This window comes from Pongo abelii, chromosome 20 (assembly GCF_028885655.2).
Source record: "Pongo abelii isolate AG06213 chromosome 20, NHGRI_mPonAbe1-v2.0_pri, whole genome shotgun sequence".
Lineage (NCBI taxonomy): Eukaryota > Metazoa > Chordata > Mammalia > Primates > Hominidae > Pongo > Pongo abelii.
In genome coordinates, this window is record NC_072005.2 from 15222036 (window position 1) to 15337023 (window position 114988).

General features: G+C 47.1%; 4 protein-coding genes and 1 long non-coding RNA gene across 13 annotated transcripts; 3 read left to right on the plus strand and 2 right to left on the minus strand.

Moving 5' to 3' along the window:
* Positions 1–7071: 7071 nt before the first annotated feature.
* On the plus strand, positions 7072–16044 carry CASP14 (caspase 14). The gene is made up of 7 exons (XM_024237188.3): positions 7072–7237; positions 9964–10036; positions 11238–11387; positions 11489–11714; positions 12905–13021; positions 13177–13280; positions 13735–16044. The coding sequence occupies exons 2-7, from the start codon at positions 10010–10012 to the stop codon at positions 13837–13839; spliced, it is 729 nt and encodes a 242-aa protein (XP_024092956.2). The 5' UTR covers positions 7072–7237; positions 9964–10009; the 3' UTR covers positions 13840–16044.
* Positions 16045–46663: 30619 nt separating this feature from the next.
* On the minus strand, positions 46664–54472 carry LOC129051741 (uncharacterized). The gene is made up of 3 exons (XR_010138427.1): positions 54331–54472; positions 53938–54035; positions 46664–46802 (listed from the first exon to the last, which is right to left on the minus strand). It is a non-coding gene; the product is annotated as an uncharacterized LOC129051741 (long non-coding RNA).
* An 8689-nt stretch (positions 54473–63161) lies between these two features.
* Positions 63162–64226, plus strand: LOC100453775 (olfactory receptor 1I1). The gene has a single exon (XM_002828817.3). The coding sequence runs from the start codon at positions 63162–63164 to the stop codon at positions 64224–64226; it is 1065 nt and encodes a 354-aa protein (XP_002828863.2).
* A 16381-nt stretch (positions 64227–80607) lies between these two features.
* SYDE1 (synapse defective Rho GTPase homolog 1) lies at positions 80608–88193 on the plus strand. Of its 4 annotated transcripts, none has more exons than XM_024237353.3 (8): positions 80608–80778; positions 82319–82660; positions 82956–83600; positions 83773–83987; positions 84565–84691; positions 84821–85044; positions 85601–85826; positions 86805–88193. In XM_024237353.3, exons 1-8 carry the CDS (start codon positions 80691–80693, stop codon positions 87206–87208), a joined length of 2271 nt encoding a protein of 756 aa, XP_024093121.2. In that variant the 5' UTR covers positions 80608–80690; the 3' UTR covers positions 87209–88193. The 4 variants fall into 4 exon arrangements, with proteins under 4 accessions (XP_024093121.2, XP_024093122.2, XP_054394682.1 ...); XM_024237354.3 differs by having other exon boundaries at positions 84884–85044; XM_063719321.1 differs by having other exon boundaries at positions 80683–80778; positions 81926–82660; positions 84884–85044.
* A 2-nt stretch (positions 88194–88195) lies between these two features.
* Positions 88196–99038, minus strand: ILVBL (ilvB acetolactate synthase like). 6 transcript variants are annotated; one of them, XM_002828819.6, is made up of 16 exons: positions 98880–99038; positions 98149–98293; positions 96597–96798; positions 96338–96465; positions 96114–96252; positions 95915–96026; positions 93186–93285; positions 92638–92735; positions 92386–92522; positions 91086–91220; positions 89627–89741; positions 89371–89540; positions 89220–89290; positions 89069–89140; positions 88785–88890; positions 88196–88649 (listed from the first exon to the last, which is right to left on the minus strand). In XM_002828819.6, the coding sequence occupies exons 2-16, from the start codon at positions 98281–98283 to the stop codon at positions 88471–88473; spliced, it is 1899 nt and encodes a 632-aa protein (XP_002828865.3). In that variant the 5' UTR covers positions 98284–98293; positions 98880–99038; the 3' UTR covers positions 88196–88470. The 6 variants fall into 6 exon arrangements, with proteins under 6 accessions (XP_002828865.3, XP_009251180.3, XP_009251179.3 ...); XM_009252905.4 differs by having other exon boundaries at positions 98604–98984; XM_009252904.4 differs by having other exon boundaries at positions 95915–96252; positions 98880–99015.
* Between the last annotated feature and the right edge of the window lie 15950 nt (positions 99039–114988).

Sequence of the window (114988 nt, forward strand, 5' to 3'; positions counted from 1 at the left end):
GACTCATCTCCCATCACCTGAACTCACCTCTCACAACCTGGAATCACTTCTCACCACCACGGTCTCTTACACTTTATTCTCTGGCCACATGGAGGCAGACATGTTGCCTTGCATCCACCAAGCTCACTCATTCACCTCTGCTATTTCCCCATGTTGGGACCCCTCTGCACTGGCCACCTCTCCCACATGCCCACCTGAAAAGCACCTACTCATTCCTCAAGTCTCAGGTGACATATACCTCCTCTATGAAGCCAACTTGTAACCCTGTAACCACTTTGGGAGTCAATGCATGCATTCCTCCACGGAGTCCTTATACCAGGTTGCCTTTCTTGGACCAGCCAGTTGCCAGATAACTCCGATTAATATAATTAATCAATTTAATTACTTAATTAGTTAACTCACAAGTACTCCAGCCCATGGTGACGCATTCTCTCACATACTGATACTGTGTAAATATGTGTCTCATCAGAGGAACCAGGATCTCCTGACATTTTATCATCATTGGACTGAGGAGAAATTCATGAGGAACCATCTCTGCCAACCTCCATTTTAGGAGACAAAACTAAACTGGGAATCCCAGTACACTCATCCACCCAGTTCTTCCTTCTTGGGCTCTCACTGTGCGCCTAGTTCCAAATGAAACACTCAAGCACAGCCTTCAACCCAAGAACTGGGCAGTCTAAACCCACCTGCCTCCACGCAGGAGCAGGGGCTGCCTCAGAAATGCCCTTTCAATCCTGGGCTAATCCAAGGCTAGTTCTTCCCAACTCTGCATTCAGTGATGCCATGTTTGTAACTTGAAATCAGCTACAGCAAGAGTAAATACATCATGGAAATTAGCAAACATTACAAATGAGGACATTTTTTGCTTTTTATTGTTTGGGAGGTTTTTTTATTTTACTTCCTTTTCTTTTTTTTAACGGAGTTTTGCTTTTGTCGCCCAGGCTGGAGTGCAACGGTGCAATCTTGGCTCATTGCAGCCTCTGCTTCCCAGGTTCAAGCAATTCTCCTGCCTCAGCCTCCCAAGTAGCTGGGATTACAGATGCATACCACCACACCCGGCACATTTTTGTATTTTTAGTAGAAAGGGGGTTTTATCATGCTGGTCAGGCTGGTGTCAGACTCTGACCTCCAATGATCCGCCAGCCTCGGCCTCCCAAAGCGCTGGGATTACAGATGTGAGCCACCATGCCTGGCCATCCTCTTTATTTTTTAATTGACACATAATAATTGTACATATTCATGGAGTACATAGTCATGTTTTGAGGCATATGACATACAGTAATCAGATCAGGGTAATTGACATGTCGATCATCACAAACACTTATCATTTCTTTGTGTTGGGAGCATGCAATATCCTCCTTCTAGCTATTTGAAACTATGTAATATATTATTGTTTACTGTAGTTACCCTACAGTGCTGTAGAACACTAGAACTTATTCTTCCTACCTAGCTGTATTTTTTGGTGGGGAGATAGAGCGGGAGACAAGGGCAAGTAAAAATGCCATAAAATATTTCTACCATTTTGAAGTTACCTTTATCTTTCTTTTTCAATTTTTATTTTAAATTTGGTGGTACATGTGCATATTTGTTACATGAGTTTATTAATCCATGTACCCTAAAACCTAAAGTATAATAATAAAAAAAAGAAATATAAAAATAAAAATAAAAATAAACTAAAAAAAAAAAAAAAAAGAAATACCCAAGACTGGGTAACTTATAAAGGAAAGAGGTTTGACTTACAGTTCCCCACGGCTGGGGAGGCCTCAGGAAACTTACAATCATGGCAGAAGGGGAAGAAGCACGTCTTACATGGTAGCAGGAGAGAGAAGTGAAGAGCAAAGTGGGAAAAGCCCCTTATAAAATCATGAGATTTCAGGACAACTCACTCACTATCACGAGAACAGCATGGGACAACTGCCCCCACGATCCAATCACCTCCCACGAGGTCCCTCCCCCAATACCTGGGGATTACAATTCGGATTACAATTCAAGATGAGATTGAGTAGGGACACAGAGCCAGACCATATCAGTGGCTACACTACATGATGCTAAGGTTTGCTGTATGAGTGATCCCATCACTCAAGTAGTGAGCACAGGACACAGTAGGTAGTTTTTCAACCCTCAACCCCTCTCCTGCCCTCCTCCCTCTAGTAGTCACCAGTGTCTATTGTTTCCATCTTTATGTCCACAAGTAGTCAATGTTTCACTTCCACTTATAAGCGAGAACATGTGGTGGTTGGTTTTCTGTTCCTGCATTAATTCGCTTAGGATAATGGCCTCCAGCTGCTTCCATTTTGCTGCAAACGACATGATTTTGTTGTTTTCTTTTCTTTTTTTTTTTTTTTTTTGAGGCAGAGTGTTGCTCTGTCGCCCAGGCTGGAGTGCAGTGGCACGGTCTTGGCTCACTGTAGCCTCTGCCTCCTGGCTTCAAGCAATTCTCTTGCCTCAGCCTCCCCAGTAGCTAGGATTACAGGCATGCGCCACCATGCCTGGCTAATTTTTGTATTTTTAGTAGAGATGGGGTTTCACCATGTTGGCCAGGCTGTTGTCAAACTCCTGACCTCAGGTGATCTGCCCACCTTGGCCTCCCAAAGTGCTGGGATTACAGGCATGAGCCATGCACCCAGCCATGATTTTGTTATTTTCTATGGCTGCATAGTATTCCATGGTGTATACTATGGAATATATACACACACCATATATATATATATACACACACCTATATATATATATACATGCACCATATATATATACACACACCATATATATATACACACCATATATATATATATACACCATATATATATACACACCATATATATATATATACACACCATACACACACACACACACACACACACATATATATAAAAAACATGTTTCTTTATCCAATCCATTGTTGATGGGCACCTAGGTTGATTCCATGTTTTTTGCTGTTGTGAACAGCACTAGCTGTAATTTTGTATCCTTTAACAAATCTCTCCCTATCCTCTCTTGCCCCTACCATTCCCAGCCTCTAACATCCTCTGTTCCACTTTTTGCTTTTACAAAATCAACTTACTTTTTTAGCTTCCACACATGAATGAGAACATGTGCTGTTTAACTTTTTGTTTCTAGCTTATTTCACCTAACATAGTGTCCTCCAGTTCCATCCATGTTACCATAAATGACAGGATTTCATTCTTTTTATGGCTGAATAGTATTGGGGGATGTTGATTTGTTGTGGTTTTTTGGCTTGATTTTGTATTGTTTTTTAGAAAGCCAAGTGTTAGACATCTTCCAACACATCATTGCAAACACTCCGAGTCCTGACTGATTTCCCTAAGATCCAACCTTCTTAACAGACCAGACCCTGTCAATGAGATTTCAAGGAGGAAGAAGACAGCAAAAGCATGCTTTAGCTAAAATTTTGACATGGGGTAAGAGTAGGATGTTATGTCCAATTTAATTTGGTGTTTCCCTGGGTTTTGTTTCTCTTTTAGTGAAAAGTGTATACTTTTTATGCCATTGCAGAATTGATTCAATAGCTCCACTGAATTGTCGGTCACACGGATATGTTCAGTTTGAAAAAAATTATCAAGCTGCACATTTAAGAGTTGTGCACTAGGCCAGGCATGGTGGCTCATGCCTGTAATCCCAGCACTTTGGGAGGCTGAGAGGGACAGATCACGAGGTCAGGAGTTCGAGACCGGCCTGACCAACATGGTGAAACCCCATCTCTACTAAAACTACAAAAATTAGCCAGGTGTGGTAGTGAGTGCCTGTAATCCCAGCTACTCGGGAGGCTGAGGCAGGAGAATGGCGTGAACCCGGAAGGCGGAGGCTGCAGTGAGCCGAGATCACGCCACTGCCCTCCAGCCTGGGTGACAGAGAAAGACTCTGTCTCAAAAAAAAAAAAAAAAAAAAAAAAGAGTCGTGCACTTTTCTTCACGTAGGTTATTCTCAATAGTTGTTTAAAGAACACAAAAAATTGAGTTTGTTCCATATGTGCTAACATGGAAAGATGACCCAGACATATAATTCGGTGAACAAGGCAAGTAAGAGGACAATTTTGTAGAATGAGCCCACCTATGCAACTAACACTGCAAATGTGTGTAAGTCAATGCGGCAAAAGGAACTGAAGGAAAATTGCGCAGTCTTGTGCCTGGGTTACCTGGAAGCAAAGGGAAGAATTGGAAGGATGAGAATGGGCCAGTTTTGCTAAAAAAAAACATTTCTGTATTGCTAGAAAGTTGCACTACTAGGAATGGAATTAAAACATGCATCAGGCTAAGAGTGGTGGCTCACGCCTGTAATCCCAGCACTTTGGGAGACCCAGGCAGGTGGATTGTTTTGAGCTCAGGAGTTTAAGACCAGCCTGGGCAACATGGCAACATGTGTCTTCTACAAAAAACACACAAAAAATTAGCCTGGCATGGTGGCACACGCCTGTAGTCCCAGCTACTGGGGAGGCTGCGGCTGGAGAATTGCTTGAGTCCAGGAAGCAGAGGTTGTAGTGAGTTGAGATCATGCCATTGCACTCCAGCATGGGCAACTTAGTGAGACCCTGTCTCAAAAAAATATCCACATAAAACTTGTACATAAATATGTATAACAGCATCCTTCAAATAGCCAAAAGCCTAACACAACTCAAATGTCCCTCCACAGATGAATAAATAAACAAAATGAGGTATATCTCTACAATGGACTATTATTCAGTCAGAAAAGGGAATGAAGTTCTAACATATGCTACAATGTGGATGCTATCTTCCTCCTCCTTGAAATCTCATTGATTTATAGGATCTGGTCAGCTAAGAAGGCTGGATCTTAGGGGAAAGAATTGGAATGGGAGTGTCTGCAATGGTTTGCTGAAAGACATCTAACACTTGGCTCTCTAAAAACCAAAACAAAATGGAACAGGAGACAACAAACCAACATCCCCGCAATACTGTTCTTGAAAACATCATGCTGAATGAAAGAAGCCAGACACAAAAATCACACAGTGTGTGATTCTATTTCTGTGAAATATCCAGAACAGGGAAACCTACAGAGACAGAAAGTCGGCTAGTGGTTGCCTAAGTCTGGGATGTATGGAGAGATTGGGAATGATAGCTAAAGGGTACTGGGATTCTTTTGGGGGGGTGATAAAAATGTTCTAAAATGACCCAGGTGTGGTGGCTCATGCCTGTAATCTCACACTTTGGGAGGCCAAGTGGGGAGGATCCCTTGAGGCCAGAAGTTCAAGACCAGCCTGGGCAACATAGCAAGACTTTGTCTGTACAAAAAAATCTTAGGGAAAAAAGTAACGAGGCATGGTGGTGCACACCTGTAGTCCCAGCTGCACAGGAGGCTGAGGTAGAAGGATTGAATGAGCCCAGGAGTTTTAAGCTGCAGTGAACTGTGATCGCTCCACTGCACTCCAGCCTGGGTGACAGATCAAGATCTTGTCTCCAAAAAAAGAAAAAACAAAATGTTCCAAAATGAACTGACGCAATGGTTGCATCACTGTGAATATATTAAAACCCACTGGATTGCACACTTTAGGTGGGTGAATTGTATAATACGTAAATTATATCTCATTTAAGCTGTTGCTATCGAACCAAGTTTGTTCTTCCTCTGTGCAGCAAGCCAATCAATGTAATGACAGATTTTGCAGAAGAGAAAGTTCATTCATGAGGCAATTAAGCGAGGAGGTGGTAAAACAGGTCTCAAATTCTCCTCCCCAAAAATAGGGTTTGAGGGTACTTATGGGATAGAAAACGGGGTGGTCGAAAGTACGGAGAAAGGTGACTGGCAGGTAGGGAAGGTGAGGTAACCAGGATTTCTGAGCAAGCATGGTTTGCTTTAGATAGGACATTTGTGCAGAAAATAGCATTTAGCATGATCTGAAGGTGGAGTTTATGGCCCTCTGATATCAGCTACCCACACAGGTCCAGATGAAGGGTCAGTGATCTCCACTGGCTTAAACTAAACAAGAGCTGCCTCCTACCTAGTTCCTGAAAAACAACTTTAAGCACCCATTACTATAGTGTCCCACAGACAGAACTGTTATCTGTAAGGAAGCCAGTGGGAGTTTAGTTATGCATTATTTGGCTACGTGACTTGCTAGTGGTGCTTTTAAGATCAACTATAAGTAAGCAATTAAAAGCAAGTAAGCAATTAAAAGCAAGGCAGATTAAGTTTGGAGGGCTTAATCAGATTCGCCTTTGGTTTCACTATTAACATAAGAAATAAAATGAAATAAAATGGCTGAAAAATAATAGAGGAGGAGGAAGAGAAGAATCAACGTGATGCATCAGTTAAGGCAATTGGGCTGGAACCTTTGTTATTTGTTTGTTTGTTTTTATATTTAAGACAGAGTCTTGCTCTGTCACCCAGGCTGGAGTGCAGAGGCACAATCTTAGCTCGCTGCAGCCTCAAACTCCTAGGCTCAAGCCAGCCTCCTACCTCAGCCTCCTGAGTAGCCAGGACTATAGGTATATGCCATCATTTTTTTATTATTATTTTTTAGTGACAGGGTCTCACTATGCCCTGGCTGGTCTCAAACTCCTCACCTCAAGCGATCCTCCTGCCTTGACCTCCCAAAGCGCTGGGACTACAGACGTGACCCACCACACCTCATCCCTTATAGGGTTGAATGCCAACTGTGCCAATTGCTGACCTTGGGCAGTCATTTCACCTCTATGAGCCTCAGTTTCCCCATCTGCAAAATGGGAGCAAAAATACTGATCTGTCTAGACTCTTGAAGACTCGATGAGATAATAAGTAAGTGAAGTCTGTATTATCTACACAGTGGAAGGTGAGATGAATAAACTAAGCATAATGATGATGGTAATAACCAGATGGGCTGGCTATGGGATGGGGGTTGGGAGAGGTTGTGACTGGGCTGGCACAGACATCTGACTAATTTAGACTCTCTGCCTAGGCCACCTTTGCCAGAGGGAGTCCCCTCAGCCTTGCGATCACTCATCTCATTGGTGTTGGCTCCATTTCCACACCACGGCTGTGTGCCAAGGGTGTGTCATGAGTTTCTTGAGTGACAGAAAACTCACTGACAATAAAGGGCCAGATGATTGTGCCACCCGATTCATAGACCAGGCCTCTCAGGTGAAACCCCGGGAGATTCCACACTGTCAGCCCCTTCTCCAAGATCAGTACGTGGGCCTGACTCCTCCTCGGTGCCCAGCTCAGTATTGGCAACTGGGAGAGTAGCGAGATTGAACTTGGCCTTGAGGAACAGCTGCCTCTAGAATCAGTAAGTGATTTGGTGGATATCAGCCTCTCTCTCTCTATCTATCTCTTTCTCTCTCTCTCTCTCTCTCTCTCTCACACACACACACACACACACACATGCACATATACACACACGCTCCCTCTCCCTTCATGAATTAATGCTCTGGCCAGTTTTGGCAGAATGGAAGAAATTTCCATCCATCCCCTCTTTCTTTCATCTGTTCATTTTTTTCTTATTGTTTACTCAACAAATTCTCTCCAGCACCGCCTCTGGGCTCCCTGCCACACTGTTGGCCGTGATGGAGACAGAGAAAATGAAGTCAGGCTTTCAGTCCTGAAAACTGAGCTGCCAGTTCAGCCATGAGAGTAAGAATCAAAAACACTGCTGTAATTCAAGTAGGAGCAAGCAGAGCTGTGGGAGTCCAGAGAAGGAAGAGGAAAGTTCCAGGAGGTCAAGAGGGATCATAAAACCTACCTGGGTTGCCATTGCTGTTAAGCACCTAGAGCTCTCCCCAGGTCCTTTGCAGATGGGAAAATCGAGTCTCAGAGAGGAGAGTGAGATGCCGAAGGCCACACAGCTGGGAAGGGACTAAGGCAGGATTTGGTTCTGGCTCCAGGGCTATGCCCCTTCCATTTCCTACCTCACAATCTTTGGTTCCTCTTTTGTCACAGCACTTGCTGTGTGTGTGTGTGTGTGTGTGTGTGTGTGTGTGTGTGTGTGTGACAGAGAGAGAGAGAGAGATTGAATATTCATTTCTGTCACAGACTAGAGCTACAGAAGGACAGAAGGACAGGGAGCATGTCTGTCTTACTTAATGGATTCTAAGTGCATAACACATAATAGATACCCAGAAAATATTTGCTGGGTAGGTGGGTGGGTGAATGCATGGATGGATGGATGGATGAGTGGGTGGGTGGGTGGGTAGATGGATAAGTAAATAGGTGGATGGATAGATGGAAGATAGAGATGATGGATGAAGGAATGGATAGAAGGAGGGCTAGATGGAGGGATAGTTGGAAGATAGAATAGATGGAGGGATGGAAGATAGAGAGAGATAATGGATGAATAGATGCATGGATGAGTGAATGAGTGGGTGGTTGGATGGATAAGTGGATGGATGGGATGGGTGGAAGATAGAATAGATGGAGGAATGGAAGACAGAGAGAGATAATGGATGAATGGATGGAAGGATGAATGAATGAGTGAGTGGTTGGATGGATAAGTGGATGGAGAGATAGATGGATAGATGGATGGGTAGATATATGGGTTGATGGAAGAATGAATGGGTATATGGGATGACTGATTAATAGATGGGTAGACAGACAGATGGATGAATAGATGTGTGAGTGGGTGGATAGATGGATGATGAGTGGATAGATAGGTAAGTGGAAAGATAAATTGGTGGACGGGTTGATGAATAAAAGGATGGATGTTAAATTGGATTGATGGATGACTAGATAGATGTGCAGATGGAAGGATGGGTGGATGGGATGACTGATTAAGAGATAAGTAGATGGACAGATGAACAGATGGATAGGTGAGTGGGTGAATGGATGGATAGATGATGAAATAATGGACAGATGGTAGATGGATAGATGAATGAATTGATGGGTGACTGGATAGATAGATGGATAAAAACATAGATGAATGGATGGTTGATGGGGGAAGGCATAGCAGATATTATGCCACCAAAATTGTCAGAGAAGGATCTTGATAGGTTAAAAAAAAAAAAAAAAAGCATTCCCGGCAGGGTGCAGTGGCTCACACCTACAATCCCAGCACTTTGGGAGGCCAAGGTGGGCAGATCACGAGGTCAGGAGATCAAGAGCATCCTGGCTAACACAGTGAAACCCCGTCTCTACTAAAAACACAAAAAAATTAGCCAGGTGTGGTGGCACGTACCTGTAGTCCCAGCTACTCGGGAGGCTGAGGCAGGATAATCACTTGAACCCAGGAGGCAGAGGTTGCAGAGAGCCGAGATCATGCCACTGCCCTCCAGCCTGGGTGACAGTGAGACTCTGTCTCAAAAAAAAAAAAAAAAAAAAAAAGCATTCCTTACTGAGGAAAAAGTGTAGGAAAAGGTAAAGAGATGGGGAAATGCCAAGAGTATGACAAAAGTCTGTCTGTGCAGCCAGAGAACAGAACAGGACTCAGAGATGAGAATGGAGAATGTGGACAGACATTCAGACTCAAGGAAGAGCAAGGGAGGTGGACTGACCCCTTCATATTGGAGACCCAGTGAGATAATATCAAAGTTGCATTCCCCACTTTGATGACATTCTTCTTTTAAATGCTCCTCCAAGGCATCTCCTTGAGATGGCTTCCCCAGCCCGTCATCTCCTAGGTAGAAGAGGGAAACACATGGACCACTTGCCCTGCTCCTCATTCCAGGGTTTTCAGGGGAAGTTCAGTCCACCACAAGCTGGTGAATGACCCAAGGGAGACATAGGAAGTTTTTGTGGGCGAGGTGGGGGACATTGTGGGTTAGGCCCAGCAGTTCTGAAGAAGACATCCAGCAGTTCTGAAGAAGACATCCAGAAATGGAAGACATCATGAAATTGTCATTCTAGGGGTAATATATTACTAATTCATGGATTATCATCTATTGCCCAGATCTGTCCACGGACCAAATCCCCGCCACTGGAGTGCTATTTGGTCTCAAAAATCCAGATACATAAGCCAGTTAGTCTCCTGAGCCCCTTGGCCTCCCTTTAGACACCTTTAACCTATCTTCTCTTGACCCCAAGGATCAGACAAGGGTGCTGAGAGCCGGGGCTCACAACCAAAGGAGAAATGAGCAATCTGCGGTCTTTGGAAGAGGTAGGCTGGGTGCAGGTTGAGGGGAGGGTGATCATATGGGGCGAAGGAAGGTGAGGATCCTAATGTTTTGGAAACAGTGGAGGGACTGAAAAAATCATGACCTGAACTCAGAGCTAGGAGGTACTTTGTAGTCAATCAAACAGCAAAAAAAGACTCAGAGATGGAACCGAAGTTGGGTTGGGGGTTGGGGGCAGTCAAACACAGCTACCTCTGTCTCCAAAGATCAAGTTCTTCTCAACACATTAAAGGTTCTGAGAAGTCCTGCAATAAACAATTTTATGTTGATTTTTTAAAAGATGAAGTTCTTACCACTGTGGTGCTCAGTACCCTGCTTCTGTTCTGAAAAGAAATGTTGACCCCCAATATTCCTCTTCCTCAGACGGGATCTCAGTATTAGCTTCAGAAACTCTGAGACCTCTGCAAGTGAGGAGGTAATAGAGGAATGCTCAGAACACTCTTGGGGAGGATGAGGAGACTTGCAAATCCACAAAATACGACAACTGGAAGGGATCTTCAAAATCACACACACACTCATTGTCTATATTTGGAAACTGAGGCTCAGATGGGAGCAGTGACTTCCCCCAAGTTCATACCAAGCTAGAACAGAGCTGGACCCCAGGTTAGGTTGCTGTATTTGGGAACTAAAAATAAAGGACACCCAATTCAATTTGAATTTCACATCAACAACAAATAATTTTGTAGTATAAGAATATCCCATGCAATATTTGGGATATACTTATACTAAAAAGGTACTTGGTTTTTATCTGAAATTTAGGTGTACCTGAGCATCTTCTATTATACCTGGCAACCCTAAGCCCAAGCCTCTCGTTTTGTTTGTTCGTTTTTGAGACAGGGTCTCACTTATTGCCCAGGCTGGAGTGCAGTGACAAGATCATGGCTCACTGTACAGCCTCAACCTCCCAGGCTCAAGCGATCCTCCCACTTCAGCTTCCAAAGTAGCTGGACAACAGGTGCACAGCAGCACACCCAGCTAAATTTTTCATTTTTTGTAGAGACAAAGTCTCGCTATGTTGCCCAGGCTGGTCTCGAACTCTTGGGCTCAAGCAATCCTCCCGCCTCAGCCTCCCAAAGTGCTGGGATCACAGGCATAAGCCACCACACCCAGCCTGCATGCCTCTTTTGACTACATCTGCTTCTCCTTGAACCTCTCCATGCTGATTTTTGTCTTCTCTTGGCCCAGGAGAAATATGATATGTCAGGTGCCCGCCTGGCCCTAACACTGTGTGTCACCAAAGCCCGGGAAGGTTCCGAAGAAGACCTGGATGCTCTGGAACACATGTTTCAGCAGCTGAGATTCGAAAGCACCATGAAAAGAGACCCCACTGCCCAGGTACTGGGGTGCCTACTCCAGGCCTGGTTGGGGGAAAGGTACTAGGTTGGATGTGTGGGCTATGGGGACCCAGCTGAGTCTGGTTCTTCCTCTCACTCCAGCAATTTCAGGAAGAGCTGGAAAAATTCCAGCAGGCCATCGATTCCCGGGAAGATTCCGTCAGTTGTGCCTTCGTGGTACTCATGGCTCACGGGAGGGAAGGCTTCCTCAAGGGAGAAGATGGGGAGATGGTCAAGCTGGAGAATCTCTTCGAGGCCCTGAACAACAAGAACTGCCAGGCCCTGCGAGCTAAGCCCAAAGTGTACATCATACAGGCCTGTCGAGGAGGTGGGGACAGATCCAAGAGCACAGAGTCTCTGGTTTGTTGTTTCTGTTTTGTTTTTTGAGACAGCATCCAGGCTGGAATGCAGTGGTGCAATCTCAACTCACTGCAATCTCCATCTCCCAGGCTCCAGCCGTCCTCCTGCCTCAGCCTCCTGAGTAGCTGGGACTACAGGCTCCCGCCACTATGTCAGGCTAATTTTTGTAGACAGGGTCTGATTATGTTGCCCAGGCTGGTCTCAAGCTCCTGAGCTCAAGCAATCCTCCTGCCTCAGCCTCTCACCATGCCCAACCAAGTCTGTGTTTTTATCCAAGCCAGTCCCAGATCCGAAGCCAGGCACCATGGCTCATGCCTGTAATTCCAGTACTTTGGGAGGCCCAGGCAGGAAGATTTTTTGAGGCCAGGAGTTCAAGACTAGCTTCTGGGCAATGTAGCAAGAACCCAGCTCTATGAAAAATATTAAAGATTAGCCAAGGGCATGGTGGCATGGGCCTGTGGTCCTAGCTACTCAGGAGGCTGAGGTAGGAGGATCACTTGAGCCCAGGAGTTAAGAGGCTGCAGTGAGCTATGATTACACTATTGCACTCCAGCCTGGGCAACAAAGCAAGCCCCTGTCTCTAAAAAGTTAAATTAAATTAAAAAGCCCCACTGCACATGGCATACCACAAAACCATCCTCTTTTTTTTTTTTTTTTTTAGACGGAGTCTTGCTCTGTCACCCAGGCTGGAGTGCAATGGCATGATCTTGGCTCACTGCAACCTCCACCTCCCAGGTTCAAGCAATACTTCTGCCTCAGCCTCCCAAGTAGCTGGGATTACAGGTGCATGCCACCATGCCCAGCTAATTTTTGTATTTTTAGTAGAGATGGGATTTGACCATGTTGGTCAGGCTGGTCTCAAACTCCTGAACTTAAGTGATCTGCCCTCCTCAGCCCCCCTAAAGTGCTGGGATTACAGGGGTGAGCCACCATGCCCAGCCCTTACCTTTCTTTTTAAGAGGTGACATCTCGCTCTGTCTCCCAGGCTAGAGTGTAGTGGTGCAATCATGGCTCACTGCAGCCTCAAACTCCCAGGTTCAAGTGGTCCTCCTGCTTCAGCCCCCCAAAACACTGGGAGTACAGGTGTGAGCCACCCTGCTCGGCCTCTTTCTTTACCTTTCTCTCTGACTTTGCCTCCTCCTCTTCTTGTTGTTTCAGAACAAAGGGACCCCGGTGAAACAGTAGGTGGAGATGAGATTGTGATGGTCATCAAAGACAGCCCGCAAACCATCCCAACATACACAGATGCTCTGCACGTTTACTCCACAGTAGAGGGTATGAGCTCCCAGCTGGCCCAGGGCTCCCTCTGCTCTTCCCCCTCTCCTGCCACTCCCGACTCCTGAACCTCTCCTCCAGGACCCATCCCCTTCCAGGATCCCCTCTACCTACACTCTGAAGCTCCCCCGAACCCACCTCTCTGGAATTCCCAGGATACATCGCCTACCGACATGATCAGAAAGGCTCGTGCTTTATCCAGACCCTGGTGGATGTGTTCACGAAGAGGAAAGGACATATCTTGGAGCTTCTGACAGAGGTGAGTTGACACAAGGTAGCTGGGACCACCGCCCAGGCCAAGAAGGGTGCAGGCAGAGGGGGCTGAGCCTCCTCCTAATCCGTCTCCATTTCTCTCAGCTCCAAATCCAACCCAGATCTCAATACAGAAACTAAGATGCCCACTGTCCAACAACTTTCCCAAATGCAGGGACTCTTAAAACCCACAGTATGTGAGATAAATTACTATAAATAACCCCCCCTTGGATATAAACAATGTTTGGGCAAACTGTTTTCTTTTAATGTTTATATGTTTTTATTGCAAATTAGAAAAAAAAAAATGCCCAGCCAAGGATTCCATACAAACTATGGTATAGGAGGAGACCATAAAGGTCTCTCATCTTAGGACAAGAATACCCACCTGCCCCGTTCCCTAACCCTCCCCCTATAAGTCCATGACACTGACTCCTCCAAGCTCACCACACCTGTTGCTGCAGGTGACCCGGCGGATGGCAGAAGCAGAGCTGGTTCAGGAAGGAAGAGCAAGGAAAACGAACCCTGAAATCCAAAGCACCCTCCGGAAACAGCTGTATCTGCAGTAGAAGTAGAAAGACCGGGAGGAGCTTTCCTTCCAGCATTCTTTCTGTCTCACAGAAATTTAGAGGCAGCTCTTACCACTCCCCAAGATTTTCTCTTCCCAAGGCTAAATGGCACCCAGTTTCTTTTTCATCACACCCCTCATGCAGGTCCTCCTGTCCTTCTTAGAGCAAGCCAGCCAAAACTTAGCACAAGGCATGGTGGCAACATTAACATCACCTCCCTCAGGCTGGACTTTCTATCTTTAGTAACGCAACCTAAGAGACCTAAGAGTGCATTCACTTATCCCACTTTCTGTTCCTGTGGTCTTCTTTCTCCCATGAAGCAGAAACTGGATAAAGCTCAAGATTTTCCATGGACAAACCAACGCCCACTCATCCCCTCCTACCCCAATCCAACCTCTGCTGGCTCCTGCATCTCACTTGGAGGTAAAACCTCCTCCTGAGGCCAACGCATTCCCAACTTCCAGTTCTCTCCTTTACCCTGGAGAGTTAGTAAGGCAAGAACCACTCTTTCTCTCCAAAACCACTCCTCCTTGGCTAGCAAGTTGGTGTCTTAACTCCGTTCTCTTCCTAGCTCATGGCCTCTCTAGTTAATAAAGTTGTCTCCTCCTTTCTGGATCTCTTCCTCCTAACACCCTTCCCCTGAAACCCTGGACTCTGCCCTCTCTCCAAGAAAATCCATCCATTCAACTATTCTTGCATTCAATTACTCTAAATGAGAGCGTGTTGGAGCTATGGCAAATTCCCTGTTGTCACCTTGCTATTTTGCAGACAACATAATATTTAACCTCTCATAACCAGAGAGGTTAAATAATTTGTCAAATGCAATACAGTAAGACAGAGGCAAGGACAAGGTTTGACTTCCAGCCCAGCCTCTTTTCCACAACCTGCTACATCTTGATCCATCTGAAAACTTTTCTAATTAGTGAAGATGCCTAATAAAAATTTTCCCTACCTCCAAGGCAGGAGCTTTCTGGAAGTTTCTAGAAATTTTCAAAAACCACCAGCCAAGGTTACCTCCAGGTAACCTTGCAGCACCAGGCTGGACGTCAGATCGGCTTCACTGTCTTCCAACTCTACAGCCTGTATCTCCCCATCCCCAGCTTTGACCTTTCCTGCTCAAGTAACCTATGGGCACATCCAGCGTCACTAAAAACTCAGGGCTTTTCTTCCTGGTTACTCCTCCAAGCGTTCCCTGGTATCCTCAACCTCAGATCCCAGGTTCAGATTTCTGCAGTTAATCTATGACCCCTCTCTTCTTGCATCCTTCATATGCCACCAGACACCATGTCCAGTCCAGCCTGATTTTGAAACAACTTTCATGCCGGTCTTCTCTTCCCTGACATGTTACTGTCCAGGCTCAAGTCCTCAGTTTCTCATATCTGCATCTTTGCAACCAACTTCCTCCCTTGCCTCTCTGCTTTTCCATCCCACTTTTCATGTGTCCTCCATACCATCTATAACAGTAATCTCCCTGGAACACTCAAGAAAACACAACATACCCTATTATTTAAAGACCAGGGGACTGGACACAGTGGCTTACATCTGTAATCCCAACTTTGAAAGTCTGAAGTGGGAGGATCACTTGAGGCCAGGAGTTAAGAGACCAGCCTGGGCAACACAGCAAGACCCCGTCTCTACAAAAAAAAATTAATTAACTGGGTATGGTGGCACATGCCTGTAGTCCCAGCTACTCAGGAGGCTGAGATGGGAGGATGACTTGAGCCCAGCAGTTTGAAGCTGCAAGGAGCTATGATCATGCCACTGCATCCCAGCTCTAGGTGAGACAGTGAGATCTGGTCTCCAAAATCAATCAATCAATCAAATAAAGACCAAAGTCAAACCGCACATCAGGATGTCTCACACCCTTCCAATTTTGCCATCTACCAGCACTTAGCTAAACTCATCTCCCATCTCTTCCACCATGAATTCACTCTTTCAACAAGGCTAATGTCCTCTTACTCACCCTTGCCTCTAAGCCTTTGCTATCACCATTTCCCCCAAGCTGGAGGGCCCTCCCTCTCCCTTTACCCCTCTTCCACTACCTCCCACCCCTACTTTTTCCAGAAAGCCATTTCCTCTCTTTTTTCTGATTGATCCTTCCCTCTCACCCAGGATTAGATGCTGGAAATGACACTTCTGGAGGGCAGGGAACAAGCCCTTAATCTGCATAATGAGTGTTCAATAAACAGTTGTCAAACTTTGAAAGTAAGTGTTGAAATCTTTGTTCTGTGCTGAAACCGTGAGGCTGATACGAAAGGAGTTATGGATTTAATTTCTTTTTTCCCAGTGGCTGGCTTCCTCCCAGGTGTGTCTATCATGAATGGAGAATCAGGAGCTTCATCCTGTGTCTTCTTTCCTTTTTTTTCTTTAAGAGATGAGATCTTGCTCTGCTACCCAGGCTGGAGTACAGTGGCGCCATCATAGCTCACTGCATCCTCGACCTCCTGGGCTCAAGCAATCCTCCCACCTCAGCCTCTCATGTAGCTGGGACTACAGGTGTGCACCACCACACCTGGCTAATTTTCTTATTTTTTTGTAGAGATTGGGTCTCGCTATGTTGCCGAGGCTGGTCTCAAACTCCTGGTCTCAAGCAATCCTCTTGCCTTGGCCTCCCAAAGTGCTGAGATTACAGATGTGACCCACCACACCGAGCTCCTGTCTCTTTCACAAAAACAGACGTGTTGGGAATTTGTAAAGTTACAGGCCACACTTTCATGCTGAATGGCTATCTTTTACATAATTGTTCCATCTCCAGAATGTTTCCAAGGAAGTATGCAGACACAGAAATGTCACTTTTCAGAACTATAAGGGACATTGGAGGTGGGCTAGTTACAGCATCAAAGACATTTAGCAAGTGTACCACCTCTCTCTAGCCTGGTGCCCATGGCAGACATGACTAATCAATCACACCTATTTTTCCTAATGAACTCAAGTGTAACCTCAAAGCCTTTCTCCTCTGAGCACTTGGGAAGCTGACACCTGTCTACTGGCATAAATACATCATTCCTGATCCATTTGAACCTCCACCTTAGGAAGTAAATTGTCTATGGTCATTTAATGTGGTACACCCAGGGATCTAGCCATGGCAGTAACTGGGGTTTTATCCATGGAAATGGAAAACCAAGTGGCCAACACAGGGGTGGGTTCGAAGGGCCAAGAGATATGGGGTGATGCATGCACTGAGTTCTATACACTTACTTGCGTGCCAACCCACAGTCCAAACACCCAATGATTCTGGGAGTCTCCGAATATGAGGGTCAGAAAACTGTGTCTCACTCACCAGATCCAGTCTGCAGTTTGTTTATCAACAAAGCTTTGCTGGCACACAGGCATGTTTATTCACTTACATACTAGCTACGGCTGCCTTCAACCTACAATGGTAGAGTTGAGTAGTTAGAACAGACAGCATATGGCCCACAAAGCTGAAACTATTTACTATTTGGCCCCTTACAGAGAAGGTTTGACAACCCCTATCCTAATATCTTTCCCAAAATTCCAATTTTGCTATCAATATTAATTTTGATGTCAGTGAGGTATCACCTCACACCTGTTGGGATGGCTATTATCAAAAAGATAGGAGATAAGCGTTGGTGAGGGTGTGGAGAAAAAGGGAACCTTTGTTGGTGGAAAATAGAATGGTGCAGCCATTGTGGAAAACACTATGGAGATTCCTAAAGAAATTAAAAACAGGCCGGGCATGGTGGCTCACACCTGTAATCCCAGCACTTTGGGAGGCTGAGGTGGGCGGATCACGAGGTCAGGAGATCAAGACCATCCCGGCTATCACAGTGAAACCCCGTCTCTACTAAAAATACAAAAAATTAGCTGGGCATGGTGGCGGGCACCTGTAGTCCCAGCTACTTGGGAGGCTGAGGCAGGAGAATGGCATGAACCCTGGAGGTGGAGCTTACAGTGAGCCGAGATCGTGCCACTGCACTCCAGCCTGGGCGACAGAGCAAAAACAAAAAAAAAAAAAAAAAAAAAGGAAGAATATAAAGAAAAAGGAAATTAAAAACAGAACTACAAGATAATCAAGTAATCCCACTCCTAGTATATATGCAAAATAAAGGAAATCAATATATCAAAGAGATAGCTGCACTGCCATGTTAATTGCAGCACTATTCACAGTAGCCAAGATATAGAATCAACCTAAGTGTCTATCAACAGATGAATGGATAAAGAAACTGCGGTATATATGCACAATAGAATACTATTCAGCCATAATAAAGAACAAAATCGTGTCATTTGCAGCAACGTGGATGAGCTTGGTGTGGGGAAAAGAAAGAGAGATCAGATTGTTACTGTGTCTGTGTAGAAAGAAGTAGACATAGGAAACTCCATTTTGTTCTGTACTAAGAAAAATTCTTCTGCCTTGAGATGCTGTTAATCTATAACCTTACCCCCAACCCCGTGCTCTCTGAAACATGTGCTATGTCAACTCAGGGTTAAATGGATTAAGGGCTGTGCAAGATGTGCTTTGTTAAACAGATGCTTGAAGGCAGCATGCTCGTTAAGAGTCATCACCACTCCCTAATCTCAAGTACCCAGGGACACAAACACTGAGGAAGGCCGCAGGGACCTCTGCCTAGGAAAGCCAGGTATTATCCAAGGTTTCTCCCCATGTGATAGTCTGAAATATGGCCTCGTGGGAAGGGAAAGACCTGACCGTCCCCCAGCCCAACACCCATAAAGGGTCTGTACTGAGGAGGATTAGCATAAGAGGAAGGCATGCCTCTTTGCAGTTGAGACAAGAGTAAGGCATCTGTCTCCTGCCCGTCCCTGGGCAATGGAATGTCTCGGTATAAAACCCAATTGTATGTTCCATCTACTGAGATAGGGGAAAACTGCCTTAGGGCTGGAGGTGGGACATGCGGGCAACAATACTGCTCTGTAAAGCACTGAGAGGTTTATGTGTACGCATATCTAAAGCACAGCACTTAATTCTTTACCTTGTCTATGATGCAGAGACCTTTGTTCACATGTTTATCTGCTGACCTTCTCTCCACTATGATCCTATGACCCTGCCACATCCCCCTCTCCGAGAAACACCCAAGAATGATCAATAAATACTAAGGGAACTCAGAGGCTGGCGGGATCCTCCGTATGCTGAACGCTGGTCCCCTGGGCCCCCTTATTTCTTTCTCTACTCTGCGTCTTTTTCTTTTCCAAGTCTCTCGTTCCACCTAACGAGAAACACCCACAGGTGTGGATGGGCAACCCACCCCTTCAGCTTGGATGACATTATATTAAGTAAAATAAGCCAGGCACAGAAAGACAAACATCACATGTTCTCACTTATTATGTGGAAGCTAAAAAAGTAGATCTGGTGAAGACAGAGACTGGAATGGTAATTACCAGAGGCTGTGAAGGGAAGCGGGGAGAAGACGTGAAGAGAAATGGGTTACTGGGTACAAAAGTACAGTTAGGTAGGATGAATAAGTTCTTGTATTCGAGAGCACAGTAGGAAAATTATCATTAACGGTAATTATTTGTATATTTCAAAATAGCAAGAGGGGAAGAATAGCAGTGTTCCCAACACAAGGAAAAGATAAACGTTTAAGGTGATGGATATCTAATTACCCTAATTTGATCTTTACCCCAAAAATCTGTACAACTATGATATATCAAATAAAAAAACAGAACTGTCCAGACATAGTGACTCACGCCTGTAATCTCAGGATGCCAAGGCGGGAGAATCACTTGAGCCCAGGAGTTTTAAACCAGCCTGGGCAACAAAGTGAGGCTTAGTCTCTACTAAAAAATTTTTTTAAATTAGCCAGGTGCGGCGGTGTGTGCCTGTAGTCCTAGCTACTTGGGAGGCTGAGGTGGGAGGATCGCTTGAGCCCAGGAAGTCAAGACCTCAGTGAACCGAGATTGCACCTCTGTGCGCCAGCCTGGGTGACAGAGCAAGATCCTGTCTCGAAAAAAAAAAAAACAGACCACCGTATGACCCAGCAATTACACTTTTTGAATATATATCCAAAGGAAATGAAATTAAATCTAGTAAAGATATCTGTACTCCCATGGTCATTGAAGCATTATTCACAATAGCCAAAATGTGAAAAAATCGAAGTGTCCACCTACGGATGAATGAATAAGGAAAAGACTGTGCGTGTGCGTGTGTGTGTGTGTGTGTGAGAGAGAAAGAGTGTGTGTGTGTGTGTGCATGTGTGTGTGCGCGCGCACAATGGAATGTTATTCAGCTTTAAAATAAATAAATAAATGAGATTCTGCCACTTGCCACCACGTGGATGAACCTGAAGTATATTATGCTAGGTGGAATAAGCCAGCATTGAAATCTACCATTGTATTAGTCTGTTCTCGTACTGCTATAAAGAAATACTTGACTCTGGGTAATGTTCAAAGAAAAAAGGTTTAAGGCAGGTACGGTGGCTCACGCCTGTAATCCTAGCACTTGGGGAGGCTGAGATGGGCAGATCACTTGAGGTCAGGAATTCAAAACCAGCCTGGCCAACACGGTGAAACCCTGTCTCTACTATAAATACAAAAAAAAAATTAGCTGGGCATGGTGGCACATGCCTGTAATCCCAGCTACTCGGGAGGCTGAGATGGGAGAATCACTTAAACCCAGGAGGCAGAGGTTGCAGTGAGCACTCTAGCCTGGGTGACAGAGCGAGACTCGGTCTCAAAAAGAAAAAAGGTTTAATTGGCTCAGGGTTCCACAGGCTGTACAGGAAGCATGGCTGGGGAGGTCTCCGGAAACTTACAATCATGGCGGAAGGCGAAGAGAAAGCAGACACGCCTTACTTGGCTGCAGCAGGAAGAAGGGAGGTGGGGAGGTGCTACACACTTTTAAACAACCAGATCTCGCGATAACACACTCGCTAGCACAAGACCCGCACCAAAGGAGAAATCTGCCCACATGACCCAGTCACCTCCCACCAGATCCCACCTCCAACACTGGGGATTACAATCTGACATGAGATTGAGCAGAGACAGACCCAAACCATATCAATGGCTTTGTTCTTCAAGACCTGCGACTAAAGGTTTTCCCCAATTATTAAGCAAGGATGTGTAGGTTTAGCCTGGAAGTTTCATATTCAGCATCAGGAACTGATCCAGGCTTTGTAGAACCTGTACAATTGGGCAGAAAGAGTTCCTCTTTAAGAAGAGGACAAACAGCAATGCAGAATTAGTACAACCACATAAGCACATTGTCAGGGTCTCTCCTCGGACCTTGGAGAGGCCCACAAAAGTGGGGATCCTGTAGCTTTTGCCACATCAGCTCCAAGGCAAGTCCCCCTTTGTTTATCTGTTCTCCAAGACACTCTCCCATAGCAGCAGAAACAGTCGTTTTAAAATGCAGATCTGAGCTGGGAATGGTGGTGCACGCCTGTAAGTTCCAGCTACTTGGGAGGTTGGGGTGGGAGGATCCCTTGAGCCCAGTAAGTCAAGACTGCAGTGAGCTATGATTGTGCATTGCAGCCTGAGCAATAGAACTATCTCTAAAAGAATGACAACAATAAATGTGAAATAAATCTTTGAAAATGCAAATATGACCTGCTGTGCATCTTCTTAAAATCTTTCTGTGACCTCCCACTGCCCTTTGGATAAGGAAAAAAGTCTTAACTTCTAGATCCCTACATCTTTTTATCTCTACTCCTTCAGTCTTTCTGAAGTCACTTTGGACTTCTTTCTCTTCCAAAATAGGCTATTTCCTATCTCAGTTACCTCTGCTTAGATCACTCCTCCAAACCACCTTGTTATCCTTTATACTGTAGCTCAAATACATTTCTGAAGGGAAGTCTCCCTGTCCATCACCTCAGACAAGACCCGAGTTTAGAGTTCTTTGTAGACTTTTTCTCCAAACCACAAATCACACTTTAAAATTATGTATTTTGTGATATGATTATTTATCCAAAAGCTGGCTCTTCCACTTGATGGATCCAAGATTAAACATCAATTGTCATAAGCCAGTGAGCTTTGGCGTCATTTGCTACTGCAGCATAACCTAATCTGTGCTGACACATGAGACCAGCCAGGTTAAAACAGCACGTTGGAATGAATGACATTCATTCTACCAGCTACCTAGGAAATGTACAGAATCTATGAGATAAAAATAAATCCACTTCCTTTACATATGAGCAGTTTCTATTTAATCATGTTTAAATTTTATTCACTAATAAGAATGAATAAGCAATTTCCAAAGGTTCCAAAGTGCAGCACCCAGTTCAGCATGAGACACAAGAAAAGGGAAGGGAGTTTTAGCTTTGAGAATTTGGAACATGAACTGTTCACCTTCATTCTGATCGGTCGGGTTATGTGGGAATAAAATATTTCGGCTGTTTGTGAAGTTGCTCTTGCAGATGATCAATTATAAGAATGAGGTCACCTTCACCCTGGCCAATTCAGTAAGCCAATCACCCTATTGCTGTGTATGCTCATGCACAGTCCACACCCGTGGCCTCAAGTCTATCTTGATACACCCAGTTGGCTTGCTGTTAGCTTCTGATAGTACAAGGCACAAGAGAGAGAGAGGAAATGGGAAGAGGACAAAAAAACAGGATTCTTCCTCTTGGAGTTGCCAGAAGCATCACATCATTCCAGTTTCCAACTTTTTTTGCCCCACACACAAAACTGGCATCATTGTGCCCCCTGAAATATATGTGCATCAGCTGGCCAGCAGCCCCGTCTCAGATATATGCACAGATATGCACATGGCACTGTCTTCTTCCTCTTCTAAGATTCTAGAGTCTGATAACCTCAACTCTTCCCAGTGTTTCCCAGGCCTCAGCTTGTCAGCTGAGTTCACAGAAGTTATTTCTGGGTTAGCACTAGTGTTAACCAGGTCCTTGTTAACTAGTCTTGCCTTCTTGCTTTTCTGGTCCTTCACTACCTATTTAATTAATTCCCATGTTAAATTCTTTCTGTTAAAAGACATCAGCAGATGATTGGGTAATGAAAATATGGTATATATACAGAATGGACTATGATTCAGCCATTAAAAAAAAAGAGTGAAATCATGTCTCAGACAGTCAAATAGCACATGTGTATTAGTCTGTTCTCATGCTGCTAATAAAGACATACCCAAGACTGGGTAATTTATAAAGAAAAGAGGTTTGATGGATTCACAGCTCCACATGGCTGGAGAGGCCTCACAATCATGGTGGAAGGTGAAGGAGGAGCAAAGGCACATCTTACATGGTGGCAGGCAAGAGAGCGTGTGCAGGGGAACTGCCCTTTATAAAGCCATCAGATCTCATGAGACTTATTCACTATCACGAGAACAGCATGGGGGTAACTGACCCCATGATTCAATTACCCCCCACCAGGTCCCTCCCATGACACATGGGGATTATGGGAACTGCAATTCAAGATGAGATTTGAGTGGGGACACAGCCAAACCAAATCAACATGTTCTCATTTATAAGTGGGGACCAAATAATGTGTAGACAAGGACATAGAGTGTGGAATTATAGACACTGGAGAGGCAGAAGGGTAAGAGAGTAGGAGGAGATGGAGGATGAGAAATTACTTTATGGGTACAATGTACATCATTTGGGTGACGGTTATACTAAAAGCCCAGACTTCACTACTAGGTAACACATCCATGTAACAAAACTGGCCTTGTACTCCTTAAATTTATGCACATTTTTTTTTTTTTTTGAGACTGAGTCTTGCTCTGTCACCAGGCTGGAGTGCAGTGGTGCGATCTTGGCTCACTGCAATCTCCACCTCCCGGGTTCAAGCAATTCCCCTGCCTCAGCCTCCCAAGTAGCTGGGATTACAGGTGCCCACCACCACGCCTGGCTAATTTTTTGTATTTTTGTAGAGACGAGGTTTCACCATGTTGGCCAGGATGGTCTCCATCTCCTGACCTCGTGATCCAGCCACCTCAGCCTCCCAAAGTGCTGGGATTACAAGTGTGAGCCACTGTGCCTGGCCCTGTGCAAAATTTTTTCAATGATAGCTTCTGGAAAATGTCATCTATAAGAAACTACAAGTAGAACACAAATAAATGATAGAATATGAGCTTTCAGTGTCTACATTCCGTAAATCTGGTAAATAATAAATATTAACATACAGGCCAGGCGTGGCAGCTCACATCTGTAAACCCAGCACTTTGGGAGGCTGAGGTGGACAGACAGCTTGAGCTCAGGAGTTTGAGACCGCCTGGGCAACATGGTGAAACCCCATTTCTACTAAAAATGCAAAAACAAATATCCTGGCATGGTGGTGCATGCCTGTAGCCCCAGCTACCAGGGAGGCTGAGGTGGGAGGATCACCTTGATCCTGGGAGGTGGAGGTTACAGTGAGCCAAGATGGCACTACTGTACTCCAGCCTGGGTGACAGAGTGAGACCCTGTCTCAAAAGATAAATAAATAACTAACATACAAAAAAAATTCTCTCTGTTAAAATATCTTTAGTCCTCCCACAACATAGATAAACCTTGAAAACATTATGTTAAGTTAAATAAGCCAGAGACATGACGCACAAATATTGTATGATTCCACTTTAGAAGGTACCCAGAATAGGTAAGTTTATAGAGGTGGAAAGTCGATTAGAAGTTTTCAAGAGCTGGGGATAAGGAGGAACAGGGAGTGATAGCTTAATGAGTTTGAGTTTTATTTGGGGGGTGATGAAAACATTTTGGAAATAGTGGTGATGGCTGTACAATGTTGTGAGTGTAATTCATGCCACTGAACTGCACACTTTAAAAATGGTTAAAGTGGCCAGGCATAGTGGCTCACACTTGTAATCCCAGCACTTTGGGAGTCCAAGGTAGGTGGATCACTTGAGGCCAGGAGTTTGAAACCAGCCTGGACAACATGGTGAAACCCCATCTTTACTAAAAATGCAAAAATTAGCCAGGCCAGGTGGCACAAGCCTGTAATTCCAGCTACTCGGGAAGCTGAGGCTGGAGAATCACTTGAACCTGAGAGGCAGAGGTTGTAGTGAGCCAAGATCATGCCACTGCACTCCAGCCTGGGTGACAGAGTGAGATTCTGTCTCGAAAAAAAAGTTAAAATGTGCCACATTTTCTTAATCCAGTCTATCATCGTTGGACATTGGGGTTGGTTCCAAGTCTTTGCTATTGTGAATAGTGCCACAATAAATTAGGAGATATACCTAATGCTAAATGACGAGTTAATGGGTGTAGCACACCAACATGGCACATATATACATATGTAACAAACCTGCACGTTATGCACATGTACCCTAAAACTTAAAGTATAATAATAATAAAAAAAAGTTTTAAAAAAAGTTAAAATGGGTGAGATTCTGTCTCAAAAAAAAAGTTAAAATGTCAAATTTTATGTTATATAAATTTTGTTACCACAATTTTTTAAAATTATGTAAAATATCAAAAAACAATGAATTATACACTTTACATGGGTGAATTGTATGGTGTGTGAATTATATCTCAATAAAGCTGTTCAAAAAAATAACTTGCGTGCTTTACAATGAAGAAAACTGGCAAAAGCTACCTTTACCAAGGAAAGAAAGTTAATATCACCAAGAAGGTCAAGTGGATTTCACGTAGCTCCTGATAGGATGTGATAAAGGGCCCTTTCATCTCTGCAGTCTTCTTTTCAAAAACCCATCACCCCAATCTAATCATGAGAAAAATATCTGACAAACCTAGATTGTTTAACATTCTAAAGGATACCTGACCAGTCTTCCTCGAGACTATCAAAAACGGGCAGGCATGATGGCTCACACCTGTAATCCCAGCACTTTGAGAGGTCAGGGCAGGAGGATTGCTTGAGCCCAGGAGTTCGAGACCAGCCTGGGCAACCTAGCGAGAATCCACCCATCTCTTCCAAAAATCTAGAGGAAAAAAAAGACTGTCAAAAAATCATGAAAAACAAGGAAAGGCTGAGAAACTGTCAGACCAAAGGAGACTAAGAAGACAAGATGACTAAATGCGTTGTCAGATCCTAGATAGGATTCTAGAAACAGACAAAGGACATTTGTGGGAAAATGGGTGAAATATGCATAAAACCTGGAGTTTAGTTAGTAGTACTGTACCAATGTTAGTTTTGACAAATGTATCCTGGTTATGTAAAATGTTACCGTTAAAAGAAACCAGATGAAGGAACAGTGTAGGAATTCTCTGTACTGTTCTTGAAACTTTTCTGTAAACTTAGAATTATTTCCCAAAGTAAGTTTATTTAGCACTGCAATGAACGTGGGAGTTCAGGTATCTCTTTAGTATACAGATTTCAACGATTTAATCATGGCACAATGTAAACATATGTTACAGTGTCACATTGTACCCCATAAGTGTGCACAATTGTTATTGTCAATTGGAAATAAACACAGTTTATCTAAAACAAACAAAAAAATAACTGGGGTAGTTTTCATTAACCTTCATTGCAACAGGGTGTAATCATCATTGATTATCAAGTAGGAGAAACAAACCTAAAGTATTTAATCCATGTAAATGAATTTGTCAGTTGTCATCTGTTGCTATTAAATGAATACAATGTAATATCCAATTGGCAAATCATAAATTTTGATTTATACTTAATTTGAGAAGTGTTTGGATTTTGTACCTGGTGCTGGGGGTTAGAACAGTACTGTGTCGTTCAATAGCCACAGGATTCTGGGTGGGTTTAGGTTTTTAGGCAACATATCTATTCCTTTGGATAGACTCTTGGTGAGAGGTGGGTTGAAAGAGATTAGGGAACAGATATTGAGTATTTCCTGACCATGCCCAAAATTTTCTCATTGATTATTCTGTAGAAACCAGCATTGATGGGAAGACTGAATAAATGATCCGCCCATGCAAACCACGGAATTAAAGAATGTTTGCACACCCAGAAGGCACACCCCTGGTTGTTCACGTTGACTGTGCATATATCCAAATGGGATTTCTATACTACAGTTTCCCAAATGTTGGTCTTTTACATGCAAGCTTCATCTCATATCTGCATATCCCTGTGTGATTGTTCCGTTAATATTTTTCTTTAAAATAATTCTATTTTCTTTAATTCGAAAAGAAACTGTCTCAGAATTCACTACTATATAATTAATCTATGTAACAAAAACCACTTGTACCCCCAAAAGCTATTGAAATTTAAAAATTGCTTTAAAAAGGAAACTGTTGGCCAGGCACAGTGGCTCACGCCTGTAATCCCAGCACTTTGGGAGGCTGAGGTGAGTGGATCACGAGGTCAGGAGATCGAGACCATCCTGTCCAACATGGTGAAACCCTGTATCCACTAAAAATACAAAAATTAGCGGGCATGGTGGCGCGCACCTGTAGTCCCAGCTACTCGGGAGTCTGAGGCAGGAGAATTGGGAGGCGGAGGTTGCAGTGAGCTGAGGAGGCAGAGGTTGCCGTCAGCCGAGATCGCACCACTGCAGACATCGTCTCAAAAAAAAAAGTGGTGGGGGGGGGTGGGGGCGGGGAACTGTTATCCATACAATAAAATATTATTTGCTAATAAAAAGGAATAAAGAGCCAGGTGGGATGACTCACACCTGTAATCCTAGCACTTTGGGAGGCTGAAATGAGAGAATTGCTTAAGGCCAGGAGTTCAAGACCAACCCTGGCAACAGAGAGAGACTCTGTCTCCACAAAAAAAAAAAGAAGAAGAAAACATTAGCTGGGTATGGTGGTGCCTGCCCATAGTCCCAGCTACTCAGGAGACGGAAATGGGAGGATCGCTTGAGTCCAGGAATTAGAGGGTGCAGTAAGCTATGATCATGCCACTGCATTCTAGCCTGGAAAACAGATCAATACCCTGTCTCAAAATAAAATAAAATAATTAAATTTAAACTAAGGAAAGGAATGAAGGACTAATACAGGCTACAACCTGAATGAACCTTGAAAACATTATGCAAAGTGGGAAAAGCCCACTGCAAAAAGCCACATATTCACAGTTCCATTGCTATGAAATGTTCAGAACAGGAAAGTCCAGAAAGACAGAAAGAGGCCAGGCATGGCCTGTAATCCCAACACTTTGGGAGGCTGAGGCAGGTAGATCACAAGGTCAGGAGTTCAAGGCCAGCCTGACCAATATGGCGAAACCCCGTCTCTACTAAACATACAAAAAGTAGTCGGGCGTGGTAGTGCGTTCCTGTAGTCCCAGCTACTCAGGAGGCTGAGGCAGGAGAATCGCTTGAACCCAGGAGGCAGAGGTTGCAGTGAGCCAAGGTCGTGCCACTGCACTCAAGCCTGGGCGACAGAGCAAGACTCCATCTCAAAAAAAAAGACAGAAAGCAGATTAGCAGTTGCCAGGGGTTGAAGGGAAAAAACGAGGAGTGACTATTTAATGACTACAGGTTTCCTTTCGGGGTGATAAAAAACTTTTGGAATTGGATAGTGGTGATGGTGGCACAACTCGTTGAATATATCAAAAACCACTGAATTGTATACTTTCTTTTTTGGGGGGGTTGGGGGGGACAGGTTCTCATTCTGTTGCCAAGGCTGGAGTGCAGTGGCACAATCTTGGCTCACTGCAACCTCCACATCCTAGGCTCAAGCGATCCACCTGCCTCAGCCTCCCAAAGTGCTGGGATTACAGGTATGAGACACCAGGCCCCGCACTGAATTGAATATTTTCAAAGGGTGAATTTTATGGTATGTGAATTACATATCAATAAAGCTGTTGTTTTAAAAAAGGAAAATGTACCTATTATAAAAGAAAAGTCAGTATCACTTGCCACAATAGGAAATAGCTGTCACGTGTGTCCGTATAGAAGACTACCTAAACAGGCTTTGTGTGAGCAACAAGGCTGTTGATTCACTTGGGTGCAAGTGGGCTGAGTCCAAACAGAGAGTCAGCAAAGGGAGATAGGAGAGGAGCAGCTTTATAGGGCTTGGGTAGGCTGTGGAAAGTTACAGTTAAAGGTAGTTGTCTATTGTCAGCAGAAGAGGGGGTCACAAGGTGCATGGTGGAGAGATGATGGGACTCATTGTCCAGGAGAAGAATGTCACAGGGTTGATTGATCAGTTGGGGCAGAGCAGGAACAAGTCATAATGGTGGAATGTCGTAAGGTGGATTAATTAGTTAAGGCAGGAACTGACTGTTTCACTTCCTTGTGGTTTTTCGGCTCCTCCACACTTTTTGGCTCCTGCAGGCCATCTGGACGTATATGTGCAGGTCACAGGGGTTACAATGGCTGAGCTTTGGCTCAGAGGCCTGACAATAACCATACCAATAAGAATATACAAGTAAAGCTGGGCGTGGTGGCTCACACCTGGAATCCCAGCACTTTGGGAGGCCGAGGCGGGTGGATCACAAGGTCAAGAGATCAAAAACATCCTGGCCAACAAGGTGAAACCCTGTATCTACTAAAAATATAAAAATTAGCCAGGTGTGGTGGCGTGCGCCTGTAGTCCCAGCTACTCAGGAGGCTAAGCCAGAAGAATTACTTGAACCTGGGAGGCAGAAATTGCAGTGAGCTGAGATTGTGCCACTGCACTCCAGCCTGGAGACAGAGCAAGACTCCATCTCAAAAAAAAAAGATTAAAAAAAAAAAGAATATACAAGTAAAATCTTAAGTGTTCATTTATGATCCACTAAAAGTCATCTCGATGTACCACCAGTAGTGTGAGTCTCACATACGATGTACAAACATTTCTCTAGGAGTAGTATGGCTTGTTAAAAGTTTATGAGCAATTAATCCCAGCACTCTGGGAGGCCGAGGTGGTTGGATCACGAGGTCAGGAGATCGAGACCATCCTGGCTAACACGGTGAAACCCCGTCTCTACTAAAAATACAAAAAGAAATCAGTTGGGCATGGTGGCGGGCACCTGTAGTCCCAGTTACTTGGGTGGCTGAGGCAGGAGAATGGCGTGAACCCGGGAGGCGGAGTTTGCAGTGAGCCAAGATCACGCCACTGCACTCCAGCCTGGGCGACAGAGCAAGACTCCATCTCAAAAAAAAAAAAAAAAAGTCTATGAGTATTTTAATTTCAATAGACTTGTTCACGCTTTCATTGCATTAAAATAATTTATCAAATCTCTGTCAAATACCAAATGCTATACTAGGTGCTAGAAATAGCGTCATTGACAAAGACAAAGTCATTGATCTCATGGAACTGACATTGTGTATGGAAATGCTGTGATAAGCAAACACATAGCACTACAATATATATTTTTGGTAGTGCTAAGTGTCATGGAGAAAAATAAAACATCATAAGTGGGTTACAGAATCATGGGAGCAAGATGCTTCTTTATTGTGGTAAAATACACATAATATAAAATGTATCGCTTTAACCATTGTTTTTGTTTTTTGTTTTTTGTTTTTTGTTTTTTTTGAGACAGAGTTTTGCTCTTGTTGCCCAGGCTGGAGTGCAGTGGTATGATCTCGGCTTACTGCAACCTCCACCTCCCAGGTTCAAGCAATTCTCCTGCCTCAGCCTCCCAAGTAGCTGGGATTACAGGCGCCCACCACCATGCCCGGCTAATTTTTGTATTTTTAGTAGAGACGGGGTTTCACCATGTTGGCCAGGCTGGTCTCAAACTCCTGACCCCAGGTGATCTTCCCACCTCAGCCTCCCAAAGTGCTGGGATTATAGGCATGAGCCACCATGCCCAGCCTCGCTTTAACCATTTTATAATATTCAAGCAGTGGCATTTAGTGCATTCACAGTGTTGTGCAACCAACACCTCTGTCTAGTCCCAGAATATTTTTATTACCTAAAAGGAAACTCTACACCCAGGCAGATGGTCATGGAGGTGACATTTGAACAGGAATCTGAAGGAAGAGCAAGTGAGCACCATGTCAAGATCTGATCTTCTTTGCATACTACCTTCATCCCATATCAACAAACTCCTGTACTATTATTTCATTCATATTTTCCTTTAAAATTCATATTTTCTTTTAAAACTGTCTCTTTACCTAAGAGTACAGTTATCTGCTGGGTACAGTGGCTCATGCCTGTAATCCCAGCACTTTGTGAGGCCAAGGTGGGTGGATTGCTTGAGGTCAGGAGTTCAAGACCAGCCTGATCAACATGGTGAAACCCCGTCTCTACTAAAAATACAAAAATTGGCCTGGCATGGTGGTGGGTGCCTGTAGTCCCACCTACCTGGGAGGCTGAGGCAGGAGAATTGCTCGAACCCGGGAGGCTGAAGTTGCAGTGAGCCGAGGTCATGCCACTGCACTCCAGCCTGGGCAACAGAGCGAGAATCCATCTCAAAATAAATAAATAAACAAATAAATAAATGTACAGTTATCCATAGAATATAATATTATTTGGCAATTTAAAAAAATAAAGTACCATCTGTTGTTGAAAAGAGTCAAACTCTGTAAAATGTTTGAAGAAATTTATTTTGAGCCAAATATGAGCGACCATGGTCCATGACACAGCCCTCAGGAGATCCTGAGAACATGTGTCCAAGGTGGTCAGGGTGCAGCTTGGTTTTATACATTTTAGGGAGACGTGAGATGTAGGGAGCCGAAGACCCGTGGGACGTGGCCAACTCAGCATTCCACCTGAGGCTACATGATCAAACAGCAAACTGTTTATCATGAATGCAGGATGTGAGCAAACTCACGACTGCTCCTGCTGACAGAAGGTTTGCCAGAGGCAATCTCTGGCACGGAGGTTATCTACTGCGACGTCTAGAGCCTGCTGTTCGAGAAATGCAGTCTTGCAAGCCTATTCTGGACTGAGCCCCTGACCCCTTCTTCCACCACCCTTCTCACTATCTCTTTTGCCTAATAAATACAGAGGGCTGTGTAAAGCTCAGGGCCCTTGTCCACTAGAGGCAAGGTGCCCCCGACCCCTTCTTCCAAATATACTCTTTTGTCTCTTGTCTTTTATTCTTGCATTCGCCCCCTTTGTTCAGTCCACCAGGGGTCGTGGCAGGTTACATAGTGGTGCCCCAAACAGCGACAGAATCAGGCTCTCAACAATGAGAGCTTACATCAATCAATACATGTAAGATGTACACTGGCTCAGTCCGGAAAGGCAGGACAACTGGAAGCAGAGGCCTCCAGGTTGTAGGCAGATTCAAAGATTTTCTGATTGGCAATTGGTTGAAAAGAGTTATTATCTAAAGACCTGGAATCAACAGAAAGGAATGTCTGGGTTAAGATAAGGGATTGTGGAAACCAAAGTTTTATCATGCAGATGAAGCTTCCAGGTAGCAGGCTTCAGAGAGAATAGATTATAAATATTATCAGACTTAAAAAGGTACCAGACTCTTAGTTAATTCTCTCCTAGATCAGGGAAAAGATCCAGAAAGGAAAGAAGATTCCCTATGTTAGGAATAACGCTCAAAATCCTCAGGAAATTGAACACTCAAACAAAGGATTCTTAGCAAAGCAATTTTACTTCTGTGGAGAGGGGTACCTCCTTGGCAGGTCACCGTGAGAGCACACCTGAACAAAGGGGCATGAGAGCCTTTATTCCTGATGCAAGTCCTGCCCCTGTACCCTTTCCCCACTGGCTGGGGTCAGGTCGTATAATCTAAACTAATCCCGGTTGGCTAAACATTTGATTTTGTTAGATAAGGTGGGCACATGAAAGAAAGCAGAGAGGAAAGGGGAAGGGGTGTCTGTAGTGAGCTAGAAAATTAGTCTTCTTTTTAAATAAGGGAAGGAATGTGAGCTGGTACTGATAACGCCTGGTACTGTGGCGTGCCTGGGCATCTAACAAAGGCAAAAAGGGAGAAAAAGGAAAAGGAGCAGGGGGTACTATGAATTAAAGAATAAAAGACTGATCAGGTTATTTGAAGAGAAACCTCATCATATCCCACACTACAGCATGTAAGTGTGTAAATTTTCCCCACAAGAGACAGTTTTGCAAGGCCATTTCAAAATATGTCAGAGAAATATGTTTTAGGGTAAAATACTTTGATTTCTTTCAGGGCCTCCCATCTGTCATGTGATGCTATCCTAGAGTCAGGCTGGAATTTGATGTCTTATTGCTACAAAAGTTCTTCTTGTCAGTGTTAAGATCTTTGTTTGAATGTTAATGCTGGTCAGCTGGGCCTGAATTCCAAAGGGAGGAGGGTGTAATGAGGCGTGTCTCACCCTCTCGTCCCATCATGGCCTCAACTAGCTTTTCAGGTTAACTTTGGAATGCCCTTGGCCAAGGGGAGGATCTATCAGTCTATTGAGGGGCTTAGAATTTTATTTTTGGTTTAAAAGTCATCCCTCTGTATATCCTCAGGGGATTGGTTCCAGGACTTCCCATGGATCGCGTGGATTAGTACAGTCAACATCTTCTCAGATTCAACCAACTACAGATGAAAAATATTCAAAAAAAAAGCCCAATAAAAATAACAATACAACAATAAAAATACAAAGAAAGAACAATATAGTATAACAACAATTCACGTAGTATTTACATTGTATTAGGTTCCAATACAATCCAAGGACGCTCTATTCCCTTATCTAAAACTGCATAATATTTGCATACAACCTACGCACATCCTTCTGTATACTTTAAATTATTTCAAGGTTAATTATACTACCTAATACAATATAAATGCTACATAATCATTGTTATACTATAGTGTTCTTTATTTGTGTTTTTATTATTGTATTGTTATTTTTTATTGGGCTTTTTTCTGAATATTTTTCATCTGTAGTTGGTTGAATTTGAGGAGAGGGTTGACCATGTTGATTCACGTTATAGCATGAATGATCCTTGAAAACATTATGCTCTTAAAGGGGAGACTTGAAGGGGAAACTCCTGGTGGCTTTAGGAGAAACACAGGCACCCCCAAGTAGAAATATTGAGAAAGCAGATCCCAGCTTAACCTCCAGAAGAACCTTCCAACTCCGTAAACTATTCCCCAATGAAACTAGCCAGCTCTAAATTCCAAGATCTCCCTCCACACAACCCTGAAGCTACTTAGGCAGAGCTCGTCCACAACAATCCCCAGAAAAGAATAAACCTGTCTCAGGCAAGCACACAAGGAAATGTTCTTCTGCAATTATCAATCAAAGAAATGCAAATTCCACCAGCCCTGCAAGGAACGACCCGTTAAAACTCTACCAGATTAGCAAGAAGTTTTATGAGCTGGAAGTAAAACTCCTTGAGGTCCTATAAATTATTACAACCTTTGGAAATCAGCAGTTTTGTCAAGAGCTGTAAAAATATTCTCTCCCTTTGATCCAATAATTCCACTTCAGGGAAGTTATAAAAAAAATGCAGCAACCTTCTCATTTGTGGGAGCTAAAAATTAAATCAATTGAACTCATGGAGATAGACAGTAGAAGGATGATTACCAGAGGCTAGGAAGTATAGTGGAGGTGTGGGAATGGTTTAATGGGTATGAAAAACAGAGAGAATAAATAAGAACTAGGGTTTGCTATCATAGCATGGTAACTATAGTCAAAAGCAATTTAATTGTACTTTTTTTTTTTTTTTTTTTTTGAGACAGAGTCTCGCTCTGTTGCCAGGTTGGAGTGCAGTGGTGCGATCTTGGCTCACTGCAACTGGTTCAAACCGCTCCCTGGTTCAAGCGATTCTCCTGCCTCAGCCTCCTGAGTAGCTGGGATTACAGGCATGCGCCACCACGCCCAGCTAATTTTTGTATTTTTAGTAGAGACGAGGTTTCACCATGTTGACCAGGATGGTCTCGAGTATAACTGGATTCTTCGTAACACAAAGGATAAATGCTTGAGGGAATGGATACCCCAATTACCCTGATGTAATTATTATGCATTGCATACCTGTATCAAAATACCTCGCACACCCCATAAATATATACATCTACTATTATACCCACAAAAATTTAAAATTATAACTTTTTCTTATTTTATTTTATCTTTAAGAAAGAAATAATGCAACAAAAAAAGTTTTGAAGTAGTTACTTCAGCCTTATGAACAATTTTTAAAGCAACAAAAATGTTATGTTAGTCATTATTTATGCATCCCATAGAATGATAAGAAGCCATTATGAAGGGTATTCGGCAATAGAGGGGAGCATGACCATCTGATGTTACGTGGGGAAAACACAGAGGGAAATGAGATGTTCCATGCACTTCCAACTAAACCCAAATAAATTGGATACGAGCCAAGAGTAAAAGGAAACTAAACTGTGCGAGATTCTCCAAATGCAGCTTGATTTTTTGCACACCCTGTTTCCTCTGTCTGCAACAATATCTCTCTCTTTCTGTCTGCCACTTTCTCTCTCTCTCTCTCATACATACACGTAAATATGTACACATTCACATACACACATTATATGCTCAAATACACACATATACATAAGCCCACACAATATACATAGAGTCACACACACACACATACATGTGTACACATTCACATACACACACTATATGCTCATATACACACATACACATAAGTCCACACAATATACATACAGTCATACATACACCTAAGTATGCACACATTCACATACACACATTCTGTGCTTAAATACACACATATACATAAGCCCACACAATATACATACAGTCATACACACACATACATGTGTACACATTCACATACACACACTCTATGCTCAAATACACACATACACATAAGTCCATACAATATACATATAGTCATACATACACCTAAATATGTACACATTCACATACATACGTTGTATGCTTGTATACACACATACACCTATGCCCACACAATAGACATACACACACAGACACACTCACAAACACTCTCTTCTCTTTCAAGACCTGGCTCACATTGTCACTTCCATGAAGCATTCCTTTGCCCTTTTTTTTTTGAGACAGAGTTTCACTCATGTTGCCCAGGCTGAAGTGCAATGGCGCCATCTTGGCTTACCACAACCTCCACCTCCCGGATTCAAAGCAATTCTCCTGCCTCAGCCTCCAGAGTAGCTGGGATTACAGGCATGTGCCACCATGCCTGGCTAATATTGTATTTTTAGTAGAGACAGGGTTTCTCCATGTTGGTCAGGCTGGTCTCGAACTCCCAATCTTAGGTGACCTGCCCGCCTCGGCCTCCCAAAGCGTTGGGATTACAGGTGTGAGCCACCTCGCCCAGCAGGCCCTTTCATGTACTCTGAATTGCTCTTTCCTCTGTCATCTGACACTTTGAAGATCTCTGTTCATTCATTCATCCCTTCGCCCCCCAAATACTGTTTTTAGACCTTGAGTGCTTGTTTGGAGGTTCTAGCAGGGGAGCGTAGCTACTCCTATACCCTTGACTGAAGACCGTTCCTCGTCTATTGGAGATGGTCGTCCTCTTTGACCGAGCATGCGGCTTCAGGAGGGAGGCACGTAGAGTGGTGAAGAAGGAAGGGGACACCAGCCCAGCCAGCCAGATCAGCCGAATCAACCCTGGCAACCAATGGGGTGACAGTTTTCACAGCCAAATCACCCTCACATACCCACAGATATTGTTTTCAAACAGAACTGGAGTCTGCTCACCCAGAACAGTATAGCCAAGCACTGACCTCAGGACAGTAGCAAGAGAAAGTGAGGCATTTACTGCAGGGCACCAAGCACAGAGAATTTGGCTAGTCAGGCTTAAGACTTGAACTCCCAGATGACTTACAGGTAAGGGTTTTTAAAGGTGGGGAGACAGAAGTTAGAGGCAAAGCACTATTCACAATAACAAAGACATGGAATCAACCCAAATGCCCATCAATGATAGACTGGATAAAGAAAACGTGGTAAATAGACACCATGGAATACTATGCAGCCATAAAAAAGGAATGAGATCATGTCGTTTGCAGGGACATGGATGAAGCTGGAAGCCATTATCCTCAACAAACTAATGCAGAAACAGAAAACCACATGCCATGTGTTCTCACTTATAAGTGGGAGGTGAACAATGAGAACACACGGACACAGGGAGGGGAACAACACACACTGTGGCCTTTTGGGGGGGAGGGGGAGGGAGAGCATCAGGATAAATAGCTAATGCTTGTGGGGCTTAATACCTAAGTGATGGGTTGACCAGTGCAGCAAACCACTATGGCACACATTTACCTATGTAACAAACCTCCACATCCTGCACAAGTATTCCAGAACTTAAAATTAAATTAAATTAATTTTTTTTAAAAAAAAGAAGTTATGAGCAAAGCCATCAATCAATACATGGAAGCTATTCATTGGTTTGACCTGAAAAGGTGGGGCATTTCGAAGTTGAGGCCCAACACTCATAGGCAGATTGAAAGATCTTATTATTTGCTATTGGTTAAGGAGGCAAAGCTTTGTCTAAATTATCAGGATCAGCAGAAAAGAATGTTAGCTCTGGCTCATGGGTGTGGCCTCCTCCAGGCCCCTCAGGAAGAATTTTAGAACAAGGAAGCCCAGTCAGAATTCAGACCCCAGTTTCCCTTATCTGAGATCTACATGCCTGAAGATCCATTTGGTGGGAGTCCAGGCTTCTGAAAAACAATTCAGGAACATATGTTAGGATGTTATCTTTTTTTTTTTTAATGTTGTCACTTTTTAATTTTTTTTATTTTCATGGGATTTGGGGGAATAGGTGGTATTTGGTTACATGAGCAAGTTCTTTACTAGTGATTTGTGAGATTTTGGCACACCCATCACCCGAGCAGTATACACTGACCCCAATTTGTGGTCTTTTGTCCCTCACCCCTCTCCTACCCTTTCCTCCAAGTCCCCAAAGTCCATTGCATCATTCTTATGCCTTTGCATCCTCAAAGCCTAGTCCCCACTTATGAGTGAGAACATACAACGTTTGGTTTTCCATTCCTAGAATAATAGTCTCCAATTCCATCCAGGTTGCTGCAAATGCCATTAATTCATCCTTTTTATGGCTGAGTAGTATTCCATTATATATACCACAGTTTCTTTATCCACTTGTTGATTGATGGGCATTTGGGCTGGTTCCATATTTTTGCAATTGTGAAATGTGCCAAATTTTGCTGCTGTAAACATGCGTGTGCAAGTATCTTGTTCGTAAAATGACTTCTTTTCCTCTGGGTCAATACCCAGTAGTAGGATTGCTGGATCAAATAATACTTCTTCTTTTAATTCTTTAAGGAATCTCCACACTGTTTTCCACAGTGGTTGTACTAATTTACATTCCCACCAGCAGTGTAGAAGCATTCCCTTTTCACCATATTCACGCCAACATCTATTTTTTTTTTTAATTTTTTGATTATGGCCATTCTTGCAAGAGTAAGGTGGTATTGCATTGTGGTTATCTTTAGTTTCTATGGGAACCAAACACCTCCTGACTCTATCTTCCTTAGCTGTTGTTTTAAGCTACTATTACCTTCTTGCTTATCAAGTTGATCATCTATTTTTAAGGCTAGTTAGGTGCCTGGAATTTCCCGTGAAGGAATTCAAGATTTTCCTTTATTTCTATCCTGGACAGGAGTCACAGGCCCCTAAGAGGGGTCCCTGCTCTGTCTCAATATTAGTTGAACATTAACATTGCTCTAGGAGCTGGGAACACAGTAGTGACCAGACCCAATCCTAGCACTCACACTCGATGATAACACTCATCTCATTGAATGGGAGTGTTTTTGTTTAAACTCCTTGTCTTCTCACTCAAGCTATGAGCTCATGAAATATCTACCTAAGGACATTTATATCTGTAGAGTAGGAGGCTTACTAGATTTCTGTTGGGTTCACGGATTAGATGGCCAGATAAATTTGCCAAAATGAAACATCATATTAGATTGGTAGAAATCTGGGTTCGTTGGTTTGTTAACTTGGATTCCTCCAAAAGTGACATGGAGACAAGGCTTTGGGTTGCGTAAAGCTGCCTCCTTACGTATTTTAACTTTGGCCTAAAGGTTTGTCTCTACATAAAGAACTATAAGTTAAACGAAAGTGTAAACAAACTGTGTGACCTTCTCTTGTGCCAATCATCAAGTTTTGGCCAATCAAGGGGGCCAACAGTTCACGCCATATTCAAATAAGGGAAATGTTGAACTGTTACCAATCTGGTGGTTTCTATACCTCGCTTCTCTTTTCCATACGTCTCTTTCCTTTTTCTGTGCATAAATCTTCTTCTGCCATGCGACTGTGCTGAAGTCTCTCTGAGCCTACACTGGCCTGGGAGGCTGCCCGATTCACAGATTGTTCTTTGCTCAGTTAAACTCTGTTAAATATAATTTGGCTAAGGTTTTTCTTTGAACAGGGTGCAAGGTGATTCCAGGAAAAATGATGATGGAGCTGAGATGTGAGAAAAGAGGCAACTGGGAGACTGATCAAACATAGCTCATAATTGTCCCACTGAGCAGCAATGGATAAGGGTGTTTATCATCGTCTCTCCTCTCTCACCGGTTTGGGGTTGCTCATGTGGGTTTGAATTCCCTTAGTAAGTCCAGTCCTTCTCAGACACAGATGTTGACAGAAAAAAAAGTCTTCTGTAAAACATTCTTTTTTTTTTTTTTTGAGGCGGAGTCTCACTCTGTCTCCCAGGCTGGAGTGCCGTGGCGCAATCTCGGCTCACTGCAAGCTCTGCCTCCCGGGTTCACGCCATTCTCCTGCCTCAGCCTCCCGACTAGCTGGGACTACAGGCACCCGCCACCACGACCGGCTTATTTTTTGCACTTTTTTTTTTTTAATAGAGACGGGGTTTCACCGTGTTAGCCAGGATGGTCTCCATCTCCTGACCTCGTGATCCACCCGCCTCGGCCTCCCAAAGTGCTGGGATTACAGGCATGAGCCACCGCGCCCGGGTTTATTTCAGCCAATAAAAGTAACCATGGCCCAGGGAAACACAACCTCAAGCGGTCCTGAGAAAGTGAGCCCAAGGCAGTCAGGTTGCAGTTTGGTTTTTACATTTTAGGGAGGCAGAAGTTACAGGCAAAGCTATAAATTAATACATAGAAATTATATGTTGGTTTCACCCAAAAAGGCATGATATCTTGAAGCAGTGAAGGAGCTTATAGGTCATAGGTGGATTCAAACATTTTTCTGATTAGCAATTGGTTGAAAGAGTTAAGCTTGCTCTGAAGACTTGAAGTCAGAAGGTCAGAGGCATTTGAACAAGAGCAACTCCATCTTGAATAACGGCTGGGTAAATCAAGGCTGAGACCTACTGGGCTGCATTCCCAGGAGGTTAAGGCATTCTCAGTCACACGATGAGATAGAAGATCAGCACAAGGTACAGGTCACAAAGACCTTGCTGATAAAAGGATGTGGTAAAGAAGCCTGCCAAAACCCACCAAAACCAAGATGGTGAGAAAAGTGACCTCTGTTCATCCTCACTGCTCATTATACACTAATTATAATGCATTAGCTGCTAAAAGACACTCCCACCAGTACCATGACAGTTTACAAATGCCATGGCAACGTCAGGAAGTTACCTTATATGGTCTGAGTTACCTTATATGGTCCAATGGGGAGGAGCCTTCAGTTCTGTGAATTGCCTGCCCCTTTCCAAACTCATGAATAATCCACCCTTTGTTTAGCATATAATCAAGAAATAACTTAAGTATTATCAGTTGAGCAGCCCAAGCTGCTGCTCTGTCTATGGAGTGGCCATTCTTTATTCCTTTACTTTCTTAATAAACTTGCTTTCACTTTTTGGATTCGCCAAAATTCTTTCCTGCGCAAGATCCAAGAACCCTCTCTTGGGGTAGGAATTGGGACCCCTTTCCGGTAACAAATAGAAAGAAATGTCTAGGTTAAGGGGGGTTGGCCTGGCATGGTGGCTCACACCTGTAATGCCAGCACTTTGGGAGGCTGAGGCGTGCAGATCGCTTGAGCTCAGGAGTTCGAGACCAGCCTGGCACCATGGTGAAACCCCATCTCTACCAAAAATACAAAAATTAGCTGGGCGTGGCAGCAGCCACCTGTAATCTCAGCTACTCGGGAGGCTGAGGCAGGAGAATCACTTGAACCTGGAAAGTAGAGATTGCAGTGAGCCGAAATCTCACCACTGCACTCCAGCCTGGGTGACAGCATAAGACCTTGCCACAAAAGAAAAGAGAAAAGAAAAGTATAGAAAGGAAAAGAAAAAGGAAACGAAAAGAAAGGAAAGGAAAGGAGAAAAGAAAAGAACTCAGGGTAATTGTTTTCTTTGGCGGGTCCAGACTTGAGACAGATAAGGAACTTCAGAAAACAACTTAATTCTGTGCTTTGGAAGATAACAGGATTGAGAGATGGAGCGGGAGGTCAGAGAGATATTGAAGCTGCTTCTCCAGTGCAGTATGTCAAAGTGCCATGTTCTGGGGCATCAGTTTCTGAGCCCCAGTATTACCATGGATCCATCCCACATCGTGCTAGGTTCTTCACATACACCTTGCTTTTAACTTCATGTTTAAGATAACCCTGCTGACTCTGCACAAAAGATATCATTATCTTATATCTTATATCTTATTTCTATAGCACCTCGCTATCTCAGTCTTCAGGGAAAAGACAGAAGCTGCAAGAGATGAGTGTTTCTGTTCAAAGCTGCAAACCCAAAAGTGACTCAGGCCAGTCCTATCTGTGCCTACAGCTCTTCCCACATCTGGTTTCCTAAAAGGGGCACCAAGATGAATCGAGCTTTACACCCAAGACAGAGATAGAGACTCTGCAGCAAACCTCTGAGCCACGGTGAATCAGGGACAAAGATGATGGAGAGGGAGGAACGTGAGGCCAGTGTGGAGGTGCGACAGATCCTGCTCTAGCTGTTAGGAAAGAGCCTGACTTTCCAAATCTGGGAGGCGGCCCGCCATGGGGCAGCAGTCAGCCTGGCAGTCATCGGGACATCACAGAGCTAAAGTGCCATGTTTTACCACATGTTCTCACTTATAAGTGGGAGCTAAAGAATGGGTACAGGCCGGGCACGGTGGCTCACACCTGTAATCCCAGCACTTTGGGAGGCTGAGGCAGGCAGATTTCTTGAGCTCAGGAGTTTGAGACCAGCCTGGGCAATATGGCAAAACCCCGTCTCTACAAAAAATACAAAAATTAGCTGGGTGTGGTGGTGGGCACCTGTAGTCCCAGCTACTTGAGAGGCTGAGCTGGGAGGATCACTTGAGCCTGGGAGGTGGAGGTTGCAATGAGCTGAGATCACACCACTGCACTCCAGCCTGGTGGCAGAGAAGTACGCTGTCTTAAAAAAAAAAAAAAATGGATACACATGGCCATACAGAGGGGAAAGGGGGTGGAAGGAGAGGGATGAGCATTGAAAAACTACCCACTGGGTACAATGTTCACTATTCCAGTGATGGTTACACTAAAAGCCCACACTTCACACCCATGCAATATATCCCAGTCACAAAACTACACTTGCACTCCCTGCATCTATAAAAATAAAAAATAAAGACAAAGCGCTATGATTTATCTCACCTTCTTCGTACTCTATAAAGCCTAAAGGGAAGGGTATGGAAGCTGAGCCTCGGTGACTCCTGACAAATATTGATAGTCAAGAAGGTATTCTGAGTCCACGGTAGGCAAAGAACTCCTTAGCACTGTATTTCTTTTTTTAATTTTCAAAAATTTATGGCCAGGCACAGTGTCTCACGCCTGTAATCCCAGCACTTTGGGAGGCGAAGGTGAGCGGATCACCTGAGGTCAGGAGTTTGAGATCAGCCTGGCCAACGTGGTGAAACTCTGTCTCTACTTAAAAAATACAAAAAAAGGCCAGGCGCGGTGGCTCACGCCTGTAATCCCAGCACTTTGGGAGGCCAAGGTGAGCGGATCAGGAGGTCAGGAAATCAAGACCACCCTGGCTAACACGGTGAAACCCCGTCTCTACTAAAAATACAAAAAAATTATCCGGGCGTGGTGGTGGGCGCCTGTAGTCCCAGTTACTCGGGAGGCTGAGGCAGGAGAATGGCATGAACCCGGGAGTCGGGGCTTGCAGTGAACCGGGATCAGGCCACTGAACTCCAGCCTGGGCGACAGAGTGAGACTCTGTCTCATTAAAAAAAAAAAAAAAAAATTAGCCAGACGTGGTGGTGCACACCTGTAGTAATCCCAGCTACTTGAGGGTCTGAGGCAGGAGAATCACTTGAACCTGGGAGCCAGAGGTTGCAGTCAGCTGAGATGGAGCCACTGCACTCCAGCCTGGATGACAGAGTGAGACTGCATCTCAAAAAAAAAAAAAAAAAAGTGTATATATTCATTGGGTACAAGTGCAATTTAGCCACATTGATATATTGCACTGTGGAGAAATCAGACCTGCAGTGTGTCCCTCACTAAAGCAATGCACATTGGATCCACCAAACAACCTCCCATCACCCACCCCCTCCCCACCCCTCTGAGATGCCATTGTCCATCATTCCAAGCTCTGCTTCCATATACATTGTTCAGCTCCCAGTTACGAGTGAGAACATGCAGTTTTTGTCTTGCTGTGTCTGACTTGTCTCACTTAAAATAACAGCCTCCAGTTCCATCCTTGTTTCTGCAGACAACATAATTTCATTCTTTTTTATGGTTGAATAGTATTCCCTTGTGTATATACACCACATTTTCTTTATCCAGTCATCCACTGATGGACACAGGTTAATTCCACATCTTTGCTATTGTGAATAGTGCTGCAATACGCAGACAAGTGTAGGTGTCTTTTTGAAATAATGATTTCTTTTCCTTTGGGGAGATATCCAGTGGTGGGATTGCTGGATCATTTGGTAGTTCAAGCACTGTGGTTCTTGATCCTGGGTATACATCATAGTCACACTCCTGAGCACAGAAATTCTCATTCAAGAAGTCTAAAATAAATTCCAGGCAACAATATATTTGAAAACTCCTCTAGATGATGCTATGGGAAGCCTGGGTGAGGAACCACTGCCTGAGTACTTTCTTTTCTTATTTTTATTACTTTTTTGAGATAAGGTCTCATTTTGTCATCCAGGCTGGAGTGCTGTGGCTCGATCATAGCTCACTGCAGCCTTGACCTCCTGGGCTCAAGTGATCCTCCTACCTCAGACTCCCAAATAGCTGGGACTATAGGCATGTGCCACCAATCCCAGCTAACTTAAACAAAAAAAAAAAAAAAAAAAAGGCTGGGTGCAGTGGCTCACACCTGTAATCACAGCACTTTGGGAGGCCAAGGCAGGCGGATCACAAGGTCAGAAGATTGTGACCATCCTGGCTAACACAGTGAAACCCCGTCTTTACTAAAAATACAAAAAAAATTAGCCGGGCGTGGTGGCAGGCACCTGTAGTCCCAGCTACTCGGGTGGCTGAGGCAGGAGAATGGCATGAACCTGGGAGGCAGAGCTTGCAGTGAGCCGAGATTACGGCACTGCACTCCAGCCTGGACAACAGAGAGAGACTCCGTCTCAAAAAAAAAAAAAAAAAAAAATAGTAGAGGCCAGGCGTGGTGGCTCAGTCCTGTAATCCTAGCACTTTGGGAGGCTGAGGTGGGAAGATCACTTGAGGTCAGGAGTTCGAGGCCAGCCTGGCGAACTGATGAAACCCCATCTCTACTAAAAATAAAAAATTAGCCGGGCATGGTGGTGCATGCCTGTAATCGCAGCTACTCGGGAGGCTGAGGCACAAGAATCATTTGAACCTGGGAGGTGGAGTTGCAGTGAGCTGAGATCGCGCCATTGCACTCCAACCTGGGTGACAGAGTGAGACTGTCTCAAAAGAAAAAAAAAATTAGTAGAGACAAAGTCTTGCTTATTGCCCAAGCTGGTCTCCAATTCCTGGCTTCAAGTGGTCCTCTTGCCTTTGCCTCAGCCTCCCAAAGCTCTGGGATTATAGGTATGAGCCACTGCTCCCGGCCACCATCCCTTTTCTGATGATATAAAATGTACTCACAATACTTTAGTATCATGACAATAATAACTTATTATGCCTTATTTAGGAAAAAATAACTGATTATTATATTTTCTCCTGGATTGAATTGTATGTCAATAGAAATTTACTCCACAGACTATTTTTACTACAAAACATAGTCTGGTCTGAAAGTGTTTAGGAGAGAAACTCTGAGGTTTTAGAATAAAGATGTAAACATCTGGACATGGTGGCTCATGCCTGTAATCCCAGCACTTCGGGAGGCCAAGGCGGGCAGATCACCTCAGGTCAAGAGTTCCAGACCAGCCTGACCAACATGGTGAAAACCTGTCTCTACTAAAAATACAAAAAAAAAAGAAATTAGCCAGGCATGGTGTCTGTAATCCCAGCTATTCAGGAGGCTGAGGCAGGAGAATCCCTTGAACCCAGGAGGCGGAAGTTGCAGTGAGCCGAGGTCGTGCCACTGCACTCCAGCCTGGGTGACAAAGCGAGACTCTGTCTCGAAAAAATAATAAAATAAAATAAAGATGTAAACAATCAAAACCTGGGTGTTTTTAAGGCAGCGGTCCCCAACTCGTGGGCCAAAGACTAGTACTAGTCTGTGGACTGTTAGGAACGAGGCTGCACAGCAGGAGGTGAGCAGCAGAGGAATGAGCAAAGCTTCATCTGTATTTGCAGCCACTCCCCATGGCTCACATTACCGCCTGAGCTCTGCCTTCTGTCAGATCCGCAGCAGCATCAGATTCTCATAGGAACATGAACCCTACTGTGAACTGTGCATGTGCAGGATCTAGGTTGTATGCTCCTTATGAGAATCTAATGCCTGATGATCTATCACTGTCTCCCAACACCCCCAGATGGGACCGTCTTGTTCCAGGAAAACAAGCTCAGGGCTGCCACTGCTTCTACGTGATGGTGAGTTGTATCATTATTTCATTATATATACAATGTAATAATAATAGAGACAGACTGCACAACAAATGTCATGTGCTTGACTCATCCTGAAACCGTAACTCCCAACTCTTGGTCTCTGGAAAAATTGAAACCAGTCCCTGGTGCCAAAAAGGCTGGGGGTCCCTGGTCTAGACTTTGCATGGGGAAGTAATATGAATAAGTCAGAACTTCAGTAATATCACTGATATTTAAGTCTAAACTTAATTGTAGATGGAGATTCAGAGAGTTCCACTTCCAGGATAATAATAGTGTTACTACATCTTAAATACATTGTGCCAGGAGCTGACCTAAGCACATTCCATATGTTAATTATTTTCATTTAACCCTCACCACAACCCCATAAAGTAGGCATGACCAACCCTGTTTTAAATACAATGAGGCTGGGCGCAGTGGCTCATGCCTGTAATCCCAGCACTTTGAGAGGCCGAGGCCAGCATATCACCTGAGGTCAGGGGTTCGAGACTAGCATGGACAACATGGTGAAACCCCGTCTCTACTAAAAATACAAAAATCGGCTGGGTAAGGCGGCACACGCCTGTAATCCCAGCTACTCGGGGGTCTGCGGCAGGAGAGTCGCTTGAACTCGGGAGGTGGAGGTTGCAGTGAGCCGAGATTGCACCACTGAACTCCAGCCTGGGCGACAGAGTGAGACTCTGTCTTAAATGAAAGAAATAAAGAAATACACAACGAAACAAATTGCAGAGGAGTGGACCTGCTTGCTTAATATTTCATGATTGGGAAGTGACAGAGCTGAAATTTGAACCAAGGACTAAATCCAAATTGTGTGCTTCCTTCAGATTATTATGCTAATCTGTGAATTAACATGTAATAGAGCTTTTCTTGAGTGGGAATAAATAGTAGTAACGAATTCTATTTACTGAGTACATTATATGCACCAGGCATTTTACGCATGTTATCTCTAATTCCTCTAACTCTGCAGTACAAGTATTGTCACTCCATTTTATTGATAAGATGACTGAGACTCAGGCAGGTCACATAAGATTTACCCAGGCAGGGCCAGGCACAGTAGCACACGCCTGTAATCCTGGAGCTTTGGGAGGCCGATGCTGGAGGACGGTTTGAGGCCAGGGGTTTGAGACCAGCCTGGGCAACATACTGAAACCCCATTTCTACAAAAAATTTAAGAATTAGCCCCATATGGTGGCTTGTGCCTGTGGTCCCAGATATTCAGGGGGTGCTGAGGCAAGAGGATTCCTTGAGCCCAGGAGGTCGAGGCTGCAGTGAGCTATTATGGCACCACTATGATCCAGCCTGGGTGACAGAGAGAAACCCTATGTCTAAATAATAATAAAGTATAATCAGTGTATTCTGTATAGAATTTTATTGCTTTCAGCTGGGTGCAGTGGCACACACTTGTAATCCGACAACTTTGGGAGGCCGAGGCGGGTGGATTGCTTGAGGCCAGGAGTTTGAAACCAGCCTGGGCAATATAGTGAGACTCCCATCTCTGCAAAAAAAAAAAATGCAAAAATTTTGCTGGGTGGTGGTGTGCACCTGTGGTATCATCTACTCGGGAGGCTGAGGCGGGAGGGTCTCTTGAGCCTGGGAGTCGTGGCTGCAGTGAGCTGTGATTATACCACCACATTTCAGCCTGGGGGACAAAGTGAGATCCTGTCTCAGAAAAAAAAAAATTACAGTTTTCTTCTACTCATCATTTCTAAGTTAAATTGTCTTTAGTTACTATTTTTAGATTTTGAATATATCCCATTGGAACTTTATGGTTTCTCCCTGGGGTTAGTCATCCTTATAGGCCATAAATATTCCCTGATCATACTCCAATGAGAATAAAAATAAATAAAGAAGGTAGGCCGAGTGCGCTGGCTCATGACTGTAATCCCAGCACTTCGGAAGGCCAAGGTGAGTGGATCACGAGATCCGGAGTTCAAGAACAGACTGGCCAAGATGGTGAAACCCCATCTCTACTAAAAATACAAAAATTAGCCAGGCGTGGTGGCAGACACCTGTAGTCCCAACTACTCAGGAGGTTGAGACAGGAGAATCGCTTAAACCCAGGAGGCGGAAGTTGCTGTAAGCTGAGATCACACCACTATACTCCAGCCTGGGAAACAAAGCAAGACTCCATCTCAAAAAAATATATAAATAAATAGATTAAAATAAATGAAGAAGGTAAATCAGTGGCCATGAGATCAAATTGTTACTACTTGAAAATTGAGTAACACTGGAATGAGCTTCTCTAAGAGCATCCAAATAAGGCTCTGGTTGTAAAATCCCACAAAGAGATTCACTGTTGCTTAAGCAGCCCATTTTTCTTGTATCCTTGATCAATGTTCCCAAAAAAGACTAATATCTTAATCCAAGACTATAGGTCACTGAACCACAGTAGCAATTTCCTGATGCAGACTCATGCCATGTAAACGGGAGACACTCAAAACTGTTTAGCTTCTCTCTCTCTCTCTCAAGCCCAAGGAAGAAACCCCACACCAGGAGTGTAAATTAGTTCAACCATTGTGGAAGACAATGTGGCGAGTCCTCAGAACCTAGCAGCAGAGATACCACTTGCCCCAGCAATTCCATTACTGGGTATATATCCAGAGGAATATAAGTCTTTCTATTATAGATACATGCATGCATTGTTTTCATTGCAGCACTATTCACGATAGCAAAGACATGGAATCAACCAAATGCCCATCAGTGATAGATTGGATAAAGAAAATGTGATACATATACACCCCGGAATACTACGCAGCCATAAAAAAGAACAAGATCATGTCCTTTGTAGGATGTGGATGGAGCTGGAAGCCATTATCCTCAGCAAACTAACGCAGGAACAGAAAACCAAACACTGCATGTTCTCACTTATATGTAGGAGCTGAATGATGAGAACACATGAACAAATTGGTGGGGGAGCAGCACACACTAGAGCCTGTCAGGGGGGTTGCAGGAGGGAGAGCATCAGGAAGAATAGCTAATGGATGCTGGGCTTAATATGTAGGCGATGGGATGATCTGTGTAGCAAACCACCATGGCACCTGCTTACCTGTGTAACAAACCTACACATCCTGCACGTGTACCCCAGAACTTAAAATAAAAGTTGAAGGAAAAAAAAGAAGCCCCACACATAGTACACTAAGCACCTTTTTATCCTCTGTAAAATCCTACTGGCAGTGATTTTTTAAATTAGGTGACAGTGATGAAAGATCAGAGCCTCTGCAGAACTAAATGACAACGCACATGTGTCCTCAAGCAGGAGGCATCTAACTAATTGGGATGGCCTCAATTCGTGCCACAAAGGCACCGCCAACAGCAGGATTTTTCCTTGATGTTGCCAAATGACTCCTGGTGGAAGTCCAAGTTCAAAGACAGGGGTGACCAGGATAGTCACACCAATGAATGATATTTGGATGATAAGGTCCTTGGCAAAACATGGGATGAACTTGAACCCCCTGAACTCATCATTCTGAGTTTCAAAACTGAGTCTTTCTTGCTCTGAGTTGGAGAAGAGGCTGTCAAGATGGGATCAAATTCCAAACCAGAAAATTCCTCTAGAACCAAAAATGACGAGAAAATAAATCAAAGCATCCCCAAGACTCACCCTGGGACTGGGAAATAAGTTTATTTCTTGATAAGATTATTGATTGGATGCTAAGTAAATCCAGAGCTGCCGTATCTCCTTAGGACAAAGGACTTGCTATGAAATCTTAATAAGATTTCCCTGACCCACAGTATCTGTTCAATGAACAAGACTTGGCAAATCGTCAAAAGTCACCTGAGTAGCCTCTGGCTTAATAAATAAATGTAAGCCAAAAGTGGTGGTGCACACCTGTAGTCCCAGGTACTCAGGAGGCTGAGGTGAGAGAATCCCTTGGGCCCAGGAGTTTGAGGCTGCAGTGAAATATTATCAGGCCACTGCACTCCAGCTTGGGGGACAGAGTAAAACCCTGTCAAGAGGGAAGGAATGAAGGAAGGAAGGAAGGAAGGAAGGAAGGAAGGAAGGAAGGAAGGGAGGGAGGGAGGGAGGAAGGGGAGGGGAAGGGAGGGGAGGGGAGGGCAGAAAGGACCAGCCTTGGCAACATCAGCAGATCCCATCTCTACAAAAAATTTAAACATTAGCTAGGTGTGATGGCTCACACCTGCTATCCCAGCTACTTGGGAGGCTGAGGCAGGAGGATCACTTCAGCCCAGGAGTTCAAGGCTGCAGTGAGATATGATTGTGCCACTGCACTCCAGTAGTCTAGGCAACAGAATAAGAACCCAATTCAAAAATTAAAATAAAATAAAAAATTTAAAAAAACCTCCTGATGTCACAGAAATGTAAAATAGTGTAGCTGTTATGGAAAACAGCTTGGCAGTTCCCCGATGAGCTAAACATAAAATTAGCATATGATCCAACCACTTTGCTCCAAGGAATACACCCAAAAGAATTGAAAACAGGTGTTCAAAGAAAAGCTTGTACTCAAAAGTTCATTGCAGCATTATTCAAGACAGCCAAACAGTGGAAACAATTCAAATGTCCACCAACAGATGAATGGATAAAGAAAATGTGGCATATGCATACACCAGAATATTATGCGTCCATAAAAAAAAATGCAGTACCAGCCAGGTGTGGTGGCTCATGCCTGTAGTCCCACACTTTGGGAGGTTGAAGCAGGCGGATCACCTGAGGTCAGGAGTTCAAGACAAGCCTGGCCAACATGACGAAACCCTTTCTCTACTAAAAAATACAAAAATTAGCCGGGCATGGTGGTGTGTGCCTGTAATCCCAGCTATTTGGGAGGCTGAGGCAAGAGAATCACTTGAACCTGGGAGGTGGAGGTTGCAGTGAGCCAAGATCGCGCCACTGCCCTCCACCCTGGGCGACACAGCAGGACTCTGTCTCAAAAAACAAAAACAAAAACAGAAACAAAAACATTAGAATGCAGTACCGATTCATGCTACAATGTGGATAAACATTGAAAACAGGCCCAGCTCAGTGGCTCATGCCTGTAATCCTAGCACTTTGGGAGACTGAGGCAGGAGGATCACTTGAGCTCAGGAGTTCAAGACCAGCCTGGGCAACATGACGAAACCACGTCGCTACAAAACAGGCAAAAATTAGCCTGGCGTGATGGTGTGCATCTTAGTCCCAGCTACTTCGGAGGCTGAGGTGGGAGGATTACTTGCTGCCTGGAAGTGGAGGTTGCAGTGAGCCATGATCACACCACTGCACTGAAGCCTGGGCAACAGAGAAAGACCCAGTCTCAAAAGAGAAAAAGAAAAGAAAAGAGAAAAGAAAGCATGATGCTGAGTGAAAGAAGCCAGACAAAGAGGGCCTCATAGTGCATAATTCCATTTACATGAAGCGTCCAGAATAGATAAATCCACAGACATAGAAAGTAGGTTAGAGGTAGCCATGGGCTAGGGAGTGGGAATGGGGAGTGACTGCTCACGGGGATGGGGTCTCCTTTTAAGGAGATGAAAGTGTTCTAGAACTAGATAGAGGTGGGTTTGTACAACCTTGTGAATGTACTAAATGCCACTGAATTGTACACTTTAAAACAGTTTAAATGATGACTTTTATATTATGTGAATCTTACTACGATAAAAATATCCTGATTTTCGTGTCCCAAACCATTGAAAACTAAATCTTGGGGATTTGGACCCTGCCACCAGGCTTCAACAATATCAACCCTAGCTGCCCCAGTGATTCCAGTAGGCAGCAAAGGTTGAAGTACTGGGGTCTAGAGACCAATTCAAGCATGCAGATGTGTCAGGGTTAATGATATTTTGTACAAGTCCTGGGTCAGATAACAGTTGTTACAACTGAAAGGTCAATACACATAAAATATAAAGATCTCCTGCAAATAAGACACAAATAACCTAAATGTGTCCAAATATGCAAATAATCTTTGAAATGGGCAGCCACGGGAGACAAGCTCTTTAAAAAAATAAAATAAACAGGCCAGACCCGGTGGCTCACGCCTGTAATCCCAGCACTTTGGGAGGCTGAGGCGGGTGGCTCACTTGAGGTCAGATGTTCAAGACCAGCCTGGCCAACATGGAGAAACCCTGTCTCTACCGAAAATACAAAAATTAGCCAGGGCCTAGTGGTACGTGCCTGTAATCCCAGCTACTCAGGAGGCTGAGGCAGGAAAATCTCTTGAACCTGGGAGGTAGAGGTTGCAGTGAGCCAAAATCGCACCACTGCACTCCAGCCTAGGTGACAGAGTGAGACTCTGTCTGAAAATAAAATAATGAAAAGAGGTCTTTCCTGCTAGTGAAGTTAAAAGATAAAAAGAAAAAGAAAAAGAAAAAGAGGTCAACTTCACTATCAGTCAGGGAAATGAATACCCTAGAACTTAAAGTATAAAATATATATATATATATGAAAATGAGAGTAACGATGACTTACTAGTTTTCACTCATCAGACTGGCGATCATTCAAAAAATAATAATGCAATGAAACCCAGTGCTTGCAACTGTGTGTTGAAAAGGGCACACCTGTGTGTTGTTCGTGGGAATGTGATTTATTTTTGCATTTTTGGGAAGTTACTAGAACAATACCTAGTTGAAATTCCACACTGGGAATCCACCCTATAGAATGATATTTATCAAGGGATTATTTGTAGTAGCAACAAAAAACAAACTGTAAATAACCTGTGTGCTCTCAAAGGTGGAAGGGTTGGATAATCAGAGTACACTCCTATCATGAGCCATTAGGTAGCTATTAAAAATAATGAGTTAGATATCTATCTACCCGCCTGGAGGAATTCCATGACGTACGTGCTGCCAAGTTTTTTAAAAAATGGATAAATAAGTAGGTTTCAGAGAAACATATACAGTCATGTGTCACTTAATGACAGGGATTCTTTCTGAGAAATGCTTCATTAGGCAATTTCATCATAGTGCCAGTAACCTAAAGTGAGCTTACATAAACCTAAATGGCATAGCCTACTACACACCAGGGCTATATGTTCTAGTCTATTCCTCCTAGACTATAAACCTGTACAGCATGCTACTGTGCTGAATACTGTAGGCAACTGTAACACAACAGTAAGCATTTGTGTATCTAAACATAGAAAAGGTACAGTAGGCCTGGCGCGGTGGCTCACGCCTGTAATCCCAACACTTTGGGAGGCCGAGGCGGGTGGATCATGAGGTCAAGAGTTCAAGATTAGCCTGACCAATATGGTGAAACCTCATCTCTACTAAAAATACAAAAATTAGCTGGGCATGGTGGCACACATCTGTAGTCCCAACTACTTGGGAGGCTGAGGCAGGAGAATCACTTGAACCCGTGAGGCGGAGGTTGCAGTGAGCCGAGATCACGCCACTGCACTCCAGCCTGGGCAACAGAGTGAGATTCCATCTCAAAAAAAAAAAAAAAAAACAGTAAACATAAGATATAAAACAAAAAATGATATATCTATATAGAGCGCTTACCAGGCTTGCAGCACTGGAAGCTGCCCTGAGTGAGCTAGCGAGAGAGTGATGAGTGAATGTGCTGCTACTGTATACTTAGCATACACTAAATGCATTTTTTAATTCTGTTTATAATCAGCACATAATAATTGTACACATTTATGGGTACCTGTGAAGTCTCAATACATATGTACATTGCATAGTGATCAAATCAGGATAGTGAGCATGTCCATCACCCAAATCTTTATCATTTCTTTGTGGTAGTTACATTCAAGATCCTCCATTTTCTAGCTATCTTGAAATAGGCAATACACGCCGGGCACAGGGGCTCACACCTGTAATACCCGCACTTTGGGAGGCCGAGGCGGGCAGATCGCCTGAGGTCAGGAGTTGGAGACCAGTCTGACTAATACGGTGAAACCCCGTCTCTATTAAAAATACAAAAATTAGCTGGTCATGGTGGTGGGCACCTGTAATCTCAGCTACTCAGGAGGCTGAAGCAGGAGAATCACTTAAACCCAGGAGGCAGAGGTTGCGGTAAGCTGAGATAGCACCATTGCACTCCAGCCTGGGTGACAGAGTGAGACTCCATCTCAAAAATAAATAAATAAATAAATACAGATGAAGGTTTGTTTGCCTGCCCCACTGCTCACCTCCTGCTGTGTGGCCCAGTCCCTAACAGGCCACAGACCAGTACCAGTCCATGGCCTCGGTGTTGGGACCCCTGCCCTAGCTCATGTTATTTTATTACAGAAGACCTAAGAAAATAATATAGTACCCAATTAGAGAGGCTTGAAATGGAAAGGATGTTCCTAAAAGAAGCCTAATTGAAATGAGGATGGGAAGAGAGAGGAGGAAACACCCACCCTTTGCAAACCATATAAATGATAAAGGGTTAATAACCAAAATATAAAATAAACTCCTACAACTCCACAGCCAAGAAACAACTCGATTGCAAAATCGATTAAAAATTTGAATAGAAATTTATCCAATGACATGCAAAAGACCAAGAGATATATGGAAAAAATGCACATCACTAATCATCAGGGAAATGCAAATCAAACCACAATGAGGCCGGGCGCAGTGGCTCATGCCTGTAATCCCAGCACTTTGGGAGGCCGAGGTGGGTGGATCGCTTGAGGTCAGGAGTTCAAGACCAGCCCGGCCAACATGGTGAAACCCCGTGCCTACTAAAAATACAAAAATTAAAAATTAGCACGCACCTGTAATCCCGGCTACTCAAGAGGCTGAGACAGGAGGCTTGCTTGAACCTGGGAAGTGGAGGTTGCAGTGAGCGGAGATCGCACCTCTGCACTCCAGCCTGGGAGACAGAGCAAAAATAAATAAATAAATAAACCTCACTCTTTTCCTCACCTAAGGGCAGGTCCCCGAGCAGATGCTGAAGATGCCTCAACCCATAGCCCCTTGGCTCACCTCTGATTTCACCTTACAGCAGCAGGGGGCAATTTCACATGTGCTGGTGGAAGCCCCGCTGCTTCTGTCTTTGCTGTCTGGACATCTTCTCCAGCACCGTGGGAGTGTGCTCAGCAGGGGATTTAACACCCCCAGGTAGCACCCTCAACAAATAAAGGAGTCAATGGTAAATATCCACATACCTCTTCCCTCAATGGAATAATTCTAAAGGTGTGGTCTATGTGATACCCCTGAGAGTTCCACCAGCAGGATGGAGCCCTGTTTCCTACAAACGAAATATAATGTGTTTATTAATGTACTTTATTTCCTACTTCACTTTCCCCACTTCTGGGGCCAAATAAACCATCTGCGCCCAAGTGCTTTATGATTAGAGCCTGTTTTGAACCCAAATCAAGACTATCAGTTCCCCTGGGCACAGTGGCTCATGCCTGTAATCCCAGCAATGTGGGAGGCTGAGACAGGAGGTCTAGACCAGCCTGGACAACGTAGCAAGACCTCATTTCTACCAAAAAAAATTTTAATTAGCCTGGCATGGTGGCACACACCTGTAGTCCTAGCTACTTGGGAGGCTGAGGTGGGAGGATCACTTGAGCTCAGGAGTTCAAGGCTGTAGTGAGCTATGATGGCACTCACAGCCTGGGTGACAGAGCAAGACCCTGTCTCAAAAATAAATAAACCAAACACCACATGTTCTCACTTATAAGTGAGGGCTGAACAATGAGAACACATGGACACAGGGAGGGGAAGAACACTCACTGGGGCCTGTTGGGGGAGGGCAGGATGGGGAGAGCATTAAGGAAAAGAGCTAATGTATGCTGGGCTCAATACCTAGGTGATGGGTTGATGGGTACAGCAAACCACCATGGTACACATTTACCTGTGTAACAAACCTGCACATCCTGCACATGTACCCTGGAACATAAAAACATAATGATATTTTGAAAAAACTCTATCAAAAAATAAATAAATAGGATTCTGCTATTTATTCTGCTCTAAAGACACATGCACACGTATGTTTATTGCAGCACTATTCACAATAGCAAAGACTTAGAACCAACCCAAATGCCCATCAGTGATAGACTGGATAAAGAAAATGTGGCACATACACACCATGGAATACTATCCAGCCATAAAAAAGAATGAGTTCATGTCCTTTGCAGGGACATGGATGAAGCTGGAAACCATCATTCTCAGCAAACTAACACAGGAACAGAAAACCAAACACCGCATGTTCTCACTCATAAGTGGGAGTTGAACAATGAGAACACATGGACACAAGGAAGGGAACATCACACACTGGGGGGGGCCTGTCAGGTGGTGGGGGGCAAGGGGAGGAAGAGCATTAGGACAAATATCTAATGCACACAGGGCTTAAAACCTAGATGATGGGTTGATAGGTGCAGCAAACAACCATGGCACATGTATACTTATGTAACAAACCTGCACGTTCAGCACATGTATCCCAGAACTTAAAGTAAAATAATAAATAACTAAATAAATATAAAAATTTAAAAGACTGTCCATTCTACTTGACCACTGCCACATCAGCAGCCCTTGACCCTGCAAGAATACAGGAATCCCCATCTCTCCTAGATTCTAATCAAGGAAGAAAATCAGGGACTATATAAAAACCTTTTAGGTGTTAGATTTTAAAAAAAGCATTTGTGCTTGGAAAAATGGGTGGAGAGTGGCTGAAGCCCAAGATGCTGAGAGAAGAAATCTGGACCTCACTCCTAGAGAGGACAGAATGAAGTAGACCACCCCCTTCTTCCTCCATCCCAATGTTCATTGATGGTTTCCTGGTACCAGACTCGTTGGCACACAAAGACTCTAAGATTTTCCCAGAACAATCAGCATTGGACTCCAAACCAACATGACTGGAAAACTGGACCCTGGGAGTGTATAACTGGCCCTGCCTCATACCAGTTTCCCGGCGGGGGGGGGGGGAGATGTTATCTTTGATAACATTTTCTATAGAGTCATATCAAAAAGAAAGGCTTTTTCCTTCCTGAATATATCTTTTATTCCTCCTTGTCTCTTCACTCTTCCTTCTATAACTGGTTTTAGAATTCCCAGGAGAGTTCGAATGGGAGACACCAATGTCCTACCTACCATGGCTTTGGGCAAAATACCTTTTTTTCAGAACCACGGACAGTGGCAAAAGTTTGTTCACCCCGTGGGACTTTTTTTTTTTTTTTTTGAGATGGAGTCTTGCTCTGTCACCCAGGCTGGAGTGCAGTGGCGCAATCTCGGCTCACTGCAATCTTCACCTCCCGGGTTCAAGCGATTCTTCTGCCTCAGCCTCCCAAGTAGCTAGGATTACAGATGCCCACCCACCACGCCCAGCTAATTTTTGTACTTTTAGTAGAGACTGGATTTCACCATGTTGCCCAGGCTGGTCTCAAACTCCTAACCTCAAGTTATCCGCCTACCTCAGCCTCCCAAAGTGCTGGGATTACAGGCGTGAGCCACCATGTCTGGCCACCTTGTGGACTTTTTAGCTGGGTTTTTCCCCAACCTTTGGGCTCAGATTGATTTTTTTTTTTTTTTTTTTTTTTTTTTTTTTTTTTTTTTTTGAGACAAGGTCTCACTCTGTCACCCAGACTGGAGTGCAGTGGCGTGATCTCGGCTTGCTGCAAACTTCACCTCCCAGGCTCAAGGGATCCTCCCACCTCAGCCTCCTGAGTAGCTGAGATTATAGGCACGCCCAGCTAATTGTGTATTTTTAGTAGAGACAGGGTTTCGCCATGTTGGCCAGGCTGGTCTCAAACTCCTGAGCTAAATTGATCCACCTGCCTCAGCCTCCCAAAGTGCTAGGATTACAGGTGTGAGCCACCATAATCAGCCTCTGAAAATAACTTTAATTTTTAAAAAATAATGACAGTAGGATTGGCATCTACTCATATCCCCATATGTCCAACGTGAAGTTGGTCTGCCTTGTTCTTGCTTTGAAGCTGACCTCCCCACAGAGTTACAGTCCAAGAGCCAACAGTCCAACAGCCAATATTATTAGGGAAAGTAATTCTAATATTTACTAAAGCCCCTAGGAGAATTTCAACAAGTATCCTACACACGTTCTGTGTGGCTGATACGAAGGATTTTTTTTAAGAGACAGGGTCTTACTCCGTTGCCCAGGTTGGAATGCAGTGGTGCAATCACAGCTCACTGCAGCCTCGACCTCTGGGGCTCAAGTGATCCTCCCGCCTCAGCCTCCTGTGCAACTGGGACCAAGGGCATGTGCCACCAATCCTGGCTAATTTTAAAAAATTTTTTGTAGATATATGGTCTCGCTGTGCTGCCCAAGCTGGTCTCAAACTTCTAGGCTCAAGGGATTCTCCAACCTTGGCCTCCCAAGTAGCTAGGATTATAGGCATGAGCCACCATGTCCAACTCCAGTGCCAAGCAGAACACCTGACCCACAGCAGGTGATCAAGAAGTGTTTGATAGGCCGGGCGCAGTGGCTCACGCCTGTAATCTGAGCACTTTGGGAGGCCGAGGTAGACACATCACTTGAGGTCAGGAGTTTGAGACCAGCCTGTCCAACATAGTGAAACCCTGTCTCTACTAAAAATACAAAGACTAGCTGGGCATGGTGGTGGGCACCTGTAATTCCAGCTACTCGAGAGGCTGAGGAGGGAGAATTGCTAGAACCCAGGAGGTGGAGGTTGCAGTGGACCGAGATTGCTCCACTGCACTCCAGCCTGGGTGAAACAGTGACACTCCATCTCAAAAAAAAAAAGTTTGATAAATTTATTTAATGTCTATTGATTGATTGATTGATACTCTTCTGGAGCTTTCCTTAACGAACCAGTTTCTTCCATAATGCAACGAATGAAAGGACCTCTCAGATTCAGGCATCTGAGTGCCCTACTGGGGTCTGGGACCCCCCAGACCTCTCTGCCTGGGAGCTTCCATGAAGCTCAGTCTGAGCTGGAAGGAGACCATAGGGAGATGTCCTAGTGAGAGTGAATCCCTAGTCGCTGTTTCCTCTTCTTACCCACTCCATGATCCCAAAGCACACCCATCTCCAAAAGAACAGGTCACATGTGGCAGAGGAGAAACAAAATAATTAGCATCTGCTTCCTTAACAAGGAGCTATGGGGATGAAGTCTCCTAGAGTCCCCAGATTATAAATACCCTGCTGTTCCCCTGGCTCCCCCACTCACCTGCAGAGTCGGCGGGGGGGCACGGTACACATATGAATCCTTCCCATAGACATCAGGCTAACCCTAGTGATCACAGGTGAGTAGCCCCCATGCCCTTCCTAGGGGTTTAGTGCTGACCTCGGGATCCTCTAGCAGTTGGTGGAGAAGGAGGCTTCCCAGGACCCTCCCCTTGGTGATGCCATCCTGGTGAGCAGGTGAGGGATGGGGAAGGGATTGAGCTGGGGGTGGGGGTGGAGGGTTGTGGGAGAGAAATCTCTCTCCTTCCTGGATGCCGAGAGACAGAGAAGAGACTGAGACCAAGTCTAGACTCTCTGAGTGGACAAGGCACGCAGACGGCAGACCCTCTGTGGCAGGACAAGTGGAGGAAAAGCACTCAGGGTCTGCAGCTGCAGGACACCTGCACAGATAGGAGAGGTCTTGAGAAACAAGTTTCTCCAATGCAGCAGCTCCCCAAGTGTGGTCCCTGGGCTAGAAGCACCAGCATCCTCTCGAAACTGTCTAGAAGTGCTGGTTCTTACACCAGACACTTCAGGGAAAGGGCTTAGCTTTTTGTGTACGATGATTTTGGGAGCGGGAGCAGGGGGGCAGGGGGATTGTTTTGTTTGTTTGTTTGTTCTTTCTGTTTTTGAGACAGGGTCTCGCTCTGTTGCCCAGCCTGGAGTGCAGTGGCATTATCATAGCTCATCGCAGCCTCGACCTCCCAAGCTCAAGTGATCCTCCCACCTCAGCCTCCCGAGTACCTGGAATAACAGACACATACCACTATGCCTGGCTAATTTTATTTTTGTAGAGGCAGGGATCTTCCTATGTTGCCCAGAATGGTCTTGCACTCCTGGGCTCAAGAGATCCTCCTACCTTGGCCCCCCAGGTAGCTGGGACTAACAGGTGTGTGCCACCATGCCCAGCTAATTTTTTATTTTGTAGAGATGGGGGTCTCACTATGTTGCCCAGGTTGGTCTCGAACTCCTGGAATCAAGGGATCCTCCCACCTCAGCCTTCTGAGTAGCTGGGACTACAGATGCATGCCACCATGCCCAGCAAATTGTTTTATTATTTGTAGATCCAGGGAGGGATCGGCGGGGGGTGGCCTCACTTTGTTGGCCAGGCTGGTCTTGAACTCCTGGCCTCAAGCAATCCTCCCACTTCAGTCTCCCAAAGTGCTGGGATTACAGGTGTGGGCCACCATGCCCAGCCCACTTTTTGTGTTTTAACAAGCCCTCCAGGTGACCCTGAAGCATGCTTGAGGTTGAGAACCGCTGCTCTATGCAACCCAAGTCAAAAACTGAGGACTGTTAACAAATACGTTGCCAGGAAGGGAATCACAGTATTGTATCCAGCCTAGAGAAAACCAAGCATTGCATTGTAAAAACCTCAAATCCAACGCTAAAAAGCCTCAAAAAGTAACATAGGGCTTTGCTGAAGGCCTGTTGGGGTTACCAAGGAGATTATGCTGCTAACCTTCCTTAAAAACCCCTTTCATCGGCTGGGCACGGTGGCTCACACCTGTAATCTCAGCACTTTGGGAGGCCAAGGCGGGCGGATCATGGGGTCAGGAGTTCAAGACCAGCCTGGCCAACAGGCTTAGTAGAGGCGAAACCCCGCCTCTACTAAAAATACAAAAATTAATCAGGCGTGGTGACGTGCACCTGTAATCCCAGCTATTCGCGTGGCTGAAGCACGAGAATCACTTGAACCCAGGAGATGGATGTTGCAGTGAGCTGAGATTGTGCCACTGTACTCTAGCCTGGGTGACAGAGTGAGACTCTGTCTCAAAAAGAAACGTGTAAATGCTTGTAATTGAATATTTTTCCCTTGCACGTGTTCACAGCACAGAATTTAGCTTCGAAATGCCTCATAAAGAGGTGAGAGTGGCCATTCTTAGGGAGGCAATGGAGTATGAGAGAGTGAAAATAAATCTAAATTCAAAGGCAAGATAAGGCACTTGCAAGCTGAGTGCCCCTGGCAGCTCGCTCAGCCCCAGTCTGCTCACTGTAAATTGTAGCTAACACAATCTCCCTGTGGGAGTTATTGTAAGACCTATGCATTAAGGAACTGGCTCCTAGCCGGCCGCGGTGGCTCACGCCTGTAATCCCAGCACTTTGAGAGGTCAAGCCGGGCAGATGATGAGGTCAGGAGTTCAAGACCAGTCTGGCCAATATGGTGAAACCCCACCTCTACTAAAAATACAAAAATTAGCCATGCGTGGTGGTGCTCGCCTGTCATCCCAGCTACTCAGGAGGCTGAGGCAGGAGAATCGCTTGAACCCAGGAGGCGGAGGTTGCAGTGAGCCAAGATCGCGCCACTGCACTCCAGCCTGGGTGACAGAGTGAGACTCCACCTCAAAAACCAAAAAAAAAAAAAAAAGAAAGAAACTGGCTCCTCATCAGGATAAATAGCTAATGCATGCTGGGCTTAATACCGAGGTGATGGCTTGATGGGTGCAGCAAACCACTATGGCACACGTTTACCTATGTAACAAACCTGCATGTCCCACACATGTAACCTGGAACTTAAAATAAAATTTTAAAATTAAATAAAATAAAAATCATGCTGAGCAGCCAATAGCTGGGGAAAAAAAAGAAAGAAACTGGCTCCTAAGAAGGTTTACCCTTTACAGATATCATTATTGCTGAGGGCAAAATAAAAACACCTGTCCCAGCTACTAGGAAGGCTGAGGTGGGAGGAACACCTGAACTCAGGAGGTATAGGCTGCAGTGAGCCGTGATTGTGCCACCGCACTGCAGCCTGGGTGACAGAGTGAGACCCTGTCTCAAAATAAATTAAATTAAATTAAATAGATCTTGTACTAGATGATTTTGCCTAACTGTAGGCTAATGTAAGTGTCCTGAGCACATTTAAGCTGGGCTAGGCTAAGCTGTGATGTTTGGTAGGTTAGGTATGTTCAATGCATTTTTGACATATATATATATATATATATATATATATATATTTTTTTTTTTTTTTTTTTTTTTTAGACAGAGTTTCGCTCTTGTTGCCAAGGCTGGAGTACAGTGGCTCAATGTCAGCCCACTGCAACCTCTGCCTCCCAGGTTCAAGCGATTCTCCTGCCTCAGCCTCCCAAGTAGCTGGGATTACAGGCATGTACCACAACGCCTAGCTAATTTTGTATTTTCAGTAGAGACGGGGTTTCACCATGTTGGCCAGGCTGACCTCTCAAACTCCTGACCTCAGGTGATCTCCCTGCCTCAGCCTCCCAAAGTGCTGGGATTACAAGCATGACCCACCACGCCAGGCCTGACTTATGACATTTTCAATGTATGACCCCATTATCAGCCTCAGAACATCTGTACCTATCATTTCTTGGTGGTGAGAACATAAAATTGACTCTGAGTTTCTCTAGTATACAATGCATTGTTATTAACTATAGTCGCTATGCTGTACAATAGATCTCTTGAATTTATGCCTCCCATCTAATTGAAATTTTGTATTCTTTGATCAATAGCTCCCTAACACCCACCTCCCTCCCCCAGCCCCTGGTAACCACCATTCTACTCTGCTTCTATGAGATTGGCCATTTTAAATTCCACATATAAGTGAGACCATGTGGTATCTGTCTTTCTGTACCTGGCTATTTCACGTAGCAGAATGTCCTTCAGCTTCATCTATATGGTTGCAAATGATAGAATTTCCTCTTTTTTCCATGGCTGAATAAATAGTATTCCATTGTATATTCCTACCACATTTTCTTTATCCATTCATCGGTTTTTAACACAAAACTGATGTTAAAAATTACATCTTGTTGGTGAAAGGATGAAGGGGAAGGAGGGTGGGAGGGAGGAAAGAAGAGGGAGATGGCCAGGCACCGTGCCTCATGCCTGTAATCCCAGCACCTTGGGAGTCCAAGGTGGGTAGATCACCTGAGGTCAGGAGTTGAGACCAGCCTGGCCAACATGGTGAAACCCCGTCTATACTAAAAATACAAAAATTAGCCAGGCATGGTGGTGCGTGCCTGTAATCCCTGCTACTTGGGAGGCTGAGGCACGAGAATCACTTGAACCCGGGAGGCAGAGGTTGCAGTGAGCTGAGATCGTGCCACTGAACTCCAGCCTGGGTGACAGAGCAAGACTCTGTCTCAAAAAAAGAAAAAGGAAAAAGAAAACAGGGAGAGAACACAGGAAAGGAAGAGAAGGAAAAACAGAAGATGGTCAGGTTCCCTTTACTGTATAGAGTTTTTGTTGAGGTTTGATTCTGATGATTTTCTTTTATTTATTTTTATTTTTTGTTTTTTGTTTGAGACAGAATCTTGCTCTATAGCCCAGGCTAGAGTGCAGTGACACAATCTCGGCTCACTGCAAACTTTGCCTCCTGGGTTCAAGCTATTCACCTGCCTCAGCCTCTAGAGTAGCTGGGATTACAGGCGCCCACCACCATGCCTGACTAATTTTTTTGTATTTTTAGTAGAGATGGGGATTCACCATGTTGGCCAGGCTGGTCTCGAACTCCTGACCTCAAGCAATCTGCCCACCTCAGCCTCCCAAAGTGCTGGGATTACAGGCGTAGGCCACTTGGTTTTGTTTTCTATGAAGCTTTGCTCCACTGAAGGAAGCAAAAGTGTTTATAGAGAACATCCAAGTTGACTATGAGCGACTCCGTTAGATCCTTGAGACCCTGACTGTCTCAGGCATGAATGACTTGGCTTGAGGAGCAACAGAAGCCCACTGAAGATGGCTTGAGGATAACTGAACACAAAGGAATTTGATGGATTTGATGGAATTTTCACAGAACAGTATAGGTTTCCGTGGGAAGCTGGGACCAGAATGGCATCTCTGACCCCTGGCTCTGTGTGGTTTTTCTCCCTTTTTGTGCCCACTAGTCACAGAGCATACATGGAACCAGAAAACCAAACCAAAATCTCAGAATTCTTCCTCCAGGGACTCTCAGAAAAGCCAGAGCATCAGACCCTCCTCTTCACAATGTTCCTCTCCACATACCTGGTCACCATCATTGGAAATGCCCTCATTATCCTGGCCATCATCACGGACTCCCACCTCCACACACCCATGTACTTCTTCCTCTTCAACCTCTCACTCGTTGACATCCTATTATCCTCCACCACCGTCCCCAAGATGCTAGCGAACATCCAGACTCACAGCAGAGCCATCCCCTTTGCGGGCTGCCTCACCCAGATGTATGCCTTCCACCTGTTTGGGACCATGGACAGCTCTCTCCTGGCAGTAATGGCCATCAACCGCTTCGTGGCTGTTGTCCACCCGCTGCGTTACTTGGTTCTCATGTGCCCCCGTGTCTGTGAGCTGCTGCTGGGGGCATCATGGGTGATCACCAACCTCCAGTCTCTCATACACACCTGCCTCATGGCTCAGCTGACCTTCTGTGCCGGCTCTGGAATCTCACACTTCTGTGACCTCATGCCCCTGCTGAAGCTCTCCTGCTCAGATACGCACACCAACGAGCTGGTGATCTTTGCTTTTGGCATTGTCATGGGCACCAGCCCACTCTCCTGCATCCTCCTCACATACATCCGCATTTTCTGGACAGTCTTTGAGATCCCTTCTACTCGGGGCAAGTGGAAAGCCTTCTCCACCTGTGGCTCACACCTCACTGGGGTGTCACTGTTCTATGGGACCATCTTTGCTGTGTACTTACAGCCCACATCCTCCAGCTCCTCCCAGAAGGACAAGGCAGCTGCCCTAATGTGTGGGGTGGTCATCCCCATGCTCAACCCCTTTATCTACAGCCTACGGAACAAGGACATGAAGGCAGCCCTGGGGAAGCTCATCGGCAAAGTGGCCGTCCCCTGTCCTAGGCCAGAACAGTTATTGGATGTTTATCATGTTCCAGGATCACTGTTGGGTGCTAGGGACACAGAGATGCATCCCATCCCCTACCCTGGAGGAGTTCAGAGTCTAGCTGGGAACACAGACACGGAATAAATCCTTCCAGTACAACGTAATAAATGTGTCGTAAAGAGATGAACAAAGTGTATGAGCACCCAAAGGAAAGGTGTGCATTTTCCCCAGGATTTATCTTCCCCATAAAGATCAGAATAGCAAGGATCAAAGTGGCCTGAAATTAGCCCTATTGGGGGATCAGGCTTTTAGGATTGCTACGTGGATAAGAGTAGTTGAAAACAAGAGATGTAGCTACACTCATTTTAGTATTGACAAAGGCCAGGTGTGGAGGCTCAAGCCTGTGATCCCAGCATTTTGGGAGGCCAAGGTGGAAGGATCGCTTGAGGTCAGGAGTTTGAGACCAGCCTGGGCAACACACAGAGACCCTATCCTCACACACACAAAAAAATCACTTTAGCAAGACCTGTAGTCTCAGCTATTCAGGAGGCTGAGGCAGGCGGATCATTTGAGCCCAGGAGTTCAAGGTTGCAGTGAGCTATGACTGCACCACTGCACTTCAGCAGTTTGGGAAACTGAGCAAGATCTGTCACTCATAGGTAGGTAGATAGATAGATAGATAGATAGATAGATAGATAGATAGGATAAGATAAGATAGGTAGATAGGTAGATAGATAGGGTGGATAGATAAGATATGTAGACAGATAGATAGATAGATAGATAGATAGATAGATAGATAGATTAGATAGATTAGATAGATAGATATACAGATAGATACATAGATAGGATGATAGGTAGGTAGGTAGGTAGGTGGGTAGGTCAACCGATCCATAGATCTATCTATTGACAGACAGATAGATGATTGATTGATAGATAGATGATATAAGTAGATAGATGATAGATAGATAGATAGATGAGATAAGTAGGTAGGTAGGTCAGTCGATCGATTGATAGATCAATCGATCAACAGATAGACAGATGATAGATAGATGGATAGATAGATAGAGATAGAGGAGATAGGTAGATAGGTAGATAGATAGATAGACAGACAGACAGACAAACAGATAGATAGATACAGACAGCCCATGTATTAGCCAGTGTTTCCTAAGTGTTGTAGAAGAACTTTGAAAATATTTGCAAGTGAGATTAGCTCACGTGCTGTTCGCTTAGTCGGCCAGCAAGCCTCAGCCTCCTGGGGGATCTTAAGACCTCCACTTGTAGCTATGACTGTGGTTGGGGCTTACTTTCTCAATTCCCAACAGGCTTCCTGTATCCCCACAACCCCCAGTCAAGGGGACTCTGATGCAGATGGTCCATCAGTCGTAGTTTGGGAACACAGACCCTAGCCTAGCTCCAAAATCTATGTGTTTCCTGTGACATCCATTGCCTGACTCTGAACCCACTGTGATTCTACATGCAGGGTCAGCCACAGCAGATCAGGTGGCCCAGGGGGCTTAAAAAGTTAGTGTTATGGGTTGAACTGTGGCTCCCAAAAAAAGATACGTGGGCGGCCAGGCGCAGTGGCTCACACCTGTAAACTCTAGCACTTTGGGAGGCTGAGTAGGGAGAATCATTTGAAGCTAGGAGTTCAGGACCAGCCTGAACAACATAGTGAGATCTCATCACTACAAAAAATAAAAACGAAAAAAGAAAAAATTACCTGGGTGTGGTGGTGTGCACCTGTCGTCTTACTCAGGAGGCTGAGGCAGGAGGATCTCTTGAGCCAAGAAGGTCGAGGCTGCAGTGAGCTGTGTTCCTGCCACTGCACTCCAGCCTGGGAAACAGAGCAAGGCCCTGTCTGTAAAAGTAATAATAATAAAATAAAAAAGATATGTTGAAGTCCTAACCCCAAGGACCTCAGAATGTGACCATATTTGAAGATACGGTGTTTACAGAGGTCATTAGATTACAGTAAGGTCATTAGGGTGGTCCCTAATCTGATACGACTGGCATCCTTATGAAAAGGAGAGATTTGGACACAGGCACCCACACACATGGAAAACGCCACATAAAGATGGAGGCAGAGATTGGGGTGATGCTCCTACAAGCCAAGGAATGCCAGGGACTGCCTGCAAACCACCAGAAGCCAGGAGAGGCATGGAACAGGCTATCCCTCTCAGCCCTCAGAAGGAACCAAGGAATCAAAGCTGCTGACAACTGATCTATCCTTTTTTTTTTTTTTTTTTGAGATGGAGTCTTGCTCTGTCATCCCAGCCAGATGCAGTGGCATGATCTTGGCTCACTGCAACCTCCACCTCCCAGGTTCAAGCAATTCTCCTGCCTCAGCCTCCCAAGTAGCTGGGATTACAGGCACCCACCACCACGCCCAGCTAATTTTGTGTTTTTAGTAGAGATGGGATTTCACCATGTTGGCCAGACTGGTCTCAAACTCCTGGCCTCCAGTGATCTGCCCACCTTAGCCTCCCAAAGTGCTGGGATTACAGGCGGGGGCCACTGCACCTGGCCCAACACCTTGATCTCAGACTCTTAACCTCCAGAACTGTAAGACAACAAATTTCTATTGTTTAAGTCACCTAGTTGATGGTACTTTTTAAATTTTTTTTTCTTTTAGAGACAGACAGGATCTACTGTGTCACCCAGGCTGGAGTACAGTGGTGCAATCATAGCTAAAGTGCAACCTCACCTCAAACTCCAGGGCTCAAGTAATCCTCCTGCCTCAGCCTCCTGAGTAGTTGGGACTACAGGCCCATGCCACTGCAATCGGCTATATATATTTGTAGAGACAAGGTCTCACTATGTTGCCCAGGCTGGTCTCAAACTCCCGGCCTCAAGAGATCTGCCCTCCTCGGCTTCACAAAGTGCTGGGATTGCAGGTATAAACCACCTCACTCGGCCTGATTTGTGGTACTTTGTTGCAACATTGCTAGAAAACAAATGCAGTTAGTTTAAGAAATGTCAGCAACCTACAAAACCTACAAAGTGTCCCAGTACATCCTCTCAAGTTTACGATTGACCATGTGTTCTGGCCAAGGGACCCTGGACTAGAACTGGAGAAAAGGATGAATGATTTAGATTGCATGGATTCACTTACTGGGTATCAGCATGATGACAATAATGATGATGACAACCAAGATTTATTATCTGAACAATGCTAACTCCTTTATATGCACAATCTCAATAAGTGTTAAGCAACAGCCCTACAAAGCAGGTGCAGAAGTAATTGTGGTTTTGCCACTGAAAGTTAACGGCAGGCCATGCACGGTGGCTCACGCCTGTATTCCCAGCACTTTGGGAGGCCGAGGCAGGCAGATCACAAGGTCAGGAGATCGAGACCATCCTGGCCAACATGGCGAAACCCCCTCTCTACTAAAAATACAAAAATTAGGCCGGACGCAGTGGCTCACGCCTGTAATCCCAGAACTTTGGGAGGCCGAGGCGGGCGGATCATGAGGTCAGGAGATCGAGACCATCCTGGCTAACATGGTGAAACCCCATCTCTGCTAAAAATACAAAAAATTAGCCGGGCATGGTGGCGGGCGCCTGTAGTCCCAGCTACTCGGAAGTCTGAGGCCGGAGAATGGCCTGAACCCGGGAGGCGGAGCTTGCAGTGAGCCGAGACCACGCCATTGCACCCCAGCCTGGGTGACAGAGTGAGACTCCGCCTCAATTAAAAAAAAAAATACAAAAATTAGCCAGGCGTGGTGGCACACACCTGTAGTCCCAGCTACTTGGGAGGCTGAGGCAGGAGAATGGCATGAACCTGGGAGGCGGAGGTTGCAGTGAGCTGAAATTGTGCCACTGCACTCCAGCCTAGTGACAGAGTGAGACTTCGTCTCAAAAAAAAAAAAGAAAGAAAGTAATGGCAAACAGCAATTACTTTTGCACCAACCTAATAGTATAACACCTTTTTTCCACAGAGGGGAAAGTTAAAGCTTGAAAGGTAAAGCTGGCAATAAGTGGTAGCCAAGGTTCAAACATCAAACTCATCCTAGAGGGCCAGACTTTGATGAGAACATGATGTTGTTTAGAATTCAGAGTCCAGAGAAGAAACCTGCAGATTACAGCCCGAGGCCAAATCCTGCCTGTGATCCGTTTTTACATGGCCTGCAGAGCTAAGAAATTTTAACATTTTTAAATGGTTGGAAAAAAAATAAAAGAACAATATTGCTGGGCACGGTGGCTCACACCTGTAATCCCAGCACTTTGGGAGGCCGAGGCGTGCGGATCACCTGAGGTCAGGAGTTTGAGACCAGCCTGGCCAACATGGTGAAACCCCGTCTCTACTCAAAATCCAAAATTTTCCAGGCGTGGTGGTGGGCACCTGTAATCCCAGCTACTTGGGAGGCTGAGGCAGGAGAATCACTTGAACCCGGGAGCCAGAGGTTGTAGTGAGTCAAGATGGTGCCACTGCACTCCAGCCTGGGTGATAGAGCAAGACTCCATCAAGAAGAAGAAGAAGGAGGAGGAGGAGAAGGAGGAGGGGGAGGAGGAGGAGGGGGAGGAGGAGGAGGGGGAGCAGGAGGGGGAGGGGGAGGGGGAGGGGGAGGGGGAGGGGGAGGAGGGGAGGACGAGGGGAAGGAGGGGGGGAAGGGGAAGGAGGAGGGAGGGGGAAGGGGAAGGGGAGGGGAAGGAGGGGGAGGGAGGGGGAGGAGGGGGAGGGGGAGGGGAGGGGGAGGGGAGGGGAGGGGAGAGGGAGGACTACTTCTTCTGGAATAGAATAGATTCCGGATACTAGAAAAAGGAAAAAAATTAATTTTAAAAAAGAAGAAGATTCTATGAGAGATTAAAAGTATATGAAATTCTGGCTGGGTACAGTGGCTCATGCCCATAATCCCAGCGCTATGGAAGGCTGGAGGGCGAGGATCACTAGAGTCCAGGAGTTTGAGACCAGCCTGGGCAACACAGTGAAATTCCATCTCTATAAAAGTTTAAAAATTCACCAGGTGCGGTGGTGTGCACCTGTAGTCCCAGCTACCCACCAGGCTGAGGCTAGAGGATCGCACACCCAGAAGTTTGAGGCTGCAGTGAGCTGTGATTGCACCACTACACTTCAGCCTGAGCAACAGAGCAAAACCCTGTCTCAAAAAAAAAAAAAAAAAAATTACTGTTTGTCCCTTTACCAAGCAAGTTTAATGACCTATTTTCTACAGAAAAACTGGAGCCTGCTACCCAAAGTGATACATGAACCAGAAGAATCATCGTGCTTGTTAGAATGAAGGCTCATACTCTATCCGACACCTACTGATCATAATTCCCCAGGACATTCATATGATCCTTAAAGTTTGAACATCACTGCAGGCAGGTGCAGTGGAGTGCACCTGAAGTCCCAGCTATTCAGGAGGCTGAACGGAGGATCGCTTGAGCCTGGGAGTGCAAGTCCAGCCTGGGCAGAATAATGAGACTGTTGTCTTTAAGAAAAAAAAAAAAAAAAAAGAAAAAAAAGAGGCCAGGCACAGTGGCTCACGCCTGTAATCCCAGCACTTTGGGAGGCTGAGGCGGGCGGATCACGAGGTCAGGAGATCGAGACCATCCTGGCTAACACGGTGAAACCCCCGTCTCTACTAAAAATACAAAAAAATTAGCTGGGCGTGGTGGCAGGTGCCTGTAGTCCCAGCTACTCGGGAGGCTGAGGCAGGAGAATGGCGTGAACCCGGGAGGCAGAGTTTGCAGTCAGCCGAGATCACACCACTGCACTCCAGCCTGGGTGACAGAGCGAGACTCCGTCTCAAAAAAAAACAAAAAAAAGTTTGTAATTTAAAAGTTTGAGCATCACTGGGCTAGATGGGGGTCCTGTAGATAACTGGGACCCAAATAGGCTTTAGGTTCAGAGATACAGGAGAACCAGATTTGAGGTGCCGCTCTAGCCACTGTGTCCAAGAGGAAACCTTCCCAACCGCCCTAAAAGCTCTGAAAACTACAGTTAGAGAAGTGGCCACTAGGTGGCAATAATGTCATTTCACAAATTGGATTTAAAACTCTTTTTTTCCCCCCTCCCGCCCAGAAACTTGTATTCTAGCTGTGAATTGGCCCAGGTTCATGGCCCTTAGATGTAATCTCCCCCTGGAGGGGCACAACAGGTGCAAAATTTCCATGATGAGAAGGAGCCTGTGTTGTTTAAAGAAATCATGGAGACTGGTGTGGCCTGAGCCTAGAGTGACACGGGAGCTGGGTTTGCAGGGGGCCCGTGGAGGGCACTGGGAGTAACACACTCTGTGGACCACGGGGAGTGGGACCATGACAAGGTTTAAGGAGGATAGGGGGTGGGGCTGTGCTTCAGAACGAACCTGGCAGTGATCCACGCCATAGATCTGGAGTCAGCAAACTTTATCTGTCAAGGTCCAGGTCGTCAATATTGTCAGCTTTAGGGATCTTACCATCTCTGTTGCAATGACTGAACTCTGCTGCTGTCTGGTGAAAGCAGCCATAGATGAGACATCAAAGAATGGGCTTGGCTGTGTTCCACTAAAACTTTATTTATAAACACAGAAGCTTCCATGTCATATCATAGTACATGTCACACCATGTAGCCTTTGGGTTTGTTTTCAACCACTTTTAAAATGTTAAAACTACTCTAGGCCAGGTGCATTCACTCATGCCTGTAATCCCAGCACTTTGAGAGGCCAAGGGAGGAGGACTGCTTGAAGCCAGGAGTTCGAGACTGGAGTGGACAACATAGTGAGACCCCCCATCTCTACAAAAGTTTTTAAATTAGCTGGACATGGTGGTGCATGCCTGTAGTCTCAGCTACTCAGGAGGCTGAGGAAGGAGGATCACTTAAGCCCAGGAGGTCAAGCTGCAGTGAGCTATGATTGCACCACCGCACTCCAGCCTGGGGGATAGAGTAAGACCACTGTCTCTAAAAAACTTAAAAAATAAATAAATAAATAAAAATAAATGCAAAACTATTTTTATCTCAAGGGCTGAATTTAGCCTATGGGCCATAGGTTGCCAACCTTGACTAATTTTTGTATTTTTAGTAGAGATGGGGTTTCACCATGTTGGTCAGGCTGGTCTCAAACTCCTCACCTCAGGTGATTTGCCCACCTCAGCCTCCCCAAGTGCTGGGATTACAGGCATGAGCCACTGCGCCTGGCCACAATTCATACGTTTTAAATTGCATGCCATTCTGAGTAGTGTGATGAAATCTTGCACCATTCCACTCCATCCCAGCTAGGATGTCAATCCTCCCTTGTTTGGCACATCTACACTGTAAACACCCCACCCATTAGTCCCTTACTAGCTATGGCAGTTATGAGATCAACAAAACATAGTATAGCTAGGGTTCTGTACTACCCACGGTTTCAGGAATCTACCGGGCATCTTGAAACATGTTCCCTGCAGACAATGGAGGATCACTAGTGTCCTGGGACTACCATAACAAAATACCACAGCCTGGGAGGCTTAAACAACAGAAATTTATTTTCTCATAGTTCTAGAGGCTGGAAGTTCAAGGTCAAATTCAAGATCATTGGTAGGGTTGTTCTGTGGCTTCTCTCCAGGCCTTGTGAGTGGCTGTCTGTTCCCTGAGACTTTACATTGTCTTCCTTCTATGCGTGCACACATCTGTGTCCAAATTTCCTCTTCTCATAAGGCACCAGTCCTACTGGATTAGGACTCACCCTAAAGACGTCATTTTAACGTAATTACCTCTGTCTCTAGCTCTGGGGTATTTCTCCACCAACTCCCCATGACTGCCACAGAAGTACTGAGCTCTGCCCAAACCTGACCAGTCCCTCCACCTGCATTTGGTCTTTCAACGAATGGGTCTGTATGTGCCTGCGGCTGGTTAATCCACCAGGTACCAAAAGCACAGCGTATCAGCCCTGCAGCCAATGAGAAAGAAAATTGGAGGAAGAAAAATACATACATGCGAGGCTGGGTGTGGTGGCTCACGCCTGTAATCCCAGCACTTTGGGAGGCCAAGGTCGGGGGATCACTTGAGGTCAGGAGTTCAAGACCAGCCTGGCCAATATAGTGAAACCCTGTCTCTACTACAAATACAAAAATTAGCTGGGCGTGGTGGCATGGGCCTGTAATTGTAGCTACTCGGGAGGCTGAGGCAGGAGAATCACTTGAGCCTGGGAGGTGGAGGTTGCAGTGATCCGAGATCACACCACTGCCCTCCAGCCTGGGCAACAGAGAGAGACCCTGGAAAAAAAAATAGAAAAAGAAAAGAAAGGGAAGGGAAAGGGAAAGGGAAATGGAAGGGAAGGGAAGGGAAGGAAAGGAAAAGGGAAAGGGAAAGGGAAAGGGAAGGAAAGGAAGGAAAGAAAGAAAGAAGGAAAGAAAGAAAGAAGAAAGAAAGAAAGAAAGAAAGAAAGAAAGAAAGAAAGAAAGAAAGAAAGAAAGAAAGAAAGGAAGGAAGGAAGGAAGGAAGGAAGGAAGGAAAAGAAAAGAAAGGAAGGAAGGAGAGAGAAAGAAGGCAGGAAGGAGAGAGAGAGAAAGAAAGAAAGGAGAGAGAGAGAGAAAGAAGGAAGAAAGGAAGGAAGGAGAGAGAGAAAGAAAAGAGAAAGAAAGAAAAGAAAGAAAGAAGGAAGGAGAGAGAGAGAGAAAGAAAGAAAGAAGGAAAGAAAGAAAGAAAAAGAAAGAAAAAGAAAGAAAGAAAAAGAAAGAAAGAAAGAAAGAAAAAGAAAGAAAGAAAGAAAGAATACATACATGGCCAGGAGCAGTGGCTCACACCTGTAATCCCAGCACTTTGGGAGGCCAAGGAGGAAGAGAAGAGGAAGAGAAGACTCTATCTCCAAATACGGTCACATTCTAAGGGACCAGGAGTTAAGACTTCAACATAGGAATTTGGCAAGGGACTGAAGGGGACATAATTTGGCCCACGGGTGTCCAATCTTTTCACTTCCCTGGACCACATTGGAAGAAGAATTGTCTTGGGCCACACATAAAATTCACTAACACTAACGATAGCTGATGAGCTACAAATCGCAAAAAAAAATCTCATAGTGTTTTAAGAAAGTTTACGAATTCGTGTTGGGTCACATTCAAAGCCTTCCTGGGCCACATGCAGCCTGTGGGTGGCGGGTTAAACGAGCTTGATTTAGCCCATAACAGCCACATAGTATGGCTGACCATTTGTGCGATTGACCTTAGCTACTCAGCCTCAAGCCCCTCGAGAGGTCAAACTGACACAGCAAGGCCCAAGGCCTCCACCATAAAACACATTTTTGGCATAAACTCTCTGGCGTGACCTCCAGGTATACAAAGAGACTCTCATCACACAGGATACTCCACCAGCTTGAAGGCAACTCTTCAGGAGCCAGACAAGAGCTAGACTTTACTTTGGAATGTGCAGGAGAGCCCAGAAGCATGGGAGGAAGGAGGCAGGAGCTAAGGATGAAGTGGGATCTCTGTCAAAGCCCTGCCCACCCAGCCACCTGTCCTCACCTGATCAGCCACCTCTCTGCAGGCTGCTCCTGCTTCCTCTGGTACACCCAGCCTGTAGAATCTAGGGGGTCCACACTAGCACACCAGGTCTGGGAGCTGGACATCAGATAAGCTTTGTTTAAGAGACAGGGCCTCAGCTGGGCACGGTGGCTCACACCTGTAATCCCAGCACTTTGGGAGGCCAAGGAGGGCAGATAACTTGAGGTCAGGAGTTCTACTAAAAAATACAAAAACTAGCCAGGCATGGTGGTGGGCGCCTGTAATCCCAGCTACTCAGGAGGCTGAGGCAGGAGAATCACTTGAATCTGGTAAGCGGAGGTTGCAGTGAGCCGAGATTGCGCCACTGCACTTCAGCCTGGGCAACAAGAGTGAAAACCCTGTCTCAAGAAAAAAAAAAGAGAGAGAGAGAGAGAGACGGGGAGAGACAGGGTCTTGCTCTGTTGCCCAGGCTAGAGGCAGTGATGCAGTCATAGCTCACTGCAGCCTCAAACTCCTGGGTTCAAGTGATCCTCCTGCCTCAGTCTCTGGAATAGCTGAGACTACAGGTGTGAACCACCATGTCCAGCTTGGAGAGCTCTTGGCATGGCTGCAGGTGGCCAGTTGCTGAGTCTACCCCTGAGGCTGTGCAGGGGCCTAGCCAGCAGGAAAGCTCCACAGCCTTGCAGCTGATAAACAGAGACCACTCTGGAGGTGGCATGGAGCAACTAGGGACCCCTCCTGCATCTCAGTTTCAGCTCTATAGCTGTCTGGCCAGATTTTTCCAAGGGTCAATGGGAGGCTCTGGTCAAGCAATGCTGTACCACTGACTGTCACCCAGGTGAGACTGTGCCCTGCCTCAGGAAGCTGCTTTATGCTAACAGAATTCATAACCATTTCATTATATACAATCATCCCCTCTCCCTCCAGCTCCTGAATGCTACTCTGATGGATATCTCTGGGCAGCCACCCCTTTGCTGGTTCCTCTGAGGTCTGACTTCCAGCCAGGGAGGCCTAGCCAGGCTGAGGTATTCACCTTCTTCTCCTGGAAGATGCCAGATAGATGCAAGCCTCAGGTGTGGAAACAAATGGAAATGACCACAGCGGGTGGAGGAGGCTTGGGTCCTGCTCCCCAAAACCTTCTCTATCTCCCATCCCCCAGGAACTGAGCACCCCAGGGAGCTGGTAGAATGGAGATGTAGCCCCACAGAACCATGCCCCATGCCCACAGCCTTGAAAACAGCCTAATTTATTATTCCCTTTGCACATGAAACAGAGGCCTAGACAGAATGTCTGTGTTTGGAGTCCAGAAGCCAACCTTGAGACAAGGATTCAAGTATTTAGGAAATAAACAGGAAATACTGTAAGTGGGGTGGATATGTGGGAGAGGGAAGGGAAGGAAGTCAGCAAAGAGTGTATTGATAAGGTTTCTACAGTGGACAGCTGGAGCTCAATCCCGTGGGTGAACACTAGGGGTCAGTGTAGAACATGAACCTCAATCATCCCACACAAGGGTGAGGGAGCTGGGGTATTTATCCATCAACTCCCCTTCACTACCACAGAGGTGCTGAGCTCTGTCCAAATCAGACAGGAAATGGTCTTTTGGTCTTTCAACTAATTGGTCTATATGTGTCTGGGGCTGGTTAATCCACCAGGTACCAAAAGCACAGCACATCAGACCTGCAGCCAATGAGAACATTTAGGGGAAAGAAAACACACACTTGGCCAGGCGCAGTGGCTCACACCTGTAATCCCAGCACTTTGAGAGGCCAAGGAAGAAGGATCACTTGAGGTCAGGAGTTTGAGACCAGCCTAGGCAACATAGCAAGATCCTGTCTCTACAAAAAAAATTTAAAAGCTAGCTGGGTATGGCAGTGCATGCCTATAGGCCTAGCCACTCAGGAGGCTGAGGCAAGAGGATTGCTTGAACCCAGAAGTTCAAGTCTGCAGTGAGCTATGATCACACCAATGCACACCAGCTTGGGTGACAGAGGGAGATTATGTCTCTAATAAGGCCAAGCACGGTGGCTCACACCTGTAATCCCAGCCACTTGGGAGGCCAAAGTGGGAAGATCACTTGAGCCCAGAAGTTTGAGAACAGTCTGGGCAACATGATGAGACCCTATCTCCACAAAAAAATAGAAAAATCAGCCTGGCATGGTGGCACATGCCTGTAGTTCCAGTTGCTTGGGAGGCTGAGGCAGGAACATCACTTGAGCCTAGGAGGTTGAGGGTGCAGTGAGTTGTGGTAGTGCCACTGCACTACAGCCTGAGCAACAGAGCAAGAAAAATAAATAAAATAATAATAAAGTAAAGAAAAATAACATGAAAATAATTTTTTAAAAATTTGAGACGGAGTCTTACTCAGTCACCCAGGCTGGAGTGCAGTGGCACGATCTTGGCTCACTCCAACCTCTACTCTCTGGGTTCAAGCGATTCCCCTGCCTCAGCCTCCCGAGTAGCTGGGATTACAGGTGCCTACCACCATGCCTAGCTAATTTTTATATTTTTAGTAGAAACGGGGTTTCACCATCTTGGCCAGGCTAATCTTGAACTCCTGACCTCGTGATCCACCCGCCTCGGCCCCCCAAAGTGCTGGGATTACAGGCATGAGCCACTGTGCCTGGCCATGAAAATAAATTTTTTTAAAAGAAAAGAAAATGGGCCAGGCACAGTGGCTGACCCCTGTAATCTCAGCTCTTTGGGAGGCCAAGGTGGATGGATCACAAGGTCAGGAAATTGAGAAATCCTGGCCAACATGATGAAACCCCATCTCTACTAAAAATATAAAAATTAGCTGCACGTGGTGGTGGGTGCCTTTAATCCCAGCTACTCAGGAGGCTGAGGCAGGAGCATCGCTTAAACCAGGGATTCGGAGTTTGCAGTAAGCCAAGATCGGGCCACTGCACTCCAGCCTGGGTGACAAAGCAAGACTATGTCTCAAGAAAAGAAAAGAAAATGTACACACACAGGCTCTAAAATCTGTACAGCAACTAGCAAAATCCACAGGAATAAGCATACAAACATCATTGTGAAACTTAGAATTCATAACCATTTCATTACATACAATTTGCAGATAATCTGTTCTCACTTATGGAAATTTCCGATTGCTAAGAAAGAATCAAAGCCAATGGTGAATTAAATAGGCTACATGCAGGCAAATAAAGACAACAGGAAAAGTACAAAAACTCAAAAAAAATACAAAAAATAATAATAAATATTTATGTGGCATGTGGGTGTCATATGGGTGGGGCTAAGGGTTGCTCTCACTCCCATGTCAGACCCCAGCTCCTCTGAGACTCTGAAGTACCCCATTGGGACCTTAGTCCTGCAGCCTCTACCCTCAACTTGTAAACAGGTATTGTCTTGACCCCTGACTTCTTTCCCCATTGTCAATAGCTGCCTCAAAGACATCCACGCAGGGATCTCATAGGGAGAAGGGTGCACTCCACCCTTTTACAGACTGATGCCCCCCAAACACACACATCCAAGAAAAGTGAACAGCACCTAGGAGAACTGTATATCAACGGTTGTATAATGAGTATACCAATATATGCATAATGAGAGTCCCAGAAGGAGAGAAGTGAAAGAAGCAAAAAGAATATTTGATGAGGCCAGGTATGGTGGTTCACGCCTATAATCCCAGCACTTTGGGAGGCAAAGGTGGGCAGATCACTTAAGGTCAGAAGTTTGAGACCGGCCTGGCCAACATGACGAAAATCCATCTCTACTAAAAATACAAAAATTAGCCGGGCATGGTGACAGGCACCTGTAACCCCACCTACTTGAGAGGTTGAGGCAAGAGAATCACTTGAACCCAGAAAGCAGAGGTTGCAGTGAGCCAAGACCACGCCTCTGCACTCCAGCCTGGACAACAGAGTGAGACTCCATCTCAAAAAATAATAATAATAATATTTGATGAAATAATGGCCAAAAAACTTCCCAGAAGCCCAGAATTGATGAAAGACATGAATCTACATATCCATAAAGCTCAACAAACTCCAAGTAGGATAAACACAGAGAACCACACCAAGACATATTAAAACCGAACACACATAGCCTCCTCGTCCAGGCCTCTTGGACACCCCCTCCTATACAGACCTCCATCACCTGACACCTGATCTCCTACCTGAATATTCAGCAGTGAACAACACAGACAAGCATCACTTGATCACTTGGTGGAGCCCCAGTCTGGACAAGGAGGCAGATAAACTAGAACAAACCACTGGGACTGTTAAATTCAAGTTGTGGCAAGTGTTAGAAGATAGGAAACTGAGGGATGTGATACTGACTAGACAGAGGTGGTGGACAGAAAGGGTCTCCCTAGAAGGTGCCATTGCACCTAAAGGATGAGAGAGAGGTGGCCTCAGAAGAACCAGGGCTTCCCAGGCAGAAGGAATCGTGTGTGCAAAGGACCTGAGGCAGAAATAGCTTGATATGAAGGAGAACCAGAAAGGAGGCCACGGTGAGTGAATGGGACAGCCAAAGAGATGAGGCTGGAAGTCTTGTGAGACCATGCTGGGAATCTGAATTTTATTCTAGGTGAGGTGAGCAGTCATAGGAACACTATTCAGCAGGATGGTGCCATAATCTGATTTCAGTTTTAAGTCCACTGTGGGTAATATACGGAGAATGAAATGTAGGGCCTAAGACAGGTTATATTTTCCCAGATGGCCACAATATCTCCCACCCTACATCCACTTGTACAAGGTCACCTTGACATGCCTCCCATGTAGAGAGGTGTAGCCTGTGTCCCCTTTCCTTGAATCTGGTGGCGGAAGTGACACAGCATGACACTCAAGGCTGGGTCAGAAGAGATGCAACTTCTTCCTTGTTCACTTTTAGAGGCCTGGGTGGCTGTCTAAGAAGTCTGACTACCCCAAGACCACCATGCTGGAAGGAAACCCGAGCCACACGGAGAGGCCTGTGTAGCTACCCTAGTCCACAGCCCCAGCAACAGCTGACGTCAATTGCAAGACCTCTGAGTGAAGACACCTCCAGATGATTCAGGACCCCGCCATTGTTTAGTCACCCCCTAGTCTAACTCTCCCCTGTCCAAACTGAACCACAGCATCCGTGAGCATAATGTAAACCAAAAGGTATCTGAGACAAGTCTCAATAAATTTAGAAAATTTATTTTGCCAAGGTTAAGGACATGCCTGTGACACAGACTTAGAAGCTCCTGACAACATAAGCTAGGGTAGTCAGGGCTACTACTTTGATTCATGTCTGTAATCCTAGCTACTTGGTGGGCCAAGGCGGGCAGATCACTTGAGATCAGGAGTTTTTTTTGTTTTGTTTTTTTGTTTCTCTGTTTTTTTGAGACAGAGTTTCACTCTTGTTGCCCAGGCTGGAATGCAATGACACAATATCGGCTCACCGCAACCTCCGCCTCCCAGGTTCAAGCAATTCTCCTGCCTCAGACTCCCGAGTAGCTGGGATTATAGGCACGCACCACCACCCCTGGCTAATTTTGTGTTTTTAGTAGAGAAGGGGTTTCCCCATGTTGGTCAGGCTGGTCTCGAACTCCCAACCTCAGGTGATCCGCCCGCCTTGGCCTCCCACAGTGCTGGGATTACAGGCGTGAGCCACCACACCCAGCTGAGCCCAGGAGTTTGAGACCAGTATGGGCAACATGATGAGACTCCATCTCTACAAAAAATAGGGAAATTAGCCAGGTATGGTGATACATGCATGTGGTCCCACTTGCTTGGGAGGCTGAGGCAGGAGCATCACTTGAGCCCAAGAGGCTGAGACTGCAGTGAGCTGTGGTGGTACCACTGCACTCCAGCTTGGTCTAGTTTTATATATTTTAAGGAGACATGAGACAGCAATCAATATATGTAAGATGCACATGGGTTTGGTCTGGGAAGGCAGGACAACTCCAAAGTAGGGAGAAGGCTTCCAGGTTATGGGTAGATAAGAGAGAAACAATTGCATTATTTCGAGTTTCTGACTAGCCTTTCTGAATATGCAATTTACAGAGATAGTCACTTATGCCTTAGTCTGGCTTAGTGAAACAAATAGGTAAGGAAGCGATCAGATATGTGTTTGTCTCATGTGAGCAGAGGGACAATTTTGAGTTCTGCCTGTCCTTCATCCATAAGGAATTTCCTTGTGGGCAAATTGTGAGGGAGGTATGTAGCTTTTTTTTCTTTTCTTTTCTTCTTTTTTTTAGACGGCGTCTTGCTCTGATGACCAGGCTAGAGTGCAGTGGCGCAATTTTGATTCACTGCAACCTCCACCTCCCGTGTTCAAGCAATTTTCCTGCCTCAGCCTCCCAAGTAGCTGGGATTACCAGTGCCCACCCACCATGCCTGGCCAATTTTTTTTTCTTTTTCATATTTTTAGTAGAGATGGAGTTTCACCATGTTGGCCAGCCTGGTTTCGAACTCCTGACCTCAAGTGATCCATCGCCTCAGCCTCCCAAAGTGCTAGGATTGCGGGAGTGAGCCACCACGCCCAGCTAGCTTTTTTAACCTTGTAGCTATCTTACTTAGGAATAGAATGGGAGGCAGGTTTGCCCTACACAGTTACCAGTTTGACTTCTTCCTTTTGGCTCAGTGATTTGGAGGTCTCAAGATTTATTTTCCTTTCACAATCACGACATGGTTGTTTTACATCATTACGTTTGGGGATGGTTTGTCAAACAACAGTAGTAATTGGAATTTGGAGGTGAGAGAACTGAGTGGGGAAAGAGTGGCATGGGGAGACCAAGGAAGAAGCTTGGGGTGGGGTGGGTAGTGGGGACGGTCATTGAAACGAATGACACTACGGCTTGCACCAGGTTGAAGCAGTACCTGGCAAGGAGAGAGAGGATACGCGGAGGCTGCGATTTGGAGACAGACCCAAGAGAACTTCCTGGATGCCATCACCCAGAGTCCCATCCAGGGAGGGTGGGTGAGGGGGAAGACGAGGGATCGGGCCTGCGCCACGATCGTCACGTCCCATCGAAGCTGGAGCGGATCCGGGCACCCGGAGCCCCCATTCCATCCCCTCCCGGCCCCAGGCAACTACATCTCCCAGCATCGCCCGCTCGGGCCGCGGGAAAGGGGAAAAAAAAAAAAAAAAAGTTTGGGCCAAGCATTCCCGGAATGTGCTTCCTGCTGGCGCGGGGCGGGGGGCGGGCGGGGAGGCCCCGGCGGGGCGGGGAGGGCGCGGGGCGGCGCGGCCGGAGCCCGGGGCGCGCACTCGGCTCGGCCCGGCCCGGGCCGCAGCATGGCCGAGCCGCTACTCAGGAAAACCTTCTCCCGCCTGCGGGGCCGGGAGAAACTTCCCCGGAAAAAGTCGGACGCCAAGGAGCGCGGTAAGCGGAGATCGGTGGGGGAAGAGGGGGCGCCGAGCCCCACCCGGCCTGGGAGCGGGGTCCCAGGGCCCCGAGGACAGACGGTGGGGGGGATCGGGGGAGCCCCCCGCACCCCGCTGCAGACTGGGGTGCCTCCAGCCAGGGGAGGGTAGGGGTCCTGGAAGGAAGGGGCTGGGAGGGAGGGGGGCGCGGACCGTTATGTGCAGCTGGCCGGGGATGCCAGCGCTGCGGGCTCCTTGGGAGGCCCGGGAGGGGGCCTCGCCCACGACAGGAAATGGGGCCGCGACTGAGGGCCTGGAGGGTGGAGGGGAGGAGGGGCTGGGAGGCCGGGACACCGGGGCCCAGTCGGACTAGGCAAGGGGCATCGGGAGCCCTGGAGGCGGAGGATGGGAGATGGGGGGGCGTACTCCTGCAAACGAAAGAGAGCGGCGGCCCGTCAATCAGAGTAGCTGCCCCCCCTCCGCCTCCCACCTACTAACAGTGACTGCAACTGCGCCTGCCTTAGCCCCAGGAAACTGTCCCTTTTATACAGATGGGGAAACTGAGGCACGGAGCAATTGGGTCATGTGCCCAGGGCCAGTGACTTAAACAGCTCTTTGGACTGTGCTACCAACAGAGACCCTAGAGGGTGGACATCGGAGGTGGCCAGAGGAAGAGTTCAGCAGGGTAGCAAGTAAAAACCTTAGAGAAACAGCTGCGTGGGATAGGGGGACCCAGGAAGGAAGGAGTTAAAGGAGGAAGGCCAGACCATTCCATGGACGTACCCCTTCCCCCCAGGCCTTCCCAAAGATTCCCAATGTTCCCAGGGAAGGGAGAAGGGACAGAGATGCCCAAACACAAACACACACAGGAAACAGCCCAGGACATGAAACAGGAGAGGAGGGAGGGAAGGGGAAGTCCCAAGGCATTGAGCGTGGGGGGTCTGGCCTGGGCTGAGGGACAAGGGCCCATCCCAGGATGGCGACAGAGTTTGGAAGACAGAAGGGAGGGTAAAAGGGGCAGGGGACTGGGAGTGACTGTGCTGCAGGGAATAGAGAACCCAGCTCCTCACTCCTGAGCACGTAGTGCCTGCTGTGGGCTGTGTACTTTTCCAAAAGGCTCCTGGAAGCCTCCCTGGACATGGAAATCACTTCCCCCCATTTCACAGGAGGATACTGAGCCTCAGAGAGGGAAGCGACTTGCCCAAGGCCACACAGGTGCAAAGCTCCATGCCATGGTTACTGAGAGGGGAGAGGAAGTATCCAGAGGAGACTGGAACGCAGTACCTACGGGCCCCAGGAAGCCTGACTTAGAACCCTGAGGCTGCAGGGACGGAGTCCCCTTTTGGGATGCCAGGGACTGAGTAGGGGGTGCTCTAAGCTGATAACCGAGATCGCTAGCCTGTGGCTGCCTATTCCAAACAAAACAGCAGGATCCAAGGAACAGTGACTTATCAGGGGCGGGCCAGGGCCGTACACAGCATCCCACCCACTGATCAATTACACAGGGCTGCTCTGCAGGCAGTGAGGGGCTGGGTCTCACTCCCCTTGCTCTCCACCAGGCCGCCCAGCCCAGCGCCCAGAGCCCAGCCCTCCAGAGCCAGAGCCCCAGGCTCCCGAAGGGTCCCAGGCCAGAGCAGAGGGGCCCTCCAGCCCCGAGGCATCAAGGAGCCCTGCACGGGGAGCCTACCTGCAAAGCCTGGAGCCCAGTAGCCGCCGATGGGTGCTGGGTGGGGCCAAGCCAGCTGAGGACACCTCTTTAGGGCCTGGGGTACCTGGCAGTGGGGAGCCTGCCGGCGAGATCTGGTACAACCCCATCCCTGAGGAAGACCCCAGACCTCCAGCACCTGAGCCCCCGGGGCCACAGCCTGGCTCAGCTGAGTCAGAGGGCCTGGCCCCCCAAGGTAAGAACAAGCTTCACATCCCCTTCCCCAAGGTGAGCACCAGCCCCACATCCCTTCCCTTCAGGGTAGCACCAGCCTCACACTCCCTCCCACCAGAGGAGCACCAGCCTCACACTCCTTCCCTTCAGGGGAGCACCAGCCTCACATCCCCTCCCCGTCAGGGGAGCATCAGCCTCACACCCTCTCCCCCCCAGGAGAGCACCAGCCTCACACTCCTTCCCTTCAGGGGAGCACCAGCCTCACCCTCCTCCCCTAAGCACAGGCTCCTGGACCCTGAAGTCTGCTCTCCATACAGATGCAGCCCCCGCCAGCGCCCCAACCAAAGCCTCCCGCATCAAGTCCCCGGGCCCCGCCAGGCGCCTCTCCATAAAGATGAAGAAGCTGCCGGAACTGCGGCGCCGCCTGAGCCTGCGAGGCCCCCGGGCTGGCCGGGAGCGCGAGAGGGCTGCCCCTGCGGGCTCCGTCATCAGCCGCTACCACCTGGACAGCAGCGTGGGGGGCCCCGGGCGGGCAGCAGGGCCTGGGGGCACCCGGAGCCCGAGGGCCGGCTACCTCAGCGACGGGGACTCACCGGAGCGCCCAGCTGGTCCCCCGTCACCCACCTCCTTCCGGCCCTACGAGGTGGGTCCCACAGCCCGGGCACCCCCGGCCGCACTCTGGGGCCGCCTCAGCCTGCACCTGTACGGTCTCGGGGGGCTGCGGCCAGCGCCAGGGGCCACCCCCAGAGACCTCTGCTGCCTACTGCAAGTGGATGGGGAGGCCCGGGCCCGAACAGGGCCACTGCGAGGGGGGCCGGACTTTCTGCGGCTGGACCACACCTTCCACCTGGAGCTGGAGGCCGCCAGGCTCCTGCGCGCCCTGGTGCTTGCGTGGGACCCTGGCGTGAGAAGGCACCGGCCCTGTGCCCAGGGCACCGTGCTGCTGCCCATGGTCTTCCGAGGTAGGACATGTGGCTGCAGGGGAGGAGGGGCAGGGACCCCCAAACCCCACCGCCAACCCCCCAGAGTGCCTAGGGGGGCTGGGCTCCAGGCGGAAGGTGTGGCCTGGAGTAGGGAGGCCAGGGTACATGAAGCTTCAGAGCACACCTGGCTCAGGCCCCCTTGTGTCCTCAGGGTGCCAGGCCCAACAGCTGGCCGTGCGCCTGGAGCCCCAGGGGCTGCTGTATGCCAAGCTGACCCTGTCGGAGCAGCAGGAAGCCCCTGCCACAGCTGAGCCCCGCGTCTTCGGGCTGCCCCTGCCACTGCTGGTGGAGCGGGAGCGGCCCCCCGGCCAAGTGCCCCTCATCATCCAGAAGTGCGTTGGGCAGATCGAGCGCCGAGGGCTGCGGGTGAGCACCCACCCCACCCCAACCCTCTGGCCCCCAGACCTCAGACCCACTCTTCAGGACACCCTATGTACAGATGCCAGACCCCCACCCCAAGGCCTGAGCCACTCCTAGCTCCAATCCCAGCCTAGACAAGGGCAGAAGGCCCCGCCGTGACGGTAGCACCCTGGGCAGAACCCATGGGTCATCCATTGATTTAATAACAGGATCCAAGCCCTCCTGGGGCTCAGAGTCTGATGGGGGAAAAGATACGACTCTAGTCATTCAGAAATGTAAAACTATAACTGGGACTAGAGTTGGGCGGGGCGTACCTAGGGTCTGGGAGAGCTTAAAACAAAACCTGGGGTAGTCATGGAAAGCCTCCTCAAAGAAGTGTCAGTTTCCTAAGTCAAAGGAGATGGCAGCCAAGACAAGTAGTCCAAGCAGAGGGTTTACAAGGCCAGGTTGTCAAGGTAGTTCCAACCTCCCAGCCCACAATGCCCATTGCTGCCTGGCCCAGAATTCCAGTGCTCACCCCACTGGGCCCTGATTAGTCTGTGGCCCCGGCAAGAAGACATCCACTCTCTCTTCCCACCCCCAGGTAGTGGGACTGTACCGTCTTTGTGGTTCAGCGGCAGTGAAGAAAGAGCTTCGGGATGCCTTTGAGCGGGACAGTGCAGCAGTCTGCCTATCTGAGGACCTGTACCCCGATATCAATGTCATCACTGGTCAGCATGGCCCCATCTCCCCTGCCTGCTCACCCCCATTCAATGCCTCACTTCAAGGCCTTGGGGCTCCTCTAGGACCTCAATCCTCCTATCTGACCTTGCTTTCACTCACCTCCTCTTCCCCCTTAGCTGTGCCCTCCTTGGCCTTAGAAGCCAGTGGTGCCCTGACCAGAGAGGGCCCTGTGTTCACAGGCATCCTCAAGGATTATCTTCGAGAGTTGCCCACCCCACTCATCACCCAGCCCCTGTATAAGGTGGTACTGGAGGCCATGGCCCGGGACCCCCCAAACAGAGCTCCCCCCACCACTGAGGGCACCCGAGGGCTCCTCAGCTGCCTGCCAGATGTGGAAAGGGTGAGTTGGGCCTGGTGGGAGTGATGGGACTTGAGAGTGGGCTGATACCAATAGAAAGTTTCACCCATGCCTGGGCCTGTGATGGGCATGAGCTGGCAGCATCATCATATCCCCAAGAAATAGGTGCTATTAGCATCCCACTTCATAGATTTGGAAACTGAGGCCCAAAGCAGGTAACTGAGTTGCCCAAGGTCACACAGCCAGGATGTGTCAAAAATGCATGCTGAACCCTGGTCTTTCAACCTACAAGGGAGGTTCCTGGCTGAGGGAACCTAGACAAGTCCCATCTCTCTCTGTGCTTCAATACCTTCATCTGTTAAAATGGGATTCACGGCAGCTCTGCTTTTCCAATGCTTAGTTGCCTTTGCCTTCAGTCTTCCCTCCAACAAAATAGGCTCATAATACTAATATCTAATGATTAATAGTCTTAACCCGACCACATCCCAGCTATGAGACCGTGAACCTGCTTCCCTACTCTAGCCACCTTAATCTCTTGCAGGTAGGTGCCACAGGGGCCTGACTTTGTCTGACTTACATCCTCTCGACCCTCTCCCAGGCCACGCTGACGCTCCTCCTGGACCACCTGCGCCTCGTCTCCTCCTTCCATGCCTACAACCGCATGACCCCACAGAACTTGGCCGTGTGCTTCGGGCCTGTGCTGCTGCCGGCACGCCAGGCGCCCACAAGGCCTCGTGCCCGCAGCTCCGGCCCAGGCCTTGCCAGTGCAGTGGACTTCAAGCACCACATCGAGGTGCTGCACTACCTGCTGCAGTCTTGGCCAGGTGAGTTCATGCCCAGGGCCTGCACCACCAATCTGAGCCAGGCTGCTGCAGTGATGCCACCTTAAGGGACCAATTAGTGTCTTGGGCTTGAAGCTACGCCCCCTCATGGAGTAAATTGGTACCTGGTTGCCTCAGCAACCAGTTCAGATCCAACCAATCTGTCTGTTTTGTCTTTTTTTTTATTTTCCTTTTTTTGTAAAGACAGGGTTTCTCTATATTGCCCAAACTGGTCTCAAACGCATGATCTCAAGCCATCCTCCTGCCTCAGCCTCCCAAAGTACTGGGATTATAAACCGAATCACCTTGCCCCATGAAGCTGATTCATCTTTTTATTTTTTTTAATTTTTTTTGAGATGGAGTCTTGCTGTGTAGCCCAGGCTGGGGTTCAGTGGCATGATCTCAGCTCACTGCAACCTCTGCCTCCCAGGTTCAAGGGATTCTCCTACCTCAGCCTCCCGAGTAGCTGGGATTATAGGCACGCACCACCAGTCCTGGCTAATTTTTATATTTTAAGTAGAGAGGGGGTTTCACTGTATTGGCCAGGCTGGTCTTGAACTCGTTACCTCAAGTGATCCACCCACTTCAGGCCTCCCAAAGTGCTGAGATTACAGGCATGCACTACCAATCCTAGCTAATTTTTGTATTTTTAGTAGAGATGGGGCATCATGGTGTTGGCCAGGCTGGTCTTGAACTCCTGACCTCAAGTGATCCGCCTGCCTCAGGCCTCCCAAAGTGCTGGGATTACAGGCATGATCCAGGGCACCTGCCCCTACCCATCTTTGATGCAGTCAGAGGCCCTGCCTCTTGACATGCCAATCAGAGGTCTAGTTGCCTAAGCAACCAGTCCTAGCTCTGCCAGTGAAACCCTGAAACGGTCGAAGTCCTCTTTCCACAGGCCAATCAGGAGCCTAGTTCCCTAAGCAGCCAATCAGAGGTCGGCTGTCGCCTCTTTCTATGACCTACCCTGTCTCCCTTCAGATCCCCGCCTGCCCCGAGAATCTCCAGATGTCGCGCCTTACTTGCGACCCAAACGACAGCCACCTCTGCACTTGCCGCTGGCAGACCCCGAAGTGGTGACTCGGCCCCGCGGTCGAGGAGGCCCCGAAAGCCCCCCGAGCAACCGCTACGCCGGCGACTGGAGCGTTTGCGGGCGGGACTTCCTGCCCTGTGGGCGGGATTTCCTGTCCGGGCCAGACTACGACCACGTGACGGGCAGTGACAGCGAGGACGAGGACGAGGAGGTCGGCGAGCCGAGGGTCACCGGTGACTTCGAAGACGACTTCGATGCGCCCTTCAACCCGCATCTGAATCTCAAAGACTTCGACGCCCTCATCCTGGATCTGGAGAGAGAGCTCTCCAAGCAAATCAATGTGTGCCTCTGAGCCAGAGGACGGGGTGGGACCCTGGTTGCTAAGGCGGTGCCCTGGTGACCAAGGAGAGCCAGACCTGTTGCCCAGGCCGAGCTCCTGGTTGCCAGCGAGTTACCACTTACACAGGACCAGTCGCGTGTATGGCTGAGACTCATTCCCAGTTTCCAGGGCCCAGTATTTGGACACTAGTTGCGAAGTCTGGGGATTGGGGATTTTAGGGACCAGCGGTTGTGACCATCTTTCCTGAGCACCAAGGGCATCCCCTTTTGTTGCCAAAAAGGCAGTTCTCGCGCTTGCTAGGCTGGCCTCTCTTGCCTCCCCTTTGCTGGGGCAACACCAGTTACTGTGAGCATCACCCTGGTGTGGTGAGTCACCTCTAGTCGGCCCTCTTGCTGCTGCCAACCAAATCAGTATTAGCTTTGAGCACTGCACTCTGTTTCTCCCTCCCTTGGACGACACAAAGACTAGCATGAGGCACTGTTTGTGGGGGGCAGCCCCTATCCTGGGTTCCAGCATGGACACAGGGGTAGCCTGGGGCTTACAGAGAAACAACTGGTTTCCCCTACCCTTTTCCCGGGAAGACCCCACGATTGGCCTCTAGTTAGCAAATGGAGATAACAGAGTCTGGCCTTTCCAATCCCCATCTCCTTGTCACCCCCCTGAAAAAAATTGAGCACTTAAGCCCCTCCCTTTTGGAGGGGGCCCCCCGAAGCGTCAGGCTGGGGGCAGTCTGGTACGGAACATATTTATTGCCTCCATGCATGTGTGTGTGTGTCTGTGAGGACTGGTGTGTGTGGACACGTCTGGAGCAGGCGTGTGGGGCTCTTTCAGGGACCACAGAGGAGGGAGCAGTTTGCGGTGCCCAGCCACCCTGAAATCCCCAATAATGGTGCCTCAGTGGGCCCCAGAGTTCCAGTGGGAGAGTACGGTTCCCTCTCGTCTCCCTCTTCCTTTCCGCACCTCCATCTTTGTGGATAATAAATCAATATGCACAGGTTCTGAGACTGAGTACTTGGGCCTACATGGGCCAAAGGTGGTTTATTCAGTCTCCATAAGAGAGGGGACAAAGGGCACAGTTGGGTCTGTGGAGAGGAGGGTCCAAGAGCTCACAAGAGAGCCTCTCTGAGCTTTGACCCCTCCATCCCCTCCTCAGGGAGGTTGTGGAGTCATCGGGCCTCATGGGATAGGCTCAGGGCAAGCAATGATGAGACTCCAAACCAGCTGGACACAGTCCAGGGGCAGGAAGGCAGCCAAGCGTCCTGACCCACAAGGCCCTATACAGCAATGGAGCCATCGCGGAAGTCCGTCCTCCCAATGAGGATGTTGACCACAACCGGGTGGCCGTCTCGGCACTGCTGCTGGGCATCGTGCAGCACCTTGACCACCTGATCCTCGTTCTCCCGTGAGAGCAGCAAGCCCCGGGCCCCCAGACCCATGGCTGCCTTGTGATAATCTAAAAGAAGAGATTAAGTCGGATGGTGGCAAGGACTCAGCCCACCACACACGCAGCCAGCCCAGGAGAGGAACACAAGCCCAGCCGGGACTGAAATAGCCTCCTGTCCTCCCAACCTCGCTGAGGCCCCCTCACCAGTGTAGGCCAGGCCACAGGCCACGTTGCTGCCCAGAGAGGGCACCTGCTCCCGAGAAATCTGTGTCCAGCCAGCATCATTCCCTACCAAGGCCATCACTGGGATCTACAGGAAGAAGATGAAGGCAGGCCGCAGCCTTCAGCCCCATGGCTTGGCCAGCCAGAGGACAGAGACAGGGATAGGGCCTCTGCCAGACAGGAGGCTCCCTCCCTACCTCAGCCCACCCCTGGTGACATCTCCCAGAACCCCAGGCCCTAAGCTTCCCTCAGGCCAGCCCAGTCACCTTGTGTCTGACGAACGTATCAAATTCGATGAGGCTGTAGCCAAAAGCTCCATCCCCAAACAGGCACCAGACCTAGTGGGGAGGGGACCCAGGATGGTTAGGGTGGATCAGGGCCTAGAGAGCAGCAAGTCTCCCAACTCCAGTGCCTCACCTCAGCATCTGGCCGGCACAGCTTGGCCCCAAGTGCAAATCCTGCACCAACTCCCAGAGTCCCAAAGGCCCCTAAGAGGACCAAGAGCAGGTGGGTGTGAAGGCGTCCGGATGGATGGTGCCCACTGCCCCAGGCGGGGGCCCTTCCTTACCAGGATCGAGCCAGCGCAGGGGGCCGCGGGGCTGTACCAGATGGGCGGCAGTGCCCACGAAGTCCCCGCCATCCACCACCAGAATTGAGTTGTCAGGTAGCGTTTCCTCCACCAGCTGCAGCACCCGCACCGGGTTCAGGTGCTGAGCCACAGGCATCGCTGCCTTCTCCCTGCGACAGGACAGCGAAGGTCACCAGGGTTGGCAGCAGGGTCTGCCGGGAACCCCCTTCCCACATCCACTCCACCCAGGCCCCACCGAAAGGTCTGCTCCTTCTGCCGGTCGGCTTCCCGCAGCTCCTCCACCCAGTCTGGGGCCCATGTCTGGCCCTGAAGGCCCTCCACTAACTTCAGCACAAAGGAACCCACATCTCCTGGGGAAGGAAGAGGACACAGGTGTGGGGAGCTGGCTTCTTCCTGTTCTTCCAGCACCAGAGGCCTCAAAACAGCAGGAAGCCAGCAGCAGCATCCGAGCAGGCAGACGGGAAGCAGGCCAGGGGTGCTCCTAGAAAAAAAACAGGTGAAACACCCCAGAACCTGCCAGAACCAGGGGAGGGCAGCCCAGATGAAAAGGGAGGACAAGGCCCAAGAAACAAGGGTTAAGGAGCACAAGGCAGGTGACAAACCCAAGCTGGCCTCGTCCCCTCCCTCTACCTCCTTCTGCCTGGGAAACATTCAATGAAAAGAGCTACATCCACCAAGCACATCTCTCAAATCCAGGCACGTGGAAGCGCACGGCAAACGTTACTGAAGTGAACTAACAGCCCCGTGATGTATTTTTCACCACCCCATTTTTCAAATGATCAAATGGAGGCTCTGAGAAGGTGAGGCTCTCCCACTGTTCATCTCCAGTTCAGGCCTCCTCGCTTCTGTCCTGGCCATTTTTAGCAGCCCCCCTGGCCTCCACCCAGCCCCCTTCCAGCCTGCCGTCCACGGCTGCTGAGTGGATCTTCCCAACACAGATGCAACGGTGCTACTTCTCTGCTTAATACAAGAGTGTCCTGTCGCCTAGGCTGCGGGGGAGTCAACATCCTCAGAATGATGAACCAAGTTCAAGTCCAAGGGGACTGAAATAAGGAGAGGGCAGAGATACGGCAGGAAGACAGAGAGGCTAAGGGGCCAACGAGTGTGCTCTCTGTCCTGAGGGCGGTGGGCAGTGTGGGAGGGAACGTGATCACATGCACGTTTTCAAGCCTCCCTCTGTGTCCACCCACCATTTGTTCCTACAGAAGCATCTATCAGGCCGGGCGCAGTTGCTCTGGTCTGTAATCCCAGCACTTTTGAGAGGCCGAGGCAGGAGGATCACTTGAGGCCAGGAGTTCGACACCAGCCTGGGCAACATCGTGAGATGCTGATTCCACAAAAAAAAAATTAACGAATTAGCCTGGCATGGTGGTGCACACTTATAGTCCCAGCTACTCAGGAGGCTGAGGTGGGAGGATTGCTTTGAGCCTGGGAGTTTGAGGCTGCAGTGAGCTGTGATTGCACTACTGCATTCCAGCCTGGGTGACAGAGCGAGACCTCGTCTCTAAAAAATAAAAATAAAAAAAATTTAAAGAAAGAAGCATTCATCAGTTTGAGGGCCAACTATTTGTCTCTGGTTGACTGGCTACCCGTAGGGCAAGGTCTGGGCCTCGATCACCGTACCAGGCTCAAGCCAGCTGCAGCAGAAACCAGGAGAGGGACCGGGAGGAGTACGGGGGGATTAGGGGGCTCACCCTGCACAGCCTCCTGGGGCTTCCAGAAGATGTCTGAGTTGAGCAACATCTCTTCCCGATTACGATTGACGATGATGATCTTGCTGCTGTGGCTGAGGACACGGCCATAGGATAGGCGGAAGTCACACACAGTTCCTGGTGTGGGGGACAGGAATGCAGTGGGCAAAGGCCCCATGTCCTCTACCTTACTTGATCCACTGTGGTGGACTGGATGCAAAAGAGTCCCTGTTCCTCACCGAGTCTCCCTGCACCTGTGCCACCTACAATGACCTTGCAGTTCCCCACACCCCTTGAATCAGAACTGGCCTCATGACATGCTTTGGCCAACAGGATAGGTCAGAGGCGGGTATATTTTCCCAGATGGCCGTATCTCCCACCCTACATCCATTTGTACGAGGTCACCTTGACATGCCTCCCGTGGAGAGAGGTGCTGCCTAGGTCCCCTTTCCTTGAATCTGGTGGCAGAAGTGACACGGCATGACACCCAAGGCTGGGTCAGAAGAGATGCAGTTTCTTCCTTGTTCACTTTTAGAGGCCTGGGTGGGGCCAAGGAGTGTGCTCTCTGTCTAAGAAGTCTGACTACCCTGAGGCCATCACGCTGGGAGGAAACCCGAGCCACACATAGAGACCTGTGTAATTGCCCTAGTCCACGGCCCCTCCAACAGCTGGCGTCAATTGCAAGACCTCTGAGTGAAGACACCTCCAGATGATTCAGGACCCCCACCCCGCATTCCTGCAGACTCTACTTCAAGAAGCCACACAGCCTCCACTCACTCTGCTGAATAACTGCACTCTCCCAGCCCCATAGTTTTCTCATCCTTCACCAAGTCGGCCAGCCCAGGCTAGCCTATTGGAGGATGAGAAACAAGGGGGCCATGGAGACAGGGGTGAAGAACTCTATGACCCCAGCTGAGGCCATCCCAGATGAGCTGCAGGGCCAGCCAATCCCCATACAGGTGAGCAAGCCCAGCCTGGATCAGCACAGCTGCCTTCCTGCCTAACCCAAGTGCAGACTCACGAATGAGCCCAGCCAAAACCACAGCTACCACCTACCTTATAGGTGGGTCCTGAGAAATCAGAAATGCATTTTTAGCCATTGAGTTTGGGGATGGTTGTTACAGGGCAGTAGCTAACCGATACACCTATTATGCGTCTGGTTAGGGTTCAAAGCGCTTTATGTGAAAATGTGTATCAAGCACAATAGGTGCCCACTAGACGTTCTTCCTCCTTTGTGTGAAGCTGGGTGACAGGGTGAGGGGGTTCCTGGGGGAAGGAGGGAAAGGAAGAGGCTCAGGCCCACCTGCTAGGACAATGACATCTGCCTTCTTCAGGGCCGCACTGCGGTTCTCCCGGATGTGGAGGGGGTGGTTGCGGCCTAACAGCCCCCGTGCCATCCCTCCGAGGAAGCAGGGAACACCCAAGGTCTCCACGGCAGCCCTGGGAGTCCAGGCAGAGCAGAGGTCAGTGTGGCCGGGGCCTCCCGCCTCCCCAAGAGCACCCGAGGACCGGGGACTAGGAACGTGAAAACAAGGACAGGGCTGGGGCTTCTCACCGAAGCTTGTCGGCGGACGTCGGGGTGAGCAGGGCCTGACTCCCTAGCACCATCAGGGGCCTCTTGGCCCGGCTCAGGATCTCCACACAGCGCTGAACCTGGAGCGAGAGGTGGGGATCAAAGGGCTGTCTTTTTATTTATTTTTTTGAGACACAGTTTCACTCTGTTGCCCAGGATGGAGTGCAATGGCGTGATCTCAGCGCACTGCAGCGTCCACCTCCCAGGTTCAAACAATTCTCCCACCTCAGCCTCCAGAGTAGCTGGGATTACAGGCGCATGCCACCATGCCTGGCTAACTTTTGTATTTTCAGTAGAGACAGGGTTTCACCATGTTGGCCAGGCTTGTCTTGAACTCCTGGCCTCAAGTGATCCACCCGCCTCGGCCTCCCCAAGTGTTGGGATTACCGCTGTGAGCCACCGCGTCCAGCCAAAGGGCCGCCCTTGAGTCGCCATGAGCACCCAAGATTAAGGCCCCAGTACTGACTCAGGGAGAGGGTCAGGGGGCCCTGCCGGGTAGGGTCCTCAGACACAAAAGAGAGGCAATTCACCTGCTGTGGGGAAGCCTGGGGGATGTCCAGGGGCAGCGGTCCCTCAGGCTGAGGCTCCCAGGCTCCTGCAAAGAGGTTGGCCAGGTAATTCTCTAAATACCTGCAAAAGGGAGGGGAAAGAACCAAGTTGCCAGAATTAACTAACTACAAGGATTCCTGGATCTGAGCAAGGAGAGGGGCCGGGAAAGGGGCTGGGAGAAAAGCCAGGAGCAAAGTCGCATGGGGAAGGGGTGGATGAGTGACACCTCAGGGACAGATGAACCCTAGTGGCCAGGTCTTCAACTGCCTGTTTGCCCTCGGTAGCCTCTGGGGTCCACCCCAACTCCACGTAGCCCCCCAGAAGCAAGGAACGCAGGCTCAGCATGCCAGGATTAAGCCTGTGGGTCCAACAGATGTGAGCTCAAGTCCTGGCTCTGTCACTTCCTAGCTGTGCAACTTAGGGCAAGTGACTTCACCCTTCTGAGCTTCCACCTCTGTCAATGTAAATATGAACCTCCCTCCCCAGGTTCAAGGATCTGTCCATTTAGGTCATGAGACACTTTGCATAACACTTGATCCATGGGAGTTCTGAACACTGTCCTCTCCTGATTCAAACAGGGCCTTCTCGGTCTCCTTGCTCACTGGGCCCCAGGGCCCCAACTTTCCCGAAGGACCTGTGCAGGGCCCTGGAGACACAAAGATAGATCCTGCCCAGCCCTGCCCTCAGGGGGCGCTCTATCCAGCGAAAGACAGACACATGGGCATCGGCAGGAAACAGTCGGAGCTCAGAGTCAGAAGCCTCTGCTTTCACCGTTAAGGACAGGCCAAGACAGCACAGAAGCAGCCAAGGATGGAACCGTGGGATGCCCCGCAAGTAAAGAAAAGGCAAGGGAGGCTGAGGCGCGAGGATTGCTCGAGGCCAGGAGTTCAAGGCTGTGGTGAGCTATGATCGTACCACTGCACTCCAGCCTGGGTGATAGAGTGAGGCCCCGTCTCAGAACAAAACAAAACAAAAAAGGCAAGATAAGAGATAGCCTTGTGAGGGGCAGCCCAAGAGAGAGGGGCAAGGAGGAGAACAAGGGGAGGGACTGACTGGGAAGCCAGGGGGCAAAGTGCATTAAGAATGAGGCTATATGGCCAAAATGGTGAAACCTCATCTCTACTAAAAATACAAAAATTAGCTGGGTATGGTGGACTGCACCTGTATTCCCAGCTACTCGGGGGGCTGAGGCAGGAGAATCACTTGAACCCAGGAGGTGGAGGTTGCAGTGTGCTGAGATCGCACTACTGCGCTCCAACCTGGGAGACAAAGCGAGACTCCATCTCAAAAAAATAAAGAGGCCATAGAACAAAATCACTACTGCCTGAGCTGACCCTCAGGCGCTTCACACACATCCAGAGTACAGGAGCCTGACTACCTTGTCCACTGATGATGCCCCGTGCCTGTCCTGGAACCTGGCACATGGATGCCGCTCGCTAAATGTGTGGAAAGGAAGGGCCAAGGACAGGCAAAGGGAAGGGACTGAGGGGAAGGGAGAGAAAGAGGAAGAGGAGGAAGAGAAAGGAAAGGAGGAAGAAGAGGAGAACAGGCCAGGCGCGGTGGCTCATGTCTGTAATGTTTGAGGCCGAGGAGGGTGGATCACTTAAGAGTTCCAGACCAGCCTGGCCAACATGATGAAACCTCGTCTCTACTAAAAATACAAGTATTAGCCAGGTGTGGTGGCGGACGCCTGTAGTCCCAGCTACTCGGGAGGCTGAGGCAGGATAATCACTTGAACCCAGGAGGCGGAGTTTGCAGTGAGCCAAGATCGCGCCACTGCACTCCAGCCTGGGCAACAGAACGAAGAATCTGTTTCAAAAAAAAAAAAAAGGAAAAGAAAAGAAAAGGACAAAGATGTGAGGGAAGGAAAGGAAGAGGAAGGAGAGGGGTCGAGTCTGGGCTCTGCCACTTCTTTTATTTTTTTTTTTGAGACAGAGTCTTGATCAGTCGCCCAGGCTGGAGTGCAGTGGTATGATCTTGGCTCACTGCAAGCTCCGCCTCCTGGGTTCATGCCATTCTCCTGCCTCAGCCTCCCCAGTAGCTGGGACTACAGGCGCCCGCCACCACACCCGGCTAATTTTTTTTTTTTTTTTTGTATTTTTAGTAGAGATGGGGTTTCACCATGTTAGCCAGGATGGTCTCCATCTCCTGACCTGGTCATCTGCCCACCTCGGCCTCCTAATGTGCTGGGATTACAAGTGAGAGCCACCGCGCCCGGCCTGGGCTCTGCCACTTCTTAGCTGTGTGACTTTGGGCAAGTGACTTCACCTTTCTGAGCTTCCTCCTCTGTAAATGTAAGAATGAATCTCCCTTCCGAGGTTCAAGGATCATCCTTTAGGAGGAGGAAAACGGAGAGGATGATGGGAAAGGTGGGGGGGGGGGAAGGGAGGAGAAGAGGAAGGAAGAGGGAGGAGGAAGAGGAGGAAGAAGAGATGATGGAGGAGGAGAAGAAAGGGAAAAGGAGGAGAAGGAGGGCTGTCCTGAGCCTCTCCCTTTTGCTGCCTCCACGAGGGCCACCTTGCTTTCCCCACCCACCTAATTCATTCCTGCCTCAGGACCTTTGCACATGCTGTTCCTTCTGCCTGGAATGCTCTCCCCCCAGCTGCCTCCTCCCAGTCCACATGTGAATCAAAGGAGGACAGGCGTGGGCTGGAAGCTGCAGGAGAGGACGGGGGATAGAGGAGGGAATGGCAGGGCTGGGGCTATTCACCAGGAGACCACTCGGCCCACGAGGCCCTTGGGTGATTTGGCTGGCACCATCTCCTTCTGGACCATGAAGCAGGGGTACAGCACGTCAACGGGCAGCTCCACAAACACCGGACCTGCAGGGGCAGGGAGGACGCTGAGTCCGCAACATGTCCCCAGCCCCTCAGCCCCAGCACTGCTCAGCATCACCATCCTCCACCTACCTGGGGTGCCCGACTGGGCGGCAGCCATCGCGGCCCTCAGGGTGGGCACGATGTCCCGCACCCTCCGCACGGACGCACAGAACTTACAGAGTGGCCGGAAAAGGGACAGCTGATCAATGGCCTGGAGCGCACCCCGGTTCTGGCAAAGACAGAGGTGTGGCAGGGTTACCACATGAGCCCTTCAAGCCCCCCTAGGCCCCCACCGGCCTCCAAGAACTGGGTACCTGCAGCAGAGTGCTGGCGGCCCCACCCAGAAGCAGAACTGGGGACTGAGCCATCTGAGCATTCTTCACTGCAGTCACCGTGTTGGTGAGGCCAGGGCCTGCTGTCACTGCCGCCACGCCCACCGTTCCTGGAACGCAGAGCCCATCACGGCCATGCCCACTCTCTTAGCCATTCTCCCACCTCTGAAAAACCCCTACCCTCACAGACACTCTATCCCACAGTGCAACCAGTCCCCAGCCCTCTCTGCAACGCCCTCACCGGACAGGCGGGCCATAGCATCAGCAGCAAAGACGGCCGTGACCTCATGGCGTGTGTCCACCACACGGATGCCCAGTTTCTCACAGGCCACCAGCAGCGGGGAAATGTGCCCACCGATCAGCGTGAAGATGAACCGCACGCCGTGGGCCCTCAGCACAGCGGCCACGTTCTCTCCGCCATGCCGGACGCTTGCCTTGTCCACCTGGGCCCAAGGACAGGTAGAGCAATAAAGTTAAAGGCCAGGGCAGAGGGCAGCTGGGAAAGGGGGCAATCCCCCTGCCCCAGGTAAGGGGGCAGGGGCAGGGTGAGAGGTCAAGAGAAGCTTGGTCTTGGTTAGGCATATATTATACTACATGCCAGGCTCAAAGCAAAGCATAACATCTTATCAGATCCTCTTGTCATTACATCCCTCTTACAGCTGAGGACATCAAGACTTGCCCAAGTAAGACTGAAAGTCCAATAGAACGCATGCTCTTAAGTGCCCCCCTGTTACACTGCCTGTCTCCAGGATGGCAGGGCAATCAGGGAGAGAGGAGAGGGTTATATAACCCAGGGGGTTTGGCCAGGGGCACAACGCACGCAGAGCAGATGGCAGGGAGCCATCTGCTGTGACTCCTCCCTGCCCTCCAGTATCCCTGCAGAGCCTGGCAGCTGGGCTCCTGATCCCAGCCTCCCTGATGCCCTCCTGATGGACGCTAAACAGGCCCAGGGCTTAGTTGACAGGCTGCCAGCCACCTGGTGCCTGGCACGGGAGTGAGCTGCTGGCACAGACTGCCGAGGCCTTCCAACTCTAGCTGCCTCACAGCCCTACATATCCAAGGCTTGCTTTAAATCTCACAAGTCCTGAAGGTCACTGGCATCACTCCTGGCCAGCAGAGGAAGGAGTAGAGAAGGGTTTGGGGAGGGAGAAGTCAAGCTTGGTCCCTGCTAGGAGAGAAAGGGTTGAGGAGGGGGTCTAGGGAAGGGGTAAATTTCAAACAGAGGTGCAAGGAGTTCAGGGGGAGGCCTGCGGGGTCAGCTCTCTCCAAACATGTCACCTAGAGCAAACCACCACACAATCTCTCTGAGCCTCAGCTTCCTCTTGCAGAAAATGAAGACAGAAAGAACAGCACCTACTTTCAAGGAAAAGGTAAGGGGTAGGTAAGAAAGTCTACAGTACTGAGCTCAGCAGAGGGCAACTGTTATGAAACTGTCACTGCCACCCCGTCGCTGGTGCCTGCCCTCTGCCCCATTTATCCCATCCAGGTTAGGGAGCACTATCAGAGTGCTGTCCATCTGTTCTGTGAAAAGAGTCACAGGGGAAGGAGGTAGGTGGGGTTCGAGTGCCCCGGCAGCGGCAGCTTCCGTGTTCTCTCTCACTAGTGGCAAAGTCCAGGCCTCCATACACAGCGTGGCAATGGAGACAGGGCCCTGGACAGAACCTCTTACCAGTCCCTCTGGACTAGTCGGGGCTCCCTTTCCCACCCTGCACAATGAGTGAGCTGGAAGCAGCACCACGAGGCCCCTCCCTCTTTGACTGCCCCCAGCCCACCTCCCATTCTGTGCTCCGCACCTTGTGCAGCAGCTGATAGAAGAGCCCCAGGCGGTGAGCGGCGCCCAGCAAGGCGGCCACCAGCGTCCCGCAGGCCAGGAGCAGGAAGGAGGGGAATAAGCTCCCGGCGGGGGCGGCGGCCGCGGGGGTCTCCATGAGGTGGTACCTAAGAGAGAAAGGGCACTTCCCAGACTTGGGCGCGACAGGAAACCTCTCCGGAAGAAATCGCGCCCCGGCTCGCAGCTTGATCCAGGGCCACGCCCCTTGCCGCCAGTTTCTGTGCGGCCACGCCCCCAACCCTGCCAGACCACGCCCTTTGTGCGCCTGGGCTCGGGGTGAAGCCATGCCTCTCTGTGACAAGGTCACGCCCCTCGCGGGGCTACCCCCAGTCCTTTACATCACCACCACTCCCACCCAAACTAGCCACCACAGGTCAAGGTGGCGACGACAGCACCACACAGTTATCTTCCACTTACCTACTTGTCAATGGACAGGCGGAAGCCCCGCCTCTCTTTCCACAACCGGACCCCAAATCTCAGCCCCAGTAGTGAGCTCGCCCCACGTTACGTCACCGAGAGGCACGAGGTCACGCCCCCGGGTTAGCGGGCGCGACCCTCCACGCAACCCACGCCTCTCCCTTAAAGAGCGCACGGGCCCAAGCCTGATCACCGACCCCGGGCCAGGCTGGGTCGAGGTCACATCGCATCAGGATGTGGTTCTCCCACACCAGCTCGACCCCCGAGGGTATTCACCTTCACCTCCAGGATATGGCGCTGCCTCCAGCAGAATTCGGCCCCCTCCGTGTCACGTGACCCGGGAGCGTGGCCGTACCAGGGTCACCCACTTGGCTCAGCGGCGCCCCGTAGTCTGGCCCGATGCGCATGCGCACAGTCGGAGCCACGCTCCGGGGCCACCCGAAAGAGCCTTGCCTCTACTGGCCGCCTCGCTCGTAGACCCCGCCTCCTCTTGCCTTTCATTGGCTTGCACTGCAGGCATCATACCCATTTTATTGTTTTAAAACCAGGAGGCCACGCCCCTCAGCGGCTTCAGGAGCCCAGACCTTTGGGCGCCCACCTTCCGCAGCTTTCCATTGGCCCCACGGTGCAAGCCCGTAGGTTCAGGCGCTCCGAACACAGCTCGCTTTCCACACCAGCGGGGCCGTACCAGAGCAAGACCATGTCTCAGAAAATAATAATAATACTTAAAAAATGGTAAATTTTGTTATGTATATTTTCCACACTATAAATAAATATTTGTGCATGTATATATGTGTGTATATTTTTTGTATAATAGGTATAGTAGCAAGCAAAGGAAATTCAAATTGAGTCACATTCTACAAAATGCCTAACCAGACCTCTCCAAAACTGTCAAGCTCATGAAAAACAAAGACTGAGGCACTGCTACAGACTAGAGGAGGGAAAGGAGCTGTGACAACTAAATTCAATATAGTACCCTGGACTGGATCCAGAAATCAAAAATAGGACAAATTTGTGGATAAAGCTAGTGAAATCCAAATAAAGTCTGGAGTTGAGTTAATAGTAATCAACCAGTGTTAATCTTTTTGTTTCAGTAAATGTATTATGGTTATATAAGATGTTCACATTCAGGGAAGCTGGATAAAGAGTAGACAAAAATTATCTTGCTATCTTTGCAGCTTTTCTGTAAAGCTAAAAAAGAAAAAAAAAGTCTTAATAGCAAGGATACAATTTTCCAGAGAGAGAGAAAAAGATGTTGTAATAGATGTAAATTCTTTCTTGGGAGACAAAGCTTTAACATGCTCCAAGACTAATTATCTGACCAATCTCTCCCCAGATAAAGACAGATTGTCACTAGGCAAATGTCCAAAAAGCTTCTCAGCCGAAAGCTGGATTATTCAACAGTCCCTGAGACAAATATACACAGAGGACAAGTGATTTTTTTAAAAAGGGAAACAAGCCTGGCATGGTGGTCCATGTGTGTAATCCCAGCACTTTGGGAGGCCAAGACAGGAGGATCACTTGAGGCCAGGAATTTGAGACCAACCGGGGCCAAAAAGTGAGACCCAGTTTCTCAAACAAACAAACAAACTTAGCCAGGAGAATCGCTTGAACCCGGGAGGCAGAGGTTGCAGTGAGCTGAGATCACGCCATTGCACTCCAGCCTGGGCAACAGAGCAAGACTCTGTCTAAAAAAATTTTTTTTAAAAAGCAAAAAAAATTAGCTGAGTATGGTGGCACGTGCTTGTTATCCCTGTTGCTTGGGAGGCTGAGAAGGGAGGATTGCTTGAACCCAAGAGGTTGTGGCTACAGTGAGCTGTGATTGTGCCACTGCACTCCAGCTGGGGCAACAGAGCAAGACCCTGTCTCTAAAAAAAAAACGGGGTGGGGGTGGGGCACGGGAGGAAACAAATACCATGTATCTAAATTGATTGATATTTAAAGAGAAGTGCAACAAATTATTGAGTTAGAGGGATACAGTAAGGGCCTCTCTTAGGACCAGCAGGAGGACTCTCTAAAGAGGTGACAGTTGAGCAGAGAGACCAGAAGGAAGTGAAGACATGGGCCCCACAAGGATCTGGAGAAAGAGTAATCCAGGTAGAGGAGATGGCACATGCAAAGGCCCTGAGGTGTTTTATTAATTTCCTTTGATGGCCATAACACATTACCACAAATTGAGTGGCTTGAAACAACAGGAATTAATTCTCTTACGCCTCTGGAGGCCAGAAATTCAGCGTGGAGGCATCAGCGGGGCCGTACGCTGTCTCAAGATCTTTGGGAAGGATCCTTACCTTCTCCAACTTCAAGAGGCTCCAGGCATTCTTTGGCTTATGGCTGCGTCACTCCAATTTCTGTGTATATCTTCAGACGGCCTTATTCCCTGTGCCTGCATCTCCTTCTATATCTTTTTTTTTTTTTTTTTTTTGAGACAGAGTCTCACTCTTTCACCCAGGCTGGAGTGCAGTGGTGCGATCTCGGCTCGCTGCAACCTCCACCTCCTGGGTTCAGGCAATTCTCTTGCCTCAGCCTCCTGAGTAGCTGGGATTACAGGCACATGCCACAACACCCGGCTAAATTTTTTTGTATTTTTAGTAGAGATGGGGTTTCACCATATTCACCAGAGTGGTCTCGAACTCCTGACCTCAGGCAATCCGCCTGCCTCGGCCTCCAAAAGTGCTGGGATTACAGGCATGAGCCACCGCGCCCGGCTCTCCTCCTCTATGTCTTATAAGGATACTTGTCATTGCATTTAGGGGCCACCCTCATCCAGGATAGGCTCATCTTGAGACCACTCACTTAACTACTTCCGCAAAAAACACATTTTCCAAGTTAGGTCACATTTGCAGGTTCTGAATGTACATTTTAAGGTCTGCCATGCAACTCATTACAAATGGGATGGGCTTTGCATGTGCAGAGAAAGTCAGGAAAGCCAGGATAGCTAGAAGAAAGAGAGCAGAGGAGGCAGGGAGGAGACGCTATCAAAGGCTGGACAAAGGCCAGACAGGTATGATTTTACAGGCTGCATGAGGACTGCAAATTTTATTCTAAGTGAATTGGAAAGCCAGAGAGAATTTTGAACAATATGCAACCACACACAATCTGCACGTGATTATTCATAGGAGCTTTATCTGCAATAGCTGAAAACTGGAAAAAATAACAAAAAACAAAAAAACAAAATATCCCTTAAGAGAGGAATGGTTAAACAAACTGTGATTCACCCATACCATGAAACACTGCTCAGTAATAAAGAGGGCAAACTACCAAAACACGACAGGCCAGGTGCAGTGGCTCACACTTGTAATCCCAGCACTTTGGGAGGCTGAGGCAGGTGGATCACCTGAGGTCAGGTGTTCAAGACCAGCCTGACCAACATGGTGAAACCCCACTCTACTACAAATATAAAAAATTAGCCGGGCGTGGTGGTGGGTGCCTGTAATCCCAGTTACTCAGGAGGCTGAGGCAGGAGAATCGCTTGAACCCAGGAGGCAGAGGTTGCAGTGAGCTGAGATCGTGGCATTGTACTCCAGCCTGGGTAACAAAGCGAGACTCCATCTCAAAAAAAAAATATATATATATATGTACGTATATATATACACGTATATATATACGTATATATAGTGTATATATACGCGTATATATACACGTATATGTATACACACGTGTATATATACACGTATATGTATACACACATATATACACGTGTATATATACACACATATATACACGTGTATATATACACACATATATACACGTGTATATATACACACATATATACACGTGTATATATACACACATATATACACGTGTATATATACACACATATATACACGTGTATATATACACACATATATACACGTGTATATATACACACATATATACACGTGTATATATACACATATATACACGTGTATATATACACATATATACACGTGTATATATACACATATATACACGTGTATATATACACATATATACACGTGTATATATACACATATATACGTGTATATATACACATATATACACGTGTATACACGTGTATGTATACACATATATACACGTGTATGTATACACATATATACACGTGTATGTATACACATATATACACGTATGTATACACATATATACACGTATGTATACACATATATACACGTATGTATACACATATATACACGTATGTATACACATATATACACGTATGTATACACATATATACACGTATATATACATATATACACGTATATATATACACACATATATACACGTGTATATATATATATATATATATAACTAGCCAGGCATGGTGGCATGCAGCTGTAGTCCCAGATACTGGAGGCTGAGGCAGGAAGATCTCTTGAGCCCAGGAGTTTGAGGCTGCAGTGAGCCATGATTGTGCAACTGCACTCTCCAGTCTGGGAGACAGAGCAAGACCCTCTGTCTTGCTAAAAACATAAAATACAACAAAACAGAAAAGCGGAGAAACACACAACACTTTGGATGAATCTCAAAATAAGTAGCCTGATTGAAATAAGCCAATCTTGGCCGGGCATGGGGCTCATGCCTGTAATCCCAGCACTTTGGAAGGCCGAGGCGGGTGGATGACCTGAGGTCAGGAGTTTGAGACCACCCTGACCAACATGGTGAAACCCCGTCTCTACAAAAAATATAAAAAATTAGCCAGGTGTAGTGGTGGGCGCCTATAATCCCAGCTACTCAGGAGGCTGGGGCAGGAGGATCACTTGAACTCAGGAGACAGAGGTTGCAGTGAGCCAAGATCGTACCATTGCACTCCAGCCTGAGCAACAAGAGCAAAACTCCATCTCAAAACAAAAAGAAAGAAGCCAATTTCAAAGGTACCATCAATATGATCCATTTATATGATATTCTCCAAAAGTGACAAAACCATACTATGGGAGGAAAGATCAGTGTTGCCAGGGGTTAGGGAAGGGCGTTAGAATAAAGGGGGTAGTATAGAAGGTTTTGGGGTTGATAGAACTGTTTTGTATTATGGTGGCTGCATGTGTTAAAATTCTAATTATGATAGTGGTTACCTATGTTAAAATTTTTATTGAACTGAACTCTAAAAATTTCAATTTTACTGCATGATCCTTTAAAAACTAAAATTACATACATATACTTTTATACATATATGTGTAAATAAATAGATAATTATATGCACACACACACACACACCATCCATAAATAAATAGAATTGTTTAAAGACACACTGGCACAAAACCAAAGTGATCACTTGAAGTAACCAGAGGTTTGAAAGAGAACTGGAAAAGGGACTCAATTTCTGCCTGTGCAATTCAAAGGCGTCTTTGATGTTACTCTCAGGAAACGCTACTGTTAAGTGTTTCAAGTCTGGGGAAGCAATGCACTTACCACACCCTCATATCCTTGTCAATGCTTATTTTTATGAGTTTTGAAGTAAGTATAGAGTCTGGAAATGTCACAGAGGGAAGCGATCATCAATGTCAGTTCCTCTCTTTGATGACTTGTGAGACACAGAGCGGGGTGATCCCTGCAAGTCTCAGTAAGTGGTTCAGAACTAAACTGGTTCCCAGATTTCCTGACTCTTCCCAGTGGGCATGAAATCCCTATGTTTCTAAACGCTCCTACAGCCTTCGAGAAGGTTCCTAAGGCACTTAGAGCTCCTTCTAAACTGATGCAGGCCCCTAATCCTGGCTTTCATCTCCTTGAGCCAAGGACAGCATCACGTAGGCTTCCAACCATCGTCAAGAGGTGTGAGTCATACCTGGCTCCACACCTGTAGGAGGTAATGCCTAACAGGGAGTGATGGAACCGGTATTTCCATCCACTCAAGCAAATAAATGAAAACCAACAAGCTCTCACCTCTGGGGAAAATTAACAATCCACAGAAACCACAAAAACATTACTAAAGGAATTGTTAGTAATTTATAAATGAACAGATTCCCAAAATTTAAAAAGAAAAATGGAGTCATCCTACACAACTTTCAATGTGCTTAATATGCCCCTCAAAATTGAAAATGAGCCTGGGTGCTTATGCCTGTAATCCCAACACTTTGGCGGAACCAAGGTGGGAGGATCACTTAAGAGTTTGAGATCAGCCTGAGCAACTTAGAAAGACTCCATTTCTACAAAAAAATTTTAAAATTAGCCAGGTGTGGTGGTGCGCACCTGTAGTCCCAGCTACTTGGGAGGCTGAGATGTTGCTTGAGCCCAGGAGTTTGAGGCTGTGGTGAGCTATGATCACACCACTGCACTCCAGCCTGGGCAACAGAGCAAGACCTTTTCTCAAAAAAAGAAAAATTGAGGCCAGGCACAGGGGCTCACGCCTGTAATCCCAGCACTTTGGAAAGCCGAGGCAGGCAGATCACTTGAAGTTAGGAGTTCGACACCAGCCTGACCAACATGGTGAAAGCCTGTCTCTACCAAAAATACAAAAATTAGCCAGGCCCGGTGGCACACGCCTGTAATCCCAGCAACTCAAGAGGCTGAGGCAGGAGATTCGCTTAAACCTGGGAGGCAGAGGTTGCAATGAGCTGAGATCACGCCACTGCACTCCAGCCTGGGCAACAGAGCAAGACTCTGTCTTGAAAAAAGAAAAATTGAAATTGAAATCCAATATCCTGGGATGAGCTGACCCACAGAAGATTTTTGGTAATAGCCAAAAACTGGAAAAACCAAAATATTCCTCGAGAAGTGAATGGTTAAATGTCCTATGGCACATCCATTCCATGGAATACTACTCAGCAATGTAATAAGCATTTATTTGATATTATACTTTATGTATTATAAAAAGAAAGGCAATTATTATTGGCAGAGAAGAGAGTCATCCTCCAAAATATGGACCTCTTTAGTCATGCCTAATGGATCACGGTATAAGAATTATTATTCCCTTAATAATTATTATTTCCTTCCTAGAGGGGAAGTTATCATATTAGCTAATCATGAATACACAGAATCTAGAAATTGTTCTAAAACTTTATTTTTCTCAGCCAGGCGTGGTGGCTCATGCCTATAATCCCAGCACTTTAGGAGGCTGAGGCAGGTGGATCGCCTGAGGTCAGGAGTTCGAGACCAGCCTGGCCAACATAGTGAAACCCCGTCTCTACTAAAAAATACAAAAAATTAGCTGAGTGTGGTGGCGGGTGCCTATAATCCCAACTACTCAGGAAGCTGAGGCAGCAGAATCGCTTGAACCTGGGAGGCGGAGGTAGCAATGAGCTGAGATTGCGCCATTGCACTCCACGGCAACAAGAGTGAAACTCTGTCTCAAAAAAACAAAACAAAACAAAACAAAACAAAACAAAAAAACCTTTGTTTTTCTCTTGAGGCTCCCATCAGACTACCTGGGAAGGAGATCTTCGCTCCTGTCTCCCTTTCCTTTCCTTTCTCTTATCCCTCATTTCCTTTGGGTTTGTTTTTTTTTTTTTTTTTTTTTTCTTCTTTTTTTAGTACTAACTGCAGGATCTTGGCTCCCAGTGAATTGGCTAAGATTGTGAAGCATATTGACAACTTGGGGCTGAATCCTAATTTTGCCTTCCAGTTGCTGTTTGATATTAGACACATTTCTTTTCTTTTCTTTTTTTACTTCCCACCCTGCACTGATGTAACTTTTTTTTTTTTTTTTTAGTTTCTAATTTTTGTGAGTACATAGTAGGTGTATATATTTATGGGGAACACGAGATTTTTTTTTTGTATCCATTAACCATCCCCACTTCCGCCCCACCCCCCACTACCCTTCCCAGCCTCTGGTAACCATCCTTCTACTCTCTATCTCCAAGAGTTCAATTGTTTTAATTTTAGCTCCCACAAATAAGTGAGAATATGCCAGTTCCATCTAAATTGTTGCAGATGACAGGATCTCATTTTTTTATAGCTAAATAGTACTCCATTGGGTATAATAAGTACCCCAAAGTCCACTATGTCATTTTTTTTTTTTTTTTTTTTGAGGTGGAGCTTCACTCTTGTCACCCAGGCTGGAGTGCAATGGCATGATCTTGGCTCACTGCAACATCCGCCTTCTGGGTTCAAGTAATTATCCTGCCTCAGCCTCCTGAGTAGCTGGGATTACAGGCTCCCACAACCATGTCTGGCTAGTGTTTGTATTTTTAGTAGAGACAGGGTTTCGCCATGTTGGCCAGGCTGGTCTTGAACTCCTGACCTCAGGCGATCCACCCACCTCAGCCTCCCAGAGGGCTGGGATTACAGGCATGAGCCACCACACTCGGCCCATCGTGCCCTTTAAAGGAAATGTATATGTTCCTTTGAGCCTTTAAGTTTCTCGTATAGCCTGGGATAAAAATGTATGGTTGGGCTGGGCGCAGTGGCTCATACCTATAATCCCAGCACTTTGGGAGGCCGAGGTGAGTGGATCACTTGAGGCCAGGAGTTCAAGATCAGCCTGGCCAATATGGAGAAACCCTATCTCTACTAAAAATACTAAAATTAGCCAGTCATGGTGGCGTGCACCTGTAGTCCCAGCTACTCAGGAGACTGAGGCATGAGAATCACTTGAACCTGGGAGGCAGAGGTTAAAGTGAGCTGAGCATGCCACTGCACTCCAGCCTGAGCGACACAGCAAGACCCTTGTCTCAAAAAAAAGTATGGTTGGAGCTAAAGAAGCAACTTTGGACTCAGACATGGAAGCTATGATTTAAGGAAAGCACTTTACCAGCCCTAAACTACCCACCTCCAGACCTGTACATGAGCAAGATATAACTTCTATCCAGGGTAAACTACTCTATTTTAGGGTCTCATTGTTACAGCAGCTCATACTGTACAATAGTTTAAAATAAAAGTTAGCACCAAGAGTGGGGTTTTGCCCTAATAAGTACCAGATGTGGAGTTTTGCCCTACTAAGAACCAGAACTGGGGTTCTGCTGTAGTAAAAACCTGAACTATAAAGCATTAACTTGACCATCAGACAGCAGGTCATGAAGACACAGATACAAGGTGAGGATCTGGTGATCTATGTTACATTATGGCAGACCACTAGGTAAAACTGTGATGTCTTGAATGACAGAGCAGGCACCGATGGAGTCTCCAAGCTTTGGAGATGTCATTGGAAGAACCCAGGCTATTTGTATGTGTGTGTTGACTACTTCTGGCTACTATTAATACAGAGAGAGATGTACTGTAGAAGTGGAGATGGAAAGGAATAGAATTATATCAATGAGGCTGGGTGTGGTGCCTCACGTCTGTAATCCCAGCACTTTGGGAGGCCAAGGTGGGAGGATTGCCTGAGCTCAGGAGTTCGAGACTAGCCTAGGCAACACTGTGAAACACTGTCTCTACTAAAATACAAAAAATTAGCCAGGCATGGCAGTGGGCGCCTGTAGTCCCAGCTACTCAGGAGGCTGAGGCAGGAGAATCGCTTGAACCTGGGAGACGGAAGTTGCAGTGAGCTGAGATCGCGCCACTGCACTCCAGCCTGGGTGAGAGAGCGAGACTCTGTCTCCAAAAAAAAAAAAAGATTTATATCAAGGGAGGCTCTTTCTCCATGCAGGCTACAATTGAAATGAACTGACTGTGGTGATTCAGGGCCTCACAGGGCTTCGAAGCAAAACACCTCCTGCACCCACAAAATGAAGCATCCATGCAAGATGGCTCTGATGAGGCAACGGGTTCTCGGCAGCTTCCCACTTGGAGGTCTCTTCCAGACTGTGAGAGTCAGCCCAGGAGCAAGAGTACTGCCTCCCCTCCCAACTCTGCCTTTCGAAAAGCTAAGAGTAGCTGTCACTAACATGAGAGAATATCCCCGGGCACGGTGGCTCACGCCTGTAATCCCAGCACTTTGGGAGGCCAAGGCAGGCGGATCACAAGGTCAGGAGATCGAGACCATCCTGGCCAACATGGTGAAACCCCGTCTCTACTAAAAATACAAAAATTAGCTGGGTGTGGTGGTGCGTGCCTGTAATCCCAGCTACTTGGGAGGCTGAGGCAAGAGAATGGCTTGAACCTGGGTGGTGAAGGTTGCGGTGAGCCAAGATCATGCCATTGCACTCCAGCCTGGGCAACAAGAGTGAAACTCCGTCTCAAAAAAAAAAAAAAAGAAAGAAAGAAAAGATAAGAGAGTACCAAGGTCCAGGCATAGAGGCTAGGAAATAAAGGAGGACAGAGTTAAGGTTTAAGAACTATGCCAAAGAAGATATTGATAATTGGCTCTCGCTCCTTGCATATGGGCCTGCCTGGAGACAAGAAGATGGAAAGTCTACTAAATTTTTGAGATCTGCATTGTCAAAGAAACTATAAGTCTGGACTGCTTTGGCACAGTCTTTTGACTGTGATTATTTGACATTAAAAAAAAAAATCTTGGCGGGGAGCAATGGCTCATGCCTATAATCCTAGCACTTTGGGAGGCTGAGGCAGGTGGATTACTTGAGATCAGGAGTTCAAGACCAGCCTGGCCAAGTAGTGAAAACCCATCTCTACTAAAAATACAAAAATTAGCCTGGTGTGATGGCACATGCCTATAATCCCAGCTACTTGGGAGGCTGAGGCAGGAGAATCGCTTGAACCCAGGAAGCAGAGATTGCGGTGAGCCGAGATTGTGCCCCTTCACTCCAGCCTGGGTGACAGACGGAGACTCCATCTCAGAAAAATAAAATAAAATAAAACAATCTTGGCCAGGAGCAATGGCTCATGCCTATAATCCCAGCACTTTGGGAAGCCAAGGCAGGGGAATCAATTGAGCCCAGGAGTTTGAGAACTGGCCTAGGCAAAAAAGTGAGACCCAAACTCTGCAAAAAATAAAAAAAATTAGCCGAGCGTGGGGGTGCATGCCTGTGGTCCCAGATACATGGGAGCCTGAGGTAGGAGGATCCCTTGAGCCCACAAGGTTGAGGCTGCAGTGATCCATATTCACATCACTGTGGTCCAGCCTAAGTGACAGAGAAAGACCCTGTCTCAAAAAAAAAAAAAAAAATCCCCCAAATTTGTATCATGAACCTCCTCAAAATTGTACCAGCAAGATATGAGAAAGCTTCAGAAATGGCTTTGGGGCATAGAAGACAATGAACGGCCCCACTAGGGGGCAAAACCAAGGACCATGGAGGACAATGGACAAAGAACTTACTCTCTGGCAAGGCTGCCCTTCAAGGAGTCTTCACAATTTCTGCCTAATAAAATTTGTATTTGTTTTGTTTTGTTTTTTACAGACCGGGTCTTTCTTTGTCGCCCAGGCTGGAGTACAGTGGCACGATCGTAGCTCACTGCAGTCTCAATCTCCTGGGCCCAAGCAATCCTCCCATCTCAGCCTTCTGAGTAGCTGGGACCACAGGCACATGCCACCACACCCAGATAATGTTTTGTTTTTTTGTAGAGATGAGGTCTCACTATGTTGCCCAGGCTGGTCTCAAACTCGTGGCCTCAAGCAATCTTCCAACCTCAGTTTCCCAAAGTGCTGGGATTACAAGCATGAACCACTGCACACCTAGTTAATTTCTGCATAATGAAAATTTCATATTGCAGTTCATTGACTTTTGTGTGTTTCCCATGCTTCCATTGAAGTGGAGGTTTTTTATTGTTTGGGAAATTGGGGGCAGAGGTGTTTGTTTGTTTGCTTGTTTGTTTTACTATGGTTTTACCACTTATACTGCATGCAGACTAGAGGGAGCTTTTTAAGTTTGTAGGCCACCAGACCATGAGAAACCATACCAGAGCTCAATGGAGGAATGTTATATTTCAAACCAGACAAGCGAGTGGATGAGTCATTAGGCTATGTCTCTTGGATAGGGATGGTCTGTGTATGAGAAGAAGGAGGTGCATGTACATTGTATGCAGTGGCACCAGTTCATCTAGCTCTGCCTGTTTAGGGAGGTGATTTAGATATTTCAGAACCAAGATATCTACAAGACAAATAAACTCTTCTCTTGCTAACTCAATGTTGCTAACTGGCTGCCTTTCATTGCGTATCTCTTTTAATTTTATTTTTATTTTTAATTGTGGCAAAATATACATAACATAAACACTACCAGTAGAGTCATTTTTAAGTCTACAGCTCAATGGCATTACATACATTCACACTGTTGTGTAACCATGACCACTACTCATTATCAGGACTTTTCCATCTTGCAAAAGTGAAACCCCATACCCATTAAACACTCACTCTCCATTCTCATCTCCCTTAGGCCATGACAGCTAGTGTTCTACTCTCTGTCTCTATGAATTTGAATATTCTGGGTACCTCACAGAAGTTGAATTATCTGGGTACCTCATAGAAGTAGAATTATACAGTACTTCTTATTTTGTTATTGGCTTATCTCACTTAGCATACTATCCTCCAGGCTCATCCATGTTGTGTCAGAATTTCCTTCTTCTTAAGAATGAATAATATTCTGTTGTATGGTGGTATGTGCTATACCATGTTTTGTTTATTCATCCATCCACCGAAGGGCACTTGGGTTGCTTCCAACTTTTTTGGCTATTGTGAATAATGTTGCTCTGAATATGGGTGTGCAAATATCTCTTCAAGATCTTGCTTTCAGGTTTTTTGGATGTACGCCCAGAAGTAGAATTGCTAGATCATATGCTAAATCTATTTTTAACTTTTTGAGGAACCACCTGTATTAGTCCGTTCTGACACTATTAATAAAGACATACCTGAGACTGGGAAGAAAAAGAGGTTTAATTGAACTTACAGTTCCAATGGCTGGGGAGGTCTCAGAATCACGACAGGAGGCAAAAGGCACTTCTTACATGGCAGCGGCAAGAGAAAATGAGGAAGACGCAAAAGTGGAAACCCCTGATAAAACCCCGTCTTTACTAAAAATACAAAAATTATCTGGGTGTGGTGGCACACACCTGTAATCCCAGCTACTCGGGAGGCTGAGGCAGGAGAATCACTTGAACCAGGAGGTGGTGGTTGCAGTGAGCTGAGATCGCGCCACTGCACTCTAGCATGAGTGACAGAGACTCCATTAAAAAAAAAAAAAAACCCACACACATTTATTATCTCAAAGTGTCTATAGATCAGGAATCTTAGTTGGGGCACAGCTACTCACAGGCTGCAATCAAAATGTTGGCCAGAGCTGTGGTCTTATCTGAAGGCACAAGTGGATAAGGACCCTTTTTCTAGCTTATTTATGTGGTTTCAGCATGAATTCAGTTACTTGAAAACTGTTGGATTAAGGGCCACTGTTCCTCACTGGATGTTGGCTGTAGGCTACGCTCAGTTTCTTGCCTCTCCAAATAGGCTGTTGGCTTCATCAAAGCTAGCAAGAGAGAGATTTTGCTGCCAAGAAGGATGCCAGGATCTTTGTAACACAATCATGGAAATGGCATCCACTCAACATTTTGATATTCTATTGGTCAGAAGCAAGTTACTCAAGAGGAGGAAATTATATGAGGTCATGAGTTCCAGAAGGTGGGATCACTGGGAGCCATCTTAGAGGTTCCCTGCCATACTGTCTCCTCTTCTGTATTTTAGGGCTCCAGTGCCTGACCACTTGCTTCCCCAACTTCTAGCATCACCTTCTCTCCTTCTAGTACTAGAAAGGCATTCTCCTCCCATCTTATCCTTATAGTAAGCTTTACCCTCTCTTTCCATGTGACCGTGATGACAGAATCATTTCAATGGAACGTGATTTATGGGAAAGTGGCAAGGATTTCAACAAACACATCTGTTTGGGCTGGGTGCAGTGGCACATCCCTATAATCTCAGTGCTTTGGGAGGCCAAGGCAGGAGAATTACTTGAGCCCAAGAGTTCCAGATCAGCATGGGCAACATAGTGAGATGCCATCTCTTTTTAAAAAAAATTATCCAGGTGTTGTGTTGTGTGCCCATAGTCCCAACTAACTACCCAGGAAGCTGAAGCAGGAGGAGCCCTTCAACCCAGAAGTTTGAAGCTGCAGCGAGCTATGAATGCACCACTGCACTCCAGCCTGGGTGACAGAGTGAGATCCTGTCTCTTAAAAAAAATCTGTTTAGAATTTTCAAAATAGTATCCTTGTGAGTCATATAATCGTGTATATGTTTAAATACACAGAATGAGCAGCAGAAATGGAAAATAGAGATGCAAGGAGAAGCATTGAAAAGGCAAGGCACAGATGTCTACGTGAAAAGTTAGAGTTGTATGAGATGATGACTCAGTTTCCCCAGCATGATCAGAAGAGTATTGATGGGGAGAGTTTCCCTTAGGCCTGGCCTATTTTCTTCTTAGGCAATTCTACTTGTAAGTGTATCAACTGGATTCAACAGGAAATGGAAGACACATTGCTTCTGGGTAATTTAGGGGAAGTTTTTCAAAGGGGTTGTTTGTAATGATGTGGGCAAAGTTAAGGGCTGGTGTGGCACCCCAGAGCTAGCAACACTGGGGAGCTGTTAACACTTACTAATGCCTGATGGTGCAAGGAAGAGAATGCCTACAGATGCCCAGAGAAAGTGGCTGTGTGGAAGGGCCTATGGCCCCTAATAAAAAGAGCAGCCAACTACAGCAACCAAGCATCTGGTATCTCTATAGTCTCCCTGACCTTTCTTTCCTTCTGACCTCCATCTCCTGACAATGCCTCTAATTGGCCAAACCCAACTAGAAACCAGAGGGTGCCAAGCCCATCAGTGTGGTCCATATAGGTTGGTCTCCCGAGACAACAAGCAAAGTAGACCTTTTGGGACAAATAGAAAACACAGCACATAAAACACAGCCCGTATCATATTTTCTTGGAGAATTTTATGGTGTCAGCTTCATTACCAGTGTTCAGCAAACTTTCCTTTTCCTAATTCCACAAAGTATAAAGGTAGGTTATTGATTTAGGATCTTTCTTCTTTTTCAATGTAAGCATTCGCAGCTATGAATTGCCCTCTGAGCCCTGCTTTTGCTGCATCCCGTAAGTTTTAGTATGTTTTGTTTTCATTTTCATTCATCTCAATGTACTTTCCAATCTAATATAATTTCTTCTTTGACCTCCTGGTTAAGAGCATGTTGTTTAATGTCTGCTTATTTGTAAAGTTTTCTTCTGTTACTGATTTTTTACTTTATTCCATTGTAGTCAAAGATACTTTGGATTATTTCAATCCAACACCAGCATCTAATTAAACAAAAGTTAACTACTAAAGCACAGTGAGACACCACTTTACATCTATTAGGATTGATATGATTTTTAAAAACATAAAATAGGCCAGGCACGGTGGTTCACGCCTGTAATCCCAGCACTTTGGGGGGCCAAGATGGCCGGATCATGAGATCAGGAATTCGAGACGATCCTGGCCAACACAGTGAAACCCCGTCTCTACTAAAAATACAAAAATTAGCCAGGTGTGGTGGCATGCGCCTGTAGTCTCGCTACTCAGGAGGCTGAGGCAGGAGAATCATTTGAACCCGGGAGGTGGACCCTGCAGTGAGCCAAGATTGTGCCACTGCACTCCAGCCTGGGCAACAAAGCGAGACTCTGTCTCAAAGAAAAAAAAATTAAAAAAAAAAAAACTACTTCTTAGTGTAACAAAATAAAAGAATGCTGAGGACGGTGTCTGTCCAGATCAGTGCTACTAGACACAACCTTCCACAGCCCACCCTCAAGGGGCTGCCTTAATGGCACCCTCCACTGGTGCACATCAGACACTGCAGACTACCATGCATTGCAGCCAAGTCCAGGAAATGAAGACAAAAGAAAAAGCATCCATTCCTGAGCTTATGCCAAGTCTCAGGCACTATTAGTTGACAAAGGCTATCTCATTTAAGGCATGGGAGTGAACCCTGTTTACCAGATGGGACAACTGAGTCTGCGGAGGTACACATGCTAATAAAAACCCTAGAGTGGCTGGGCTCAGTGGCTCACAACTGTAATCCCAGCATTTAGGGAAGCCAAGACAGGAGGCTCACTTGGGACCAAGAGTCTGAGATCAGCCTGGGCAACAGAGTGAGACCCTATCTGTACAAAATTAGAATTTTAAAAATTAATTGGACATGGTGGTGAACACCTGTAGTCCCAGCCATGTGGGAGGCTGAGGAGGGAGGATCGCTTAAGCCCAGGAGTTGGAGGCTGCAGTGAGCCATCATTGCACTGCTGCACTCCAGCCTTGGCAACAGAGCAAGACCTTGTCTCCGAAAGGAAAAAAAAAAAAAAAAAAAAAAAAAAAAAACTAGAATAGCATGAAACGTAGAGCAGGTTTTTGTTTGTTTGTTTGTTTGTTTGTTTGTTTCTGTTTTGTTTTGAGATGGAGTTTCTCTCTTGTCTCCCAGGCTGGAGTGCAATGGGGCGATCTCGGCTCACTGCAACCTCCACCTCCTGAGTTCAAGCAATTCTCCTGCCTCAGCCTCCCCAGTAGCTGGAACTGCAGGCGTGCATCATCACACCTGGCTAATTTTTGTATTTTTATTAGAGACGGGGTTTCACCACGTTTGCCAGGTTGGTCTCCAACTCCTGACCTCAGGTAATCTGCCAGCCTTGGCCTCCCAAAG

Coding starts and splice junctions, on each gene's coding strand:
- CASP14 (XM_024237188.3), top strand. CDS start 10,010: ATGAGCAATCTGCGGTCTTTGGAAGAG. Junction 11,715..12,904: donor CATACAGGCCTGTCGAGGAG/GTGGGGACAGAT, acceptor TTGTTGTTTCAG/AACAAAGGGACCCCGGTGAA. Junction 13,022..13,176: donor CGTTTACTCCACAGTAGAGG/GTATGAGCTCCC, acceptor TGGAATTCCCAG/GATACATCGCCTACCGACAT.
- LOC100453775 (XM_002828817.3), top strand. CDS start 63,162: ATGGAACCAGAAAACCAAACCAAAATCTCAGAATTCTTCCTCCAGGGA.
- SYDE1 (XM_024237353.3), top strand. CDS start 80,691: ATGGCCGAGCCGCTACTCAGGAAAACCTTCTCCCGCCTGCGGGGCCGG. Junction 82,661..82,955: donor AGAGGGCCTGGCCCCCCAAG/GTAAGAACAAGC, acceptor CTCTCCATACAG/ATGCAGCCCCCGCCAGCGCC. Junction 85,827..86,804: donor CCTGCTGCAGTCTTGGCCAG/GTGAGTTCATGC, acceptor GTCTCCCTTCAG/ATCCCCGCCTGCCCCGAGAA.
- ILVBL (XM_054538708.2), bottom strand. CDS start 98,472: ATGGCTTCACCCCGAGCCCAGGCGCACAAAGGGCGTGGTCTGGCAGGG. Junction 96,466..96,596: donor TGCTATGGCCCGCCTGTCCG/GTGAGGGCGTTG, acceptor TCTGCGTTCCAG/GAACGGTGGGCGTGGCGGCA. Junction 93,286..95,914: donor GTGGGCCGAGTGGTCTCCTG/GTGAATAGCCCC, acceptor TCCCTTTTGCAG/GTATTTAGAGAATTACCTGG.